The 121,896-nt window shown below is 35.7% G+C and overlaps 3 protein-coding genes across 3 annotated transcripts; 1 reads left to right on the top strand and 2 right to left on the bottom strand.

The window, feature by feature from the left end:
- Nucleotides 1-233: 233 nt before the first annotated feature.
- LOC149909259 (uncharacterized) lies at nt 234-30,969 on the bottom strand. Its single transcript, XM_090118720.1, has 7 exons — nt 30,440-30,969; nt 28,591-28,656; nt 23,813-25,410; nt 5,417-5,602; nt 4,421-4,688; nt 1,401-1,484; nt 234-1,079 (listed from the first exon to the last, which is right to left on the bottom strand). Exons 2-7 carry the CDS (start codon nt 28,628-28,630, stop codon nt 886-888), a joined length of 2,370 nt encoding a protein of 789 aa, XP_089974846.1. The 5' UTR covers nt 28,631-28,656; nt 30,440-30,969; the 3' UTR covers nt 234-885.
- A 9,441-nt stretch (nt 30,970-40,410) lies between these two features.
- On the bottom strand, nt 40,411-71,250 carry LOC149909257 (FMRFamide receptor-like). Its single transcript, XM_090117164.1, has 2 exons — nt 71,166-71,250; nt 40,411-41,885 (listed from the first exon to the last, which is right to left on the bottom strand). The coding sequence occupies exon 2, from the start codon at nt 41,812-41,814 to the stop codon at nt 40,567-40,569; it is 1,248 nt and encodes a 415-aa protein (XP_089973290.1). The 5' UTR covers nt 41,815-41,885; nt 71,166-71,250; the 3' UTR covers nt 40,411-40,566.
- Nucleotides 42,698-45,221, top strand: LOC149909258 (chymotrypsin-1-like). Its single transcript, XM_090120157.1, has 4 exons — nt 42,698-42,957; nt 43,883-44,057; nt 44,411-44,596; nt 44,880-45,221. The coding sequence occupies exons 1-4, from the start codon at nt 42,698-42,700 to the stop codon at nt 45,111-45,113; spliced, it is 855 nt and encodes a 284-aa protein (XP_089976283.1). The 3' UTR covers nt 45,114-45,221.
- Nucleotides 71,251-121,896: the final 50,646 nt, after the last annotated feature.

Genomic DNA, 121,896 nt, shown 5'->3' with positions numbered 1-121,896 from the left:
ATTTTATTTCAAACTGATAATCATATTTATGTCAATTTACAAGTACTTTATACGGAATGGAAATTTCTTAATACAAATATCAATGAATCGTCGTTTTTTTATTATTATTTGTCTACTCTGTATTATTTGTCTACACACTCGTTGGTTACATCGATTTTGATATAACTTTGTCATTTTCGATTACAATAAGTCTTAACATAAAATTTGGCGATTAAACCGCTATCTTCTTCTATCAATGAGCTATTTAAATTTTCATTTTATTATGTTTTATGACTACAATAATTACGTCGCAAATACACTATATAAATAAGTTCTGAGCACACAATTGAACTGAATTTAGAGAAGACAAATATATTTTCTGCAAGAAAACAAATGTTGCCTGACAATGATGACTTGATTGGTATTTTAAAAGATTTTTTATAAAAATTTTATTTCCAGTGTGGATATGTAAAATATATTTATATCTCTCTGTGCTCTCAGTGCGAGTTACAATTATGGACACACACTTAACCAGATGAATCGTACATTTTGTTAAAATCGGAACACGTGATAGACACACACATACACTACAAATTAAAGCAGTGTTAACACTGCACACACGTTACAATTCACTTTGCTACAATTGTGTGATTACTGTCACTTTATATGTGTGTGTTTGTGTCTGTCTCAATCTCCCCCTCCCTTCTGCTCGATATTTGCACTATATTTGTTTAAAATGTGCACATGTGTGTCTATCTTCGCCCCCATCTACATGCCTATCATACGTGTACGTATATGTGTGTGTATGTGTGCGGTCTATCTGCCAATACCACAGCGCACTATGTGTGTGTGTGTCTGTTTCCACCTATATCCCGTGGCACGCACGTGTACCCCAGCAGAGCGCGCTCAGAACAGCAGGTCGGTAGCGTGCGTGCGCGCCTCGCTCCAGGAGCGCGCGGTCTCGGCGGCGCAGGGCCGCACGTCGCCCGCCCCGCCCTCCCCGTCCCCGCCGCACCCCGCCTCGCCCTCCCCAACCCCATCCTCACACCCGACCGTGTGTATCTCCGTGCTAGCAGCGGACTCCGCTTCACTGTGGTCCTCTGGAAATGTATAGGATATAATATTATTATTCAGTTAGAATTATCGAATTAAACATATTATATAATATGTTAATACAGTGGAAATAATAAAATTAGGTAAATTAACATTAAACTACGTATTAGAAAAGATAAACTTAAAAAAATAACTGCAAGTTCACGCGTTTAAGCAATCACTATCTAAAATCTTAATAAGATTACATCACTTTATGTTTGGGTTTTATGTCCCCATTACATTCACATTATACACACTTGTTTTTTATACTTTTATACAAGTTTTAAGCACTTAATTTATGTATAATGTAGTAGATAGTGTATACAGACCGGAGTGCGGCGTGCGCGAGAGGCCGAGCTGGAAGTGGTCGGCGCGCGTCTTGCTCGGCGTGTAGCGCGCCAGCCCGCCGCACGCTGGACATACATACAGCATAATATTAACTTTACACTTTTATGTTATATGTGTCTAATTATAGTCACATACAACACTATTAGCATTACACTTCATATAATATGTCAATTGTATGTGTCCAAATATAGCCATAATAAACACTTTCATTACTTATAAAGATCTGTTTGGATGATAAAAAGCCAAAACATCCAAGAGATATGCCACTTTAGTTTTGAACAGACCATTTGTTTACACAATTTAGATGAAGATCTAAGATAGATAATATTTTAAGTGTTGGAAAGGGTATCCCACTATAATTTTTTCGTATTGTAATATGTTTTGCCCAGATTGGACTATAATAAAGTTTTTTTATTCTTTTAGCTAGAAAAGTGTTTTATTATTACTCTCTTATATTCTTCTCAAATCATTAATTGGAATCTTATAATCTACCTATACAACTAGCCTTCCAAAAACATGATTTCCAATAGCAAGACCTCCACACATTTCTCCACAAAAAGAGTTATTTCATAGCTCATATTAATACCAATTTTAGCAACAATCTACAAGGTATATCACACAATAGCATTAGAGATGTCAGATGACGCGCGAGCGACCAAGGCCCGGCTACACGATGAACAGTATCGGCTTATGTCGTCCAATTACCTATTATAATTAAATAATTAATCCTTACAAATATTGGCTGCGGTATTCGATCTATGGTGCAATTAAAGGGCGCTATACGAAGTATTAACAAAAGGGTTGGTTTTCCTGTTCATAATTTGTCAATGTTTATTATAATGTAGTAGATAGTGTATACAGACTATCTACTTTTTAACGATTAATATGATAACAAATTCTAGAAAAATGTGCCTGTATATAATGCAATAATTTAATTTGTACTTGATATAATTTCGAGTTTCCTTCTCAATTAAATATCCTCTGTCGGAGAATTTAAATAACTCTCCATAATTAATTATAATTAGGTAGATATGTGAAATAATATTAAATAATGACTCAGTGCGCACACCTTGCGCGGTCGATGGTAGTACCGAGACTATATCATCGAGCTACTGACTCAAGGAATATAAACCATAGCATGGCCCGTAAGCCCATGCATTTCATATCAATCCAATATCGACATTATGTTGTACATCATAGAGTACATTATTATAGGAAGGTATAGCCACATAACAACTACGATTTTTCAATCCCGAGATAAACAGTCTAATATCTACCCCTCGAATAGATTATTCAATTATTTATCTAACTCATAACGGCTCGCCTATTTTTCAATCGTGATTTATTTGATGAACAACTATCTGACCAAATATTTCCATATTGGCAGCTCTGCTCTCGGAGTGGCGAAACAAACATATTAAATTAGTCAGGTTAGAGCGGGATAGAGTCAACTCTTGCAATTTGTCAACAACCGTCATTATGACTCACGTCATTCGTTGCTCTTGTCTTCTATGATTGTTGATTGTTGTTTTGATTCGAGTAAAGAGTTTGGTTAAATTTGTGTTTCAATTTATATATTTTACGATGGAAACGACATACTTAAAGGCAGCGTTCGGCAAATTTTCAATGGCATGGTCATCAGTACTATCAAAAACATCAATTTCAATATGATTTTAATTCATAATAATTATATAGAAAGAGGTTTAATTGTTAATAATTCTACGCTCTATGTTATGACATACGAAAATATCCCAAATTTGACGCATCAGTTGTCAACTCAAACGCCTAACCGTCGAATAGCGCGCTATCTGGCCGTTGGAGCGGCAAATAGATTTATTCCTCAAATAACGTAGTTGGTTCGATAGATACGTCCTATTCGTCTGTTGAAAAATTGAATATTTTGTTAACTGAAGAATAAAGTCTATCTAGCTGTTTATCTGGGCATTGAAAAATCGGCCCTTATTCAAATAAATTAATCAATATTTGCATATAAGGAACTTATTTTACTTTCTTATATTTTCCTTCGGTACTTGTACATTTATGTTTAGTACATATTTTTTTACATTTATCTGTGCATTTTAAACTAAGATGTTGTTTTTATCCTCAGTATTGGTTGTTGAAACTTGAAACCAAAGAATGTTCAAAACGGGGATGTTTTTACACATAAATTAACTAAACGTGACTACCACAATGCTCTGCCTCGACTACCCACAATGTTTTTTCAAACAAAAAATTCTTATAACTGGCAACGATTAGAATGAAAGATACAGTATTAGCCTACAACATAATGAGATAGCTAGTATGGTTGCGGTGTGGTCTACAGGGTGCCCCACGCCATCTACACGTACGACATCGAGACATGAATGTATAGCAGGCTGTGGCGTGTATAACCGTGTGCTATATGAAGAACTCGTCGGGCGGCAGCGGGGGCGGCGCGGCCGGCCGCCGCAGCGAGCCCGCGCGCCGCACGCTCACCCCGCCCGCACCCCGCACACTGCCCGCTCCCACACCGCTCACACCCCGCACGACCCCGCTCACAGCCCGCACGCCCACCGCCACGCCGCTCGCACCCCGCACGCTGCCCGCGTCCCGCACGGATACGCGCGCACAAAACGCTACACATGTATTTGTTTATGTTTTTTTAACAACTTTCTTATATAGGATCAGCGTGTGACCAATAAAATCGCTTTTTTATGAGAAATAAAGTATTTTATTTAGACTCTGCTACTCTATTATAACCTGCAAACATTTTCCAAAAATCTCAAAATGACTAGTTATCTAGTCGGCCGCAGCAGAAATTCAATTACAAACATGATAATATTTTACTTCTTTTTTATATTTTGTTTCGGCCTATCAAAAATTATATTTGTAAACTGTGCATTTCAAACTACCTTCATCTATATCTGGAAATAATTTAATGAGAAATATGATCAAATAATCAACTAAACGGTATGACTTATTATTTATCAAAATAAGTCTTGTCTATTTTAAAAATACTCACCCAGATGCGTATTGGCTGCAAGCGTTGCTATGTGTTGACCGGGCGGCGCGGAGCCCGGCAAATCTGGGGCAGTTCCATTGAGGGCAGAACCGTTCAGGGCAGAGTCGTTACAAGCAGAGTTATTAGAGGCAGATCCGTTGAGCATAGAGCTGTTGAGGGCAAAGCCGTTGGGGGCAGCGTCCGGTCGGCTCGGGGACTCCTCGCACATAGACGTCTCTGAGGGATACTCGAACGTGCGCGTCAGCGAGTCGTCGAATTGCAGTTTTAACTGAAAACATAAGTTGAATACTTTTTAATTTAATAGAACAATATGGAAGGGTAGATGAGAAAGGTGTCTTTTCTAGATATCTTTTAAATGGAGAAAGAAACGAGTAAATTTTTTGCCCTTTTTTTTACTTTTACTATTTTTAGCAACTACCAATTATTATAATATGAAAAATAGATATGTGATCCTTTTACACGCTAATAATCCCTGATAAGTTATCTTAGTAGCATATTACAAAAATAGATCAAGTAGGTACATAATTAATTATGCCACTAATCAAACAGCTCATCAGTAATCCCGTAGCTGTAGGCTCGAATTCAATTAACATATAATAGACTGAGAATCGATATCACGTGTGTCACATCTCGTCTCCGAGTCCCGCTGTCGCGAGCTGCAGACGCGCCGGCTCCGGGCAACGAGCCACGTGGTGACACGCGATACCATTGTTTGAACTGTCACTAACGTATTACTAGACATTAAGCATACCATACCAATACCCAAGCCAGTCTGAATTCTGAACAGAGTAATTATTTACAGCGATTAGGTATAGTCTAAAAACAATCGTATCTGGTTTTTTATTTATTTATTTATACATTACTCTATCATAAACGGTAAAACAGGATTACGTATCTAAAAAAAAAATTTGAAAGTGTTAGCACCCTGGATACATGAACCCTGTGGAAATGTATGTATGTGTGTGTGTGTGTGTAACATACTATGTGTGAGTATACCTTGGCGGCGCGCTGCTTGTGCTGCGGCGTGCGCGCGAGCATGGAGGAGCGGCCGTTGATGAGCACGTTGTCGTTGACGAAGCGCACGCTGCACGGCGACGGCGGCCGGCCCTCGTCCTCGCCCTCCGACTCCGAGTCCGGCGCGAGCGCCTCGGGCCGGAGCACCACCACGCCCGGCTCGCCCGCCTAGAAACATAACAAACACCAATTAATACAGAATATAGTCAATTTTATGCTTTATATTCTATTGACTTTGGAGCTAAAGCAGTATCGATCAACGAGTAAAAGGTCATTTAAATCAATGATGATTATAGCCATTTTAGTACAGACCCAACAGCCTTTTTATAATGCCAATACTTAAAGTAGGTTTCACCTTTCAAATGTGTTTGGCAATATTTCTCTTCACCTAAGTATATGATAGTGTCACCTAAGAAGCTTAGAAGTAATAAAAAATAAATATATTTGAAAAATAGAAATAGGACCGCCTTACGAACATAAAACTTCAGTAACGTTGTAAATGTAATATCGAGAGAAATAACGCTAGTCGTAATCATTTTTCTTTAACTTTGGGAATCTCATTATTCGAAACTTTTCTATTCACATTACCAGCGATTAGTAGTTTTTTTTAACAAATCGTTAATTAGTAATTCTTGATAAATTCAGTTTCAATCAAGACCTAATTAGCAATTAGCAGGCGAATGGATTTGTGCGCACCTATAAAATGGAAATGAGCCGCAGTATTAGAAATACCTCGGCTCGTATGACCAAAGACGGCAGCCATCCTAACTGCTGCTAGGCGCGGTGCTGCCGCCGAAGGAATGGCATGCGAATAAAAGCAAAGTCCAAGTGGAACCGGTCGCGGAATCCAGTCCAGGGGACTGACATCTGATCCGTGCGTGCAATGACTTGTGACGCTAATGCGACATTGATTTACTGGCTAAAACATTAGTTCATGTATCCTCACTACACTTTGGATTTTAGATGAAATACAAGATTTAGGTAAATCTGCTATGTCTGCAAGGTGTTACGAGCAGTACAGTAAAAAACGCTAATCCTTATAGAAGTAGAATTAAGTGTAGTATTGGAATTCGTACGTATTTAATTGAATTTGGGATAAATTTTTTAAGAAACAATATCATGACCTACTTACATAATGACGAAGAACTGGAAGCGTTATTGACTTCCTACAAGAGGATTACTATTTTTATCAAGATAAAAGTAAGTAGTTGAAGATGAATTTACAAAGAACGAGGCTGCATAGATAACAATCAATTTGCACATAAAAAGCTAAGAATAAAAAAAATTCATATAGTTTAAAAACTAATGAAGATACAATAGCAACTGCTTAACAAAACGACGAATAGGGATAAATCAATAAAGTTTCAAAGAAAAGGTACAAAAGTCTAAACAAATCGATTGGCAGTGGAGCAGAACGGTTGGCTATAATCCGACACGCGCGCAACTCGCTGCGGCTCCGTGACGTTCCCACGAAAATACGCGCCGGTCGGAACTCGGAACAGATACTGAGCCCAATTCTAGTGACAACTTTGTAGCGAATTACCTCATTTTATATCACATACAAAAGTATACACAAGTTACTACATCAAAACATATTCACGTTTTCTAAGGAAATATTTCGAACCCCGAATGAAATCTCTTCGGGCTTGGGAAATGCGATTTACTACCCCACCTGGACCAATACATGTATCAAAACTGACAAAACTTAGTTCGATGCTTGAAAACGATTCAGGCATCACAAGCAGAAACGCTCGCACAAGCGCCCGTAATGATATGTATTCGCTTAGTTGGCGCCATTACTCATTGGCGGAGTTATTAGCCAGCAACTACACCATGAACAGATATCACGCGACAGTAACACGTGTACACGATCCAGCCGATCACAATCATTACCCGCTTGTTATTCAAACACACGCCTCCTGAATTGCTAATCTGCTGGCTTATTGATAGTTAATTAATGACCGCTAACTGGCGCACCGGTACGGGCGCATTACAATTACCTTTCATCTCGCACGCGTATCATTAGTGTTGTGCAACTTGATAACGTTTGCAAACTTCTGTCGTTAGCAGTTGGCGTCATGGGAACATACTTGTAACTATAGTTCTCTTGATAAGCTCTGTAAACTAACCACCATCTAGCCACTTTCTTGTAAAATAATAATGTGTTATGTCAATTTTTTACGATTATTTATCCAATTAGGACTATTAGGACCACTAATATAGGAATGTATGACGTCGAGTTGCGGAGAAATGCCCGTATATTATTATGGGAATATTATCAGGAACGTCACATATAAATCTAAACCATAATAAAAATGTAGCAGGTCGAATTCTGTACGCTGAAGATATCTGTAGGCAATAAAATACTATTGATTTATCTGTTGAACATTAAGTTTAGTACTTGGCAGTATATTATATTCAGTAGAACAGCTCAGTTAATATTTAGCGAGGATGTAATATTGCCTTTAATTCCTCCCGAGTCCCGACGTGCCTCGGCCCGGCTCCGCCAGATTACGTCTCATTCGACCGTCAATAAATTATTTGTAACCGTTCGGGTCTCGAATAACTCTGTCAATACGACTAATATTGAGCTCATTTTGAAATATTCGACCCTTATAAACACATTTCGAATGGTTGTTATGTTGGAATTTAGGATGTTTACGTATAGTATCGAAATCGATTAAGTTTTTCCTTCCTAGACGGATTTCACATAAAACAAATAATGACAAAATTGGGCTTCAAACGAAGGAATTCAATCGGGTGAACGGCAATAAACATTGTATTTACAATTTGACTGGAGGAAAACGACGATAGAACTTAGGATTGACACACACAGCGATCTAAAGCCGTCAATTCAGAAACAAATTGTTTCATCTGGAATATCATTGGTGATAAAAATTAAATTTTCATCTCGAAAAACGTCTCATAATGCACATATTTTATGAAGGTTCGCAAGAAAATGATGTTCTATCCTAAAACTTTCGCCTTGATAAGATAATCTCACTCGTATGTACAGGAAGCTTTACAACTTTACGTGACTTCTTCCAATAATCCGGGAGTTTATGACTCCAAGCGCACAAAGGAAAGGTATACAGTTATTATCATAAATTATCCATGTATTGTATGCTTTAGATCGACACAAGGCGAAGGTTGCACAAATGGGCCCGAATCCGGTTTTCATGCGACTCGTCCAGCTCTCACTCTCGATATATTTAATCATGCCAATAAAGATACAACTCACATCATATAATACTGAATTTAATCAAAACTTGACTTAGAAGTAGTAGATATTTGAAGTGAAAGAATACAGATGAATATATATATATATATAACTGGATCTCATAAAAGAATTCTTAGTATTTTGTGGACTATCGTGTTCGTAGCGAACGTCCCCGGGGAAATTTAACAGACGCTCTAACACACGACGCATTTAATCAGCGAAACGTCGCTGTGTCACACCGGACGCTCGACAGCATTTCTTTGTCTCGCATTCGGAACCCTTATTTAGTGACAAAGCATATTTTAACTCGGACCAAAATCCACCCAAGTGTCTCTATTGTTGAGGAAAATAAGCAAAACGTAATCGACGTTCAATATTTCAAGTAAGTAAGCAAAGTATCAGAGTAATATATTTGTTGAGATTTTGCCCTAGGAACGATGTTCGAGCAAACTTAAAAGGGGCAAATAAGCTTATAGCTCTCAAAAGCCGGAGCTAGTAAGCCGGTTAAATCGGATTTAACAAGATGGTCCATCAATACCCTCGCGATACTCGATAAACAAGATATATCGCACCTTGTTACACAAAACTGGTTCCCGATCACTTTCGGGTGAGTGCGTCACGACGCGGAAATGCCGCCGCCGCGACGAAATTCAGATCGGGTGAATTATTCAAATAAAGCTACGCCATTAAATTGACGGCAAATCGTTTCCTGATCTCAATAAAATAAAGAGCACCAATCGGGCGGAATTTGTCCGCGGTTTATTTCTTTGTCAATTTGTTTTTTATGAACGTGGCAGTATTTCTACAAGGCTAAACTATACGTCTGTCTTTCAGGATATTACGATCCAACTAGTAAATGGGTTTATTTCACAAAATACATATGAAAATAACAAAACTTACATAACCAAAACTTCAGAGAAAGTTCTAGTTCATTATACTATAGAATATGGTATTGATCCCTTTTTTGAGGTGATCATAAAAATCAAGTTCCTCTTACGGTAGTAATGAAACGAACAAAAGAGTGAAGTGTGATCTACGTCCGATCGATGTCCCTCTAACACTTTTTGCACCTTTGCACCTTTTAGAATCCATGACACATCGAGAGCTCCGATCATGGGGCATTAGTGATTCCGCCGACGAGAGCGAAATGTGTGTCGGACGGCGCGGCTCCATAATCTTGTAAACCCTTTATGGCTTCGCTTCTGCTTTATAATGACCCAATGATGTGGATAACAGTACTTACACGGAATTGTACTACAAATGAGCACGCACTGGAAATTATTACTCCAACTAGGTGAAGCCAGAAGAAAATAAATATGTATGCGAATGACTAGTGACTAGGCAAAAACTATAAATATGCCTCGTCTTACGAGTAAAGAACTTTTTTGTTCACAATAAACAAGTACATTACATTAATTCGTTTTTAATTTGCTAAATGTTTATTCTTGGGAATACTTTGTAGTAAACAAAAACAGATTTGCGCCTGTTTTTTTTAACAAGGTTGGTGGCGTGTTTCAGCAACCACAAAGGCTATCCTATAATTGGATTTTTTCCATCTGTATTTACAAATCGGTAAATAGAAATAATTGCTTTCCAGATAACTTCCTAAACACAGCAAATACTGAAAAGTCTAACGATTTTACATGAATGAAAAAAAATTCCGTTTGATCATTTTTCATCTATAAAAAATGAACAATATTTATGACAAAAAGGCGTTCGGAGAATGTTAAGTGCCCGCTATTTACACTAACGACTATTTAATTATGGCAATAACTATTCAATTAAGAGCTCTACGAGCAATTACATAAAATGCCACCGTTATAAGATGATTTGACATCCATTACGTATTATAGTAGCCCACAAATACGCGGTCATAATACTACATATATTATGGACTATAATATTATCCTTAAGTTTTAGAGAGGCAGGGTGATTAGCATGTAGGGCAGATAAACAGCGACGCAAATACACACAATTGTGTAGTATCGGAATGAGTAACATCCGGCCCGCGGCGCTGATTCGGCATCATTGCTACCGTTCGGACGCCGCTCTATTTAAACATATAACATGTTTATTTTAATGTAATACATTTTGTTGTTGTTTTCCTTCCAAGAATTTAAAATTGCCGTGGCGTAAAGAAAAACAAATATATTAGGACTAAAAGGCTTATAAGTAAATTTAATTTGGAACAAATAAATAAATCTTGCGTGCCTGATAATTGACAGATTGTCCTATACAAAGAGTACAAGAGATCCAATTGTTATATTGAGGCCTCTTGACAAAGGAGTACGAAGGCTCTGAGCAGAGAATACAAGAAATACTGAACATATTATGTATAGATAACATCACATATCAGTATAAATAACCCAATACACTGTTGCAAATCTTACATAAGAGATTGGAATGCATGGAAGCGAATAATGGAAAAATAAAATACAGGTTTATGAGATGCCGTCACAATGTATATCGTAAATAACATTTGACCTCACGCGTTCATTTATTCTTCGTAATATACATATCTCACAATTATATCGCAGTTAGTTAAAGATAATCTTGGAAATTATTTTATTTCACTGTTAAGTTTTTAGACGTATCTTTATCCAACTTTTTAGTGCCACTGGTAATTTTGATCCATGACAAAAACATCAATTCTTAATAATTTCTTAACTGAAAGACAACTATCGTAGCAATCATTCGCAATCATCATACAGTAGGGCATTTTCATCTTGATGTAAGTTTCTCTCCGGTTACCTATACCCTGCAAGGCTGCAAGTCATTAGGGCATCATAACACTTAGGTGCTAACTGCGATCAGCTCATCATGTTGTTTGCTCAGTGTCCCAGCAACATTACCCTCTTAACACTGATTGAAATCGCGTGTTACATTATGTTGTATCAAACACGGATTGAACGAGCTTAGATATTGTGTTGGAGAGATGGCAGGATAGGGCCTGGCACCACACCCACACGAGTGCACAACGATACAATCTATGTCAATATAATTGTTTAACAGTGATTCATTTGTAACCAGCTGGATTGATATGGGCATGATTTTATTCTTTTATGGAGAGGATTCTTACGGATGTTTGTCAGAAAACTATGAATACGGCTGTTTCGTGTTTGAGTGCTATCTTTTATACAGTATACGAGAACAATTTCAATGACTTCAAGTTTAAATATCTAATATCTAGGTATAATTATTAATAACTTACTTTAATTTTAGGCAATAATTTTTATTTTATTTTGCAAGTCTATTCTTTTTATGCACAATCATAATGATTGCACATTTTTGTTAGATTAAAAGACTGCATACAGTTTTAGTACACAGTCCTTTTTCTACGTTTATTCGAAATAAATAATTTCAGCAATTTCGCTCTCTATAACGGCTTGAAACCAATTAAAACATTCCATCCAGCATTCTTCGGAACCATGGCCTTAAAATAAATTGAAATTTTAACTAAAAAAGTAAAAACGTTTACTGAAATGGAATTTCGCGAGCATTTTACGACGGCGATTCGATGTGTATTTTTGAAAATAACATCACAGTTAGAAAGTTGTATGTGAAGCGGATATACTTTACTGTATATTCCCATAATATTTCTTCTTGTACTTTCTTAGTCACACTTTTCGTTTAAATTATAAACGTTTTGTGATGTTACAGATTTACAATTCATCATGTAACTATCCATTCATCCCCACCTTCATTACTAAATGAATTAATCCATATAAATTATATTTTACGTCCAATCCAAAACAATCAGGTGGCAGCCCTATCCGCTGACCGCTAACAGCGGGCGCATCACGTCCACGGTCCACATTATGACGGCAACGGCGCTGTATCGACAACCAGCGAACAAGCGACTATGTTTACACTCGACCACAGTTCAGTTATCTCGCGAGTTATCGCGCGCCAGGTCACTGGGTAAACTATCATTTAAATTCTAATGCATTACTATTTACTGCGATCGCACAGCCCTCGATTACTAAACGGATAGTTGGATTGTCGCTTGGTATACAAACATATTAAATAAATTTTATGAAAAAGCGTCAAATTTGTTTTAACCAGAGTAACAGACTCTCACAATGCAATAGTTGTGTCTGAATCCCATGCAAGAGGTGAACTTTAGTTATTATTTGTGAAAAATTTACTAATTCTATTGTGTCTGTGATAAAATAAAACGATAACGCGAAGTGCACGCAGAAGCCGGGGGCGCAGTTTGTAAAAATATAAAACGGAATATAACACCAAATTTTATAATATTTAATGATATTCATGAAATTATTGGTATTTATTATGTGGTGACACATATTATTAAGCGTAAATCGTTCAATAATCCGATAACTTGCTATCTTTCGATAAGATATCGCAATACACAAAATAAGCCACTTGTTTGGATCGTATCATATTTTCAGGAACGTTAGATGATATTACAATGGCTAACTTTGACTCATTAATTACATATTAGTTAGGGACATAAAAATAATATTACAAAGTCTAGCAGTTTTCATTAAAAATATTAGTTTTATCAAAATATACGATGCACGTTGCACCGTCACTGCACATATCGTCAACATCAACAACCAAAACGTTATCATACAGCGATAATAATATAACCGAGTTCGCACTAGGCTAGATTCATCATTATTATCAACTGCTACTATGTCACATAGTCTATGTATAAAGGCTGGATTGTGTTATAAGTTATAACATATGTGTAAAACATCAACTACGATTGAATTATGACCTAATATAAACTAGAAGCAATTAATAATATTAATTGAAAAAAACATTCTAAATATTGCATTGTATAGTAATTTTGTCAAATGCTACATTGAAATGTTAAAAAATACAAGTTTTAGATCACGAATACATAATATTGACAAAAAAGGTGGTGGTTACGTAAGCAATGTCGGCACGAGATGGCCGGTCAGTTATCTAACGATAATGCATGCACTTTACACGAACCTCGCATCTCGATAGGCGACGCCCACGCCGACTCGCATCTTAAATCGAAGTCGGCACACATTCGGAGAATCTAAATAGATGTTTAAGTTCCTTTTACTTTCGAACATCGTGAATGATTTAACATATAAATTGATTGTTCAGACAGAGTTGTTTGTCTATATTTTTTTTTTTACATCTAAGCAATATAAAAAACATAGTTGTGATATATCGTCCATCAGAATCGCAAATGTTAAATCGATCGGTTCTGTTGTGTTTTGACATCATTTGTTTTACCATCTCCTTGATGTCTTGAATTGGGAAGAAAAATTTAAATATGGCCACCAAAATAATCTTATATTAATTGCTCGCCTCGATCACAATTGTTACAATTTTTTATTCATTAGCTTCTCGGAATTTCATAACGTTTTGTAATATTTGATTTGATTTAATGAGACAAATTAATCAAGAATTCAAATTATATCTTGAAATACTCGTATATGAGAGTCAAACAACGTATTCCAAGTAATGATGAATAAAATACTCTTCTACGAATTACCGGGACATATGTTAAAAATAGCAAAACCTTCTGATGCTGCTGATGTTGAAAATAGTCAATTGAATAATGACATGCACACAGGCTCGCAAACTAAATTGCGTTGACCGTCCCTTTTCGTCGCCGACGCATTCCGCGCCTCTCGTCTGTTTGTTTGCTTCGTTACGCTGCATCCTTGTTTGTTACTCACACTGCATTCCATATATCTGCGATATGACTCGCAACACAATTATGTTATAACCGTTGTTTTATAACTGCACTTATTTTTACAAACATTGCGGCTGACAAGTATAATGGTGCAAATTCAAGATACTTTCCGAATACTGGCGTTAGAAAAATAAATGGGCAGGTTCATAAGATGCCTAAATAAAGCATTAAGAAGAGCTTCGATAAATTAATTATGTAGTTCGATGGTAAGCCATAAGTGTACACAACGGTGTGGATAAATATCGTATAGGATTTTGTCTTCTAATAGGATTGGAGGATAAAAACAAAACGTTAAGAATTTGGGTCACCCACAATACTTATGAAACGCGTTACATACAACTACATATTTATTTATTGTGAAATGAAAAGCTGCAGCACTTCTACGAGTGTGAACGTGAACATGATCCCCGCCCACGTTCAGACAAACAAGCGGTGTTATAATCTACCACTTATAGTTTTAATCCTCTTTACAATTATAAATTGTGGACTAACAGCAGACTAGGCAATAGATATACCTAGATCTCATTGATGGCACTGTATACATAACAGGCAACTGTGTATAGTGTAAAGCTTGTAAAACCTAGTTACAGTACACATTGAGCCGTCGAGGCGACAGCGAGTACAGCCCTCCAGGGGAATTAAACTTCGCTTTCATTGTACACACGACGTCCGTTGACTTTAAGTGTACAATATGCTATAGCTTTAGCTGCACTTTAATACAATAAAAATACGATGTTATATCGTAATTATGCATTAAGTCGATTCTAAGACCTCTTAGTCTTATTAAGTAATCATAATTTTATTCATGTTAAAAAATACATGAGTGTGAGTATGGTGTGAGTTTATGATATTTTAAAAGACAAGGTCACATACAGGTAAAATTTTATTAAACTATCAATATTTGAGAAAAGACTTGGATAAAATAAGAAATTCATCTGATAAATATTAATATTGAAAATCATATTATAAGCCAATATATGTGATATTTATTTAGCAGCCTTAATAGCAATATGGCAATATTCGTGGAGACCTTAAATATTATCTTATTATCCCAAAAATAGCGACAATTGTATCCAAGATTCAACTTTAACATTATAAAGGCATTTAATCATAATCTCCTCCCCCACACTTCACTATCCCAACAAATTGCAATATTAGCCTGAAACAAGCTCAAATGTATTACCTCCATATACATTGACGCCCACACTTCGCTCGTGTTCGCGGCCACATTAGCGAAGTCTCCACAAGGCACAAATAGCGATATTGTTCGTATCGGTTCGCAATCAGCAACCCGAAGCGAGCGAAGCCCTACGCGCGCTATTATTACGCGTTACGTCAGCGAATTTGTGCGGCCTGAGATTTGATACCTGACAACGCTTTTTAAGTAAATTGGAATTCAACACGCATCCTTTTCTCCACAGTCTGTGAACCGAATAATAAGGCCGTAGTTAAATAAATAAATAAATATTATAGGACATTATTACACAAATCGACCTAGTCCCACAGTAAGCTCAATTAAGTCTTGTGTTGTGGGTACTAGGCGACGATAAATATAATATTTAATAAATACATATATACTTAGATAATAACACCCAGACCCAAGAACAAATAATTGAGTTCATCACACAAATATTTGCCCTGACCGGGGATCGAACCCGGGACCGTCGGCTCAGGAGGCAGTTACTTTACCACTGCGCCAACCGCGTCGTCAACGTAGTTGATTCTGTTTTAATTTAAAATTATATCTAGGTAATAATGTAGTAAAAATAAATACAACATACGAAATTGTCCTGAAATATTTCAATGTCAACCTCGTTTAGAACCACGCTCCTTAAATGTTTGTGGCGGGAAGTTTTACTATTCGCCATTGAAAAAAAATACGGATTTTATTACTAAACGTTCCTTACGTTTCATAATATAAAATATATACGAAATGTCCCTTGCAAGGTTCTATTTAACCTTTCAGACCGAGTAAAGTACAAATGTGATTTTTTACGACGAGATTTAAAATGATTCAGCTCCAACACAACAAATAAAAACCTGCCTCATAAAAAGCAAAGAACACACATCAGCATAACTTTCATAATAATTAATAGGAACAAGAATTTATAATCTGTACAATAGGCAAAAAGTCTCATACAATTAGTGAGGAATGCAAATGAGCGAATGTAAACATAAAACAGATGAAGAGCAAAACCGGGCGTGGGACGCGTCAATCCCTCTTCGATCAATTACATAAAGCCGATAGTGATGTCTTATCTATATCGATTAATAGAAAGCACATTGAACTATGCAACTCTAGGGTTGAGCATTTATTATAGAAATACAATTTAGAGAATGCATCCAATAGGTTAGCGCGTTATAAAATTTTGTACAAGGAACACATAAGATACAAATGGACTTATTCTACTGATCATAAAATATAAACTCTTTAATTTCACTGTTGTACTAAAATCTCTATATAAATATCTCCGTAACTATGCATATTAGAAAAGACGTGTTTGCAAAAATGTGTAACTTACACATATTACATCAATATGTTTTAACTTTCTACTTAGATAAATATTTGCATTTTCACATTGTGCTAAATATCTGTCTCAAATACATATATAAAAAAACTTCTGCGAATATCCCAAATGAAACTCCCATATCAGACAGGATGCACTATAATGTGATGTGTATCATTAATTGCTTTTTTAAATTTTGATAGCATTGATGATATTATCAAATATTAGCATTCAACATTAACTTTGTGGTCGACATGCCATCGATTCTCTATCGATAGCCATAAAGTATCGACACGTGTCCCCGCACTAGGCATCACTCTCTCTGATGGTTTTTCGAACATTGTTCCCCGCGCAGTGGTTAGAAAGTGGCGGTGTCATCGTCACGAGTTCGACTTCCGCGCCCAGTGAATACGCAATTATCGCACAATGTTATCACTGTCGCTGCAATCAAATTATTACTGTGGGTGTTGAATGACGGTTGGGTTTTATGACTTCTACGGGTGTAGTATTTTACAGTAAATGTCGTACAATGTCAGGGAAATTGTGCGCTCGATAATGTATCAAAATCTTAATTATGTATGTCGAAAACTAAGCGGATAATCTAAAGCAATAGATGCAGTCAGATGTCTATGGACAGCTGCAGCGTCAAGGTCTGCAGCTAATCAACCAAGTTTATTTACCAAAACAACCAAGTTTATTTACCATTGTCACGGACCGAAAGGTCAGGATTATATAAAGGGTAACAAGTAAAGAACTATGTTAACATCAGCTTCAATTGGCCGAGCTTACAGTCAAAAACCTCACTTAGTAGCACAAGTTTATTAAAATCCTTTGTAAACATTAGAGCACTCCGGCGCACAATCACATCACGGCTCGATCGCTGAATTCTATCACATTTCGTCACTAATTGTCCGCATTTTCGTTGACCCAGTGGCGTGTGTCATTGTTACATTGTGACAGTGATCTCGCCGGCACGTTGGAACAATTACATATTATGCTGCTAATACGATAAACGTGTACGTTTGTGAGAATTTTTGATTTGTTTTAAATCCTTTCGCAACAGTCTCCTTGGGATAAAACGTATTCAATTTTTTTCTACAATTAAGTTTGATTTGGAATAACATGTCTACATTATTCAAGTCATCTTAATATGTGAAGGAATGCGACTCGTATTTTTATAGCCTACGTTTCCGTTAAAATTTAAAACAGCCATAAATCTAATATTGGACGCAGTATATTTCATTGCGATAATTCGCATTTTATCGCAAGAACCCAATGTTGGACACAATAGCCTCGACAAAGATACAAGGCTAGATAAATGTTAACAGTGTACGCGTGAAAGCAATAATTACGTTTATAAGATTACTTACTTTCGATGAAAAATTCTGTAAGTTTCATTTGAGCACTCGGTTATCAAATGTCTCAAGAATTAATTACATCACAGACAATTATGTACATATTTTTTTTCACGTCGAAAATAGAAGGCATCCCTCGTTCATGTTATCGTGTGGATAAATAGAATATCCAAGACAAAATATTCGCTCGCGTAATACACAAGAATCACATTAAACCTTTATCTGGAAAGGAACGGGTGTGTGTTTGTACACAACATACAGATAAGCTACGTACACGTGTTACTAATTAATACAACATCTCGACATACAAGCAGTACGATACATTTGATTTTTCCTCTTGAGTTTCTGGATACATCTGTTTACTCCACACATTCGTAGTTTATGTCCTGCTTTACATCTATACTCTTAAAACTGCCGCGTTAGAAGGCTCCAACATAATGCTTTCTAATCGTATTTTATCTAAAGCGGTAGTGGCAAATCGACAGTATTAAATGGTCCCACGGCTCAATCAGTCCGGTAACCTTCAGTGTTAATGATAATGTTCCTGAGGGGAAATCAGGTAGGTATAGATAATAGACTAATGCATGTAGCGTTAGGTTTTACAGATTATTTTATATTACAAAGTAGATCTTGTAGATCAGGTGAATTTTCAAATTGAAAAGGTCGAATTTCAAGCACAGCACAACCCTATACATCTAAATTCACGAAAACTACTAAAGAATCAGTTCAGTCCTCATCATTCTCATTACAATAGTAGTGGCAATGATAGCGAGTGACGCGAGATGGTACAGTTAGCGGCTAACGGGCGCGCTGACCCGTAGTTAGCGAACTAGCTCTAATTATCGCGAGCCACTGGCGCTCCGTGCATCCTTTGTGATCACGCATCTTTATTAGACCAATGCGTGTGCCGCACATTTGTTGGGAGATAAATAACGATGCTGATGACAGTTAACGCGAAAAAAGTAGTCCATGATCTTTTCGAAGACACTTCTAAATATTGAAATTCAAGAGATGTTACAGAGAGAAATCAATTCATCCTGAGATTTGTACTACAGAATTGTATGGCTTTAAAAATTCTAGTACCCTGCAGTTGGTTTGGTAATTGGTACGCCTACAATAGCTAGTATAAACACATTGACTACCTACTGCTAAAATCACAAAGATAAATATTCTTACGACATAGTGCAGGCGCAGAGCGTTGGTCACCTTTGAATGACTCTGGTAACATTTAGAGCCGAAGTGGTCAGGCGGCAGACCTAAACGCGAAACGTTTGAAAGGAGACTCCAATAATATCCGTGTTTTGTGACTCACTATCAACGCAAGCACTAAGTTGACTAAATGTTCAACCCATTGTTAACCATAGTTATCAATATTTTAAACAGTTTACTATTGAAAAGGTTTCGTTGAGTTTTAATGAATAAATTCAAAGAAAATTAATTACCTTTAGCTGTGTTTATTATTGGCAAACATAACTAATTTTCTACTATCTTTATATATAAAGAAATGTTCAATCAATTTGCTGGTAAGAACCAGAATCAAAATACAATTTCCATGTTACTTAGGACTATCAACTTAAAATTCATAGGAATACCTATAAATATATTATATCGAATACATGGGAACAAGAAAAGGTATTATATTACACAAGTTTAGAGTTTCCTTCAGGTACGGGGAATTTGGGATTTCAATTTTCGTAATAGCAATATTGTACAAAGATATCTTGTTACCCTGTGTCCAACTATCCTAATGTTTGGGGCAACGGAAAGATATAATACCTTGATCTATTATTTGAGTTATTCATGTTCACTGTTTATTTAAATAGGCACAATTGGCGATCTAATCACTATAAAGTGATTTCTTCAGGACAGCCTTAATAAAACATGAAAGAAGCGGTAAAATAACACGATGTAATTAATTGCATTAAACATAAATAAGAATAAATACGAGGCTATAGTTTTGTTTTAAATAACAAATCGATTCAAATACGTACAGATAAACGCTTTATCCATCCGTATTCCGTATTCGTATATATGAATTAAAACGAAAAGGTAACACGTACGTGACCTATCTGCCCCGCCTACCGTAAACCATTAAAATATTCTCATTGCTAAATAATTAAGTGGAAAAAAATCTTAAAATGAATTGTCTCACGCGAAAGTAGGAAGTCGTGCGTTGCCTTGAAACGACATTGCGCTATCGCCGCCTTATCAACGAGCTACCAGCGCGTACGGTTGGAGCGGCGAGCGCCCAATTACCTGCATTGCACTGGCCTATTTATTGACCACATCATTCAACTATTTTGTTCCGTACACATATTGATCTTAATGACGACTCAAGCGTATCATTGTTAACTCGAGGTCGTACTCATTCTTTGTATCCTAAGGAAAAAATGAAAAAATGCTCCTGTATACATGGATATGACATCCTGTATATCCCACAAAGCAGAATATTCAGCATCAAAACATCCTACATTGGCTCAAAAATATTTTGATAAATTACATATTAATGATCTCTTTTGTTGCATATCTCTTGTCCATACTATGGGATTATATTAAAAACGGTATGGTTGGTACAGTTTAGGCTGTTGCTGTAGTGTTGGGAAGCGACCGCAAAGCCGCTGTCACACTAATCACTCTGGACGTCAGTATACTGTTTCAATTACGCATTTCGGTTTTCCTGTAACGCCGAGCGCAAACAATTTTGCTGTAAATTTAATGATCTGTTATGGTCCTCCATCCAATTTTAATTCAATTATAATTTATGGAGCAAATAGGTACATCGTTACGTGTTTCATAATATACGGAAGATCTTTATTAATAAGTTTTTAATATTATATTTATAGTCTTATCATACTGGCCTTAACCAAGACCTTGCGCTAATCGGCTTCTGGGGACTACATATTCTTCTCTATCGTATCGATATAATTCATACCATATGTTTCTAACCTTAATTGAAAAATTCCAAGTTTTCTGATCGTAAGTACGTGTGTGAATAAAAAACATGTAAAACAAGTACTGATTCCTTTTAAAGAGAAGCATAATAAATACTATAATAATGTTATTATGTGGGGCATCAATTGGCGTGAGACGTGTAATCGAGGAGACAATGTTATGATAACTATTTAAATTGTATTCAAACACACGCTTCCCGATATGATAACAAACTACCGGTGGTCACTTGATCACTTTATAAATATGCGAAAAATTACTTTCATTGGTATGTCCAGATGTTATTTGATGCTTAACTGTGAACAAGTTACAATGGTATGTTTGATAGATTGAAGAACTCGTTATATCTTCTCATGTTTCAATCCCAAAGTGTCCAACTTTCACTATGATTACTAGAGGTCAAATATGTGTTTTTATCAAGAGTAGCTCTGACTCGCCGAACCTCTGGCAGCTGCTGCAATATTATGTTTTAGAAATTGTTTGATGTTTCAATATACATATATTTGCATTACATATCAGGGGAGATAAACACCATAAAATTTGATCACAAGTATTGGTACAGGTATTTCTTAACTTGAAAATAGTTCTAGTTAGCGATTTAGCAAATAAATATTTCCTGTTATCCTAAAGTAGATACATTTCCAAGAATATAAATTGAATTGTGAAAAGGTATCGAGTCGGGCACGCGAGTGAGCGGTAACTTTTCAGTTAGGGTCCAGTGAGCAGCGTACGGAGCAATAAGGAGATCAAAGGGCCCGTGGAGCAGCCCCGACTATCGCATCGCACTTAATTGCCAGACGAGAGGCTTTTGATTCCATGTTGACTTTTCTACCTATATCATTATTAACACTAACATTGTGATATCGAACTAATAACTGGATTTTGTACGTTCCGTTAAATAGGCGTGTTTTTTTTTTCTATTCTTGAATTCGTGAGTATATACAATTTAATGTTATTATAAATTTATGGAAATATTGTGTTATCTTCTGTACAACGAGAGAGCAAGAAAGCACACGTGATATACATCTACATTTCATTTGAATATTGTCTTTTAGCAAGAACTGGGTCCTGTCGCGACCTTAAACCAGAAACAAATTTTCAAAGCGTTTATCGACTCATTTAACAGTCAGTTTATCTCAAACACCGCAGTAAGCGCCGAGATGGCTGCTGACTGCTCAAAGTGGAACGAAATTGATAATTAGCAGGACCGAGCAGGTCTCGGTTCAACGAGCCAATAAATAATTTGTACTGAATTAGAAAGCTTTGACCGTCTCATCGGTTATTTATGCTAATAGTTTTGAGTCAATATTTAAATCGGATCAGGGCGGACGCTTCAACTTCGCTATCGGCTTTCATGTCGCCCTAAAAGCTGAGTAAATTTCGAATACACAATCTAATTTTTAAATCAACACGAAACAGCGAAAGGGTTTCTAATATCAAATCAAAACAGGCATGGGATAATTGAAACGTCAATGAAACTATCATAAAGCAGGTTCTTGGCGTCTACAAATAAACGAGTGTACTCGAACGATGATGATCATGAATGATTATCAACAATTGCGACACAAACATAAGAAAGGCTTTCGAAGACTGGTTACTAAAATGACGTTGACACCGTAAACGTGTGCTAGTTAAGATTCCGGGCGCTCTCGCGGGCCTCGCGGAAACCGAGAGTGGTCGCCGGTTACCGCACCGGCCACCACACGTGACACGGCGAAAGGTTTCACCGGCCCATCACTTTCACCGATTCACGGTATTTGTTAATCGGCCCTAACGTAGAAATCTGAATGCCAAGGTCCGTGAAAATGATGACGAGCAACGTATATGATGAACAATGAATAAATTATTGCGGATATGCACGCCGTGAATACTTTTACCGCCGTCAGCGGACGTCGTAATTTCGGTGAATTGAACCGACTACGTGTTGGGCATGTAATTAAACTTGAAATGTTGAGCCAACGGAAGTAGTTATTAGACACTTATAGTAACGATTTATCATAGATAGCCTTATGACATTTGGTTTCGTAATTCTGGTGACAAAACCAGTGTTATGTGGTAAATAAATGGAGTCAAGTATCTGTCCAACGTCAGTCTTAATCAAACCAGACAGTTTATTGTACGTGGAATGTTATCACGGTAACATTGAATTAGCAAAACATATACGACCTTGACTAAATGCATTTCCATCATACAAATAGATAAGTTTAGATAGCATGATAAAATTAATTGAATTGCAATATCTGATAGTTACTTGTGATATTAATCGATTGGTTACGATTGTGACTAGTGCTCTCGTATATGAAATGCTGTCACATTTCTTGCATGTGCAATTATGTTACGTAACATAACTAGTTATGTAATTGCATCAAAAATCTAATCCCTAAAATATATCGTTGTAAATCGCGATCGCATCGATAGTTTTGAACGGGACATTTTGCAGAGCGCCAATTTTTAGTTGATACGTGAAAATAAGGTCCCCCTAACTGTTGCTATTGTTGAAGGAAATAAAGAAGAATAAGAAGAGGGAATCTTACTTCTGACAGACGCTTTAGAATTATTTGTACTACTCTTGACATGTCTTTTTACGGAAACACTGTGCTTAAACGTTACTCTTGTTGTATCGTATAAGTCAAAGCGACTCACCTTAAACCTGTTGCGGCGGTTGGCCCGCAGCACGATGCCGTCGTTCTCGATGTAGTCGGGCACCTCCTTGCGGTTGGAGAAGTTGAACACGACGGACGTGGCGGCGGGCGCGGGCGGCCGCAGCTTGCGCACGCCCACAGCACCCACGGCACCAGCCACACTCGCACCCACTGACACTGCACTGCGCACTTCACCGTTCTCGCGCTTGTCACTCGCGCACTTGTCTCCCGCGCCGGTCCAGGCGCGCTCGATGCCGGCTGCCTTCAGGCTCTTCACTTTCGATTCAGCTTTTTCCACGTGCCCGTTGATGACGGGCTTCTTCGCTATCGGTTTGGGGCTTTCGACCCGCGGCTCCGGCTTTAGATCGATTTCTGGAGTGGGTTCGCGCGACGCACTCGATTGATCTCTCGACGTTTCTTCTTCTTCTGGCGGCGGTCTCGGTATAGGTTCGACGACGGCCGACGGGGGCGGTTCTTTTCTCTCCGGTCGCATCGTTATGGAAGTCTCCGTGACGTCAGGCGGCGGCGTTTCGAGCCGGGGCATCTCGTCAGTGACGTCCGGCGCCTGCTCCGGGGGCGGCGAGGAGCAGTCCAGCGAGGGCGACGGCATCGGTTTGATGACGCCCACGCGGCGCGGCGAGGCCGACACGCGCACGCGGTTCAGCAGGACCGGGTTAGTCGCGGCCAGCGGGGGAAGGTGAGATCCGCGTTTCGGCGCCTCGAAGGAGTAGCGCACGGTCGAGCCGGCGCGCGCTATGCCATCCAAGGCCGCTTTGGAGACCTGTTTGATTTCAGTCGACATCATCGCTCCTTCCGGCTCGTCGATGGCCGATATGTCCGCGGCGGCCGGACTGGGCGATCGACCGCGAGGTTCGGGCGTCGAGCTTCTCGGTAAAGCTTCCAGGCCTCGCAAGACTGCCGAAACGCGAGCCGCCGGGGCGGGGCGGCGCGGCGGGGCCGATTCAAACTTTCGTAACGTCGAGCGCACCACGTCCGGGGGCGGCCTCTCCGTGTCCCGCAGAAGGGGAGCGGGGCGGCGGGGCGGGCGGGCGGAGCGCGGCAGCGGGGGCGGCGGCGAGGGCGGCGGCGGGGGAGGTTGGGTCGGAGGAGGCCGGGTCGGAGACCGGTCCTGGCCCTGGGCGCGCGGCCGCGGTTGCGGCGGCGGCGGGACGGGCTCATCGCGCGCGTCCAACCTGCTCAGAGCGTCGACGGAGCGCGCGCGCTTGACGGAGTCGCGGCGCAGGGGCGCGCCGGCGGCGAGCGCGGCGTGCGGCGGCGCCGCGAGCGAGGCGGGGCGCGCGGGGCGCGAGTGCGGGCGCGGCGCGGGCGGAGGCCGCTCGTCCAGCAGGTGCTCGAGCGACGTGGCGCGGCGCAGCACGGACGGGCGGCGGCGCGGCGCCTCGCGCAGCGCCAGGCTGAGGTAGCGCGACTTGAGGCGCTTGACGATGCCGGGCCCGTAGCGCAGCTCCTCGTCGTCGTCGGCGGGCGGTGGCGGGGGTGGCGGCGGCGGCGCGGGCGGCGGGCCGGCGGGCCGCGACCGCGCCGCGCGCCGCTGCAGCAGCTCGCGCTTCCACTGCGGGAGGGGACCGTTCGACATGCCTGCGGGGAGCGACCGTGTTATTCCGTACTAGCTGTTTATCTACACTATGATAGTAATGATCCATGTCTTAGATATATGAGTGAGCTGTTGAATTTGACATTGTGCTTTATCGACCATAACATTTAAGATGTGCATGTTATTTTCACTAATCTAACAAATTACACCATGAACGTAATAACTAAATAAAAATAAACATAAACTGTCTACAAAATCATGTTACTTCCTTGAAAAAAGTAATATTAAACTTTCCTGATTTTTCAAATCCTAATCGTTAAATTTAGTTTAACTAGTTGGCATGACAGCAATTTATAAAAAGCTCAAAATATGAGAAAATTGAGAATGTAATACCAATTCAATTATTAATAGTATTTTAGTACTAAAACATTTTATAATTATCTAAATGGGACTAATTATAGAAATGAATTGAATGAATAAAAAAAATTAAATAAGATTTTCAAACAATTACCTAAGTGAATATATAATAAATAGAAAGCTATTTGTACAGTTGTAAGTTTAAGGAACAGTTGTTGGTTTTAGTTTTGGCAGCTAAGTGATAATATTGTAAATACCCTGTTAACATTTTCTAAAGTGCTGACAGAAATTGTAAACATTGTTATATCTAGCTATATTATATTGTTCTTTGAATTTAAGATGTTACATGAAACTTGAAACAATATATTTAATACACAAAAGAAAGATTTCCATGTTAACACATTTACAAATTAATTGCCTAAAACTGAGACCTGAAACACATCTGAATCTAAGTGAATAGAAGTTTAAAATTATTTGTGGCATACAAGTACAAGTTTCAAGTATGTACATAGTTTAAATGTATTGTGCTATCATAACTCAATTTTATCAAGGAATATAATGTTTGATCAATATTTAGGACGTCTATTCAAGATCCTTCTAGATGATTAGACTAAAACCTGAAGTACTACAACTGAATTTACGCATCCATTGAAAAGGACCAAAAGTATTTAATACAGCCACTTACCGAAGTTATACTTGCTCACAACAAAGATAAATCTGTATTAAATAAATACTTGAGTAACACTGTTTTTTTCAGTAATGACTATAACACAGTATTGTCTGTTGAGAGAATAACTTGATATATTTATTATAACCCATGATAATAGGACAATACACATATCACTATAGTGAAGCAAACACACGAGATGACACAATCAAAATTATAAATAAATGCTTCACAAGGGGCAAATAGAGGATAAATAACACATGTCATTACAGTACATTGTATTATTTTCATTATGCTTATCAATAACATATTTTTATAGGTTTGCGTAACAAATCCTTACAGATAATATGACTTCTGTATCCTATTTATTTGCATTTTCTATTCTCTTCAAAATATGTGCATGAGTATTCAAAAAACAGTGCTTGAATTCTGTTTAATTAATAGGCTCTAATCTAAATATGTTTAATTTTTAATTTAAGAGTGTGATGTGCTTTGTGGTCTTGTACAATGAACATATCATGGAATGTTTTCACCTCTGATTGCTTCCATGTTATTTTTTGTCATATGAATAGGATATACGGAAACAAAATTTTTATGGTATCAAAGGTTTAGTTCAGAACAGGGTACAAACCGTTGTCGTTAATGGAGAGAAATCTCGCGGTGCGCCGATTAACATAGGTGTTCCGCAGGGATCTATCTTAGGACCGTTTTTGTTCTTAGTGTATATTAATGACCTACCTTATTATTTGCAGGATATGTGTGAAATAGTACTGTTTGCAGATGACACCTCATTAATTTTTAATGTGGAGAGACATGACACAAATGTTGACGAAGTAAACTCTGCTCTTTTACGCATATCCAATTGGTTTAATACTAATAATTTACTATTAAATACAAAAAAAACAAATTGTGTAGAATTTATCCTCCCAAATGTAAAAAAGGTGAAAAGGAATATTATTTTAAACGGGGAGGTATTATACCCTGTGGAATCGACTGTTTTTCTTGGTTTGACATTAGATGAGAAGCTTCAATGGGGGGCCCATGTTACCACCACCGCTGCTAAGCTCAGCTCAGCTGCATATGCAGTTAGAAGAATAAGGCATCTCACCGATGAAGAAACGGCTAGATTGGTTTACTTTAGCTACTTTCATAGCATAATGTCCTATGGAATTCTGCTATGGGGCAGGGCTGCAGATATAGAAACTATATTTATATTACAGAAAAGAGCCATACGCTCTGTATATAATTTGCGTGCTCGAGACTCACTAAGAGATCTCTTTAAGAATACTGGTATCCTTACTGTACCGTCGCAGTATATATTTAATAATATTTTATATGTACATAATAACGCTTACTTACACACAAAAGTAGGAGATAGACATTGTTATGACACTAGAAACAGAAATAAAATTGAAATGCCATTATTCCGGCTAGCTAAAGTTAAAAATTCATTTATGGGCCAAGGTATACGCTTTTACAACAGAATTCCTCATAATATTAAAGAGTTAAGTAGTTCTAAATTTAAATCTTATATAAAAAATGTACTTGTCAAGAGAGCCTATTACAGTATTAAGGAATATATGGAGGATGAAAACCCATGGAGGGTTGTCGCGTAAAAACCACAGGACAGTTCTTTGGCATATTATGATAATATAATATTATGATATTATTACATATGTAATTTGTAAAATTGTAAATCTGACATGATTAAAAAGAGCAACTATGGAGTTTCTTGCCGATTCTTCTCCGTAGATACTGCTTTCCGAATCGGTGGTAAATGTTAAAATATGTACTTTATGACGTTTCAAAAGTGCTTCTAGAAGAAGTCTAATTGAATAAATGAATGTTTGAGTTTGAGTTTGAGTTTATCTTTGTTATATGAATAGGATAGAATATGTGCGAGTTATTAAATTGAAAAGGTTCTGTTGGAACCATAGACTATGTAGTATGTAGTGATTATGAAATAGATGGTGACAGTTTTATATTTAGAAATAGATAAAAAGATTAAGCAGAGTATCAAGAGCTTTATTGATATATTTGAGCGAGGGAAATTTATAGTTCCATTTCTTATCATTTGTTTAATCGAATTTCAAGCCAGATAACAAATATTTAAATTAAAAGGAAGATTATTGAAGATACAGTTATCAACAGAAATGTTAAGTCATATACTAACTAGAAAGCAATATAATTGGGAACTTACCAAAGTCCTGAGAGGACTCAAGGATGGTTTCCACCATCATCTTGAAGCGGCCGCGCCGATAAGCAACTGGTACAGCCACAAAACAAAAAAGTTAAGCATCAAGTACAACATAAGGCAAAACATAAATAATGAAGCATTTGTATGTTTCAAATTATAAAACTTATATTTAACCTATGTCTAACTTTTATTATTCACATTGTCACACTTAACATGTATGCGCATAAAATAAATGTCGAAATTACTTAAATACCGTCAAATGTGGCTACTTGACCTTTACTTGGCAACTTGACCACACCTTCCGTTTAACAACAAAATATCAAATTTTGTAGAATTGAAAGCAAATTGACCTAACGTATCGATGTTGGTAGGTTTTTAAAATATTAATTGGCAACATATTTTAATTTTAAAGCGGTAACGCTGTTGGTTCTCGCAATATAACGTATCGAAGTGTGACTGTGACTAAGGATCTTTTGCCGGTGTCAGTATTATTATGTTTGTAGAGCTTAAACTGCACATCTCAGGTGAGTACAGTTTTGATATGTTGTGTAATAAACCCTAGAGATTGATTTTACAGTGGGAACTACCCAATTTAAGGCTCATCTGTCGAAATATTTGCTTGGGCATTGATGCCTCAGGTTAGGTCAAGTTGCCATTGACCGCTGCGTGGCAACTTGACCGACGCCTAGGGTTGACACAAAAAATAACGTGACTGAATTTTTTCCTTTTTTTATCTGTTTCGAGTTTTGCATAGTAAAATCAATAAATTTGCTGCAAATTTCGGACAATCCAGATACTTATACTCTCTTTGATGACAACGATTTAGCATATTTCTAAAGAAAAATAAATGTTTCCTTACCTATTAATAAATACTTATAAGTATTAAGTAATATACATATACATATGTATTAAATTTAGTTTAATTAATAAATAGTTCATTAAAATTTGTGTCTTGTTTGTGACAACCCTATCCGACATGTAATGCTTTGTATGAAATCATTACAAATCCCGTGGCAACTTGACCAGGTAGCCAGAGCCTAACAGTTTATTGTAAAGCTTCGGGCTGCAATATTTAAAAAGTCGAAGAATTAAAAAGTAATAGCAACTTAGCCTAAAACAAGAATGTTAAGCATCTACCTATGAAAACTGATGTGCAAGGTCAAGATACCACATCAGTGTCAACTTGACCTGTATTACGTTTATTTGTAAATAATGTCAGATTCAATATATTTTAAAGAAATACCTAGTAAAAGTGAATGATGAAATCATTCATGACATGAACAAATCATAAAATGTTAATAAAAGTTTAATATAAATAAGTTAGCTAAGAAAAAGTAAAAAAATGTGGTCAAGTAGCCACATTTTACCGGTATGTAATATTTAATATGTGTGATTTGTGAGATAAGATATATTTATCAAGCTCAATAATGTGATAACTTTTTAAAACACAACAGCTAAGCAGTACACAAAAGTACTTTTATAGAACACACAAAGCCATTTACAAATTCTGTAATTAAAATCCAATCTACTTGCAAATTATTGATTTACACACACACAATGCTATCACCTACAAATTGAATTCAAAGGAAACTAGATTAATTTGTAGTAATGTTTAACGAGTGCTCTTAGCGACGTCGTTGACCCCGCGTCACAGCGCGCCTCACGTATAACTGTAATCTGTATTTATTAACTTCTTGCACTATCTCAAACAAATCACTGTTTTTAATCGATTCGTGATTGTGAGTGCTCGATTACAATAGCCACCATTGTCAACGCATTCCATTCTGCCATGCATGCTTACTACTTAGCTTTCGATATACTACTACTAGCTTTCGATATACTATATCCTTACCTCCTAAATATCCATCGACGTCCGTAAAAATCCGGTAAGTAAATATCGCCGATCACATACACTCACGACGACGCCATCGGCACTTTGATTGCGATGGAATTAAAATAAAACAAAAAGCAATGCACACAAGTATTCACTGCCGGTTTTCAGAAATCACCCTCGGCTCGCGTTTAGCTAGCGGTCGATCACTTGCACTGATTCAATCGTATCAAAATGTTTTAAGTTCTTTACAAAATAAGACACGTATATTTCATTACAAATCAACAAACAACTTCCTTCTATTGATAAATAATAAATATAGGAATTATTATACTGTTTTATATTTTTCAAATTAAAGAAACAAGCGACCACTACCTGACATTAACTTTATGACACTACTAGTTATTTATTTATTTTATTCTCTACTGTCTGTGGTCCGTGTGTAGTGTGGACTGTGGTGTGGATATGTGTATGTCACAATGTAATTTTGGTCCATAATCAATACACGTAAATTAGTTTTTATTAAAGTAGTTTTCTGATAGAATTGAATAATTTGCCTAAAGTCAGCAGCAGTCACTTAAATTATTATCCAAATAACAAATTTTCTATGAACAAATTGACAGCTGTTTGACATTGAGATCGTTGTGACATTTAAGTGTTGCCACTCCAGAGTCCAGAGTCGTGTAAACTGTGTGTAAACTGTTACTTCATCTTCATAGTCACGTGTTGTACTGTGGTTGTACTTCAATTTAATATTTTAAATTTTAATTACCACTTATTATCTCGATAATTAAAAAGATTCAGTTTGACAAATTTTTAGCTGAGAGTAGACATGCGCAAAACAGTACGTCAAATAGTAATGCAACATCACGCATCTCTTCCACGGAAGTGATATTACTCCGTAACATCACACATTACCCGATCGATTTTTAATGAAATGATGACATTAATAATATTATAATGTTTATATCTGAGGTTTATATTATATTAATGGTGATATGTGAAGTATTACAGATCATATTGAAAAATAGCAATAATAACTGCAATACTTATTAGTTATTACATATCGTAAAATTACAATTTAAGTAAATATTTAAAAAATGTAGTTGATTTTCCTTCATACTTGGCCACGTACTTTATGTTGTTTGTTAATAATTATAATGAACGCAAGCAAATGTAAAACAAAATAAAAAAAAGTGAGTGATGCGAGTGATGTTTGTAACTGATGCGTAATGCGTGATTTTGCATTACGTGTCAAAGTGATGTTACTTTTGTACTATTACACGCATTACCTACCCATGTCTAGCTGAGAGCCACAATTTGACAAATTTTTAGCTAAGAGGAAATGAATGAATGTATTTTTTTCCTACGTGCGTGGGAGGCTACAACCGCTCACCCTCCCAACAGAGCGCCAGCTGACGTTCACGAGACTTTATAATACTACTAACGACCCGCCCCGGCTTCGCACGGGTGAAATGCTGATACTAAATACACTACAGAAAAACTGTTAACGTTGTATACAGGATGTAATCGTTAAGTGTGCACAGGCGATTATTTCGTAACTGTTACAGATATCAAAAATCTTTAAACTGATATCGAAAGTAGATTACCTAATGAGTAAAATGACAATAATAACTTTTAAAAAATAAAACGGGAAATATAAAAAAAAGTTACATTAAACACTCCCATACATTAAATTTTCCATACATTTTGTGTTCAAAGCAAATGTGCGAAGCGACGTCCACGTTTTGGAATACCATTGTATTCCACATCGAGCTCTATTTACAGTTTCTAAATGAATTTTCATTAAAATTTGCGAAGTAATTTAAGCACAAATCCAAAATAAGAACCAAAATTTTTCATATTACCCCCTCCGCAGTGGAGGAACCACACAGTGGCAGGTGTAAACTTTTGCGGATCAGTGTGGGGGCTACAGTGTGGTTACTTCGTGACCAAATACAAATCATCTCTAAAATCTTATTAAAAATCATTCTAGTTCCCTCTAACCTACCGTGGTATATACAGAATAGAAAGAGCTACCTATCACATGACTTGCCTATTTGGTCGGTTTACTAACGGTTTTTATGCTGTCAAAAACACGGCACTTCAGTCCACTAACTTTTGAACATATGTTTTGTAGAAAAAATATGTACGCATGGTGTATGAGATTTTTAGCTATATTATTAGGAATATATGTAAGATTTCATAATTAAACTAAATTTCGTTTGAAAAATGTTTCATTTTTATAAAATAATCAAAATTAGTTGACATGACAGTCCTACATTTTTGACCATCAATTAAAGCTTATTTTTATAGCTCACTTCATACATGATGAATACTATATAGTCGGAAATTTAATGAGGTTTAATTATTTCTTAAGTTTTCTAGTACTTTTCATATAAAAAAATAGAGAAATCGCGATTAAAAAGCACAAGTGTGCTTCACCGGGATCTGTCTGTGGATGAACCACAGTGTGGCCCCACAGATGCGCCTATTCCACGATGGCCGCGCTAAACTGCGGAAGGGTTACATGTTTGAGATAGTCATATCTCATACTAAATGTATGGGAATGTTTGGTGTAAAATTTTTTCATATTTCCCGTTTTATTTAAAAAAAAATATTATCGTCATTTTACTCGTTAGGTAAAGGGCTTTCGATATCAGTTTAAAGTTTTTTGATATATATGCAATAGTTACGGAATATAGAAATTTTCCTTACGTATAGAATTTTCCCGTCTTATGGATTTTTCCTGACTTATAGAAATTTTTGCTGCAAAGAGAAATTTTCCTCATGTATAGAAATTTTCCTGTCTTATAGAAATTTTCCTCGCGTATATAATTTTTCCTGACTTATACAAATTTTCCTCACGTATAGAAATTTTCCCCACAAAGAGAAATTTTCCTGACGTATAGAAATTTTCCTCGCGTATATAATTTTTCCTGACTTATACAAATTTTCCTCACGTATAGAAATTTTCCCCACTAAGAGAAATTTGCCTGACGTATAGAAGTTTTCCTGACTTATACAAATTTTCCTTGTTTATAGAAATTTTCCTTTCATATGGAAATTTCCCAGCTTATAGAAATTTTCCCGACTTATGGATTTTTCCTGACAGAAATTTTTGCGGCAAGGAGAAATTTTCCTCACGTATAGAAATTTTCCTGGCTTATAGAATTTTTGCCAGCTTAAAGAAAATTTCCCGACGCATAGAAATTTTCCTGACGTATAGAAATTTTCCACGTATAGAAATTTTCGCGGCTTATAGAAATTTTCCCGACTTATGGATTTTTCCTGACAGAAATTTTTGTGGCAAGGAGAAATTTTCTTGTCTTATAGAAATTTTGCTAGCTTAAAGAAATTTGCCCGACGCATAGAAATTTTTCTGACGTATAGAAATTTTCCTGGATTATAGAAATTTTCCTTACGTATAGAATTTTCCCAACTTATGGATTTTTCCTGACTTATAGAAATTTTTGCGGCAAAGAGAAATTTTCCTCACGTATAGAAATTTTCCTCGAGTATATAATTTTTCCTGACTTATACAAATTTTCTTCACCTATAGAAATTTTCCCCAAAAAGAGAAATTTTCCTGACGTATAGAAATTTTCCTGTCGTATAGAAATTTTCCGGACTTATGGAAATTTACCTGTCTTAAATTTTCCTTTCCTATGGAAATTTACCTGGTGTATTGAAATTTTCCTGGCTTATAAACATTTTCCTGGCGTATACAAATTTTCCTTATCTATTTAAATTTTCCTGACGTATAGAAATTTTCCTGACTTATAGAAATTTTCCTGACGTATAGAAATTCCTGATGTATAGAAATTTTCCTTGTTTATAGAAATTTTACTTTCTAATGGAAATTTTCCAGCTTATAGAATTTTTCCCGACTTATGGAAATTTTCCTGACTTATAGAAATTTTTCCTGACTTATCGTATTTTTTCTGTCAATCGAAATTTCCCTAACTATTGTTAAAATCATATTTCTTATCTTACTAAAATTGGAAATTTTTACGACTGATTAAAGTAAACCACCCACCTATTCCCACCCACATCCCGTACGCTATGCTCTCTAACCACAGGCCGCGCGTGCGCAGATGGCTCAGTATCTGCATAGCTAGCGAACGTATAAACTCGCCTGGTCGTTGGGAGTTCATGAACTATATATTATCATCATCATCATTTTTATTGAAAACAATATTCATATATTTTTCTTTGCCCGCGGATTCCCCTGATGTTAAATTCGAATCATTTCACCGCTGTCAAAAGTTACCCATGGCCATGTCACATTAAAACGAATAAACACTTTCGCATTTATAATATCAGGTCAGGTCCGCCCCGGCTTCGCCCGTGGTTCATAATATTTACGTTTTCTCTACATAAGAACCATCCTCGTACTTCAAGGAATATAATAAAAAAAGAATTATCGAAATCGGTTCAGCCGTTCTCGAGTTATGCGCTTACCAACACATTTTGCGATTCATTTTTATATATAAGAAGACTAGCTTTTCGTATATTATGGAAAATTCACATGAATAAGATGTTTACCTGCGGTAGTTACTCACTCTCTGGCCTCCGTTAGACAGTTACAACCACAGAACATTAAAAGTTACAACTATTTAGGTGCCATAAAATCTTGCCGTTACGACGTGAAAGAAAGACAAATAAACAATCAAAGTGATATTAGGTATGACTGCGACTTCGTTAGCATGGACCATTGTGGCATGGACTTTTTACTGTTTTATTATTACGTAGATAAAAAGAATTGACTAGTATTGAAGATTTGGTTAAAAATTTGGGTCGAATATTTTCCATTCCGTTTACTTTCAAAAACTAACTTGCACATCACAGTTATGCGGTTAATAATAAATATTTAAATCAAATCACTGTTATGTTAAAAATATTATAATTAAATATGTATTACCTATTTGAAGATGACTTTCACGATCTTTACGGTGCGCGGTGTTTACGGTATACGGTATATAAGGGTATACCTATTTTGTTATTTGTACAAATGGATAGTAGTTTTAAAGTACCTATTTCGTGATAAAGTAAAATAATAAAATATGTATATGTAAAATTGTGTTTGGTAGATTTTTAATGAAAAATCACAGTTCACAAACCAAAGAGTTTGTTTGTTTCAACGCGCTAATCTCAGGAACTACGGGTCCGATTTGAAAAATTCTTTAGCTGTTAGATAGCCCATTTATCGTGGAAGGCTATAGGCTATATAACATCACGGTAAGACCAACAGGAGCAGCGCCACGTGGGTGAAACCGCGGGGCGGAGCTAGTTACAGATTAAGTAAAAATTGCTAAAGCATAGTTAAAGTTGCAACATATTGTTATAATAAAAATAGGTTTGTTCGGAAACCTCGGTGCATGAGTCGTGTGATTTTCCAAAATTGTAATAAGGTTTCCTATGGGTACAGTTTTTTTATGTCCGTATAAAAAGCGTATTTCCAAACTATACATAGCCAGAACGCAACCATAGGAAACTGCTCGTGTATACTTTGTAATGCTGTTTTTAAGTTTGTTATTACAATATATACACGAATTTTGCGTACTGATCGTGTATACTTTGTAAAGCGGATGCTTGCTTCTTCTTTCCAAACTATACACGATCAGTACGCAAAATATGTATAACTAAATATAGCTAACACCACTTACGCTTGAGCGAAATAATAAATATATAGGCAATCAAAGACTTGTACAGCTATATCTATCTACTTTTATTCTTCTTGATTGATTCAGTAAAATATGGAATAAAAATATTATTAGGTAAGCTTAGAAAAATAAATAGGTAACAGATATAAGGGTTACCTATGGGTTAGGTTAGGTTCGTGTTTTTTTTAACTACACAAAAATAGGAGCCCCGCGAAGCGGGGCTCCGTCGCCTCGCAACCGTCTTCTTCTGGACTTATTAGATTCTTACATTTTAGCACTATTGTCAATTGTAAGTCGTGCAGTATAGTCGGGAACGAAGACACAAGCATCCTCGATACAAAAAATATACGATCAGTACGCAACATTATATACACAATACACATGCATTTTAATAATAGATTTCAAAACAGCAATACAATAATATAAACGCGAGCAATGGAGAGACGCCGCGCTTACTCCGAAACATACACGATTAGTCCGCATGCGTACTGGCGCTGTATGTTTTGGAGCGCTATTCTTACTTACTTCACTACAAAGTATACGCGAGTATTTGCGTACTGCTGTTGTATAGATTGGAAGAACTTTGTAAAAAAGTTATTTCCAAACTATACGTGATTAGTTTCACACCGTTGCGTACTGGCCTTGTATAGTTTGGAAAGACGCGTATAAAAACAATATTATAATAATAATAGCCTGTAATAAAAATGATTGATAAAAGTTGCCTAACACGCCTCATTACCCACACTAACCAACATTATGTTCTATCTAACATGATTTCCTTAAATACGTTTTGTATTTATCTAATATTTTTAAAGACTACTTATTGAGTAAAAAGACACCATATTTCAGCAAGGTACAATGTATTTCATCGTAATTGCTATGATTTTTTATAAAGGCGATGGGAAATCCTGATTATTGATTAAATAGCTATAGTGTATATATTGACCTTATATTCGTGACTAATAATATTTTGAGTTGATTACAATACATTGCGTGCGATGTATTGCCTGCAATTTGTCCTCAGCCCACCCGTTTCCCTTTACTTTGTTCTTGTCATGTACACTGGAAGAATCTCGACAAATTGTCATTTATCATTTTTGTTTATTACTCCCACATTTTATGCTAGATTTTTTTAAAAGTATGATAATAACACAGTATATCGTAAATGCTGTGTATGCCGTAAATGCTGAAATTTTTCGCAAATTTCGACATTCACAAGGAAGGGTAGTTCCCGTGTACAGAGAGTCATGAAATTTGGTGCTATGTAACGTCTTATAACACGGTAAGTCTAGAGCTTGATAGTTTTTTATTATTGACTAAAACATGTTTAATACATTTTTAAACCACATGTTTATGAATAAAAAACACCATATTATAAATAATTTTATTAAAACCAGAAATTCATTATATTTTATCTTTTTAATGCATTAAAATTATGTATATTCTGTATATTTATTTATGACACGTCACGTGACATGTATAATCTCTCAATCCCAAAGTTTAGTTGTGTTCTATTGTCGCATTCTAGCTTGATTCTAGCATTCTCCGGTAACCTATTATATGAGCGTCATTCGATTCTATAAAAAAAAAACTTAATGAAATAAAAGTCAAAACATCGAACGGTATAATATACAATATTAAAAGCGAAATCATATCAAGTAAATGTGGAAAACGTTTTGCCTTTCGCGTGAAAATAAAAATAATCTTCACGTCAAGCAAAATTTATTCCGAAGCAGGCTCGAGCTGCGACTAACAGCCCGTAAATATCCATTTAGCAGCTTGCTACCAATGCTTTTTATTAAAACATTTATGGCTTTTGATTTGTTGTTTACTTACGGAGCATTTTACACCGAGTTCCCGTTAATATTATTCTAATTTGGATCGTTCGCAGAGTTTGTTAGGACGGTGTATTCATTACCGGCCCTGACCCTTGACCGGGACAGCGGGATTATATTTCGTCCTTTCTATGAACGCTTTTATATAAAATCCTCTATTAAATAAAGCGGATGATAATATTCAATTTGCAGAATAACTTTTATCTATTAACACTGTTGTACACCAATGATTTCGAAGTACCTGCTGTATACAGCCCCCCTAGTCAAGTGGCTTTCTGTTAGCGTAGCGTTCAATAGAATAGACTACGAATGTATGAGATTGACGTAACCTGTAGATACGTTTATCTACAGCCTACGTCAATCTCATACATTCGTAGTCCATTCTATTGAACGCTACGCTAACAGAAAGCCACTTGACTAGGGAGGCAGATTAGATGTAGGTCATACTTTGGTTGTATGACGTCGGGCATGAGGTATCCGGCGCCCGGAGGCCGGAGCGTCTGGAGACTGCTCCTCATTGTCCAATCCACCGCCGTTGGATGTGTCCCTAATCTCCGGTTATAGGTACTGACATTAAATAAATATTTAACTTTTATAACTAAACTAGCTTTCGGCCCGCGGCTTCGCCCGCGTTTTCGAAGTAAAGCCCGCATAGTTCCCGTTCCCGTGGGATTTCCGGGATAAAAAATATCCTATGTGTTAATCCAAGAAACCCTCTATATATGTGCTTAATTTCATCGTAATCGATTCAGTAGTATTTGTGTGAAAGAGTAACAAACATACACACCTACACATATACACATATACATCCATCTTATCAAATTTTCGTATTTATAATATGTATTAGTAGGATAGGATAGGATGATCAAGGTACTAGCTACCCTCCCCGGCTCTAGCAGGGTTCTCTCGAACTCAAAACACACTCAAACAACATTTATTTATTCAATTAGACTTCTTCTAGAAGCACTTTTGAATCGTCATTACATATTTTTAACATTTACCACCGATTCGCATAGCAGTATCTATGGCGAAGAACCGGCAAGACACTCCATAGTTGCTTTTTTAAATCATGTCAGACAAACAACATTTAGGGAAACTATATTTTATTCGTCGAGTTTTTAATTCTACCTTTCGGGGCGGAGACAAAACCAACGAATCAAAAACAATGAAAATTGGTCCAGCATATTAATATCTCGAGTTATAAGTGTTGTAACAAACCCGACTCTGTTTTATATATGTTTGAACTTTGAAGATAATAAGTATGATATAGATTATTATTAACCCATATGAGATCATCTTTCACGTGTAAGTATATAAGATTTTATTCGGCTATTGGAAGATAAAAATAATGATTATGTTAAATCCATGTTCACGTCCTTTGAATTGAACTCTTTGATGATATATTTATAAAAAAAAATGTAATCCATAGAGATATTAGGATCCACTATGTAAAGATTGTATCATATTGATACCGGATCAGCAATTTCAGAATTTCCATAAAAATCTTATACAAATAGGTTCGATGTAATAATATATATTCTACCCTTTATGTAGATTTACTTCAAGTTTGCTAGCGAACATTTTATAATTTATATCAATACTATAATATTATAAAGCTGAAGAGTTTTTTGTTTGTTTGAACCTATTAAAAATTCTTTCGGTGTTGGATAGCCCATTTATCAAGGAAGTCTAAAGGCTAAGGCTTCGAAGGATATATATTATCAAGGTAAGACCAACAGAAGCAGAGCCACGCGGGTGAAATCGCGGAGCACAGCTAGTATTACCTAAATATAGCAGATGTTATTTAAAGGGATGAAAGAAAAAACAGACATACATTAATAATTGTTTAATTGAGAACCATGTCGAACATGTAGTATGGATAAAATTTTGACGATTCAATAATAATTAATTACCGCTAAAGTATAATATACACTTCCCTTAAAGGGCGTCTAGGCTCTGTTGAAAAAGCACATTTAATTAAAATGAAAATATTTACAAAATTCCACGTTCTATACACACATATTTCGCACTGGAAAAAAGTTTACATTAACACATGTTCAAGTACAATTAGGAAATTAGATTATGCCTATAAAATGTTGTTGGAACAAAACGTTTGCACAGTGAACACGTCAAGAGGCCCTTACAGTTTTCACAAACAATATTGCTACTCGTTAATCATATGTTTCAATGGCAGTATCTATTTCGATAGCGCTTCATTTATTTTAGCATAATTTCTAAGCATAATTTAAACAAATTGCGTTACATAATTATATTGACGATGACATCAGATTTAATATATGGCGCAATGTGTTTTGTGAAAGGGCTTTTAGTGCCGAGATATTAAAAGTAAAGATCATAAACGTATCATTAAGTGTTATGATAAAAATACGTATATTTTGCTACGTAACACTAATATGTTCACAGATAATAAAAAATAGGAGGATGGAATAAAATTACAATATTTAGAGGTAACGTTATTTCATACATTCTACATGTCTTTCTTTAATTATGTTGAGCTCGAGTCGTACGTCACAAAAAGTTTGAGTTAACCTAGGTATTTAAAACTATTTACACAATATACACAGAACGCTAACTGCTACGCTAACTGCGCAGGAATCAGCTAAATCTACAATTACGAGTCGCGCCGTCAGAAGTGAAGGCGGGAGTTGCCGTTCCACCGCGTGGTCGTGGTGCCGTCGAGGGACGCGATGGACACATCCGTGGAGGGCGTGGTGGGGGCCGGGTAGTACACCGTGGGCGCGGGCGATGCAGCGCGCCGCGAGCGGTTGATGCGCGCCGACCTCAGGTCCGACCGTCGCAGCGTCCCGTTGCGCACCAGTCTGAGCGACACCCGCTCGCCGCACGACGCGAAAGAGTCGTCCCTCGTGTGCTCGGGCGAGTCCCGCCCGCGGCGCAATCGACCCGCACAGAACATTTTTAAAAATATCCTCTTGAACTTTTCTCCGAAAATTACGTATATCACGAAGTTGACACTACTGTTTATCGTGACTAACAGGTTGCTCGTCTTTACGAGAGGATCCAAGTGGTCGAACGCTTCACCGAGAAACACCTCGAAGGCGTTCGTGACTAGAGGCAACAGGTTGCACAGGAAGAAGACCAGCACGACCACGAGCAGCATAGTGGCCAGGCCGAGCTCGCGGCGCTGCACGCGGGACAAGCGCGCCCGCTCCGCCTGCGCCCGGTGCACTTGCAGCACGATGCACGCGTTTAGCGCGGCCAGCGCTGAGAACGGCACGATGTACATCACGACCAGGTACATCCAGTGTATGTAGACCGCGACGTAAGTGTCCGTTCGGAAGTCCATGTCCGCTTGCACGCAGTATATGACCTCGCCGAGTTCCGGGGCGCCTTCCGGCACTACCTCCGCTTCGAAAAATTTTGGGGCATTGTATATAAAAGCAAAAGTGGCAGTCCCCAATACGTACCACCTCGCCCTCGACGAAGTGCAAAGAGATTTCGCGCGAAAAGGATGGCACACCGCCACCCACCGCTCCACCGTGACTATCAGCGTGAGGTAGACCGACATCGTCTGCGCGACGTTCGCTATGGGGTACGCGTACGGCGTGATGTGGGGACACACGTGGTAGTAGTAGTAGCGCATCGCCCCCGTGTACGGGTATATCGCCGTGAGGCCGAACAGCAGGATGGACGTGAAGATGAGCACAGTGTCGCAGGCGGCGAGGCCGATGAGCAGGCAGTTGATGGAGGAGCGCATCTGCGGCCTGGAGAGCACGAGCACGGAGAGCGCGTTGCCCAGCAGTCCGCCAGCGCCGATGGCGTTGAGCAGCACGCCGTGGACGATGAACCGGAAGAGCTTGTCGGCGTCCGACACCTCCAGGTCCGTGTAGCACTCGAGCGGCGCTGTCCCGTTCATGTCGCCAGCGCACCGCGTCGCCGTGTTGCATCCTAGCGCTCCACCACGCACGCTCCCACCGCCTGGCCCATCTGTAACAAATTCAACATTTGGGTTTTAAAATATATTACTATTTAAATATTTACTCTATACGCATAACTATTTTGTATTCATTAAAGTTTATATTATTATAGCAGTAAACGAAGATAAAAAACATTATTCATCATTGGTCTGACCTTCAATCCTAAATGCGTATGTAGAAAAGTTACAAATTACTTATATCAATTTTTCAAGTACATAATGGAGTGTAGATGTGAAAATCATTTGTAGTCAATCATAAACAAAATTGTTTTGTAAATATCTTATCTTCTATAATATAAAAATGAATCGCAAAATGTGTTGGTAAGCGCATAACTCGAGAACGGCTGAACCGATTTCGATAATTCTTTTTTTATTATATTCCTTGAAGTACGAGGATGGTTCTTATGTAGAGAAAACATAAATATGTACCACGGGCGAAGCCGGGGCGGACCGCTAGTAGTATATAGATATAATTTTATAAACAAAACTTATAAAGCCTATTAAGATGCAACATGGATACAACGTGGATAAAACATTGTTGGAATTGGTTGGAACACGGAAGTCGGAATATATATTATTAATATTCTGTGAGATTTGTCTACTATCGAATTTGACAAAGTAATGTCATATGCAAATATGGCTTTAGCGTTTTAGCGGATATAGGCAGAATTGTATGAAATGAGGAAAATCTCCTAAATCCCACATGTATTACACAAAATTGTGTCGAGTGCTGTGGCTGGTTTTATATGTGATATGTTTTTGTGAGGCGACAGCGAAAAAACATTTGAACAAAACTAGAACGCGCCATGCTTTTTTCCGAAGCATGGGTGCCGCGACGGGCGTGGGGTCACGCCGGGTGTTCGGCGGCAGCTCCGCGGAGCTGTCCGAGTTCCCGGTGATCTGTGCGCTGCTGGACCGCTACTGGTCACCGCGCTGCTCCGCCTCAGTGCTGAACCATCATTGGGTGCTGACGGCGGCGCACTGCGTGACGCGGAAGCTTGCTTACGTCAAATATAACACCAGGAGACCAACGTCACCAGAGGGAGACGTTACACCAATCCACTATCTTTATCGACATCCAAAGTATATTTCATCTACTACTATCGCTTTTCCTTTGGTTATACACACGATGACTATAATTAGTTATTTAGGAAATTCGATATATATTGGCAGAATTATAATTAGAACAAAGAATCATGAAAAATAGAGCCTATTTTCTTGACTCTACATTTTCATTTTCCAGGTTTTTCATCCAATCTTGATTTCACTGCAGTATAGTATGTAGTTTTGTATATTTTTTATTCTCTACTACATATTATCAAGAGGTTAGAGGTATAATATCCAAAGTATCTGGCGATTCTCAGGCTATTAATCAGAAGCTCGTTCTTTTGCTAGATCCTAAGGATTAAGCGATAACACAAAAACGGACTCAGCTCGCGGCTCCAATTACTGCGCTATATTTTGTGTGGATAGTAATATAAATCTGTCTTTATCTTACCAGGACAAGTACATGGACAAGACATGCGTTTAAACATGTCTCTTTTTCCATATTGTTTTTCTATTAAGAAAATTCTGCAAAAGTTCGTTCAAATAAACTTTATTTTTCATTCTCTTACTACGTTTAGAGTATTCCAAATAACTTAACGTCAGTTAAATTAAAAATAATGTATGAAAATGTATGTCGAAAAATGCCAAATAAGCTGTGTATCAGCAGACCTTGAAACCAACCCTTAATGTCGTCATAATATTCTAAATGACGAACAATGAAATGAAACTGGCTTTATTATATATTATGAAAAAGAATATTAGTCTGTATTAATGTAATGAAGCTATTAGATATTTCGCCATACCTCTGTGTATGCTATAATCTGATCAGCACCAATAGGAATTTGATTTAAAGTATTAATTAAAAAGTTGGCAAAAAAGGGAAAATTACGTAAATTACTTTTCAGACAAAAGAATATGTATTTGTCATCATCTATTTATAAACCGCTCATATTCCCGGCAGATTCGAGGTGATCCAGGCCGACGAAGGGAACGGCCCGGACGTGACCCACCTGCACCACGACGTGGGGCTCGTACGGACGCGCACCAAGATGCGGCTTGCCTCCGCGCCCCCCCACGACGTGATCACCAATTTGCGTCGCTACAGCTCGGAAGAATTGTGGAATAAGGACATTAAAGTACGCTGGTTAAGTTTGTAGTCAGGCCGAAAAGAGATCCTGACTGATATTTCATACGAAAAAAAAAAATATCCCGCCCAATTGATAACCTCCTCCTTTTTTGAAGTCGGTAAATAAAAGACATGAAATACTGTATGTAGAACAATATTTCAAGAACTTTCATGCTATACCCGAGTGGATAAGCATGAATTTATCATGTTTCACCTCTAAATTATATCCTCTGATATCTTCTCTTTTATATATATATCATAAACGAAGGAATGATTCGAATAATCAGATTATTCAACATAACAAGGAAACTGTACATAATTTGTATCCTATGCTTTCTGAGCTTTGCTTTGTTTTTAATTCAGGTGTTAGGCTTCGGCCGTACGGAGCGGTCGATTCTGGGCGAGGAGCTGTTCTCGGTGCAGCTGCGGCTGGTGGGGTGCGAACGGGAGGGCTGGTACCACTGCGTGTGCGGCGTGGCGCAAGGGCGGGACCCCCGCGGCGTCTGCTCCGGGGACTCCGGCGGACCCGTGCTGTTTGAGGGCGTACAGGTACTCGCTGGTGTTTGTGGTCAAACTAGCAGCGAAACGTGGTCAGTTTAATGTTAAAATACAATTAAGATTCATTTGTATTCATCGTTTTCGCAAGATGTGCAATTATTTTTGTACATTTACTTCCGTCCTTCAATTTATGTTTATTTTACAGAATAATTAAAGATTCCAGAATTAAATTATGTATTTTGGTTCATTGTACGTTAAATTTTAATCTCCATCCTTCACGATTCATCTTTTTTGTTTAAAGCTGCATATTTAAGTAATAAAGTAATACGATCAGGTGGGTGTGACGTCCATGGGACCGACGGAGTGCTCGCTTGCCGGTGCACTGCCGCCGGGCGCGACCAGCGTGTTCACCACACTGCACCAGTACGCGGACCTGGTCAACGCGACCATCTCGGACGCGGAGGAGGCGCTCAGGATGAGGATCATATCGGGAACGCAGGGGATACGAGGGGAACTAGTGGTGGTACTTGGTTGTTTAGCCTTGTGTGCTGTGATACCGAGCTATTAAAATTTTATAAAGATTTTTTGGGTTTTTACACGCTTTATATTAGCTTCACCTGTATGTTTGTATCCGACTTCTTTGGGCGCGATTTTGACCCACTTTAAACAGCCAGATTTCGTTCAAACTTTGTAAGATTTATTGAGGACCGATGACAATACACTAATTTGATAAAATAAATAATAGTTAAAAAAAAAAACACGCTTTTTTTTGAAACTATTATTATTTATTTGTAGCTGTACAGTAGCGGACTATAGATATAATTAAGTCGTTAATCGTTTGAGATATAAATAATTTGGAAAATCCAAAAGTGCACGCCTCATAATTTTTTTTTAATAAATATTTATTAATTATTATTTTTGTTTATTTAATAACAATTAAACCACATCGAATCAGACCCTGAAAAATGAAAGGGTTCTATTCCTGAGCATACTCAAGCGTAAGAGAAAAAAAAAGACTCGATTAGTAAAGTATTTCGGTCGCTATCGTGTTAACAAGAAAAAGGATCCGCACATACAGACACACGGACGTCCAAGACATAACTTTTTTTAACTAGTTTAAATAATAAAAATGACATCAAAAATATCATGAACGTTAAAAATAGTGTTTTTTCTTAATATGTGTGTGTATGTATTATCTTACAAGTGCAATGTATGATACATAAAGACATTTTAAGTTTGAAAAATCAGATGTTTTGTGCGAAGTGACAGTAGTACCCACCTCAACGCTTCGCTTATGAGGCGTGCAATAAGAAATAAATAATTTGGAAAATCCAAAAGTGCACGCCTCATAATTTTTTTTTAATAAATATTTATTAATTATTATTTTTGTTTATTTAATAACAATTAAACCACATCGAATCAGACCCTGAAAAATGAAAGGGTTCTATTCCTGAGCATACTCAAGCGTAAGAGAAAAAAAAAGACTCGATTAGTAAAGTATTTCGGTCGCTATCGTGTTAACAAGAAAAAGGATCCGCACATACAGACACACGGACGTCCAAGACATAACTTTTTTTAACTAGTTTAAATAATAAAAATGACATCAAAAATATCATGAACGTTAAAAATAGTGTTTTTTCTTAATATGTGTGTGTATGTATTATCTTACAAGTGCAATGTATGATACATAAAGACATTTTAAGTTTGAAAAATCAGATGTTTTGTGCGAAGTGACAGTAGTACCCACCTCAACGCTTCGCTTATGAGGCGTGCAATAAGAAATAAATAATTTGGAAAATCCAAAAGTGCACGCCTCATAATTTTTTTTTAATAAATATTTATTAATTATTATTTTTGTTTATTTAATAACAATTAAACCACATCGAATCAGACCCTGAAAAATGAAAGGGTTCTATTCCTGAGCATACTCAAGCGTAAGAGAAAAAAAAAGACTCGATTAGTAAAGTATTTCGGTCGCTATCGTGTTAACAAGAAAAAGGATCCGCACATACAGACACACGGACGTCCAAGACAGAACTTTTTTAAACTGTTTTTTAACTAGTTTAAATAACAAAAATGACATCAAAAATATCATGAACGTTAAAAATAGTGTTTTTTCTTAATATGTGTGTGTATGTATTATCTTACAAGTGCAATGTATGATACATAAAGACATTTTAAGTTTGAAAAATCAGATGTTTTGCGCGAAGTGACAGTAGTACCCACCTCAACGCTTCGCTTATGAGGCGTGCAAAAGAATCGACAGTTTTACATTAATTTATTCGGCACGGTTCCTTTGACTCCTTACTAAGACTAACATAATTTTATGTTTATCTTTTTTGCTAAAGATTTTGATAACATAGCTGTAATAAACTTGTACTTGTGATTGTTTCAAGGAATGTTAAACTTTATCTTGGACAGCACTTTCTATGAGGAAGAAACAAATTTGACAACAAAATAATGGATCCATAAAAGCTTGAGATTGGGTTTGATTCAGTATGGTAAAGCCAGATTGACAAAAATTAAATTAATTTCCAACACCTACAAAAAAAAATAAAGTAAACAATATGAAAAACAATGCATTTTATTCATTTTTTAAAGATCATGTTTTATAGAAACATTGACTGCACGTTTCCACACTCTACACATAATTTGTACCATTCCAAATATTATAACGTAGACGCCCCGAACATCGGATATTTGAAAAGTCCTCATAATAAATAAACAATAGCGCAATCATCAAACAAATCGCTTTAGCGCCGTTCCTTTTTGTAAAATGTAGTGACCACAGATAATCGTTAGAAATAAAAACCCTTCTTTAATCGTAACTCGTATTTAATTACTTTCAGCGACGAACTCGCTTTTATTCCGACCGCAGAAACCCGCGCTTTCGTTTATTTACACCGCTTTCAGCGCTGCAGCGATTGTGAGAAACTCTGGCTCGTTTGTTGCTTGTGATTACACATTTAACAGCTAACACATTAGTGTTAACTGTTAAACACTCTTGAATACATTGCCGGAACGCAAAACTGTTATTAAGTTTTAATCAAACAGATTTAACTACAATCTCAGATGCACGTGTTCAAAGTTTTTAACCTTACCTACACTATATTTTTTATCTATGTATAATATGTAGAGACCTTGGTAGAGACGTGTACAAGACTTAAATTAATAAGTATAATATAGACATTAATTATTATTATAAAGTAAATTGTATAAATTGAACTATGAAAACATTCTGTTATAATATACTAATGTTAATTTATGCGGTTTAATTTATCGATTATCGATTGACTCAAAAAAAAACTTTGTTCTTAATTTGCAACGAACAAGTTCAGAAATATATTAAGTCAAAAACTGTCTTCGAGTTCTATAAATATGTCCAGTAATTATGGAGTGGAGATAACCCAGCGACTTTATTTATGTTCGTACTTGGCCCATTACAGGAGGCCCTTCGCGTCCCTAATCACGGCACCCGAAGTCGCCTGCTATCTCGCCCGTTGAGTTTCTTTGTCCGCTATTTATTTACAAAAGAATGTGACTCGATAGCCTCTCCGCTTGTTCTTCAGATTTACATTAAATCCGAGCATTTTGTAAAGTGTGTCGCAATGAAACATTTTTTGGCAGGAGGCATTTCACTGTAGTCTCAGTTACAACAATAGAATGTTTCGTAATATAACTTTAGGGTGTGTAAATATCTGCCCAGTATTCAGATATCAAACACGTGTCAGGAAACTTAGGAAGTTTGAATTTATTACTCACATCCGATTACCTAACTGTGTCCAACAGGGGTTGTCATGTAGTGGTCATTAGTCCGCATTTATATTTGAAGTTGTAACTTTGTAAGTGGCTATTGAAGCGGAACGAAACTGAAATTTAAACGTTCTAGCTAAATTCCTAGTTTATTGTTTTATGCTACAATCGTGAAGGTTTATGTTATTCTTTTATTGTACTTTTGTAGGATCAATGAGATTATTCTCCATTGCCAAGTTTACCTGAAATACCTACTAGATATAATAGACAAATCCATCAACACTAGCTTGATTTACAATAATCAGCTATACCTGTGTGTCCACTGACCGCTATAATCGACCTTGTCATGACAGTAGTATGACTGATATTCAATGTACGTCGATGGCATTGAGATATACATAATATGGAGACGACACCGCCTACATCACTTAAGTTCCGCTCACCATAAGCCATATGGCTTAACTGCGCGCTCATTTTTTATTTGTTTTAAAGTGAAATGCATCAAATATGCCTTCGTGTGTGTTACGATATTGCACAAATAATACGGAAAAGTGACTAACATAACTTTTCATCGGTAAGTACCTAACTAGATAATAATTTTTAAAATTTAGTTAGAGCAAAAAAATCAAAAATGGCGCACAGATTGTGTTCGTGGTGCCTCCTCCATACGTAGTAATATTATCTCAATGGTCGATGGTAATTATTGTTCCAGCTTGCCTTGCCTGTACCAGATATAATTGAGGTTTGAGAGCCGCTTATATTAAACAACTATCGATTGACAGATCAATTGTCTTGAAGATGACTTAATCTTACATCGATGGAAGGTCCGTTAGAAATCGATCCATCACTCTCTATTATAGTTTAGAATTAAGTTTGTACAAAGTTTAAGTTTGTCCCGATTTCGACCAAACTCTCCTGTAACTGTACTCGATGGTACCCTAAACTACGGAGCAGCTAATATTTTTTCTCTAAACCAAAAATTAAATAATATTGTTTGAAGTAGGAACAATATTTGAAGAGAATTTCCAACTGTTAAAAGTAAATACAATTCTTGCATGTCTGTTCAGTTTAAAATATCTATTTTCAACTTACGCTCGGACAGAATCTCAAGAAAGTTGCTGTTAAATAAAACTTGGAGCTAAGTTCTTGTTGCACCGGAACTGAGAAGATAGAATAAGTTCAGGTGCTGAATAACGTGAATATTTGAAGAATTTGAATCAAAGTTTATAGCCAGAGAAAAATTTATTACGAGATTTGCGGCGCTCGTAACTTTAAACTCGCTAAATGTTGCACCCTTAGATAATGGATTGGTCTCCGCGAGACCAATCCTTAATCTAAGGTTACACCACTTGCTCCGCTTCAGCACAGCTCCTGCCCCCGATAACACTTTTCTTAATTAAATCTATATTTTAGATGGATATTGTCAAGAACAGTTTTGTTTTAAGATTCCCTTGCTACAGTTTTTGCAAAATTTTGAGAGAGCGATTGTTTTCAAGCTTTCAAGGTAGATGAAATATTTTACGGATCTGGCTATAATTTTTGAATAATGTAATGAAAATCAAAGGCGTAAAACATTAGTGTATCCCGGTGAGTTAATTGTGTTAGTACATTATGAGAATAAAATTTGATCCTTTTAGCTTTTAGGTTACGCTTCGCTCACTTCATCCCTCGTCAGCGATTGAATTTCGCTTATTAATTAATATTAAGTAAATATAACTGCCACTTTATATCATACGTGAGTATAACACTCATCTTTCGTATCGTCTTAATTTAACGTGTAAGTAATTATATTCGGTGAAATAAATTAGGGTTTGACATATTTCTTGGAAACATTCGGGAATATAATGGCACATTATATTAACATCTGCCTCAAAGTTCCCACTATTACAAAAAAATAATAATGAAATACGCAACATTTTTTTTACTGCTGCAAATTCCTCACTATTATTAGTTTACAGCAAGGTAATATTCAAGATACAAAGCTTCAGCCGCGCATCTGTCAGCGAATCTCGAAGTATATTTATAACATAAAAGTCGTAATTGAAATCGTAAAGTGTAATTGCGCGAAGTGAGATATATTTATGTGTTTATGTTGTGAAAGTTCTTGGCTCGCGTGTGTACTGAGATATGGAATGAGATAATACGTGTATTGTTATTTGTGCATATTGTCAAAACAATGAGTAATAAAGTTGAATTTAAGAATGATTCATGACTATTTGTAAAGAATGATGCAAAAAACGCTGTTGATTCTACCAGGACACGATAATTTTCCTGAAAATCATAGTGAAGAATTTTACCTAGAGTAGAATGTGTATTTAGTGTTATACCTACCTAAAGAATTTATAAAAAAATATATTTTTTATAGGCACAAATTATAACTTATACGTACTATTATTAGTCGTAGCTAGCTCATCAGTTATTTCGCCCAGCTACTCAAAACTTTGACCCAAATTACCAATAACCGTCATGATCCATAAAGCTAATAAATCATACTTCGTACGCTCCATTGCTTTCATACTGACCATCATTCGCACTTACGTTATTTCAAAACATCATCTGGATTGTAGACTACTGGAATTAGTTAGTTTCAGCAAATATATAAATGCTTTTAATAAATCAATGTCAAACAATTTTAATTATTTGACGAACATTTTAATTTCTATATTTAATGCTGCTTAATTTGTGGTAGTTTTAAAGCTTACATGACATACCTTGTAGTTATTATAACAGGGTCTATGATTTACTGTGATACTTGATTAAAATAGAGTCAGTTATGCTTAATCAATGCTTATGATTCACAGAATTTATTCTATCCTCGATAAAGTCATTAAATGCATGTACATAATTCAAAGTGTATTAAAGAAGCATTAGAATAGTTCTAATAAAGTGCCAATAAAATCATCTCTGTAATAACCTCTATAAATTAACTAGAAAAGGAAAATAGAGAACTAGCGACCCATTTGGGTTCTGCTCACGTATGCGATCTCTCCCACAGGAACTATATTTTTCTGGCTTGGAAAGGTTTTTATGCTATTTCAGGAGTTAGAGCAAGGTTAGAACCTAACACCTTGTTAGTGAGATATACCTTGTGTAGAGTCAAATTTTTTAATTAATTACTAATATAAATAAATTAATTACATATTATTTTTTTGTGAATAATAAGCAATATATTTTCTCAATTTTCCAATAAAAATGATATGAGTACGTACATTTATGTATGATTTATGTTATTTTATTGGCGAAATATTCGAGACTATATCTAAAATTTAGAACACATTTGTCAATTACATATCCATACTTAATATTATAAATGCGAAAGTAACTCTGTCTGTCTGTCTGTTACTCAATCACGCCTAGAAACTACTGAACCAATTTTCATGAAAATTTGGTATGGAGATATTTACCCGAGAAAGGACATAGGCTACTTTTTATCCCGGTAAAATGACGCAATCCCGGAAATCCCTCGGGAACGGGAACTATGCGGGTTTTTCTTTGACTGCGCGGGCGAAGCCGCGGGCGGTAACCTAGTTTACCATATAACGTCTTATGTTTATTACGTCGAGAATTATGTGTAAGTAATAAAAATAAGGGACATGATCAAAATTAAAGAATGTAATATCATGAAAGCCAATATAAAAATAATATTATCAAAGGTTCGCCATAACATCGTAACCCTCTTCAAGAAGTCCAACGAGGTCCTCAAGTATACGCTTATAATACATTTTGCATTAGCTGCTGGCTGTAGTAAAATGACGAATTCAAATAAGAGCTGTAAGTGTCTGTAAAAATTATATTTTAAAGACTTATAAGTATTGTGAGTTGCAGAGAAGAAAATAATCAAATAAACTTCACAATATATTCATATTACTTCGTATAACATAATTACATCCGAATGGAATGAAAAATGAAAGGTGTCGTTTTAATTACAAACGTAATGTGCAAAAAATATAAACTTGTGTTTAAAAAGCTTTCATATTTTTATTGTGAGTTCTTCTTTTCAGGTAATTTAGTCTCTCTGTAGAGCTATTTTGTTCGTATACATGTTATTGTATATAGAATATAGTATAGTATGTCTTCTAATAGACAATTATAACAAAATGTGTGTCTTTTGCATAATATAAAACATCCATACTTCCATACTATAATATTATAAATGCGAAAGTAACTCTGTCTGTCTGTCTGTTACTCAATCACGCCTAAACTACTGAACCAATTTTCATGAAATTTGGTATGGAGATATTTTGATACCCAAGAAAGGACATAGGCTACTTTTTATTCCGGGAAAATGACGCAATCCCGGAAATCCTACGGGAACGGGAACTATACGGGTTTTTCCTTGACTGCGCGGGCGAAGCCGCGGGCGGAAACCTAGTCAAATATATATGGCAAAATAGAAGAGGCTCTGTAGCTTCAATATTAACGAGATCATATCAAATCATCTGTTAACAAAGACGTGATGGGAACGTGTATCTAAACTGAAGAAATCAATAAGCATGCTTAGAATAGTTTTGTGGTGTTGAGCCAGCCATGGAGCTGTGACGTCACGCTCATAAGTGCTTCATCATGGTACCGTTTTGCAGAGCGACCGCAGGCTGCCGGCCCGCACCGGCCACTTGCAATAATTGCCTCCCACCTCCATCTAGTCATTTAACTGCAATCTACCTGGATCTAGGCTATAATAATTGTTATGTTATCTACTGCAACTATTAAACAAAGCTATTTTCATTCCATACAAAGTCTTGTGAACTGAAAAAAATATTTCAGAAAAATAACAAGATGATCTTTTATGATACCGGAAGGCAAATTCTTCGTATATAGCGACATAAAATGTTTCTCGTCGCTAACTTGTGGGTGTATTGTTGTTGTACTTTTGTTTTCAAACGAAATAAAGGATTTGCTGAAAATGAGAATTCCTTCTCTTCGATACGATGAGTATTTACCTAAGTTTACAGTATTCTGTAGTCTTCCGTAAGAAAGGCACAAAAGTCCGTACAAAGAATACTGTAGAAATTGTAAGACCATTGCTGTTGAAGCATGCTAAGCTCGCTTTTACCTTATATTCAAATCTTTTCAAAATTAATGAAATTGCAGTTTCAGCATAAAAATATTTATTTACTAAAATTAAATGCATCTTAAGTTTTGTATATTATTTTATTTGTTTCTATCTTTTTATAAGGTATGCATTTAAAGAAAATGTTCGTATGCAGCAAAAATATGAACATTTTTCAGGCTTATTTTCAGGAATATAAACAATACATACAAAACAATTAAAAAAGCCATGTAGTTGTTACCAGTATTAAAATGTCAAGTTTATCTTATTTCAAAGGTTATTTCCACAGCGACTTCAATAAAAGCACTCGGAACAGACGGATATAGTTTCAAAGTGTTTATTTCACAGTAATCTGTAAAAAGATCCATACTATCTGTATTCTGTAGATGATCCCATAAAGCGATAGAGTTTGATTTCAATAAAACATGTGATTGCGTTGCGCCATGTTGCGCGCTCCGGGAAATTATGCAATTCTCTTATTATTTTGAAGTTCCTCAATCCATAATTAATTATGTTTTCAATGAATCTGATCGCATTAGCTATGATTAGATACACGTGTATTTTAAGGGCCATGTGTTTTCCCCTCGTTGATGTGTTGATTGATGATTTATGTTTAATTTTTTTGTTCAAGTCACGGTTCGGATTTGGTTCGGAATGAAATACATAGTAATATTTTTGTTCAGGATACAGTCTACATCAAATATTATGTAGAGATTTTGAATCATCAAATATTATGTAGAGAATTTCGCGTAACCGTATACATATATTTTATGTCAGCGGTAAGCAAATGTACGTAACGCAATTGACAAAATATGACTTTTTGTTCATGTTTTATTCTGTTTGCCATTTTACGTATCGGAATGTAATCTTAAAAGCCACGTGTTATTGGAACACGTAGTAAATATAAAACTGGTCTGAGAGAATGGTTATATTTATAAAAATATAGATAAATATATTTCAAGCTTGTGTATTCAAGTAATGTTGAAACTAAAATGATAAATTTATGATTTGATATAAAGTATCTAACTATTATTTCATAAATCAAATGGAATCGATGTGTTTACATAATTATATTGATCAAAGCGTAGTTTTATAAAATAGAGCATTATTAAAATTTGAAGAGCGGTATGTTTAAAAGATATGAATACTTCATCGAATTTATATTTTGTAATAAAATGTTCATGATCTGTTTTAATGAACGGCATTAAAATCCTTATTTGTTTCAAATTAAACTTCCTACTAAGCTAAGCGTTAAATAAAAAACAGAGCGCTATTCCACAGCCACAACGTAATTCGTTCATTAATCGTTTCAATCGGGAATCGTTTCCGAACTGTTAGTTCTTAAATCAAAGAAATCGATCAATTATTTTGTGAGTCTCGGCGTTCGAGAGTAATGGGATAATTTAGAACATAAAGGGAGGCACTTTATCTGAAACTAAACCTCCACCGGAGCCTTCACTACGTGCTAGTTGATGGGCTCTGTCGATTGTGCTGACAGCTCTCCGCCCAACGTGTGGGCACGTAGGATGGCAGTAGGCCGACTAGTCAACATGGAAAAAAGGATTTTTCTTTTATTGATGCGATTATGCGTAAGAATGAGTTATGGATATTTGATATACGATAAAATGTGCCTACGTAAAAAACATTGTAATGTTTACATGTTTCAAAGTAAATAATAGTTGGATTACTCACCTTATCACTTTACTTATTATTACTTTGGTTTACCACTTTTATTTGCATTCCCATTTTCGTTGTTCTATTTTAATAGCCAAAAAACTGTTTAAAATTCTTTCATTTACACTATTGCACGCCTCATAAGCGAAGCGTTGAGGTGGGTACTACTGTCACTTCGCGCAAAACATCTGATTTTTCAAACTTAAAATGTCTTTATATATCATACATTGCACTTGTAAGATAATACATACACACACATATTAAGAAAAAACACTATATTTAACGTTCATGATATTTTTGATGTCATTTTTGTTATTTAAACTAGTTAAAAAACAGTTTAAAAAAGTTCTGTCTTGGACGTCCGTGTGTCTGTATGTGCGGATCCTTTTTCTTGTTAACACGATAGCGACCGAAATACTTTACTAATCGAGTCTTTTTTAGGGTTCCGTAGCCAAAATGGCAAAAACGGAACCCTTATAGTTTCGTCATGTCCGTCTGTCCGTCTGTCCGTCTGTCCGTCTGTCACAGCCGATTTACTCGGAAACTATAAGTACTACAGTGATGAAATTTGATGGGAATATGTGTTGTATGAACCGCTACAAAAATATGACACTAAATAGTAAAAAAAAGAATTGGGGGTGGGGCCCCCCATACATGTAACTGAGGGATGAAATTTTTTTTTTCGATGTACATACCCGTGTGGGGTATCAATGGAAAGGTCTTTTAAAATGATATAAAGTTTTCTAAAAAACATTTTTCTTAAAGTGAACGGTTTTTGAGATATCAGCTCTCAAAGTCGTAAAAAGTATGTCCCCCCCCCTCTATTTTTATAACTACGGGGTATAAAATTCTAAAAAAAATAGAGGTGATGCATGCTAATTAACTCTTTCAACGATTTTTGGTTTGATCAAAGTATCTCTTATAGTTTTTGAGATAGGTTGATTTAACTGTAATTTATTATATTTGCTGCTACGGAACCCTTTGTGCGCGAGCCCGACTCGCACTTGGCCGGTTTTTTTTCTCTTACGCTTGAGTATGCTCAGGAATAGAACCCTTTCATTTTTCAGGGTCTGATTCGATGTGGTTTAATTGTTATTAAATAAACAAAAATAATAATTAATAAATATTTATTAAAAAAAAATTATGAGGCGTGCACTTTTGGATTTTCCAAATTATTTTATAAACTACATCGAATGGTTGACTATTACTTATTAGACGGATAGTAGGATTGGATCTTATCACGGTGTCATAAATCCTTGTTGCTTTATCCTTTTGTATTAAACTATATATGGGCTGATGGGCAGCAAATCGCACTAATGCCTTTGTCTAGGCCAGTTACCATTAGCAGGCGCGCAAGGCGTGGATTTTGCGGAAATGGACGCCGACCGCTGAATAATGATGTCCGTTCTTATTTTACATAAAGTTCCATAAATATTTAACTTCATATTAAGTACTAAATTCATGCAATTGTATGATTCATGTTTTTCAATAAAAGTTTGAGAGTTCTATAAAATGAATTCTTGTTTAACGAAAACATCAAAAGATAATAAAGCATATGTAAAAAATAAATCAATTTTTAAATAAACAAATCTGATAGGATAGCCGGCTATACATACCTACACCGGAGCTCTCGTATCTTTTGATCTACACAATATTTGACTCACGGTTATTAAGGTCAATATTAAAAAGCAAAATGGCACAAATATCTTTATATTTTTATGAAAAATAATATCATTACGTGAGCTCCTGCGATGTCTCTGTTTACTTCATCTAGCGATAATTTCGACTTATGAAGGTATATAGTGAATAATTTATATATTTCCAAATAAATTTGCCTGATATTCCATATGGTTCACATTTTCAAAGCTCTCTGTTCATATTCATTAACATAAACACCTCCCAAAAGGACCAATTATACAATTTGACCATTCAGAAATGCTTGTGAAAGCCTGAATAAATAAATAACCGAGATTTGAGTTAAATAGAATTATTCATACTATTTTCGTGAACATAATGATAATCCTTAATACTACACTATACTTATATCACACCTCAACACAAGATCCATTGCTAACTAGAAGCGCTTTATAGTTTAGATTTGGAAAGGTGTATATCGTTGGCTTGTGTTAACAATATAGTTTAGAGCAAAATATGATGAGTGGAGCAGCAAGCAGCCAGTGGGCTGGACAGCACGCCGCATTACCGATAACAACATATGTATCGCTCGTGCGCACATTTACCACCTAATTTTCTAGGGCTGCCACCACCATAATCATAATTAACATTTGTAAGTTTATTGTGTATTGTCATGACCTGCTCCACATATTGTGAAACCTGCATCCCTGCAGAGGAATTAAAGATCGGTTGTTAATAATAGTTGTGATCCACAAAGAACGGAAACATTATTTTTACTTTATCTTAAATATATGTATATTCGTAGAAATTTAGTTTAAATAAGGTTAATAACAGATTTCAATTCCAATAAAAATTTGGTAGTGTTCGTTATTCTCATAACTTCGATAGCATCAACCCTAACAGGCAGCCACACAGTGAGCCAATATCGGCGTCCGGTCGAGCGAGACATGACGCCTTTGTGCGAAATTACGCCATTGCCGAAACTTCGCTGTAGCAGCCCTGCGCCCTGTGGCGACTCACCACTATATTGTTGACTGGATAATCATTCTCAGAGGGTTCACTTCGGCTTCAATTTCCCGAACTTTTAATTAGCTTTTACTGGTTACAAGTCACTGTTTTGTCACCAAGTTTTGTAGGAAATGCTGTTTTATAATAGCGGGAAATTTCATGGTTTAAATCTGCATTTATTGTAAATAGCAATTGATAAACTAATTAATATAATTTATATATTTAATAGTTAATTATAAGAACAGTAACATACGGACGTCTCAATGTGCGCATGTCGAATTTGTTTTTAAACGGCAAAGTAACAGTCCACTTAATAAGATCCACTTTGATTAAATTTATCGTTTAATAAGCACTAAGGTTCGACGAGTAAATGCAGCGGGCTATAAAACCCATTATCTTAAGTGAAGTCCCATGTCCCCGAAGTAGTTATGGGGCAGATGCATGCCACATTTGTTGCACTTATACAATATTTTTATTATCTTAGTGTATATTAAAACTAGTGCGGAGTACGGAACGGATAAAATCTAATCTGTATCCTCTCATAAACAGCGGCTGTCCATTGTCGCGGCGCCTGAAAGCTTTGCCCTGTCGTCCGAGCGAGAACATGCTCAATTATTATTGTAGTTTTATACGGAAAGGGCTATACTTCTACTGACCTAAGAGCTAAAAACATAGACGGCTAAAGAAAGCAAAAATACTGAATTCTCTTCTAGGAAAAATATGTGTAATAATAAGTCGGTATATAAATGAGAATATATTAGTCCCCGTTCCATAAAATCGAATCGCAATTTGTAATCGTCTTGAATTATCCAGTTAAAAATTGTACTCAATAAATTAACAATATGGTCATTTATCTCACTCTTTTATGAAAGAAAAGCAAGTAAGACGTGAGTAGGTACGGGTGTACTTAAAGAGACGCAGCAAATAGGTCACTTAGCGGAATACGGAGAATGAATAGCTCATTTTTAGCATTCATGCGATGAAAGAAAGCACTATGTTTGAGAGATTTTTAAACAAGAAATTATTCAAATATTTTGGGTGGTTTTGAATAAAGAGATTTGATTTTACTATTTTATATGTTCGGGGTTAATTCACGTTCTTCACGGCTTATCACTTCACTTTGAAAAGCAAAGCAGAAAACAGTGCACTGTTTTGTTGATATTTGTTTGAGAGGAAAACTACAGTAAATAATTAGAATCCGAGGTTTAAGTGCAATCAGTCTGGAAGTGACATGTTGGAGATGATACGTCTATTGCCTGCGGGACGGGTTGCATGTGTGTCACATAATTCTCTCTTAATATGTCATGACTCATGAAATGCAAATTCTGTGAAATTATGTAATAATAGTAATTATCGTGATATATTCAGATATGTTCGCATCCAAGAAGTGCAAGGTCTAAGTTAATTTACTAAGCAATTTACGCTACGTCAGAGGGCATGTCTACGTCGTAGCTCGTAGCCCGCTACGGCGTAGCGCTGTGACTGCATTTACATGTTAACTATCTCTACGTTAAATTTAAACCTCTTCTATACTGAAATATGAAATGCTTTCAGGTTGTACTCAATTTCTACCTTTACACACCTGTCACTTTGTTCACGGACAACGAGCCAACGAAACTCACTGACTTATACTTTTAAGAAGATATTAGATAATAATATAAACTTCTACATAGCATTGCATTTGAAAGCGAGTCAAGTTAAATCTCTCAAAGTTGAGACAAATCTGTTACTTGTTTCGTTTTTACTCGATAAATTTTCAGACTAGGTACTCTACATGAAAAAATCATAACGATTGTTTTCAACATTAATTGCCTGGTCATTTATTAAATCGTATCTTCATGTGTACCGTATTAGGTGCCTCATCAAATTTTATTTTATTTCTATATTTAATTAAAAGAAGTAAGTTAAAACATCAAATTTTATGTTCAAATACAATCGTCTAAATAAATACGACTAACACGGGTAGAGTTGTAATATATCGCAGTAAAGATCTAAAAGTGTCAGTTTGGCAAAAGCTGTGCATCTTTAAACAAAGAATAACATATAAGTCTCAATATTGCACACTCGAAACTTTTATTTTAATACGTCTAGACCGTCGACACGCGTCAAGTTTGTGCGACATAATATCGTCACCAATAACCGCGATCGCTCAGCACCATCGCCAAATTATACAAGTTCATCCAAACTTCACTTTATACTTGCTTCAACTGCATTCGAACTCAAACTATTTATAACTCAAGTATGACAACTATTTGTATAAAGTGGCTTCTACAATATGGCCGCGATTTATTAAATAAAGTTATTTTATGTCCATTCAGCAGCGAGGTGCATTTTTATTGAATGCTCACTTACTAATGGAGCGTGGAAACGTGGTTTTCATTATTTAATTTCTGAGCATTTTATTAATGAGAAAATATGTAGAAAATTGCAACATTGAGTTCACCACAACCTCGGTTTAATGGTTGAGTTTATTAAAAAAAAAAGAATAAAATACAATATAGGATCTAAGAATAAACTCGTTAAATACCTATATTATATAGACTATTTTGATTCCTCAATAAAATGAAATTATCCGAAATTCACAGACTTTCATAAAAACGTTTATTATAATAATATGTTAATTGAAAATAAATTTATTAGCTTACTTTATTAGGTACTTCAGTAAAGAATATTTATTTTATATTATATATTGAAGACATTGTTACCGTATAATGACTTCAGATAATAATACATTTTAATATCAGTCTTAATTAAATTGAGTTCATTCTAAAAATAGATTCTTTAGAACTCTTGGATGAAAATACTTATACCAATGAAAGTAACTTAAAACATTTTCTTCGTTGAATGCTTGGCTTGTGTGAATACTCAACTTGTAAAGTAGTTTACGTAAGAGAGAAATAAAATTGTCTTTGTTACACATACACATTTACATTTATATGGGGGGTATTTTTATCAGGAGCTCATCAAAACGAATGTTGTAAGATGCGTTTGAACATAAATATTGTACCCAGTGATGGTCTTTCCTAATTTACAACCCGCCTCGGGGATATTGTATCTCGTTAGAGGCCCCCAATTTTATTAGTATACGATTCCATACTATTTCCCTCCGAAAAATAAATATAAACGAATAACAGTGTAATTTCGACTTTCATATGATATGTCAAGTCTTATTTAGATACGTTATAATTAACTAGTAGTATTTAAAAAAAGTTGAAAGTACAGCACAAACGTTATACCTATTTGTTATCTGGATGGATACCTAATTTTATTATTAAAAACGGATATTCATTGGTGACGTCACATCCGAGATGAAGCTCAGGCGAAATATTTTTTCTCAAATTTCCTTCAGTTCCATTAGTATCTCGGACACTGGACATATCCCATTAATCAATCAATAAGGAAACCATCATTAACGCTTACTGGAAGTGAGCTGACTTAGTTTTCAATGTAATAACCCACAGGCTTCCCTTTTTCTGCGTGTCATCGTGACAAGAAGGATGTTTTTATTCAAATTACACTCTACTTACACTTTTTTTATTCAGTACGAATGAAATACTTATACTGAGACTCATGTCATACAGAATGAGCCATTTATAAATTATTAAAATAACGATGATAGAGCATACAATCAATATTAATGAATGTATTAAAGCGTCAATATGGTTTAAATTTTAGCTACATTATAAACCTTTTCCCTAAATTTGTGTTCTAGATAACTATTCTTTATTGAAATCTTGGACACAAAGGGAGTAGAGATGTAGTGCAGTAAAAAGTGTGGAAATGTGATCTGAGATTTGGGGCGAGTACAATAAAACCTCCACTCGACGCTGTTACGTTTTTGCGTCGTCGCCACAAAGCCTACAAAGGACTGGCCACAACAAACATTACATTAATGATATAAAACATTTCATAAGTTTATTATATTTTAGATTCTAAAACATAATAGACCGGGAGATATTAACAGAAGAATAGAAACATTACAAAGTACGAAGTTTAAAAATTAATAACAAGAAAAAAAAAATAAGTAAAGTAAAACAAAATAATAATAAAACCATCAAAATATGTGAGGTTGCGTGCGCCAAAAACGATGCCACTCAGGATACCTGAGGCATAACGCCTCAGCACTGATTTTCAGTGACACCCTTCCGACATCCAGATTGTCAGCCGCTTGCACGATAAATAGAATTAAAAATAATATATTAAATATAATTTGTGGATACATGATACGGATAAATAAATAAGTTCACCATAACTTACATAAAATACGCTTATATTATTATAGATAACCTACATGAAAAAGCTTTAAATAAAACATAACAAGTTAAATGAAATAAATAAAATAAATAAATATTTCAGGACATTTTCACACACATAATATTAGGTACCTATACTATTAGCACAGACTATTTAGTTAATAGTATTAAGTTCGTTACAGACGCACCGAAAATTGTTGGACTTGCTGCTGTAAAGCAAATCGCCTAAATTTTAAGCCTCGAAAAGCTGTCGTATGATGCTTGGGTACCGATAATCTGATTGACGTGTTTCTAGTTTTATAAGATGAATCTGAGTCACCTAACCAGGAAAGTTTATCGTATAAATAGATAGGAACATATATGGTTTGAACGCTGGTACCGGCGGCTTAGTCGCGTGGGCGTTAGTCGAACTCGTCGGAAAATAGCGAAAGACAAACGATTTGTAACAGTATGGCACTTATTTTTCCTGTAAGTTTGATATTCAACGAATATAAATACAAAATTTCAAAGACCTAGGTGTTGGAAATCTTCACTTATATAAATTAATAATAAATTAATTTTTCAAGTATGACAGCACTTTTTCCCCCTACTAGAAGTATGGCAAATATAATAATGGTCACATTTTATCAAATACTCTCCAAAAATCCAAATGCAATAGTGGTACAAAAAGTTTGGCGAAATAAAAATTTTTTGCAGATTTTCGGCGGTATGGCGACCATTTGGAATCGTCCGAAAAGTATGGATGGCGATTTTCGTAAATGGCTGCACGACGATGGCTACCTGTGCAAAAGTTAGCCTGGTACAAATGGTTGAATAATTGTTTTATTTAAATCAACACATTCGCGTCGGTATGGCGGGCTGTAAGTCACACCGGAAAAGTATGGCATGACACTTTCGCCTACTTCTTTTTTATGGGCTATCGGTAAATTCTAAAATTTTTGTGTTACAAATCGTTTGACTTTCGCTATTTTTCCGACGAGTTCGACTAACGCCCACGCGACTAAGCCGCCGGTACCAGCGTTCACATCATCATTTTTCTTTTTGTCATTGCGCACTAAGACCCCTGTAGAACCGCCATCCTGTTACAAATGACTCGTTTTGTGTCAATATCTCCCGGTCTATAAGTAAGTAGTTTGTTGCTTCAAATTTATCGAATGCCTACGCCACGATTTTATTTATATTATTTCTCTTGTCATTTGTGTTATTTTAAAGGGATTCATTTATTTATTATGATAACAATATAATTATGACAACCATTCATTATGTTTGCGTACGCAAGCCTTTATGGGGGTTTAGCCGTGCTCTGCTTGTAAGTCTTAGCTAGAGTTCATTAATTGGCAGACTTATCTAAATATTTGGAGCCCGTAATCCAACAAACTCCGTATTTACGACGAGAGTGCGTCTTAAGAAGTAATTTCAGCCGCGATGTGCTCTAATGGTTAAGTTTTACTCAAAAGGTCTTTATGAGATGCTCAGTGGAATAGACATTGGTTTATTTGCAGGTTGCGGTTAAATGGGCGAGATTGATAGAGCGCTTGGTACGGTGCCAACTTCACTTAGAACGGTTTGGCGCCGGCTCGCAGTCCACGGTGATGCCACTTGCCAGAAAAACTAAATAAATGTCCTCATTTCTAAGGATTTATTATTTTCATTCAATACTTTTGCGAGTGAAGCGGTCCGATCATCAAAGTGTATAGTTATAGTCTAATTATTGATCCATTAAATATTTCAATTTTGACGAATTATGTACTACTAGCTGTCCGCCCCGGCTTCGCCCGTGGTACATATTTACGTTTTCTCTACATAAGAACCATCCTCGTACTTCAAGGAATATAATAGAAAAGAATTATCGAAATCGGTTCAGCCGTTCACACGTGATGCCGTGACAACGCGAAACGGGTGCAGACTGCAGACCCGCCGCCTTTTTATAGCTCCCGCCGCGAAGCGCGTCGAACGCGGCAACTGATACACAAAAATAATCCTTATGGCATGATTCTGTATTCACGCGCGATGACTTATAGCGTATTTCATGTATAACTTTGGTGTTTCTACACCGATTTACATGATTCTTTTACTATAACCTGCCCAGGAGTATGAAGAATAATTGTGCCAAATTTGGTTAAAATCCGTCGTGTAGTTTTTGTTTCTATAACGAATATACAGACAGACAGACAGACAGACAGACAGACAGACAAAAATTTTACTTATTGCATTTTTGGCATCAGTAGCGAGCCCTTATCACCCCTTCATAGTTTTTTTTTAAATATATTTCATGTACAGAATTGGCCTCTCTACAGATTTATTATAAGTATAGATTAACAAAATTACTCATGTAATGAAACTGCTGTTCTTGCTTAATACTTAGAGAAATCTATACAGAGTAATAACAACATATAATATTGTCAACAATTGTACAATCTGTAAATATTGTATTTCCCAGCGGAGGGTATTAGTTGAGAGGTCAAGTGAGGGTAGTATTAACCTTGTATGTGGCTGTATGTGGTGGACCCCTGGCTGAGTCCCCAGTCCGATGTAATGCGGTGGGAATATTTACGAATCTCACTCTAAATGGTTATCTTAACCTTTACATGCTATGGCTATGGATGATAAAATTCTTACCTGTTTATCGTGGTTTTATATTGATGTGTTATTTAGTCATCGTTTATCATGTTTTATGTATGATAATTAGTAAGGGTAGCAAACACTGACTTTACCAAATGTAGACTTGTATATTTTACAGCTTATTATTGTTATTAATTGTAAAATTATCGGCCTTACCTGTGACGTAACTGCGGTCGTTTGTAAGCTGACGACGCCGTTTGTGAACGGCGATATTATGCAAATTACCTTGCTTTTGCCATCATCAAATACATAAAAAAATCGTGAAGGTGATATTAGCGAACTAGATTTATGCATGTAAGTTGAAAGAGCAACGAAACCAAGAAAATAATATGCCGTAAATATATGTAATAGTACTTATGTATTTTTATTATATCTGCACAAAATAGTGCAATATTTGCTAGCAGAATATATTTATAGCGAAATTACACCCCGTAAAGTATCGTACAATATACGTCTAAGTGTAATGTTGATATATGGTGTGATGTAAATTATAAACGAGGCGTGTAAACTGCCGGTTCCTAAATAGCGGTTTGGGCGATCGCGTTACGGCGCTTCATTATGAGCCGCGGCTTGAGTTACGCGCCTAACATACACTGCTAACGTGCAGGCTGCTTACACACTAGCGGCTCAACCGCTTGACATCAAAATGTATAATTAATTAATAGACACTTGTCTACATACAAAATTCGCATCGTAAATTGGTAGTGAAATATTAATCACCATACAAAATTATTGTGTATTTATATGCTCCTTATTCTTGCTATAATAGCGGATTTTTTTTAATTAATTACCAAAGAAAAAATGCCATATGCCAAAAATGTGTATCGCATTTAATGTGCACAAAGCTATTTTTATTTTTCAAGAGGATGAATAGGTATGCGATAACGTTCACGAAACGCATATGACATCGGTTCTGCGATCTAATACAGCAATTTAAAGTCAACTATCATATAACCGCAATAAACATGTTGAAGACGCAAAAATATGTGTCTTGCAGCATTTTATGCGAGGTACCTAAAATGTAGTTTCATAAAAATATTTAGTTCGTATCTACATAGTACATTGTATGAGAAAGATATCTATCTTATTAAGTATACAGGGTGTAATCGTTAAGTGTGCACAAGCGATTATTCCGTAACTATTGCACATATCAAAAAACTTTAAACTCATATTGAAAGCCGTTTACCTAATGAGTAAAAATAAAAATAATAACTTTTAAAAAATAAAACGGGAAATATCCAAAAAAGTTACATTAAACACTCCCATACATAGAAGAAAGAGAAAAGAAAGAAAGAGTCTTTCTTCCCATAAGAAAAGTATATCTATTTGAAGTCGGAACATAATTATATTTTATAATTTTAATAATATCTTGTATCATCAATATCTGATCACAAATTCCGTCTATTGTTGACACTGGGCCGCTGCGCCGCTCGTCGCCAGCCCGCCTTACCACACACTCAACATTATTTACTAAGCCTCCCAATTTATTTGCGAACCTACGATATAATTAAATTTTGTCTTTTATTTCGTTCCGAGGCTTACCGCTAAATGTTTTTCGGAAATAAGAGAATACAAGTTATCATTAAAATTGTATAATAAACCCGGAGGTTTCTGGAGCGGAACGAAGAGGTCGGCAATGTGTTACATGATTTTATTATTTGTTTTTTAAACAAAGAATGCGCTCAAAGCGGAATATTACCGCCATTCAATTATTGAAGCGAAATCTTCTTTGAGCTCATTATTTAATTCTTGGAAACAGAAAATGTCGACTGCTTATCAAAGAATGGGTATTGCGAATAAAATATATTAAGATCTTAATTTGAAACAAATACGTAAAGAATTTAACGTGGAAAAGGAAACCTTCCTTATCTTGATGAAAGAGAAACTAAAGAAAGTTAATAAAAAGCTCTGCCGATGGATAGAAGATAGCTGGATTCATCTTTCTCCGACCGATCAGTGAAGTAAAAGTGAAATGCAGCTGTTATATGTATATCTCATATGATCGGAAGTTTATTATTTATTAGCATAAACAAATTAATGGATAAAAGAATAAAACAAGTTGGTACAAAGCATACAGTTCATTGAAACAATTACCCAAACGGTGAAGTTATAAGTAGTAAGTAGCTAGCGAGTGACCCGGGATTATCCCCGGTAGAGCACACTCATTTAATGTTGGTTAAAGGCCAATTTTCTTGTTCCGATTGTCGTTACCGACATTTATTGAATTTTAACGATAAAAATAGGAGTTTTGATAAATAGTGTACTAAGTATAAATGTTTTTGTTTTTTTTTGTGTGGTGTTTGTTGATGTAAAGCAGTGGCTTATTCTTGTGAGCAACCGATTGTCATACAAGGTGAGAATGGTGAGATTGAATGTATTGTTGAAATATTAAATGAAGAGATAATTTTTATAATTAGAAATATAAGTGTGGCAAATGAATAGTTAGAAGTGAGAAGTGACAAGACTATTTTCATTTGAATTTAATTGAATTATCTTGTTTGCTTTAATTTACACGACAAAACAATATACACTACGATAGATACGTTATCGTATCGGTTTCGCTTCTCGATCCGAAAGCGGAAAGTCGTAAAGGGTTACAAATGGGCTTCCTTCAGCAGATGCCCTCACACGAAGCGAGCTCAATCCGCGAATTAATGGATTGGACACTAAACAAATAGCCATTATCCTCGTGTTTTGGTCAATTTAATGCATTCCGATCCTCCCATTAAAATATCCTAAAATATAGGAGATTAGTAGTAATTGCTGATGGTCAATTAATTATGGATGCGAAATACAAGCATTAGCCGGAAATCCGTTATTTGATATGATCTGCACGAGCATATTGGAACTAGCTGACTGTAAAGTGTAAAATGCTTATTCATTAAATTAAAATTTCTATTTGGTAATAGATTTTAGTAATCAAACATAATAAGAGATCTCAACGACGTAATATTTTATAACATGATAGTGTTAATTAGAAAAGTTGTTCAAATTAAATTATCTTAACGGGAATCTATCCTTTTCAATATCAGATGGAAAAACTATGATTCAATAAAGGCAATTAACTTTTAACACAAGTTTCTCGCTTTAGTTTCTGAGAATGTTCCTCTTTCCCGACGCGGTTCAATTGTTGCGGTACATGCTACTTTATCTAGTTTATTTAATGTTGACGATGAAACTGTATTATTTTATACAAGCTGTCCCGGCAAACGTTTTGGGGGGGGGGGGGATAAAAATAGATTTTGTTAGATTCTCAGACCTACTCGATATGCACACAAAATTTCATGAGAATCAGTCAAGCCGTTTTGAGATCTTTAACTTCAAACACCGCGACACGAGAATTTTATACAAATGGAGATTTTTTACTTGATGTGGCCCGTGGGTGGAGATATAGTTTTAAATAGAATGTATTATGTTGAGAGCGGTATAGTTGAATGTAAAAGATCTGACTGAACGACTGGAACGTAAAATACTACTGTATTTCAAAGGGTAAAAAAGAGACGTGACTTTATTGAAATAATAAAAATTTTGTTAAATTTTATTAGAAAGTAAGATATTTTAAATTGATGCATAGATCTACAATTTACATCAATAAAACCAACGAAGGAACTTAAATATATCCGTCTGTTATCTAATGCTTGAAAATATAGGAGTCAAGTTAAAACTATTGCATCGTCTACAGATTATCTAATCTAAGAAAGAAATATTTTACAATTTATCTGAATGCATTGCATAACACAAGGCAGGTTAATTTTAATCTGCGAGTTGAAGAGATGTTAAGCCCAGGAGATTCCTCGGAGACGTGAAATGCATTTAAACAGCTTTCTAAAGTTACTTTATTTTTCTCCGCGACTATTCCGAGGGTAGAAATACTGTATTTTCTGTATAATTTCTGCGAACTCTCCACAACAGTAAATAGAATGCGTTTAAATGCAGACTTTCTTAGAATGTCTTCGGAATCCATTAATTAAATAAATTACATAGAAAAGCTTTATTACTCTTACCAGTTATCATTTTTGTCATCGATAAAAGCAGAAAAGCATTTTAGTATTCAGGAACCAAATGTAGAGAAGGTAGTCCACTTTCTATGTAAAAAGCTTTGCTAATAAAAATACAAATATCCATCATTACACCTACATTTTGTTAAAACCTACAGACAGAACGCGTATATGGAACACGATGGCGACACACAGTTTGGTTGAGTGCCAGGACTTGATAGTCACTATTGTACGGAAGATACAAGTTTTATCCCTGTTTAGCCTGCTTCCCCATTTATGTATAGCAAGTTCATATATTTTACGTTAGATGTAACAACTAGTTCAATTCGTGTTGAGTTCATTGCTATGGATTGCAGATAACCGGCCGACCGGGTGAGTCGGCCAGACTAATAGCACCTTTCAGACTGGAGCTAATTGTGATCTCCTTTATGAGCTGCTCTTAACGTCGTTCCGCAGTTGATTGCGTTAACTCGTATGAGTTCGCGCCATTCCGAACAGCTATTTAATAAAGTCTGTTATATTACAGCACTTGAAACGATAAATGTAGCGAATTGGTTTTATTATTAAAGTTAAACTTTGGTTATTAACGAAGTGATAAGCGAGTTTTTAGTGCCGTCGTGGATTGTTGGTGAAAAGGGCTGTCTGATGAACATTATAATTTTCTTATATTTGTGGGGTTTCTGCTTATAAAGTAGTGTTATTATTTGTACAATAGCTGTTGAGTATGCACATTTTTGATTCACTTTTATATCAGCCGCAAACTATTTCAATTTATTGAATTGTATGCAGTAGCTCTTAATTTGCATACATAATTTATGACATATTTACAAAAATGCGATTGTAAAAGAGAAGATATAGTAAGTTAAATATTACTGAAGGATACTCCATATCCACAAACGGTTTTATTTGAAAAGGGCGGGCCCTTAGTCGTGCTACAAAGCGGGAAATTAATCGATTGACTTAAGAAACAATAAAAGAAATAACTCGTATTAAATATCTACTAACAGTTTCCCGGGAATTAGCCTGCGACAATTTGCTCTTATTACGAACGTCGTAATCCAAATAATAGAAGAGCCTTTATGTTGAAGTTTGCAAGTTACATTTTATATATTATTCTGTTTCAATAACTTTTGTTATAAATGTCTTTTGCTAAGTTTGTGCTTACATACACACATTCGTACCTATCTAAAAATCCGTAGGATTTCTCAAATAGATTAAAGATTTGTCACCCTCGGAAAAATATCGTGAGTTCGACGCAATATATTATGTACATGTATGTTTACTGTGTTGGCTCACGGCTGACTACGCGATACTCGTAACACAATCCACATCCACCTACAATGTTGCCAAACTTCTCTAGACGCGTTCATCCAAATCTTATTATGAATACGTAATAAATGGGATGGAATATAGATAATTGAATTTAATATAATTGAATAAATGGATTGAGATGCTATTCATAATAATCTTTAACCCAATAACAACTGAACAGACCAGAGGCCAGAAAAAAGAAAAAGAAACATTTTCCATCTATCTTATACAAATATTATGTGACGAGAAAAATTTCATGAAAATATCTATTACTAGGTTTTAGATCTCGGCTTCATTTTATCGCACAGTTACCATTCGACGTTCCCTCTTTCAAGTTTCGTGACAAAAAATAACCTATTTCCTTCTCCAAATATAATCTATCTCTGAACGAAAATAAATCACATTCGATTCAGTCGCTTTTATGAGAAATCTAAGGAAAGCTCTGCTTTGTAGACGTAAGAATATTATATCGATTTTAAAAAGCCTAAGATTAGAAACAAATTAAAATACATTTAACATAACTTTAAAACTTAAACCATAAAATAAGCACTTCTTTAGTAAATGTAACACTTTTATAACAAAGTTGTGGTTTCAAAACATAATATCTAATGTAGATAAATAATGATGTGTGTTCGAGCGGCTAGCTGTACCCACGTACCGCAAGCAGCATCAGTTTGAGAGGATTTATACCCTCCTGATAACGGGGGATATAATGCAACATAATATTTTATTACAACGTTATGTCGAAATTAATGGGATCGGATTTGAGGAAGCTTTTACATTTGATATGTAGCGTGTTTCATTATGTAAACAAGCAATATTCCCTGTTGTCATCTCATCATATGCCACTGTGAAACCATAATACGTTTGTATTTGGTCTGTATTACTCTCTCTATATGTTGTGTATTAACGCTTATAATTGCGTAAACGCTTCGTCTGCATGTGTTACAAGTATTGTTTTAAACTGAAGAAACTTAGAGGGTACATATATTACAAACCTTAGCAAATTTGTAACCCTTATATAAGTAATAATGTTTATGTGTATTTTGTAATGTTCTAATAGTTTGGGCTTTCGTTACAAGGTCTCGTGATCTTAACTTTAAGGTGCAGAAGTTTCTTAGCTCTAAATAAACTTTAAATAAATTGTGACATGGGAAAGAGTAATTTCTTCTTTTGACAGTTTAACAATAATAGTTGTCTTTTAATAAGAACAAAATCCAGTCAGCAGCTGCTACCTACTACAGTCGACAAATTACGAAGAGCTATAAAAAGGTTTTCTGTAATTTCCGATGTGACAAAATTATTTTTTTACTTACTATTGTTTGATTTTTTGCGTCCACTTTCAGTTTAATTTCTCATCAATTGTTTGACTGTGAGTGCTGATTGGCTTGGAGACAGTGCCTGTAAGAAAAAAAAAGCATTTCAAAATTGGTACAATAAAATTAAACTTTTGTCAATGTGTTCTTAATTCTTTTAATAAAGATTTATTAAATCGCAAAATTAGCTTCGTTCAGAAATATTTTGTTCTCGACTAGAAAAATTCTAAAACTTTTTCTTTTCATTTAACACGTAAATAATACTGTGAAATAGAAAAATAATTAATTCCGTTATACAATTTATCAATTAAGGCATATTGAGGAACATTGAAAAATCTCAACTTTGTTAACTATTAGTTGTAATTGACTTTGAAGTGAAGTCGCTGACGAAGTTGGGACGGGCCGTAACTAAGGACAAACTTCAGACTTGTGCTCATTAATATTCCTATCACAAAAGGGTTAGCCATTGCCGTCGTAATTATAGCCACTTCGCAAATCTCAGCACAATTTGAAATGATTTTGTTAATTTCATGTAACTTATGCTATCAGTTGAGAAATACACTATTAATTATCATTTTAATTTTAGCCAACTATGGCGTAAATATTTGGCTCTATCTCTTTAATTTATTATGAAATTGTGATTATATCGACATCATCAAAGTTTCTAATTTATGTCTGTAGAGTATCGATACACATTTATACATAAGTGCACATAATACTTTAACAATCGCATTGACACAATTCCTCTCGAAACGACGATCGGAGCACAATGCAGGGAGCGGGCTGACCGCGACGCGAAGGTCGGTGTCACGAGTAATTAGTGTCCAGCGTCTCTGCCAACTGTGCACGCGTGCATCTGCTAAATATACGCGGCTATTTCTGCCCGCGATAGGGCGGGCACACATCCGCGACTGGCGGGCTCTGGTAGACGATGTGGCGATCCCTGATTACTAGCTAATACGTAGGAGAATGCGATAGAGTAAGGGTCCGCGCAACCACAATATTAAACTATTATCTCTAAGCATAATTTTAGGGAAATAAAGATCTTGAGTGAAAATTCGTAGCACAATCATTCAAATTAAAAAAAACGTTTGTATATATATGCAGTAAAACAGCTTTTAATGCACAAGAAAAGAGCACAAGAAAATATTTCCCCGCACGTTCGATTTCTACTGGGACTCATTGCTGCAACAGTTGAAATATGCTCTACTGTATCTAAAAGACCACGACCGACGATACGATGCATTTGTTACATTAATATGAATTTTCCGTATACTCCAACAGATATTTGACAGGGTATTGAAAAGCGATCGCTTCGATTCAAACGAATGCGCGCAGAATGCGACACGATAGTGTTATTTCATGTGTCGCTACTCGCTTCGCCTTTGCATGTTGATGTATGCGATTATTTAAACGCAACTGTTGCGAATGGAAAGTTGCAATTCAACAGCAAATTGAATGTCGGCACTTATTCGATAAAGCTTTTGCGCCACAATTGAGTTATAGTATGGATATTAATAAAATAGATATTAGAAAAATGTATTATGGAGTTTGTTAATCCAAGTGAATATTCGCCTTTTGACACTGAGAGAGATATTATCCTGATTGACGGGACTACAACGGGCGGCTCATTTACGACTATTCAGACGTATCTTGGATTTGCCATTGACAGTGAGTCGATCCGTTTTCACGGAATAATTGCCACTTATGCGCTTGAGCGACGGGTAAAGGCGACGAGCACGCGGCTGCTTCTCATTTTATTCAATGAGAGTATGTGTTCCTGTTGCTATGCTTCATTTTACCACTCCCATGGCGACAGTATTTTAAATTAGAGATAAACTACAATGCCAGGAAAAAGGATTCCACTTAAAACACAACTCAAATACAATTCTTCGAATCTTTAAATATTTTCTATTATTATCTTTCGTATATACTTAAAAGTTTCTATTTATAATACTTACCCGTGATTGATTAATTGATTTTAGAACAAGTATTGTCACCAATACAAGAACGATGTTGAAAGAATACAAATAGTGTTTATAAAACGTGAACTCATTTTCTACAAAAAAGGCATATCCATCAATTTCCCTGAAACTTAACAATTTTTAAATTCATTGAACATCCGCAGCGCAATATGAGTACTAAAGTGTTGAAGCGATATTCCCGCACGCTCGTCGAGTCCAATTTCTCTAAATATTTTTTAATACTTATTCCTACTGCACAAAAATATATGGCCTTTAAAGGTAGGATTTACTTAGCTTATTAGATAAACCGCAGGTGTGAGGAGCGAGGGCGGAAAAGTAATAGAAATGAAAACTTGGTCTGGCGAGATTAGCTCCCCCAATTACCTCGAGGGGCGACCGCTCCGTAGCTATTGATTGAGCTGACACGTTTATTTAAATTAAATCCTTTGGACCGGGGACTGAGCTGAGGGTAATCAACAATGGAAAACTACAAGCAATTTTATCATTCATTAAATACCATTCATTTGAATAAAAACAATCTGGAACATTTTTGTATTTAATTAATTAGCATGAAATTCGGACAGTTTTACAACGAAACAAGTACATATAATATAGTGGTCAAAAATGTTGTGATTTACAGTTTCTTTTGTTTTTTTCATTTAACGCATGGCTAATAAAAAAAGTTCAAAGTCTGCCACAAGTTTTCTAAATGTCGCATTTCAAAATTTTATGAATAAATCGGCCTGTAATCGCGCTCTATGAAAAGTTTTTATTTCTAACTACAGTTTAATGGACCGTAAAACACATGTTGAGTCTAAGGCTGTTGAAATAAGTTTTTTGAGTGAATAAATGGCAGAGAGCGAGGGTCCAGCCGGGAGGTTCCTACTACAAGTTGCATTGAGTACCGGTCACTCTGCTACGATTCGTTATGGCCCACATCTGCTTTCCAACTCAACTTGCATAAACACATTTAACTCAATACGAACTGTGGCTGGCTTGGTTTTTAACTTGTTGGTTAAGGTTATTTCATACAATAATTAGAGATACTTAATTATTTAGCACATCGTAAGTATTTAAATCCTTTGTTTGTAGCATCTGTATAAAAAGTGACAGTTTTTTTATCAATTTTCTTGAGTAGTCTCTACCTCCTAATCTCGCTAATTAAAAATCAAGCAATTTATTAACATTAAACCCATTTCCTATTTCGTGTCACAACGACCACAGAAAAATGAGGCTTATCAATTCGTTGTTTATTTAGATCGCCTTACTTCGTTTGCTTTAATACTTTATTAATTATCCTCTGGCATTTATCTCAGACAAGTAAACACTATCTGTAAATTAACTTCAGTAGGCAATCTCTTACTAAAATAAAACAACAACATTTCAACTCAAATGAAAACCCTTCAAATTACCCGAATGTTAAGATTGAAGATAAAACAAATAATAGCTCCGCTAGGAAAGATATCGGATAATTCAAAGTAAATTAACATAAATGGAGCTGATTCAATTCGCTCCGTCAACACAAAACAATAACCTAAACAACGACCTCATTTATTTATGAATTTTTATTTATTTATAGTCTTGTCTTGGGAAGATAAATATTTTAAGGCAATTAGAAACGAGCGACTTGACAACGTTTATGAATTATGATGCAGTTAGTTTCAATTATTCTAAAGTATAACATGTTACTAATTAGATTATGAAAATATCTGAATTGTATTGAATGATAATAAGCTCATACATGCATTTTTAATATATAAAAATAATAAAGTCGCTTTATAAATCGGTGGTTTGCTCAAAGTAACTCGCTCGGTTCTTATAAAATGGTAATTTTCAAATAGATATTGCATTCATAAAGTCTGCGCAAAACTGCAAAATATAAACATTAACGCCAGACCAAAAACAATTTCGGAATTTTAAGATAAGATTTTGGAAGAAAATTATGAGATTGAAATCACGGTATATGCGGGATCTAAAGTGCTGATTTGTGAAGTTATTAGCGGATCCCGTAAAGAGGGAGCAGTAAGGAGTCGTCTGTATGCAGAGTGCCAAGCATGAATATTTATCGAGCGCCCACAGTCGCTCGATCCGTCCCTCCGTCCGCGACATGCGACGCGACTTTTAATCGTGCGTGTGTGTCCGGATGACTTTGTTGTATGGAAATAATGCCAACAATTGGTATACATCGGTAGATGATTCAAGTTATGTTGGGTTATGGGTACATACGACATTTAAAAACCATACTTTGTAAATATATAATGTACAGCATCGTTGTACAGGATGGTCTTTTGTCATGTATGAAATTTTATGAAATACAATATCTTTTAATTTCATGACACGATAATAAATAGGACTATCATATTGTATATAATAGAATAGGTAAATATCCTTGTTCTCAAATGTCCCAATCGTATTTTATAAACAGCACTTGCATTTAAATAAAATGGTGCAATTGTTCTTACTTACAAGGCACTTGATCTAAATGCTTCTACAATTAGGAGCAAGGAAATTAGATACAATTAGACTTCGGGAGCTTGCATCCGATTCGAGTCAGAATTCAGATTAAGGATGCTCACATTCATTGCCACCGTTCCACGTTCAAGTTAATATATTGGGAGATATAAAGCAACTAAATTGATGGGGATTCGAACAATAAATTGTCGAAAATCATATTAAATTCGAAACTTATACAATGTTATGAATGATGCGCATTTCTTTCAATAAAGATGAGTTACGATTACCTTCCGCCCGATTGACTCTCTGTAGAACTGTGGAATACTTTTTTGCTTGACCAGATTTTTTCTTTGTGTTCCCTTTGGAGGTACATCGCGATGACTGTGGCGAGATAAATCCTTGGCCAGGATCTCTTTATTTGCACCACAAACAGTCAACGTTTGAACGGATAAGGTGGCGGGTTTTTCTATAGGAGATGGTCATATAAATCATAAAGAGAAATTCAACCGCAAAGAGGCAAAGATAGAAAATTTTCAGACATTAAAAAATTAGTTTATATTCAAATAAGTCTATATATTATAGCAAGAGTGTATATATTATGTATAGAGAGTAATAGAGAGGCTAATAAGTATCAAATGGTTATATCGTTTCATCAATTTTTGCGATCAAAACTAGGTTAAATGAATTATTGTGATTACATTGTAGCAGGCACGTGTAGTGATATTGTATTGGAGATTTATGATTTTTCTGAGACAGCTGAGGTCGTAAATGTAGTTACGAGATTAAAATTGTTAGAGGAAAGTTTTAGTGGAAAAACTTGCAGATATTGGCTGTCGAGTGAGGCGCGTATCGAGCTCTTTGTTACACTTGATTTGTTATTCGTTTCGTTCAAACTTTCAGCGAAAGAAACGGAAATTTGGTTGGAAATACAGATTAGCCTTTGTATTGTACGCGAATGGAAGGATAAGTTAAATAATAGCTTTATAGAGAATCAATTTATTCCTTTTAACATTATTTTTCCTTTGATTTGACAAGGTTAATAACATGTATTTAGGTTGAAGTTAATATTTAAACAAATACATTGTATATCATTGCGTATAATATATGTACTCTACATTTGAATAATATTTTCTGTCTCTAGTATAATAAGTCTTAACGTTAAGTTCTCAATGTGATTTATTGCTTTTAAACGCGTAAGCGAGCTCGACTCTAGATATTTTTTTTTACCCGACTCTCCAATAATAATACAGGTTTTCAGGGTTTATGTGAAGTATAAAAATTGAAAACAGATGAATTGAATGATTTTGTTTGACTTGTTGTAGAAATTAAGCAATATTAAATTGTTGACATGCCTTTTGTTATTGAATATTGGGCTTGTTAATATTTAACTTGTCGGGTCTCGAGATATTAAAACTTTGTCATGAGGCTAAATAGATTAAGGAAAGTTATCTTAATCTTATCCAACATTAAACTCATAGAGCGTTAACAATCGTCGTTATTTTATTGAGTTACATAATAATTTAGTTATGGGCTATAATATTTTACGACAGTGACGTCACGTGGACATTGCATTATGATATTTGGGCCATTAAGGGCTCACATTAGGCTTAATGAAGGGCTCACATAAACACATTTTGATGCGACACACATAACAGCGAGTTTATTGCGCTTGCACTTGTAATATGTGCGATTTATTGGCTCTACATTTTTACCCTCGTCATATATAAATGTTATCGTCATATATGGGTATATAATAATTGGTGGTCTTAGGGAAGATATAATATTAAATAAAATATTTGGATTTGTAAAAAATGATATCAGAGTTATTTAGGTTTTAAATAAAGTTCCGATATCTCTACGTATAAATATTTCAGAAAGCTGTTCACTATTTTCATGAGGTTTTCATTCCATTGTCTCCGGGCTATAAATATAAAAACCACATCAATCGCATTATTCATTTCTATACAGAACATTAAACGAATTTATTAAATATCATAGCAGCAAAAACACTCATAACGTATTGTAAAACACGGATTTTCACTAAAAGTGTAATTCACATTCGACCGAGAGCTCAAAGTGTGAAATAAAAAGCGCAGTACAATCGTCCAGTGAACAGCGAACACCTGGCGCGACAATTTTTTAAATAATCCATTTTTTAGCACTTGTGTGTCGACGACATTCAGACACATTCAGAGCTCGATAAATTGTTCAAATCTAGCAATTGTCGACGCTCCACTGTTGCGTATGATAGTTAGCTGAATTTTTGTGAACTACATATATTTTTGGATGCACGAGTGTTATGTACAGACTGCTAGTTCTATGATAGTGGAAAGCTTTTATATTATGATTTATTGATTTATATCTTTATTGTTCCAAAACATATTAATTGGACGTTCGAATATAAAGTGACCCATTTATTCTTCACCTTAACCTAGGGTAAGTATGTAAGATTGAAGTCATAAAAATTAATCAATTCAAAGCAGTTTTATCATTGAGGTTTATCATAAAGTTATCTTAATAGATATAGACGTCAGCAATAACAATTTATCGAGCACTTTGGGTGCGCAATAAATGCAATTTACATCTGTTTCACTGATCTATTTTCTACGCGAGCATGTATCCGCGTTTTATGTTCCTCGACTTTTTTATACGGAGATTGAACGCAAACACGCAAATAATTTTTGGATAATATCATGTAACAATTTATATATCAGTATAATAATACAGAATTAGCGAGTGCATCAGAACGTAGCAGAGATGCAGGCGATCGTGTGCCAAGTCGGCACTGGGCAGTCGCAGCTCACATCGGATATAATATTATACATTACGTGTCATAATAACAATATGAAGTAATTAATGGACTAAGTCTATATTTATTCGCCAACATCGCGATCTAATTGATTGTCTGATGCGGAGTTTATTCGACTCGGATGACAAGGCTTTTCATTGCCGTTGTGTACTTAAATGGAATGGATTTATTTTCTACTCGGGGGACGTTTGTTATTTCGTCTTTGTTCGTTATTTATTTGCATTGTAATTCTTGTAAAGTTACCTATAACCGTAGAAGTTAAGTTGTTATTCTATTATGTAAGACATGGGCTTGAACAAACCAGATTTTTATTACCAGATTAAAGCTTCTCAAAGCTGGGGGCGGTTCTGAAAATATCAAGTATCTACTACCCTTTAATTGAATTTGAGACTTGCTATAGTAGTTCATAATATTAGCTCCATATAACTTCATTTAGAGAAAATATTATAGAATCTATTTATCTTATCATTTTTCATTTTTCATCTATCATATATATATAAAGCTACACTACCACTCACTGACTCACTGACATCGCTTTTCTCGGAAACTATGCGGAAAGTGGGGGGGATAACGACGTGATCGTGTAGAGGTGCGCCGAGCGACCAGAGGAAAAATATAGCGATCTCGATCACCTTCGAATACCGAGTGGACCCCTGGTGGTGCGCAGAAACGGTGACACCTGGAGGGGGGGTGTCGGACCAAAAAATGCTCGGAACTGGTGGCGATTACCAGGGGTGGTGGAAAAATGGCGATTATCGCGAAAACAAGATGGCCGCCGTACTTTGCCAAAATCGCCGTTTATGAATCCTTACGTCTCAAATTTGGCACACGTGCTCTGTTCGAGCCGGCGAATCGATCGGTGCCCCGTTCGAGTGGCTCCGGGCCCCCGTTTCCAACTTTCATACATTAGAAAATCCAACGGCCCGCGGAAACGGTGCGAGATGGGTGGGGGGTCCCGGAACTAAAAATGATCACCACCTTGGGACGCTACCAGGGAGCCATAGTGGGTCGCTCGATTTTGGAATTTTTCCATTTTTGGCGCAAACATAAAAACGTAAATTTAGACGAGGTGGCGCAACGCGGAAATACACTCACACCATGTTTGTACTCGCCCAGCTCCCAGGATATCCAGAAAAATACGAAATCTTAAACTTTCCCTCATCTCTCGAAGACGGTCAACGGCCCGCGCAAACGGTAGCAGCTACATCTGGGGTGCTCAAACTAAACTTGTAGTAGACCTCGAGCAATTACCACAGATAGTGAAAAAAATTCAAAATGGCGGAAAAAATGGCCGCCGCCATACAAATGCTAAAACGGCCATCGCTGGTCTGATCGCGCTGAAACTTGGCACAGGGGCTTTAATCGAGCCTCACATTACGTTGACATACTCATCATTGAGTTTCCATCGCTGGTTTCCGAGTTTCATACAACGCGAAATTCGACGGCTCTCCGAAACGGCGCGAGATAGGTGGGGGGTGTAGAACTAAAAAATGATCAAGAAGATGGGGTGCTACCAGGGCAATGGAGAAATTTCAATTTTGACGCAATTTTTTTTTCAAAAATGGCCGATTTTTTGAGGCAAGATGGTGGCGCCGGTTACTTTACGATCGGTCTGAAAATTGACTTTTGTGCTCTTATCGGCCATATTTACAAAACTGCATACTCAGAATCTCTCTCCGACCCCTGGTTTCCATTTTCCATACATCACGAAATTCAACGGCTCTCTGAACCGGTGACACTTAGGTCGGGGTCGCCGAAGTAAAAAATGCTTCAAAACCTGGTCCGCTTCCAGGCACATAAAAATTTTTGGTAAAAAGCGAATTTTTTTTTTTCGAAAATTTTGTATGGAAATTTCCATAGTAGGAAGGGTAATTGAATAGCAACGGCAAAAGACGGCGCCGCGGGCTGCTTGCTGCCCGCGCACCGCGCAACCTCGAAGGTCGACAGCCTCCCGGAGTAGAAAATATTTATTAACTTTTGAACTACCGCACGAGCCAAGCGAGCGAAGCGAGCGAATCACGGCAGCGGCTGGCGTAAATATTCAAATAGGTAGCGAGGAGCGAAGCGACGAGCGAGTTAGGTTAACTTTTGAACTACCGCACTAGCCAAGCGAGCGAAGCGAGCAAGTCACGTCAGCGGCCGGCGTAAATACTCAAAGAAGTAGCGAGGAGCGAAGCGACGAGCGAGTTAGGTTAACTTTTGAACTACTGCACTAGCCAAGCGAGCGAAGCGAGCAAGTCACGTCAGCGGCCTGCGTAAATATTTAAAGAAATAGCGAGGAGCGAAGCGACGAGCGAGTTAGGTTACTTTTGAACTACCGTACTGGCCAAGCGAGCGAAGCGAGCAAGTCACGTCAGCGGCCGGCGTAAATATTCAAAGAAGTAGCGAGGAGCGAAGCGACGAGCCAGTTAGGTTAACTTTTGAACTACCGCACTAGCCAAGCGAGCGAAGCGAGCAAGTCACGTCAGCGGCCGGCGTAAATATTCAAATAGGTAGCGAGGAGCGAAGCGACGAGCGTGTTAAGTAAACTCTTTAACAGTTTATTATGAAAAGTCACTGCCCACTATCGATTAGACACCTCAAAATGATGAAATTCGGGGATCACGTTTCAAGAATTTAACCAATATTTGAATAAGTAATTTATAAACAGTTTTGACTGACTGTAGTGTCGCTGTTAGCATATGTAACAAATGGACAGGGAATTCAAATGCATTTTCAAATGACTGAAGATTTCTGCCCTGGGATAAGCCGCGAGCTGCTTGCAGCTCGCGCACCACGCACCCTCGAAGGTAGACAGCCCCCCGGAATAGATAATATTTGAATGGGAAATTTATAAGCACTTCCGATTGACTGTGGAATCGCTGTTAGCAGATATTAACAAATTGACGGGGATTTTTTATGCATTTTCAACTGACTGAAGATTTCTGCCCTGGGATGCTTCGCGGGCTGCTTGCAGCCCGCGCACCACGCACCCTCGAAGGTGGGCAGCCTCCCGAAGTGGAAAATACTTGAATGGAGAATTTATAAACATTACCGACTGACTGTAGAATCGCTGTTAGCAGATGTAACAAATGGACAGGAAATTCGAATGCATTTTCAATTGACTGCCCTATTGCTTCATCCCAGAGGCAAAAGAGGCTCGCGGGCTGCTTGCAGCCCGCGCACCACGCACCCTCGAAGGTCGACAGCATTGCAAAATAGAAAATTTATGAATTGGGAATTTATAAGCACTTCCGATTGACTGTGGAATCGCAGTTAGCAGAAAATTATAAATGGACTTGGAATTCTAACACATTTTCTAATGACTGCCCTATTGCTTCAACCCAGGGGCAAAAGGGGCTCGCGGGCTGCTTGCAGCCCGCGCACAACGCACCAGCTAGTTTAATCTATATACATACATGCGTACAGGATTTTACGAGGGTAATTACCGACATTTTTATAATTACGATACAGAATATAAAGAAGGTAATAAATCAAAATATGTCTCGCATGTTGTCACAGTAAAATGTTTAGGGAACCTTTGATGTTAAAGAGGATAGTTAGGAAGATAAAAATTGGTATAATTAGTTACGTCCGTTGTTATATTTATATATTTAAGTCTTCAAAATTATTACTTACTACGTACAACGTTAAGCGAGCAAAAATGTTTATAATTTATATTATTATTTCTCTGTAAGTGATTCAAATGTAATCTTTTTGAGAAATAAATGTCTTAAACCGTAAAATTTGTTCCAGAAATACAGCACAAGCTTAATCACAACTTTTAATGACAGGTGCAAGGTTAGCATACAAAGGAGTATTCTCTTACAGCCAGTGTTGGTATTATTAAATTAAAGACTAACGTTTTTACATCATACTCTACTTCACAGGAGCTTTTAGGGTGTATCTAATTCTTCTTGTCTCTTCTATCTGCTTTTAAACGTGAGATTTGAGATATTTTTTAATACACATATTTCCCAACATCTTCAAAACACACATACCAGGTAACAGTCATGTTTATTTCAAAACAAACACTTCAATGTTTATTTATACGCACAGATATTGCACATTCACAGTGATGGATGGATCCCACGAATGACGCTTGGGAGTGACGTATCCGAAAATGGGTCTTATTGCAAACAAAAAACACAACAAAGAGGTCAAAATTTCCCTGGCTGGGAGGGCTTTCTATTCTTACTTAGCTAATGAGTACAACGAATAATAAGATGGGACATCACTGAAATTAGTTCTCTCTTGTTCACCAGGAAATTTTAGGTTTTTATGTCCAGTGAAATTATGCTTGGATTCGGGACAATGAATCGGAGGATTCTACAGTTATCAGATTAATGCATAATATCTCTACTCTACTAAAACCAGCAAAAGTAAGGGTGAGGAAATATATTGTTATATGCAAGTATTCAGTTTCCATTTTAATACGTTAACGATTTATTATTAAACCCTCGTGCAAAGCAAGAATATAGATCTTAGTCAACTATTAAACAGTTTACATATTAAGAAGTTCCCGAGATAATCAGCATAATTCGCTCGAAGGTAGCGATGAATGAAACAATGGAGATAAGAGCGTCGCGGAGTTACGGGCGCGGGCCACGTACACAGAGAGACAATTTATTAAATCGACTCGTTTCAAGCACGATAAGGAAGGATTTTGAAACTTTTTGAATCAATTTTATTAACTTCCTTCTGTTTTATTGTTTTGTATACTGTGTTTCCGATAGATAATCTAGATTTATAAGGTTTATGGAGTTATTTGTCTTGTCGCAATTTGGATTTTTATCTGACTTTTCTATCGTGTGATATTCAGATCTACATACTTAATTTGGGTCAAATCTAAAGAGCAATCGAGCGTTTCTAAAAACCTACACATACAGATTTTCACATTAAATGTAACCAAAAGATTTTCTACGAAGGTTCTCTGAATATTGAAGATATACTCGCAAGATAAGTCGCTTAACCGAAGGTCAGCTTGTAAAATTAGGGCTATAAAGTAGCTCAGGTAGTGTGGAGCGGGTTGAGAGGCACAACGAAGCTCTTAAATAAGACGGCATTACGGCGATGTGGCCGCAGGGAGCCGTTCCTGGGGTGTGTAGAGCAACTGTACGACCCTATCTGTCTACATTGCTTTGTAAGGGATTCTAATGCCTTGTCAATAGCGTGTGGTGGGTTAAATGGGCAAATATTTAAGCTTTTTAAAAAATAATATAAGTACTTGGAATATGTATGTAAGATGAGCGAGTTAAAGAGACATTTGATATTGTTTGTAGAGTCTAAATTTCGCATTTAATTTTGTTCTATGCTCATAGAGGCATTTGGCGTGAAATAATTATGAATTTATTATTGTTAAAGTCTTGATAATACATTGTTTGACGTAGTATTTCAAAAGAACTAAAGACGAATGTTTATTGACGCGTCTACGTGCTCATAACATTATATTATAGTAACTTTGGAACATGAAAGAGATATACTCGTACAGTACGCACCTACAATGTAAATGTTTTCTAGTAAATTTATTTCAAATGTTATACAATGTTTGAATAATAAATAACCAAGAAATCCAATGATGGTACCTTTTTTTATTAGCTAGGTTCGATAGCAAATTCAAATAAACCGTATGAAGGTAAGATGGCCTGGTAAAACGAGCGGGTTTCAAATTTAGGGTCAGTTTTATCCTTTCTGTGCGGTCGGATGATGTTCCTTTATGGTCTCGCAGCTAAATAACTTATGAATAAGAACAGCTTTGACACGCATGCAATAGACAACTAATTGTACACTATAAAAGCTTTATTAAGGCAATTTTTATATAAAATGCGCTGCCCTTCGTTTTAATATATTTCATACTTAACTTTTTTTTTAATCTTATACAAAAGTTCTCTTATACATATTCGTACTTGAACAAGATTGCGAAAAATATACAGTACTAGCTTTCCGTTGCGGCTTCGCCCGCGTTTTCAAAGAAAAACCCGTTCCCGTAGGATTTCCGGGATAAAACATATCCATGCAAATTGGTTCAGTAGTTAAGGCGTGATTGAGTAACAGACAGACAGACAGATAGACAGAGTTACTTTCGCATTTATAATATTAGAATGGATATATAAATGGCTGTTATTTTAAGTGTCATGGTTTCTATCTTGTGTATAAAATCATAAAATGTCCACAATAATATGTAATAACTTCCGTGTACGCATGATAAGTGTTGCAATTTCTCTCATTGTAAAGCTTCCTTTTAAACAAATAGTATAAGCTGTACTCGAGACAAATAGCCTCAATTCTGACTCTTGTAATATTTCCTGTTTCTACACAGAAAGAATTCCTTAGAGTAATTTTGTTCCACAGTTAATTTCATCTGAGGACAGTTCGGGAGGAGCACGAGGTGGAGGGCGCGGGGGGGGGGGGGGGCGGGGGAGGCGCGCTGATGACATTTGCAAGTCCTTTGTCCGTGACGTCAGCAAGCAAACCGGGGTGTCGTCCGTTAAGTGATTTAGCTCACCTAGAATTAGTGCCCCGACTCTGGCTAATTCACTTTATTAATTAGTGGTCAAGTCATGCTCAGATTCCATTATGCCGGGCGCGTTGTTACCACGAGTGAAAGATACTCCGCTCACGGCTCACCAATTCATTGGAAGCGCAAAAGTTTTTAGTAAATAATCACAACTTGGTTGGAACTTGACGTGGAAGCAAAATAAGCAATATAAAAGAATAAATAACTTTCCTAAGTTGGTTCCTAAACGTAGTTTTTTTGACTTTTATGAGTATTTATGGAAAATACTAAACAATCTATCAGTTATCTTACTCAAACCTAAAGGATAAAATAGAGGTTAGTGACTATTTCAAACTGGAAAACTTTCCACGAAAATTTAATCTCTGTTCATGAATGAAACCTTTAGAATCTTTGTAGAGACCGTTGAAGCTATTGTTATAAGCGTGTATTTGGAATACGCATAGATATTTGTGGCTATATATCAAGCGAAGGAATCGCTAACAAGCAATACAATTTATTCTATCACAAAAGTTTGTCGACACGAGCGCTTCCCGCCTTGCTCGTGGTGAGCACGAGATCGATTGCCTGTCTCGCGTCATCGACTAAAACAGCTACAAAGTACATAATAGTACAGACCAAATTAAACAGCTTTATATCTCATTCACTCAGAGGTAAAAATTATTAATTCAACTTCATAATTCGGGACGGCGCTTTATTTAAATTTAATATCGAAAATGTTAATGAATTGCCACCAATGAATGAAGGATGTTATATGGCTGAATGAAACGAGTTTAAAATGTATTTATAATCACTCCGATTCGGCGAATGTCTTGTTAAACATTAGCTTCAATAAACGTCTAATTATTTTGTATTTCTAAAGCTAACAAAAATGTTTTTATAAAATCTCAGGATAAACAGACTGCGGTTTTATCCACTTGTTATTCTGAATATTATTCTCAACTAATTCCATTAAAAACAATACTTGAAATGCATAAATAAAAAGCCAAAATCTACCGAGTATGTGAGAATTTTATATTTTAGTTTGATGAAAAATGATCTAGGATTAGTGTGGTCGCCGCTCGCCGCTCGCCGTTCGCCGCTCGCCGGTCGGGACTCCTGTATTCGACGGATATTAATCGTTTTGTGCGTCACTCCATCTACAACTGTTAATTTACTTAGTCCTGCTGCTAAGAAATTAAATAATTTGTTAGGGAAAGTAATTAGATTTGTTTCTCCGCAGCACTAAATAACAAGTGGCGCATTTCATTTTTATTTATTTCTGATGTTTGTAAGGAAATAAAACCAAACCAAACCATTTATAATAAGAGAATTTCATTGTTTGTCAGTGTGCCTAGCATGAACGCATTCACTCGACAGTGAACCGTTGGGACGAAAATAGACAGTTGAATTGTCAAGCAATTGTAGCATTGAGCCACATCGAGCGGCGTGAATGAAGGCTGAGCCGTGTCGTCTCCAATATTTCGTCGCTCTATAGTTTTAAAATTAAGACTATTATTAATTTTTAATGTATATTTTTATTGTTAAGTTTTATCGTTTACAGTTGTAGGTTACCGATCTGCTCTGTGTTCCTTGTCCATGCTATAGCTTTTATGTATCGGTAATAAATAAGAGAAAAGCTTCCATTTTCCAGTATTATTTTATGAATAGTTAATACTGTAAACGGAATAATAATCTAAATTATACATGAGCGTGCCCAAGGTAAGATATTCTATTTACATTATTACATATATTCAATCTACATATGCTCATTCGAGCGCAGTTGGTGAAAATTAATGAGATTTACCTAGAACTAAATACTAAGCACATCGTCCTTCAGGTGACTATGAAGCTGATTAATTATGAAATGGATTTGTGACGTCACCAGCCAGCACAAAGCCTAGCGCTCAACACCACTATATCGCGCTCGCCACAAAATTGCGCTCACATTTAATAACTAATGAAGTGTGTGTGGATCATTATAACGTTCGGTATTGAGATTTACCGAAGTTAATCAAACTGTTTTCGACGTTATTGTTATGCTGGCACTAAGGAGAAAAAGTGCTCCGGGATGAAAATAGCCTTGTTTTAATTTAAGTCATGAAAAATAATGTACGTATGCCAAAATTCAACGAAATCCATTAAGAAACAAAAAAGAAAACTCTTAGGAACTGTTGGGTTTAAGTACAATATTTAAACATAATATAATATGCATGTTCTTTACATTTATGGAGAAAAACAAGCGTAGAGCGGATTTCGCTTAATCAAAAACTCAGGAACAAGTAAAACTGTTCAACTTTATGGCAAGTAAAAACATTAAACTTGAAAGAGATCAATTTTATATTATTACTAGCGGTCCGCCCCGGCTTCGCCCGTGGTACATGTTTACGTTTTATCTACATAAGAACCATTCTCGTACTTCCAGGAATATAATAAAAAAAGAATTATCGAAATCGGTTCAGCCGTTCTCGAGTTATGCGCTTACCAACACATTTTGCGATTCATTTTTATATATAAGACTAGCGGTCCGCCCCGGCTTCGCCCGTGGTACATGTTTACGTTTTATCTACATAAGAACCATTCTCGTACTTCCAGGAATATAATAAAAAAAGAATTATCGAAATCGGTTCAGCCGTTCTCGAGTTATGCGCTTACCAACACATTTTGCGATTCATTTTTATATATAAGACTAGCGGTCCGCCCCGGCTTCGCCCGTGGTACATGTTTACGTTTTCTCTACATAAGAACCATCCTCGTACTTCAAGGAATATAATAAAAAAAGAATTATCGAAATCGGTTCAGCCGTTCTCGAGTTATGCGCTTACCAACACATTTTGCGATTCATTTTTATATATAAGATTTTTAACACCTTGTGTGTGAACCGTAAGGCTTGATTGTAACGTAACTTGATTTGTCTCGAAGTATACGCAACTTTACACATAAGCTTAAGAAAAATATCATACGTGATTGATGATGAATAAAGTTATCAAATGTGATTAACGTACGTTGTAAATATTTTTTATAAATGAAAGTTATCGTCTTACAAGCGTCGATAAATAAGCATTATAATATCAGCATTAAATTATAATCCACCGGGGACGTAATCGACTACACCGTCCGCACCGCAACTTGAGACAATGTTTTAGCAAATTGACCTTTGTAATTGGGTCTCCCACCTTCCAAATCAGTCTTGATTAATTGAATTCGGTAAAAATTACAAGACAAGATTAAATCGTATCATATTATAAATTCTATACTTATTTACCAAACAAAGAATTGTTAGGAGAGAAATGAATAGACGCTGTAAAAATAACAAAGGCTTTTCGTATTTTTCAAATACCTCGCGCTCCAGAAAACTCATAGTAATGAAATATCAAGTTATTGTGTTACTTGAAACCTGCTGAATAGGACAGGTGATGTATTCAATGTGTTTTGTTGGTTTTACGTCACGCAATGGTGAGGGAGTAGGAAAAATACCTGAAAATCGTGATCAACCGTGTCTTACTTGCATGCGTGATTTTTAATCGGTGTGCTATGAAATTCTAAAATAATATTTTCTATTCTTAAAGGGATAACAGAGCTGAGGTTTGATGCTGGTTAAATTTCACAATACGCTGGCGCTAATACTTACTACATAATATAATTACACTTTAAATATAAATTGATGGTAACAACGGTAGCATATTCTATACTCGTATTGCGATATTGTATTACGATGTAACAGATATTATGTATCATATTGTTATTTAATTGCAAGAATGCTCGCCCAACTTTTCCTCCAATCCCGTATCAATAATATATTTGTACAAAGCTCTCATTCGGAACACAACGTTTGTTTGACGGAAATGCGAAACTTAATATAGATCATTCATTTTTAATGAGCTACATTTTTGTTTTATTCCTTATCGTACTGAATAAATGAAAGAAAGAGTAAAGTAAGGAATAATATATAAACAAAACAATAAAAACAAGGGACAGCTTTATAGCTATGTTTTATACCCGTTGCAGCCCCACATCACTACTACAAACACAAGTGAAGAATATCTTCTCTTCTAAATATCTAAACACACACATATGCATTACAACATATTACACACATATTTTTATGCCAAAAAATATTTAGTGTACAATTGTATGCATACGATGATACACGCCAATAGTTAAGTAGCATTCTACATACATAATATACTAGCGGTCCGCCCCGGCTTCGCCCATGGTACATGTTTACGTTTTCTCTACATAAGAACCATCCTCGTACTTCAAGTAATATAATAAAAAAAGAATTATCGAAATCGGTTCAGCCGTTCTCGAGTTATGCACTTACCAACACATTTTGCGATTCATTTTTATATATAAGATTTTTAACACCTTGTGTGTGAACCGTAAGGCTTGATTGTAACGTAACTTGATTTGTCTCGAAGTATACGCAACTTTACACATAAGCTTAAGAAAAATATCATACGTGATTGATGATGAATAAAGTTATCAAATGTGATTAACGTACGTTGTAAATATTTTTTATAAATGAAAGTTATCGTCTTACAAGCGTCGATAAATAAGCATTATAATATCAGCATTAAATTATAATCCACCGGGGACGTAATCGACTACACCGTCCGCACCGCAACTTGAGACAATGTTTTAGCAAATTGACCTTTGTAATTGGGTCTCCCGCCTTCCAAATCAGTCTTGATTAATTGAATTCGGTAAAAATTACAAGACAAGATTTAATCGTATCAAATTATAAATTCTATTCTTATTTACCAAACAAAGAATTGTTAGGAGAGAAATGAATAGACGCTGTAAAAATAACAAAGGCTTTTCGTATTTTTCAAATACCTCGCGCTCCAGAAAACTCATAGTCATAGTAATGAAATATCAAGTTATTGTGTTACTTGAAACCTGCTGAATAGGACAGGTGATGTATTCAATGTTTAAATGTGTTTTGTTGGTTTTACGTCACGCAATGGTGAAGGAGTAGGAAAAATACCTGAAAATCGTGACCAACCGTGTCTTACTTGCATGCGTGATTTTTAATCGGTGTGCTATGAAATTCTAAAATAATATTTTCTATTCTTAAAGGGATAACAGAGCTGAGGTTTGATGCTGGTTAAATTTCACAATACGCTGGCGCTAATACTTACTACATAATATAATTACACTTTAAATATAAATTGATGGTAACAACGGTAGCATATTCTATACTCGTATTGCGATATTGTATTACGATGTAACAGATATTATGTATCATATTGTTATTTAATTGCAAGAATGCTCGCCCAACTTTTCCTCCAATCCCGTATCAATAATATATTTGTACAAAGCTCTCATTCGGAACACAACGTTTGTTTGACGGAAATGCGAAACTTAATATAGATCATTCATTTTTAATGAGCTACATTTTTGTTTTATTCCTTATCGTACTGAATAAATGAAAGAAAGAGTAAAGTAAGGAATAATATATAAACAAAACAATAAAAACAAGGGACAGCTTTATAGCTATGTTTTATACCCGTTGCAGCCCCACATCACTACTACAAACACAAGTGAAGAATATCTTCTCTTCTAAATATCTAAACACACACATATGCATTACAACATATTACACACATATTTTTATGCCAAAAAATATTTAGTGTACAATTGTATGCATACGATGATACACGCCAATAGTTAAGTAGCATTCTACATACATAATATACTAGCGGTCCGCCCCGGCTTCGCCCATGGTACATGTTTACGTTTTCTCTACATAAGAACCATCCTCGTACTTCAAGTAATATAATAAAAAAAGAATTATCGAAATCGGTTCAGCCGTTCTCGAGTTATGCGCTTACCAACACATTTTGCGATTCATTTTTATATATAAGAGAAGAAGATTATGAATATATGAGAGCGGCTATATACATCATTATAGACTTCAGCAATGGACCTACAAAACATATGCAAAGAAGCACGGGTACTTTGCAGGCTCTTGTGAATGTATACAAATTGTACCATTCGTGAGATTTTGGACAAAATGTAGCTCGGAATAGTCGTATACGTGACCCCTTAAGGTGACACACCATTTGCTAGTTTTATTGCGTAATACATAAATCTGCGGTGCAATTCCGTAACATTTATTTATTTTTACGAACCACTAAAGTGAGGTACTTAATCTGAAATAAGCTGTTTATTTCTGCAGTAGCGAGCGCGCTAAACTTGCGCGGCATCTCTATGTAAAGTAGCCTATAATTACCTCTTCAAAATAAAATACTAATACAAATGAATAAAAAAGATATTATAGAGGAATACAATATCCAAACACAAAATGATAGGAAAGTGTCAACTGATAAAACAAATCGCTATCATTTACTAAATAATTAATCCTTTTCATTTAGTTTCAGATGCTGTTCGTAAATAATTATTATGTTCAATATCTGCGCGAGCTCCAGAGCGACTGCGGCGGGACTGTAACCTGTCTAACACTATGTACAAACTGTATTTATGAGATGCTTGGCGCTTGCAACAGACAATACAATATTATTCAATGAGAACGCATAAATAACAACCACATTCAATTAGTATAATATTTCTCCTATTTGCTATTAATAGCTTATAATTTGGATAATCTGGTATTATAAGCCGTTTCTGCGTAAATTTTATTATGTATTCAGATCCGATCAGACAGTTTTTCGTGAATTGTAACAAAAACCCATTCACATATCCATCTTCGATCACAATCTTTGTCGTTTATAAAAGCAATAGGATTGTGTATGATTACAGTATATTCGTTGGTATATTTATTTCGTGTTTGTCGGTGACCCCAGCTAAATGTTTAATTCTAAATGCCTAGCTAAATAATACAATGAATAATAATTCGAGTGTTAAATTTGTAATAGTACATTTCCATTTTATTATCTTTGGAGCAGTAAGATTACGTCTACATCTTATATGCCTTAATTTAGCATTATAGTTTCAAGGAATCAAGGAAAAAGTTCTTTAGTTTATTCTTCCAACAACGTTCTTCTGTCTTTCAGTTATATTGTGAGAGAAGGAAGTTATAATATTGTAAAAGAAGCAGAAGATAACTTGTAAAACAATAAAAATTATAAGAAGGCAAATACTACAATCAAAATAAGAAAATCTACTCACAACCCAACGTCTTAGATATTGTATGAATATCAATGTTAATATTGTATACGTATTTCTTTTACACAAAAAAGGAGCAGCGGGTTCGCGTCATCACTCTTGTTGGACTGAAGTTATTTTTTACACGTAAACAATTTCGGATCCGAGGAAATTGGGGAAGGCCATCGTTATATTTTAAGCCAAATATAAAAATGAAACATTTTCTGCTTGTTAAATTTTACAGAAATATCCAATTAAAACGGCTAAAATAATTAATAAAATACGAATTTTTTAGGAAAATATTGAATAATCGCGTTTTTAACGTTTTTAATCAATTAATTTCTAATCATTATTTATAATATTTATATATTCTTTCTCTTATCTGTATTTATTTTATTATATATTATATATTATTTTCTTTATTGTTGTAAATTATGTATTATTTATATTCCTACTTTCTTAGTATTACTATATTATTATTATATATATTGCTTTGGTATGCACCACCTACTTGTATTCTTTCTTTGTTACCGTTTTCCTTGGTTGGGTTACCTGGAAGAGATGGCTCTGTAGCCATAAGGTCGCCTATTGTGCAATTTGATGTATATTTTACTTAATGTTATTTCATTATTTTGGTGTGTACAATAAAGCTTTCATTCATTCATTCATTCATTCATAATTAAAGTATTCCATCAAGACTTTACTTCAATATTTTTTATACGATAAAAATAAACCGAAAAAACTTCGGGATTATCTAAAACTGTTCTTTAGCGCTCTAGAGTGTAAACCTTTGTCATTGAAACGTTTTGATTCCGAGACCTCTGTAATGCAAATATGAATATTCATAGCTCCGAAACTGTTTTACATAAACCGACAGTGTTCGATGATCCTGTATAATAATAGAAAGGGTTAAAGTAAACGTGGGCTGAAGTGGAACAAATAGCTCTGCTTGTGACACTAACACCACATTTGGCGCGCTGCAATTTATCTGTGGTAAATTTTTATACCCGAAATGCTAAAAAACGTTTTTTGCGTTCTGTATGTGTAGAATGATTGAAAAGTCAGTCTGCCCGTAAACACGCTCGCTGTAAATGGTTCGAAATATTGAAGTAAATAAAATATTTATTTAATTACAACGTAGTTAAAAAATAACACCAATATCATTAATGTAGGTTTATTATGATTTCTGTTTCTTTATTTTACAACTCAGTTATATGTTATTCAAATTAAAAAGTGAACTTGTAACATAAATTATTAATTATTTACACCAAGTGAGTTAGTTTCATTACCGGGGTTTATGTGAGCGCCCGGCTCTGCGCGGGTTGCCTCATTTTCATTTGCGCTAAAAATTATTATAAAGAATTATTCATTGTTTAATTAAAATACATGGTTTGAAATGTTAATAGATTTCTGTAGTGTCTGTATACATCGCATAAATGTTTAAATTTGAATTGTTACAAGTTTAAATTAAATGAAGTTCAAGGTGGGTATGCGGCTAGCTTTCCGCTCGTGGCTTCACTTAGTTTCGATGGATTTTTAAGTCACATATTAAAAAGTAAACAAGTAAGTAAGTATATTAGTATTTTTTGCATTTTTTCAAGTTTTAATTCTGTCCTTTCAGGTGTCCTTTCTTTATCGAAATCGGTTCAGTTCTAAAGTTTAATTGTTTCGAGTTTTAAAGTTTAATTGAAATTTAATTCTTATCGCATCTGAAGCTAAAGCACTCAAAGCATAATTAATTATGGAGCAAATCCTCGCATCCTTTGATTCTAATTAAGTTTTAAAAACTCGGAACAGCTGCGAGTTGCGAGTTGCGACTCAATTACCTCTAATTCGCTTAACTGCTTGTGTTTTAAATCCACAAGATTAAAAATAAATTTCAATCTCAGAAGATTCCAATAAAAAAACCCTCGAAGTTATGTTTCTTTGACACATTTTTCACTTTAAGTAAAAATTGATTCAACAAGAATTTAACGTTCTTTTTCATCTGCCTTTAATTCTTTTAAAATAGAATATATAGACTCGTTCCTCGATGTGTAAACCTTTAGTATAAATTAGTGAACCGTTTGTAACCCCCGAGGTTATCCCATATCAGTCAGATATCAGCAATAATGTGCCACTTGCGAGAAGTGCCGCTATTTTTAACTCGTATCATTGTCAGATTTATGGCGCGCGATCGGGACCGGGGCCGGGGCGGATCCGCTACGACAATATTATATTTCAGTCGTTTGATCGCGAAACAGAACGGTAAAATATATCTCGTATTTTGTCAAGTAAATCGTGTTTCAGTTTCTGCCGTTTGCTCTTTGTGAATGGTGGCGCTCTTTATTTATGATGTTTGCGAAAACACTTGGAATTTATTTTATAAAGCCTGTGTTATATCAATTTATTTTGTCTCTAGAATGATTTTCGAATATTGTCATCTGATATGCAATGGCTAGCTATCAGCCAAAACTTAAAACGTCAATTGTAAAATCAGTTTGAATAGAAAGAAAACATACCTACGCTAGAATTAAGTATCTGAAAGCTTCTGGGAATAACACGTTTGAAAACTTTTGATATTTAAAACACGAGACAAAGAAAGCGCCACCATCAGTATCAGGTGGGCAACAGCGCGCTCAACCTTATTTTTTAATGAGAAATGATAAAAAATGTACTTCGTACTGTGTATCTGCGTTATTTATTGAAATGCAGTACAAATGCTCTGTGTTGTCAGCACGGTACCACAGAGTGGCATATTACAAGCCTCCCCGGCGCCCTCCCCGCAACATCACGGCTACGATATTAGTTTGCGAAGCCTATGATTGAGCTGTGAGCTCTATAGCTACGGTTGCTTCGACAATTATCTGGAGCCACATTATTGCCGGAGGCTTATTGCTTCTCTCGCTTCTGGTTGCATTCGCTAAATAAACTCGTGCATGTAAAGAAAATGATGCTACAGTGGCTTGATGTATCGGTGTTCGAGTGTCCATGTTAGATTTACATCCATATTATAAAACCAGGCTGGTAATATAAATTCCTCATGATTTTCATACATTTAATCTTTATGAAAGTATCGAACAAAATATAAAACTATACAAACGGGGAAACGAGTGGCCGCTAGTTGTGCTCGATAGATTGTTACCGTCCGTGTAAATAGTAACATAATATCATATTTCTGTTATAAAACATGAAGTAATATTTTGCTTAAAATACAATGCGTACCATACGTTAAATTTATTCGATAAAATTTACATATCCTATTTAAAGTCCATCAAGAGAAAATATTATTTCAGACTTTATTAAAAGGTAATATTCATACAAATTGACTCGTAAGTTTTAAGCGTGAAATATACGAGTAAATCTTATACATAATTTATGACATTAACATACGAGCGATAAATATCAAGTGCAATAAATGAGCCGAGCATGCGAGGGCAGGCCTCCCTCCCGCGGCTGCGACTCGGAGCCCGGAGGACGTGTGAGGGAACATTACTCTTTATTGACTATAAAGTATTCGTAGACCGGCACTTAGGGCGGCTACACACGAATCCAACGCAATGCTACGGACCTAGGATTAAAAGATGCAAATTTTCCGACGTATATTGCGTCTTCTATATAATGTATTTATAATTTTGAAATATTTCTGGCTTCTAAAAAGTAAAAGAAATAACAAATGTTATTTTCTGGAATCAATTAATAAAATTTTTTAAAGAGAGGTAAAGTTTTATTAATTGCCTGTAGTACGTAGAGTCTTCATATAGATTACAGGATTTCATCTCATTAAATGTTTCTAAGAATCACTCCAACGGTTTCTGCAAATTTGAGAGTGTTGTGCTCTTTTTAGCAAATACATATTAAAATAGTAGACAGTTCAGATTTGAAAGATTATTTTTCTAGAGATTTTATAAGTTGTATATAGTCAGCCTGAAGGACACTTATCCAACCTTTTGCAAGTGAAATCGTGTGATCTCTAGAGGATTGAGGGAAAATGATTTCGCATGTATTTCACTGAACGGTTTTTGACAATAAGGGGTAAGTGGATAACTTGTAATCTTTAAATGTAGGTACAATAAAAGGAAGGACATCGATGTGAGCATTTTCAATGGATTACTGAGTAGACGTTTTCGGGACAAAGATCAGGAATGCTGTAAGACTGGCCCTTATAGTTCATTGAATTAATGCCATTTAGGGCATTTGTAATTAGGAGCAATTAAACTTTTAAATAGATGCATGTGATCAAGAAATATTAGATAGAATGGTGCTTAAACTATGGAGGACTACATACGTCTATAATTTTTAGAATCTTCACTCTTAACAACGCGAAAGGTTGCTTGCGATATCAAAAAAGTTTCCAACGCATCGCACGTCACATTTCATATCAAACCCTTATCATACGGAGACAAATATTTGTGACGCGTCACACGCAGGGCTTACTCGAGCTCGGTCGGCGTCAGCTTCTGTCTCATTATATTAGCCTTTCATTGGATTTTATAACAATAAGTGAATTACTCTTATTGATTTATTTGTAGTAGTTGACTGTGTATAAAACAAGCTGTAGATAAAAAGTATGCTTCACATTTTTTAAGTGGACGTATTTTTCTCAGGTATGTTTGAAAGATATGTCGCAGTTACAAATTATTTCTAGTCGTCAATTCACGAGTGCTGTAGCAATGCAACTCTGCTTATAATTTTTAACAGACATTAAGCCCACATTAAAAGCGGTCGCGAGTGTCAGCGGTGTCAGAGAGCGGCGGCCGACACTAACTCGCAACTTTGCGCAACTCGATTTTGTTCCCCGGGATTAAAAGTTGGAGTCAGAATAATCTCTGAGGATTAGCCCGCGATGCTCGGGGCCCCCGGGCCGGCGCGCTAACTCGGATTTATTGTGTAAAATTAATAGGCATTTATTGGGTTACTCGATTTATTTGCGACTTAGTTAACGCGAATGTGAAACTTTGGAACCGCAAGCAATATAATTGGTAAATAAATTCATTTATTCCAATTTGCTTTGTAAATTTGTGTCGGAGAATCAACGTCTTCTAACCAATTTGTTATTAATGAGCAAATATAAATATTTAACAATTAGGTTCTACGATAGTTGTATGCTTTGAAAGCTCTGGCATTTAAGATTTTCTAAAAAGATAAAATTAAAAGGCATTTTTAAAACGCTACCAACCTCGATGTTAACTGCATAATATTATATGAATAAAGCTCTCATTTATATAATACTTAGCTGTAGTTGTATACGTAGTATATTATTATTAGTCTGTGGCTGTAGTATGAGAAAGTTAAAATATATAATGTAAAAATAAAATCGCATTTATTACCATGGTATGGATGTCAATTGTAATATCGGCTAAAGCGCTATCTATGAGTCCCACAAAACGTGCATTAATACAACTGACTATATTCAAAAAACAATTTATACAGAAATGCAATAAATTAAGTTCAGTGCCCTGTGTTGTAATCTGCTTATTTGAAAGTAGATGTTCTATTTTAAAATAATGATTTTAGCGAGAAATCCGAAGGAGATATCGCATTTAATTCTGTTATAAATAGAATCTTCTGTTATAATTTATATTGAAGCAAATATATTCAGTAAATCAGTTTACTGCGATTGTTATTAGCCGATGCTCCACGCTAAGGAGATTTAATTTATGTTCTCCTCAAATTGCTACAACAAATAAATATATCAAAATAGAAGATGATTATTGATAAAGTTTTGATGCGAATATTGCACGCCTCATAAGCGAAGCGTTGAGGTGGGTACTACTGTCACTTCGCGAAAACATCTGATTTTTCAAACTTAAAATGTCTTTATGTATCATACATTGCAATTGTAAGATAATACATACACACACATATTAAGAAAAAACACTATTTTTAACGTTCATGATATTTTTGATGTCATTTTTGTTATTTAAACTAGTTAAAAAACAGTTTAAAAAAGTTCTGTCTTGGACGTCCGTGTGTCTGTATGTGCGGATCCTTTTTCTTGTTAACACGATAGCGACCGAAATACTTTACTAATCGAGTCTTTTTTTTTCTCTTACGCTTGAGTATGCTCAGGAATAGAACCCTTTCATTTTTCTGGGTCTGATTCGATGTGGTTTAATTGTTATTAAATAAACAAAAATAATAATTAATAAATATTTATTAAAAAAAAATTATGAGGCGTGCACTTTTGGATTTTCCAAATTATTTTATACTAGATTTCCGCCCGCGGCTTCGCACGCGTTTTCAAAGGAAAACCTGCATAGTTCCCGTTCCCGTGGGATTTCCGGGATAAAAACTATCCTATGTGTTAATCCAAGTTACCCTCTATATGTGTGCTAAATTTCATTGTAATCGGTTCAGTAGTTTTTACGTGAAAGAGTAACAAACATCCATACATCCATACATCCATACATCCATACATCCATACATCCTTACAAACTTTCGCCTTTATAATATTTATTAGATATTAGATTATGGATGCACTCATTTTGTAGTACTTTTGTATTCAATAATGGACACCAGCAACTATGATCATGACACACCCACACGTGTGATCCAGGCCACCATGTGCGGATGCTAAGTTGGTTTTTCATTCATCAGTCTGTAGAGGAAACCTTTAAAACCACCCACCTTAGAAACAAGGGTAATAGTCATAATCAAATGTTTTTATTGTAGGTAATGTTATGGCCGATATTTCTAGATGGATAGTAATTTAGTAACCAATTGAAAGTACTTATTTTCGGTGCCGATACGACGCTATCCGTCGCAATCATCGCCAAGTGAATTGGAGCAATTTATTTAACAGCGGTCATTTGCAAAGTAGGAGAGTCGTATTGAATCACAATTGTGCGAGCACATTGCGGTTCACGAGCGTGTGGGGCGCCAAGCAGGCCCGTGTGGGGTGACGTTTGGGGCGCGAAGAGGGGCGCCGCGCGTAGGGCGAGCGGTGTGGGCCCGCGCCGCGCTCGGCGTGCGCTAATGCGGCCGATTGTTCCTTTTTATATGTAAATTTGTTCGCGAGTGAAGCCTATCGATGAGTATATAGCGAGCAAATACAATGGGCTCGTTCGCCGTGCTTAAAATGTTAAGTAAAGTAAAATGACGATGAAATAGAAAGAGATTTATACATTCCGTCAAATTCCAACACTTTTATCAAAAAATAATACTTAAGCATAAAATATTATCATCCTTTAATAAAATTGACTTTAAAGTATAAGATTGTAAAATAGAATTAAATATAAAACTGTAATCCTACTTACAGGTTAAAAATGAAGCTCGCGAGTTTTCCGAGATGAATTATTATTTCAATTGCTTGAATAAGTTAAGTACCTAAGCATCACTGAGATACCATTACTTAACTAATTAGAGCAAAGCTCAAAGTGACGATCTTCAAATTAAATGCAGCACTGTATAATGCATGCACTGTATAATGTATAATGCATCTTTTTGGTTTAAATACAATACTGAATACAAACTATATTTATCTAAAAAAAATAATTTCATATTACTTATTTCAGTTAATATAATACATACTAAATAAATAAATCACAAATTTCTGCCGTATCTCGATATACTAATAATTTTATTTGTCAATAAACAAAAGTAGTAAAATGATTGCTGTCGCGGCAAACTCGCGCCTTGCTGCGGGTGAGTGCGGAATCGGAATCGAATGCGTCAAAGAGCAATCGTCTCACGCACATTCAGTGTTCATTGATAATCGTGTAAACGAATACAATATATCTACTACATAGGAAAATTAGAAAAAATTAAAGTTAAACAAATGCTTTCCTGCTCTATGTATTTTTATATAGTACGTTATTTAATAATGAAGAGTTTCAATATCGCATAAACTGTTTAAATACCGTATACGTGTCGTTCACAGTGACGTAATTTTATACCAAAATGTAATATTAACACAATACACTACAGCAAGGAGCGAAGCTTTGAGCACACTTAAATCCCTTCAAAGGAAAATATCACAGCGACACTTCATAAGTTTAGCCCGCGCCGTACAATATTTGCGTGTTTATTATAACAGCAAAAGAGCAACGAAGCGTTCGCAAAATGGAATTTTGTTCACAAACCCGAGCGGCGACGTGGATCCCAAACAAATACCTATCAATAAACTTATATTAATTCCCCTCACTTTAACTAAAATGGAATTTCTCGAGCTGAAAGGATTGGAAGTATTCCCAACTCAAGCGATCAACCTTTTATGAACGCGATTACAGAATTGCCTCGCTGGGGAAACTTTATCTTCTGTATTCGCTTATACTCACCAGGTCTACTACTTGATGAGAAAAATAAAAATAAAACAAGCTATGAAATTCTGTTAGATGAGAAAATTTTAAACTCATTTACTGAAAAAGCTAACTGATCGACCGTTTTTCACATTCAATATTTCCTGTATATTTTTCGAGTAATTTTTCAGATCTGTGATGCGATAATTTGATTTTGTGTTTTCGGCACGGGTAAAATTTACCTGCTTTAATGTTTGGTTCAGCGCTCGTCACTCGAGCTTTATAAAAATTACATAATTAATATTTAGAACAGGGAAATTATATTACTTGTTTATTATGCGTCTTCATGTAGGTACCTACTTTTATTTTCTTTTTAACTGTATCATAATTACCAGTTCTTACAAGGCTAGTGAGCCTTGAGAGTGGAGTAGTAGGGAGTGCCCTATAGACGGATTTATAAGCATGCTATAAGTCCCTTAATCCCAACCCAAGCGCGGTTCGTGCCGCAGCATGCAGCTACTAACATTACAGACATGAGATGTTGTGTTACGTGTTGACGCCGGAGCCTGGAGCGGAAGCGGACAATCAGGCGCGACTATCTCGGCTCGGGATGTGTCGAGATGCTGTCAATCATTGCCGCCATCAAATCTAGAGGATATTGCAAGTGCAGCTCCTACTTTTGATATTGCTACATCGGTAATGGTATGTAACGAGGTGACGTACCTATAAATAAGACGCTTGCGGCTCCCTCGCCTTCGCTATAATAGGTAATAATTTGTGTGCTTATTGAACATTGAATAATATACTGATGTGTTGATTTCGGTGGTATCGTTTGTTGTCTTTGAAAGTTTCCTTTAGCGCATTACCACAGGTAGAGTAAGTAGGTAAGCATTATGCATAACGCTACTAATTGTCTGTTTGGTATAATTTGTTTATAATATTATATTATACTCACATTGATTTCTTGCATTAATTTGAGGTTAAAGTGAATATTTCGCTTCCATAAGTATGAATGTCGTTATTATGAACTTTTATTAAAATTTGCCACTTTTGTCCGAAAGTCATTAAATACAGTACACCTGTTTACAGTTCCGTTGGTTTTAATCTTTCCCTTTGTGTACGAAATGTTTTTTCATATTACTCTGGATGCGATCATCGAGAGAAAAAAGCGAAAACAAAATATAGTTAAGGGTTAATTACGAAATGTTTCAGATGGTTGGCGTCAAACGATTACGGATATGAAATGAAAACAAATTAATTTGGTCGCGATGGGCATTGGGCACACCCGCTGCGGCGGTCACTCTATTCAGGCTTTCGTTTAACTATGTAGGTAGGTATAACATATCTATTCGGTTATCTGTTACAAAAAATTATATGTGATCCTCCTAGATTATAATATTATAATTTATTGTTAACACCATTGAAAACAAAATTACTTAAATAATCAGAATAGAAAATCTACCTATTATAAAAAAAAGTTGTGTGGTTTTATGAAACCACGGTAAAAGTGAAACTGTTCGAACGGTTCCGAACACTGCTTTGTGTAGCGCATGTCGCGTGACGGTCGGCTGCCGAGTAGGTATACCTACTCGGCAGCCGCGATACACGCGACATGCGCTACACAGACCAAAAAGTTTGAGACGATGTAATAAAAGTTTCACTTTAAAAACACTTTGGCCACTTTCAATTGCCTCTACTTTGAATGTTATTAAATACATTGTCACGGATCATTAAATAAAAACAGAATATAGATTATGGACCATTATGCAATGTCCTTAACGTATAATCTCGTTTGAAGCTCATAGCCACGGCTTGTTATATTTCACAATAAAAAAGAAACTTCCGGGAGCTGCGACAACGCCATATTGTTTTCATAAAAACTTTAATATAAAAATATTCCATAATACTTGCGGTCGCATCGACCAGATTTTATAATGTTGGCCCAAGCGGTTTGACTTTCTTCAGAAGGTGAGATACTCGTTATTTTATTATTTTTATAAATTTTGATAATCCATCTCAAAAGCAGCCCTTTAATAAATTATATTTCAATCCGACCCAGATTATTTTTTGGTTTGACGTCTTATTTCAAAGGCAACCTAGCTTTTAATTAAAATTAAAAAATAAAGTCGATTTACTTTTTACGTTTCGTAGTTTGGAAGAGCTTTATATTATACAGTCATTTATTAATTCGGACACGATTCGAAGTGTGACACGACATAGAACATATTATAACAAAAATCAATGTCAATGTCCGCCATTACAGCACTGAGTGCTATCTCCTGTGGCTATCTCCAATAGAAAATTGAACCCCAAAAGCGACCTTGGCCTCTATTTAAGCGACCCTTTGGATAGGCAGACTTTCATCCGTATCCAACGAACCTTAACTGATTTTATTGAAAATTTGTTCAGAATGCAAATATCTCTTTTCCTTAAAGTGGTGAAATTGCTAACGGGAATGTGATTGGACCTTGAGTGTTTAAATAATAGACAATGCGATTCAGTGCCCTTTGCCTGAGGGCGAAAGAATAAAGGTCAAATCGTTTGAAGACAAGGCAATGTACCTAATACCAAGGTATACCCGGTTGAGAGAGTTTATTACAAAAATTGTAGAACGATTTATTTCCTCTGTTTTTAATCCTGCATTTGCATAAATGTGGTATCTTACATTTTTAATTCTCATTATTATATAATTTAACGTTTTGACCATAACAGTGTAAGGACAATTTAGTAAATAAATAACAATAAAATATTTCTGTATAAACTTAATTGTTGTATGTAGTCCTACATAGTAGAAAACTGTGAGAAAACTAACTACACATTCAGATATTTACAATAATGATGCGTCATGCTATTAACTATTTATTCTAATAATAATTGATGATGTAGGTATTCACCATTGAAACATTCGTTTTGAATAACTCAAAAACTATTCCACGAACACCGAAATAGCTTTGAATACGAAATAATTTATTTGTTAATATTACGTATACTTAACCACTGTATAGATTTAAAGCCGCCCCATTATCAACTTACCTGTAAAAAGTGGGTATTTAAATATTAAGTAAGTAACAGAATCATGTCGAACACATCGCACGTCGTCACCTCAGACCAATAAACTTTTTATTGGTCTTGAGAATTGAGATCGGCACGTAACAATCTGCACGAGGATAATATTATTTATGTACTTAGGTATGTCATATAAAAATGTTCTTAAATATTTTATTATGAGCTATTTCTTATAATTTAATAATAGCATAAGTTTAATAATCATAGACATACATACACAACACATTTTGTTAAGATTTTGTTGCAAATGCCATGAAACATTTTACAAGAATCTTGAAAGAAAAGCAAATTAAACCAAACCTATAGAATTATAATGTAGAATGTTCGGTAAGAATCCGGTACGGGATAAACTCATGAGTTGCAAGTCATGAGTTTCAATCTTATTCATAATTCCATATATTTATTCATTCATACACGTTTAATTTAAAATCGGAATATAATAAATACTACGTAAGTGATCTTAGATCTATATTCAATACTTAATTCTAGATATTACTATACATGGACTTTCATGCTACACTTTTTAATATCTGAGATCGTTTCAATGTTGAATGTTGTAAAATAAAAAAGCTATCAAAATGAAAGTTCCCTTTGACTATTGACGTCTGTAAAACCCTTCCATTTGTACGTTAAACGTTTGAAACGTTATACACGTAGCGGAATGAGGAATCCACGGCAGTGTTGGAATAACGCGGAATAACAACTTCCTTTGTATTGTCGACTGCCGACTGACTGCTGCGGGCTGCCTCATGCCTGCCGACGTCACGCCGCACGTCTTACGTTTACTGCTTCAAAATATTACCAAGTAAACATCATATTACCATACCATTTGTTAGACTGTCTCAATTCTTGAGGTAATATTATAAATAATATATAAATCATTAATATTTTGACCCAGTAATAAATTCGATTTAATTTTACGTTTAGCGAGGTGAAATAAGTAATTTACTTTTCGGTGAGTACTGAGTGAGTATCCATTAAAATAAGTAAATAACGAAGAATATTCTGGTTATTTTGATTGAATTTCCTAATGAATTATAACAAAAATAATACCTACTTACATGATGTTCTAATAGAATATACTTAAATTAGATGAACATAGCCATAATCTACGAAATAATTAAATTTAAGACACAAGCAAATTACCTAGGTACTTTCGGAACGAGTCATTAAAACATAAATAAAAATCACAATTAAAACTTCTTCACAATTATTTGTTAGATAAAATGTATTTTTATAGTTTACAAAACTCAAAAGTTGCTCTTGCATCTTATCATTACGGAAAAGTTAGGTTACCCATTATAGAACCTGACATACGAGGACCCTCATTAAAACTTGAAGAACGAAATGTTATTTTATTTAAATTCATAAGTATTTTAGAAGATGGTATTTACAAAACCTGTGCCGATGTACAAAATATGCGATAGACTTAACATGTGCTTATGGCTCTCAAGTCTTGCTTGTAAAAATGATTGATTATCCTGTTAAGTATGTACTTTGATACGGGTGGTTTTCATTTAATCATTACGTTCAAATTTCAATTCAATTTGACTGGGTACCAATTATTAATAGTATTGAGTACATCTCTACATATAAATCACCAAAAATACCAACTTTATTACGAACAAATTTCTGTCGTTTCCAATTCTAAGGTTATGAATAAAATTTCTTACACATGCAGATAGTTACACCGATATATTTACATGTAGGATTCTTTTATCTCATTTGGATCCAATTAAATTGCGTAACTTGTAGTAGACACCGATATATTTACATGTAGGATTCTTTTATCTCATTTGGATCCAATTAAATTGCGTAACTTGTATATAAGGTGCATGATACATGTACTTGTATTTAATGTTAAAATAGAGAAACCGCCTCCACGTTGGGTAACATACAGACATTTAAAGGATATAGATATCGTTGAATTTAATAAACATCTAGATTTGATACCATGGGAAGAAATATTAGACCTAAACGACATAAACATTATGGTTTCTACCTTTAATCAATATATAATCGATCTTTTTGACCATCATGCACCATATAAAACCTCGCGCATAAAAAATTTAATTACACCATGGCTAACGGACAATGTTAAGCTTATGATGCAGCTTAGAGATCAAGCATTTTATAAGTATAAAATAAGTAAATCGGATATTGATAAGTCCCACTACAAAGATATGAAACATTTGGTAAATTCTGCACTGTTTTACGAAAAAAGGGCATACTTTGATAACAACATTAATAAGAATATTAAGGATCCAAAAAAAATGTGGAAGAATTTAAAAATGTCAATAATGCCTAATAATTTACCTGAGCTAGATCTTCCCGACTGTTTGTTTGACCCTGAAATTATAAACGACCATTTCCTGAAACTGCCTAGTTCTAATTTTGATAATTCAAATGAAAAAATATTTTTCGAAAATAACCTCTATGGGCCAGCAAAGTTTGAGCTTAGAACTGTGAATGAAACAGTTGTCTCTAAATATCTGCTCCAGATTAAAACGAAGGCTAGAGGCTGTGATGATATATCCATAGATATGCTGTTGCTTACTTTGCCTAGAACTCTTTCTGTAATAACATCTTTAACTAACATAATACTTACCAGTAGTACATTTCCAACCTGCTGGAAAACCTCTCTCATTCAGCCAGTACCCAAAAATAATAATCCCACGGTATTAAAGGACTTGCGTCCTATTAGCATATTGCCATGTCTGTCTAAGGTGGTTGAACGCGTAGTATGTGAGCAGCTTACTCGATATCTCGAAACAAACAATATTCTTCCATCCTATCAGTCGGGCTTTCGAAAGAAGAAAAGTACCACAACAGCGCTTTTAGATGTTGTTGATAATATTCTCACAGGACGTGATGAAGGCATGGGAACAATATTAACACTCCTTGATTTTTCGAGAGCCTTTGACTGCATCGATATTTCGCTTCTTCTCTCCAAGCTCCATTTCTACGGGTTTCAAAATAATTCAATAAATTTTTTTAGAAGTTACCTAATGGATAGATTTCAAATGGTTCGTATAAATGCTTTGCTTCTTCTTGCTTCTCCTTTTTTCCAACGAACATCTAGGCGCACGGCAGGATACCATCCCTACTTAGTGGAAATGCCGACTGCTCGCACAGCACGCTTTGCGTCTTCTTTTCTAGTGCGAACTGCAAAGGAGTGGAATTCCCTGCCGGCATTTGTCTTTCCGGAAAATTACAACTTGGGTTCCTTCAAGAGACGAGTTAATAGGCACCTTCTAGGTAGACGTGACTTACCATCTTAGACTGCGTTACCGCTTTCCATCAGGCGGGACTGCGGTCAAACGTCCGCCTATCACAAATAAAAAAAAAAAAAAAAAAAAAAATACTGCTCACGGTAATCTTTACTCTTCATTAAAACCTGTGGAAAGGGGTGTGCCACAGGGCTCAATATTGGGACCGATCTTGTTCATCATTTATTGTACTGACATTACCACCGTTATTAAGTATTGTTCGTATCACATATACGCAGATGATTTACAATTGTATGTAAGTTTTCCACCATCTTCCTCTTTATCAGCTGTAGACAAACTAAATAACGATCTCGTTAATATAAGCGATTGGTCAAAGAGAAATAAGCTTGTCCTCAATCCATCTAAATCTAAATTCTTGGTTCTTGGTTCTCAAAAGCAGGTGGGTAAGATAAATGAAATATGTCCTAAGGTAGAAGTTAATGGTGAACAATTGGAGCAAGTACAGGTAGCAAGAAACCTCGGCTTACTAATGGACTCATCACTAAACTTTGAAGACCACATAGCTGAAGTAGCACGTAACTGCTTCTACCGCCTAAAAATTCTCTATAAGATTAGAAATTATATAAATGAGCCGCTGCGTATCCAGCTTTGTAACTCACTCGTGCTTTCTTAACTTAATTACTGCGATGTTGTTTATGATGGCTGTTGTTTGGCAAGAAGTAAGAGTCTCATTCAAAGGATCCAGAATGCTTGTGCGCGCTACTGTTTCCAGATCCAGCCTCGCACGCATGTTACGCCTTTCTTAAATAAAGCAGGAATACTTAAAATGTCAGCATGTAGACAGCTCCATCTTTATATTCTCCTGCATGGTGTAATAAATCACCGTACACCGCCTTACCTCCATCAAAAATTAACTTGGTCACAAAGTCAAAAACTCAACAAATCAAGGTCTTTCTCTTCTGTGTTTCAAATCCCCAAGTATAAAACAGCTGCATTTAGAGGTAGTTTTAAATATCGGGCTAGTAAGTGCTGGAACGAACTCCCTCCTCCTGTCCGCGACTCGAGATGTCTTGGCACTTTTAGGGCAAGGCTAAAAAACTATTTACTTAAAAAACAAAAGGAACTGTGTCCAGCGGATTAGATGATATTTTAATTTTTATTGTGTTGTATTTATTTAACTATTTTAAAAAGATTTCTTTCGCCCGATGTACGAATTGATTGGCTTTAGGTATATTTGTGAGGCTGAATAACGAGGTATCGCTGTATCATGGATGTATCTCACCAGTAGGGACGTAATAATTAATCCTGCATTCCTTTAGTTTTAGATTCATTTTTCTGATCTTTTATTTTGTATTCGAAAGTTTTATTGTTTTACCTGTGTTCCTGAAAATATAATATGTTTGTTTAAGGGGAACCACTATGTTTGTTATGGTACTGAGTATTTTTTTTTATTATAATTACATGTTTTTTTTGTCGTATGACATTTGTGGCCACAACAGGTTATGGCTGAAAAACAGCGGTGAAAGCAGTGGCCTTTTGGTCATTGTTTTCTCCATATGCTGAATCCATACCCTTTTCGTGGTGATTTTTCATTTTTTTATCTGTATTATTTTTTTTTGTTTTGTATGTATTTCTTGTTTTACCACGAATAAATGAATTCTATTCTATTCTATTCTATTCTATGAACTATGGACAGAGAACTGGAGTCGTGTTAGTTGTGACCTGTGTTTTTTACCATCATCAGATAGAGTATGTCGTGAGTACATCTCTAAGAAGCGGAAATATACCCGCAGCTTCACGTAATCTGCGACACTTCACCAATTTACTGAATCCGAGCTAAAACAATGGCATAAATAAACACAAGAACCACATTTACCAAATAACCAAATATGTATAACTATTCGGCTGATATGTTAGTGGGAATAGTAATAACACTGAGGGCTGTTAATTTGATAATTTTCAACATCGTTTGATATGAAACGTGGATTTAATTAATTGAACAAACGAGGCAGCAGCTAATCGCCATGTTTCAACGCGTTTGCCTATCACGCGCTGGTTATTCACTGGAAAAATGATAGAGCGGAGTTTTATAGATTCATTAGAGTTGATAAATATCTATATTATAGACACCATAATATACATAAATATGATTAAACTGTAAATAATACGCATATTATCAATATATTGTAATTTCATACTACATAATATTATAATGTTCTATTTTCTGTTGTACTGGGTTTGGGTAGATGATACTATGAACTTCCGTGGCTTACGTGAAAGTTCAATCAAATCGTTATCTTGATTATAAGCGCTGTAAGCTTTGTAAATGCTAATTTTGTTGTTCAATATCAAGTGGCAACTTTTACGGGAACAGAAATATTAATCCAAGTTTTTCCATGATCCTCAAGTCGCCTGACGGAAAAATTAATTGTAAACACTTTGAGTATTTGTCGAGACTCGGGCGACAACACTGATGTAATTTTTTTTATTATTATGCGGGAACATAATTGCCCGTTCATAAATAACGTAGCTTCAAGTGTTCTTGCTTTTTTGGCTACAAAACATAATTTTTATTCTTATTCTTCTTTAATTTTATTTATGTCTATCATTATTTACAAAAACAATCTAAGGCCCGATTCAGTGCGACGCGGACCGTCCGCACGCGGACTAGGTTTTGCGTCCGTCGCGGATGATTTTGTCGTTCAGTGCGATGCGGATCGGGATCGACTGTAACCCTCTCGGTTTGCACATTTGACGCAGCCGCCATGACAACGACAATACTTTACATCCGCTCCGCGTGACTGTTGTCCGCCGAGCACTGAACAAATACATTAGAACCAGGCACCGTCCGCCTGCGGACATCCGCGGCGCGGAGCGATTTCGACCGCGCGCGGATAGCTCTCCGCGACGCGGACAGCTCCGCGTCGCTCTGAACGCGCTGTAAGGTTTCATACATTTTACCGTCCGTCGCGGACGTCCGCGTAGGTCATCCGCGTCGCACTGAACAGGCCCTAAGTAGGTATGCATATTTTTTATCTTTGAAGAATATCCTTTGTTTTTTTTTTTATTTCTTGTAATTCCTTGAATCCATGGATCAATGTATTGGTTATTATATACCATCATAGAATAAACGCGGTTGGTAACCAAGATTTTTTCATATTTATATTCAAAGAAAATGTACGTTATTTCGTGTCCCGAATCCTGATCTCTTTGGAAGATCAAAGAATCCTGTAAGCATGTACTTTGTCTATTTTTCAAGTACACAGTAGTAAGTGGAATATATTATGTTCGGCTCCGATAATGGAAAATGTCTCGATCTGATGTGACGAGCTCTCGAGCGGTGTCACTCAACTTTTAAGTCCACCGTATTTCAAAGAACTTAAATTCTATGCAAATAAATAGTTTAAGTATCTGTTATGTTAAAAAGCTTTATATTTAACCAGTTAACGCCTTCGCGCCTTACGGTCCACACGTCGCGTACAGTCTTTTTTTTCACGTAACTTACTTTTTACTCGCAAGTTTATAATTATCCCACATAGTCTCAGTTATCACTCATCACAACCGTGAAAGTGCTACAACAATCCTCAAAATCAGTGCAGTATAACTAAAGTAATATCAGATAAGTGCAATTAAACGTTATTATTTAAACGCGTTGCTAAGCCGATCACTCGCTGAGTCGCTCCGCCTATGACTCACCGCTCCGCTTGTGCGCATGACCTCACCGCGTGACTGTGCTTACACACTGTGCGGCATACTGACTGTACTATACGTGCAAAACAAATTAATAAGTGATTTTTATAAAATAACTAGACTATATAATAACCGATTAATATATTAACCATCCATTTATACGTGATCAAATAGTGTATAATTAATAAAACTGAATAATGTCTTCTCAAAAAAACTGCTCAGCCTGCCTCCTCGCAATCAGAGATAAAAACTATTTAACCTGCGCCTCAGAGAATTGTGATAAATTATTTCATCTCCTCTGCGTCAGCCCAACGGCTTTGACAACAGAACAAAAGACGCGATTTATATGTCCTAATTGTCAAGCTACATTTAAAAAAGGCGGGGATAACTCAACAACTCCGGTGCGCACTTCTGCAGTGGAGGACAATATAACCAAACGTAAGAAAATCAGCAAATTTAGTAGCCCGCAGTCTGGTTCTATGGCTGCCGTTCAACCAGCTGGGTCTCATGACATGCAAACTCTTGCCGAAGAAATGAGACTGCTCCGTCAATCCATGTCTAGTTTTAAAGTTGACTTGGAAAGGGTTGTTACAACACTGAACAATTACCAGGCCCAACTAGAAGGAATTTCTGCAAAAATTGAGAGCCAAGACGTGAAAATTAAACTTATTGAAGAAAAGTATCGTGAAAACGAAGATCTCCAAATAACTATATCCCAACTAAAACAACAACTCGATAATAAATCACAATCCATGCTTACAAAATCTATAGAAGTGATTGGAATTGAAGAAATGCCTAACGAAAATCCCGTGCATATTGCTCTTACCTTAGCTAATAAAATTGGTCTAAACATGTCAGAGGCGGACCTTGACAATGTTTCTAGATCCGGAACACGCAGACGGCTAGAGAAGACCGATAGTAATATCCAGGATCTTACTGCTCCTCGACCGCTTACGATCCACTTTACAAGAAAATTAAAGCGTGACGAGTTTTTAAAATCCGGTAAATCAAGGAGAAATCTCGTGAGCAAGGATATAATTGGTCAAGGCCAAGAAAGAAGGGTATACATTAACGAAAGGCTCACAAGGGATAGAAGACTGTTGTTTCGTGAAGCGCGTAAATCAGCCATTACCCACTCATTCAAATATTGCTGGATCAAAAACGGAACTATTTATTTTCGAAAATATACTGGGAGCCCTGCAATTCCAATTCAATCCTATGATGACCTCCATCGTATCTGCCCTCCCAAGTCAGACTAAAAATATAAATTTGAATAATAAGATAATTAAAAGTAAAAATTTATTATTTACAGTTTTACTAGATCTAAATTTCTATTGTTTTTTATTGTATAGATACTTTTGTCTCAATTTTTATAATGCCGATGAAGATATAAATCGGAGCTTGTTTACTGTACTAATCTTTTGTTGGTTGATTATTGAATCTGTTCTAAGCTTAAAATTTTACACTTTATTTACACTTCCTTGGTTATGTGAATATGCTATATTTGTTGTTGTTATTTGTACACTGTTGCTTGTCAAGCCCTGTATTAGTTTTAATTGTTTCGTGGTGTTTATGGGTTTTAAATGGTTAGTGGTCTTGAATCTGTCTCTGTTTGCATCACACTTTGGAACTATCTCATTCTTAGTTATTTATTGTCTCTCTATGGTTTGATAGATAGATAGATAGATAAAACGTTTATTCATAGAACACAATCACACTTACAAATAAAACACAAAAGATAAAAAACAGTAAACAATACAGAAAACACTCATACACACAGAAATATTAAAAGTATAACAATTAAACCGTTAATGTGCACTGCGTTCTACGAACAGGCCTTGGCTCAGCATAAATGTCTGAGTTTTTTAAAGAAACCCGGACGCTGATATTCTGCCAATGCCTCTTGAGGGCAGAAAATTAAAATAAACTTAAATAAATGGATAGCAAGGGAGATAAAGGTTAAATATTTATAAAATTATAGTATACAATATCAATAAACATATAGGTACACAAATGAAAGGGAAATACACAATATAAGAAATAATAATAAACTTCAGGAACCAACAAGCATTCCACAGAAGGTGTAGATAACTCTGTGGGCGTGCGCCTCACGGCGGAAAGACTGTGCAAATGAACAAAAATAAACTAAGAAAAAATAAATAAATATATCAAAATTATGGAACTGATTTTTGTATTCCTAGAAGGTAGTCTCGATAGACAGTTTTGAATCTTGATTTACAACAAATGTTGCGTATGGGCGGAGGAATGTCGTTCCAACATTTTGTTGCACAGTACTTGAAACTGCCGCGGAAAGCCATTGTTCTATGTTTTGGAATAGATAAAGTATTGGTACCGAATCTAATTGGGTTACAACCACGATCCTTTCGCCACGTTAGCTTGTCAAACAAGTAAGCAGGGCGTTTGGTCTTCAAAAGGTCAAATAGGAAGCAAGCCAGATATAATTTTTGTCTACCTTTCATATTCAGAATATTTGATGAATTCAGAAACGGAGTGATGTGAGATCTAGGTGGAACATTGAAACAATATCTAATGCAAGCATTCTGTATTCTTTGAATCAAATGTTGTGATCGCTGAAGAAGGCATGGCCCATAGGTGTTTATACAATAATTGAGTTTAGAAAGAACAATTGATTCGCACAAAAGTAGACGAAGATCAGTGGTTATGAAAGGACGAAGTTTGTAAATCACTTTCAAACGATAAAAGCAGTTACGAACAGTGTCCAGCACATGACTTTCGAAATTAAGATTGTTGTCAAAAAGTAGCCCTAAGTTTTTAGCCTCATCTACTTCAACGATTGGAATGTTGTCTATACATAAGGATAAACACAAATCTTTTCTGCTGGAACTTTATTCTCTTTTCAAATTCATCTAACTATAAAAAACATAATAATGATTGACTTACGAGTTATACAGGACATAGATAGTTCCAATAATAAAATATGTCAAATTAAAGACTCACCAGAATTCTGCACAGATATTCTTTCTCATTCTGACCTCAATGTTATTGCAACCAACATAAGAAGTCTTAATAAGAATTTTGACAGCTTTTTAATAACTATGGCTCGTACCAAAATTGAATTTGACGTTATAATTCTAACCGAGTGCTGGCTGACTCCTCATTCTATCATCAACCAAATGTATAACTACAACTCGTTCCACACGTCAAAGCATAGTAATAGAGCTAGTGGAATAGTGATCTACGTAAAAAATAATTTAACAGCAATAGCAAAGGAACTCGAAATTACCGATTGTGTAAACCTATACATTGAAATAGCTGATTTCTTTTCAATCCTTGCGGTTTACAGATCACCCTCTTTAAATCCAAACCTTTTCCTTCAATCTTTATCTCAAACCTTACGTTATCAAAAAAACTTTCCTTGTCACATCTTCACCGGAGACATAAATATAGATATACTCCCCACATCACAAACACAAGATACTTCTTCCGAATATCTTTGTATCATGGCTGAACTAGGTTATGAAAGTGATATCAACGTCCCTACTCACAATAAAACATGTCTCGACCATATATTCACTAAAACTCAACTCGATAAAATTCCAATAGTTTGTAAATCAGATGTTACCGACCACGATCTTGTTATGCTGGGGATTAGTAACAGTAAACATAAAATCTCGAACTCGAAACGCATTCATAAAAAAATAAATATAGACGCCGTGAAGCAGGATCTTCTTCTGGTAGATTGGAGTCAGGTCCTTAATTGCAATTCAGCATCAGTTGCAGCCGAAACTTTCATGACGAATATTACCGACATCATAGGAAAACACTCTAGTATGAACATAATCAGCCGTTCTAAAAACACTCTAAAGCCTTGGATGACTCCAGGTTTAATCCGATGTGGTAGGCACAAAGACAAATTACATTCCGAATTGCGAAAGGACCCTGAAAACCCGATAAAAAAGCGAATTTTCTCACGCTACAGAAACTTTTACATCTCTCTCTTGCGACGTCTCAAAGATGAATTCGACAGCAAAACACTTTCTGAAAATAAAAATAACCCCCGACCTTACTGGGAAGCCATAAAACGCATAGCACATTTAAATAGCTCAAAAACTTGTTCCTCTGGCCTTTTAAATATCAAGACCGATCCTCTTGAATCGGTAAACATTTGCAACAATTATTTCTCAAATATCGGTCAAAATCTTGCTACGTCAAAGTTAAATCAATTGAATACCACAGAGGAATCTCTTGCTTCAAACTTCATTCCATCGAATTCTCCGGTTGACTCGTTCTTTTTGAATCCTACGGACGAAAAAGAAGTCCTGGACATCATTAATGGTCTTTGTAGAAATAGCGCACCAGGATACGACAATATAAATAATGATTTTATACAAAAGATAGCGAGCTGCATATTGTTACCCTTGACATCAATCATTAATCTCAGCATGTCATCAGGTGTCTTCCCGGAGGTATGGAAATCTTCAATTATTACCCCGATACATAAATCTGGTCCCGCTTCTGAACCCAGTAATTTTAGACCAATCTCTCTACTTCCCAGTTTTTCCAAAATTTTGGAAAGATGCGTAAACAAAAGATTGGTCTCTTTTCTGGAATCACATAACCTCCTAGCTGGGCATCAGTATGGCTTCCGGAAAGGAAAGTCTACTGAAAATGCCGTCTCTGAGTTAGTGAACACAATAAGCTCTTCCCTAGACAGCGGGCAGGTATGTGTCGGAGTATTTCTTGATCTGAGTAAGGCCTTCGACACCGTCTCAGTTCCAATCTTGATTAGGAAATTAGAAGGTGTCGGTATAAGAGGATGTGCACTAGATTGGTTCAGAAGCTACCTTCAGGGAAGAACGCAGCGTGTGAGAATTAACTCGTACGTTAGTTCGCCAGATCGCGTCACGTTTGGTGTTCCCCAAGGAAGCATTCTCGGACCGATCCTCTTTCTAATATATTTAAACGATCTCATTTCTCTCCCTCCTACCGATGCAAATATTATATGTTATGCAGATGATACTGCGATTTTATTTCATGGCCCGAGCTGGGCTGAAGTTTTTCATAAAAGCCAAAAAGGTATGTCCCAAATTATGTTGTGGCTTAATAATAATCTCCTCTCCCTCAATGCTACCAAGACGAAATTTCTATGCTTTCATAAAACCAGGGCAACAGCTCCTAAATCTCTCCCAAAGTTTTTCATTCACATGTGCGGTAAATCTACTCACCACGATAGCATTGGCAGCAGCTGTAATTGTGATCAAATTACCAGGTCAGAATCTATAAAATACCTTGGTGTTATACTGGACGAAAAACTCACCTTTAATGAGCATATTAACGCTATGTCAACTCGAACAAGACGCCTGATATATGTAATGAAAACTCTCAGAACCAAAGTTGATAAGCACCAACTTATGACCATATATAAGGTATTATGCCAATCATTAATAACCTACTGCATTTCTGTATGGGGAGCCGCCTCAGCCTCGGTTATTATCAAACTAGAGAGAGCTCACCGTTCCATTTTAAAAGTGATGCTGCGAAAGCCCCCATTCTATCCTACAGTGTCTCTCTACAGGGATGCTAATGTTTTAATTGTTAGAGGACTTTATATTTTACATGCAATCATCTCAATGCACAAAAAACTCTTAAAATCTAATTTTTACACAAATAACTCGAAACGGCTATTAAGAGCTCCAACCCCATTGACCAAATGTTTCTTTTCCAAACGTTTTCAAAATTTTATGTTCCCTTTCTTGTATAACAAATTCAGTAAACTTGTTAACTTCCGGCAATACACATTACTCAATATTAAATCTAAATTGATAAGCATTCTAGTGTCCAAAGACTATAAGCAGACAGAACAGATCCTAAGAATACTTTAACTGTACAATTGTATAAATAAGCATATAACTTTTATTTTTATTACTATATATTACTTTAAGTGCCCATACCGTACTGATGTTCAAAGTTGCATTGTACTATACGTGTTGGGCCCTATGTGAACCTCCATTTTTATTGTATAACCGTTTTATGGCCCCGCGAGACAGGCTTTGCCTAGTGCGGGGTCCGCTGTCATAATCTGTATATACTTTAATAACCTTCTTTTGGCAAATAAATATATTTTATTTTTTTTTTTATTTTTTTTTATTATTGAAGGATATAATATATGTAATATGTATATCATAAAGTATCCGCAAGTGTTTATGTTCTTTATTTGAGGGAAAATATTAGGTAAATATTATTATGTATCTGACTGTAATATAATTTAACGAAATGCATAAGTCAGAACATTTTATATTCAAATAAATTAATTATTTCAGCTCAACTCAGTACTTGTTATAATTTATCTTATTGTAAAAATGTTATATTCTCGAGAAAGTAACATTGACTAAGAGAAACATTACTTTCTCTGGCGATTCGCGACGTTGGCGCGAGACACTATTCTTAAATTGCTTGCAATGCATACAATATTTTCATACATAAGCGGTTTTAAACTTGTATGTTAAATAATTCTAAAACGTAGCTTCGTGCCCGTCTTCGTCACCTCGGTCGACATTGACGGGTCGCCAAGTCACCGATTTACTTCAAATTGAAACACGTTAGTCCGATCGCACCAAGGACACTCCAATAACCATTTGCGGCACTTTGCGACGCCATGTTGCGAGTTGCGACGTCGATTTCATCTTTACGACTAAAGACGAACGAATGATTGATAGCCCAGATATGTTAATGTACTCAATGAGGAACTCGCGTTAACATTCATTGCTATACATATGTATACATATGTATATATACCTACCGATAGCTGTACAATACTGTCTTCATACGGTAGCAGTATCCGATTGAAAATGTCTATCATTATGAGCTTTACTTTAGCTCTTTTTTATTCCTGCGGGTATGCAGATATTCCTATGGTACCATTTTTTGTATGTATGCATGTTGTATGATGGGTTAGTCCGAGCAGTCTCGGGCGGGCGAGCGGGTCAGATAGCTCATAATTTTTTCGCACATTTATTATTAAAGATAGCGCAGGCGAGTGAGTTATGTGTCAAGTTTAAATACAGTTGTTGATAACGACTTCGGCTTATACCTAATCTGCAGCCTGCTATCAGTTACTATATTTATTACTAGGCACGGGAACATAAGTTAATTCAGTTAAAATGTACTTATATCGAAATTCTGAATACCCTAATTCACTTGAGCAAATCGATATGATTATTTATTATTTAGGGGTCGAATAATTGTTAGGTTATCTCAATGTAGCCATTTATATAGGTAATTATTAACTTACTAGCTTTCCGCCCGCGGCTTCGCCCGCATTTTCAAAGATAAAGCCGCATAGTTCCCGTTCCCGTGGGATTTCCGGGATAAAACCTATCATATGTGTTAATCCAAGTTACTCTCTATATGTGTGCTAAATTTCATTGTAATCGGTTCAGTAGTTTTTACGTGAAAGAGTAACAAACATCCATACATCCATACATTCATACAAACTTTCACATTTATAATATTAATAGGATTTAAAACAATATTGTAATACATTACCTACTTTCAAAGATAAATATCTATAAATATACACAAAATTTTATGGAGATAAACCCCACAGATAAATAATATTGTCTGCGAGGTACATTGCGTACCATGACAGGCGAGTTATAGCTGATCTTTTGTGATACATATATAATTAAATTTATCTTCTGAAGTCTTAAATATCATTTAATATAGGTACACAAATAAACTTCGGGTTTCTTTTACTGAAATAGACTGTATCAACCTTCTTATTTCCGTTTACTATAGACGAACTGTCCGGAGTACATCCAGATCAGATGCTGTGCATTACTTTACTCTATGACCAGATCCGAGTGTTCAAATGAATCTGCTAATATCCTCTGCGGTTGCACAAATACTGAATACTGATAATTTCACGTACATGTATTGCTAGCGCCAGTTTTATCTCGAGCGTTTGCTTTCGAGTTTCGACTCTATTGCGGTTATAATAAACCTTTTGTATTGTGTTTCATCGATTTGATACTTATTTTATGATTGTAGCTATGTTTAAAATGTATGCAAAAGTCTGTGAAAGATTGTGTGGAATTAGTCTTTTTGTTATCCATACTTAATATTATAAATGCGAAAGTAACTCTGTCTGTCTGTCTGTTACTCAATCACGCCTGAACTACTGAACCAATTTGCATGAAATTTGGTATAGATGTATTTTGATACCCGAGAAAGGACATAGGATAGGTTTTATCCCGGTAATCCTACGGGAACGGGTTTTTCTCTGAAACCGCGGGCGAAGCCGCGGGCGGAAAGCTAGTAATAAATAAATATATTCTTTTGTTATAATTGATCAGTCTACACTAGATACCTAATATGTACACAATTAGGCATACTTATTTAATTGAAGTACACTTATTTATATTCTACAATATTGTTTATAGCTATTCAAATAAACAACGGTCTGATTTAAAATAAGAAGAAAGAGAATACCTATAAGAAATAATACTTTATCGAATAACTTATATAATATTCCAATTTTCTTAACTTTCTAAGAACAAGACAATAAACATGAGAAAATAGCAATGCCAAATCCGTGAAGATCGATAGAGGTGTTGTGTGAAATACAACGGTAATTACCATAATAATGGCATTAAATTCAAATGTTCCAGCAATTCACTGCGATTATAACCTTGCCGGCTCGCACGCCCACGACGAGCGAAGCAATTCAATATAAGGTTTCAGTTTGAATGAATACGTTTTGGCAGCCGCAGAACTGGGACATTTTAGTGCCCCGTCACTCCGGCCCACGCCCCCGCGCCCCGTGCCGCTGGCCCCGCTCGTGTTTGTTATATTTCACGAGCAAGTGACGTATTTGTTAACTTCCTTGAACAATTTATTTTCCAGAGGTCCGATCAGTCCTCAGTCCTCAGATCAGAGGATAACGCGTCAAAAAGTTTCTTATAGGTAATATAATGTAGGTGCGTAGTTTAAAATATTATGCTCTTTGTGTTCTGCTAAAAATATATCGACATACAAACTTTCATTTCATTGTCATTACTCATTGTGATTGTGTGTGAAGATAGACAAAAGAAATTTTCCTGAAATATTTATTTATTTACTCGATTTTTATTGAGCCTTTAAATTTCTATATTGTTGTTTAAATTTTATAATGTCGATAATAGACCCCTTATAACAAACTACCTTTAATGTTATCCATAGCACAAGTCATAAACAAAAATAGTGAACGTGTTAACATTCCATTTATTGAACATACCTACACATTTTAATATGTATTCATTATAAAACACATTTGTATTAAAATATTTTAGCAACGTAATTAACCTATTAAGCAATATGCATATAATTTGACGTTTGTCGTTTTCTGCTCTCCGTCATACGCGACGTAAAGCGTCAACCGGTTTCATTAATCTGGTTTAATCTGACGAAAATTACAATTATAAGGACTTCCTACTGATTCCTTCCGATATCGTTAAAAAATTCCACATAATTGAATACAAATGTTGCTAATTCATTTAAGAGTAGGTAAGCCTCTTGTCAGTGAATCAATCGACACCAAAGCCTCGAACTAATCTGGATTTAATTATTTATATGAAAAACGATAATATCCGCGTCGCGAGGATTAGAGGGTTCACAGTTGATTATTTAATTACATCTCGTTGGATTGTTCCGGGTCGCGTCAACAAATTGGATTTCTGCCGAGCTGATATTTTAATAGGATTGTGAATGGAAACAAATAGCAGGATCCGGCGTATATCAGCCGCTTTGTTTGCGAAACGCGCGAGCGGGCGGCGGGCGGAGCGAGCGGGCGGAGCGGCGGCGGGACAATGCACTGCGGATGGTATCGATACCATGAATGGGATACATTTGACGTGCAATATTTTATTTTTGTTCAGAAACAATTGATAGTCCAAATGCTCCTTTGCTCAGAAACATTTTTAATTTTTTCCGTCCATACCTAAATGGTAAATGCTATTTATTTCCTATTCAGAAACCTTATGTAATAAATCAAAACTTTTTTGAATATTATATGAATTCATACTTACCTAAAGTGGTCTGTATTTTCCAAAGTAAAAATATGAAAAATATTCAATAATTATTTATTACAATAAAAAAAGCTTAACCTGCTCATGTCCAAACGTTTTGTAAGCATGACAAAATTCCAAGTCAGATAAATAGTATGCCATAAATTAGTTGGCTCTACATTATAAGAACTATGTTTTCCTGTGATCTGATTTAACAAAAACTAAGACCAACACACTAGTAGTTAAACAGGGAAAAGGAAGAAAATTGTAATTTTAGCTTTTACGCTTTTTTTTGTGAAAATTTTTCATCGTTTTTCTCGTTGGTTAACTATTCCAGGCGGGTGTGTGATTTAAGCTATTTTTATAAACTCAATAAAAAGTTGTGGAATCATGTTTGCTTACCTATAGTCCTTTTCACCTATGATGATTCCTGTGACACTTCATCGTGTTCCGAATTACGTATTTTATGTTTAAAACGCCAAAATAATTTTAGTGCATAATATTTTTATTTTATGGCGGCATTATCACCAAAAATATAAAAATGAAACATCTTAAGCTTATAAATCAAAAACAGTATTGTTTAGTTTAATATAATGAAAAATAAAATAAAATAACACAAAAATATAATACCTACGCAATTCGTGTACATGAAATGGATCGTTGAAAAATCATAGAGTTGGAAAATCATATAATCGGCGCCCATCTTGTGATCGTTTGTCAATCGAGTCAATCGTCTGTATGAGTGCGTCAGCCTTGTATACAAGTTGCATTTTTATATTGATACATTACGTGGTATTCTGTTATTGTTACTAATTGTTATTGTTGACTTTTTGTTGCTGTTGTTTGCTAAGTTTCCTTAGTTAATTGTTGGCGAAATGCCGAAAAAACTAATTTTGGTACTTTATTCAAATCGATTTCATTTCCATATAAAATATTATCGATTATCGGAAACAATTGATATGATTTCAGTATAGACATCTCTACACGTGTCAAAAATCGATGTGTCACAGGAATCATCTTAGGTGGAAAGGACTATAGTTACCTTCAAAAATAGAGTCTACTCTTATTAAGGCCGGCAACACACTCGCGATGCCCCTGGCACTGCAGGTGCGTATGGGCGACGCTGATCACTTTCCCTCAGGTGACGCGTCTGTTCAATTGCCTCCTTTACAATTAATAAATTAGGATCAATAGGTATATTGTTAGTTTCTAATTTATCTTTGTAAATGATGTCTAATATTAACAGATAGGCTATAATAAAACCACTTTATAGCAGACGGAACAGCTTCCCTTAATAATGGGGCCGAAATTTACGAGCACAAACTCGCGAAAATAATCGCTTAAATACATGTTTTTATTGCTTTTATTGAGGATAAAGTTCAGCCAATTGTCCATGAAATCGACTAAATTTCGCCAGAAAGTTAATTCGTTCATAATAAACGTATTTATCTGCAGCCACTCAAAGCAGACTTGAAATTTTCGAAGTATATTGTTAGTTTCTAATTTATCTTTGTAAATGATGTCTAATATTAACAGATAGGCTATAATAAAACCACTTTATAGCAGACGGAACAGCTTCCCTTAATAATGGGGCCGAAATTTACGAGCACAAACTCGCAAAAATAATCGCTTAAATACATGTTTTTATTGCTTTTATTGAGGATAAAGTTCAGCCAATTGTCCATGAAATCG

Source organism: Colias eurytheme, chromosome 3, assembly GCF_061535395.1.
Source record: "Colias eurytheme isolate Ceu_HAF_F1 chromosome 3, ilColEury1 Martin Lab GWU primary, whole genome shotgun sequence".
NCBI lineage: Eukaryota > Metazoa > Arthropoda > Insecta > Lepidoptera > Pieridae > Colias > Colias eurytheme.
This window is presented reverse-complemented; position numbering and strand designations above follow the sequence as displayed.

What these genes read in the sequence shown, in the direction of transcription:
- LOC149909259 (XM_090118720.1), bottom strand. Translation starts at nt 28,630, where the DNA reads ATGATGGTGGAAACCATCCTTGAGTCCTCTCAGGACTTTG. An exon ending in TGAGTCCTCTCAGGACTTTG is followed by an intron (nt 25,411 to 28,590) that starts GTAAGTTCCCAA and finishes CGCTCCCCGCAG; the next exon opens with GCATGTCGAACGGTCCCCTC. An exon ending in CTCGCGCACGCCGCACTCCG is followed by an intron (nt 1,080 to 1,400) that starts GTCTGTATACAC and finishes ATACATTTCCAG; the next exon opens with AGGACCACAGTGAAGCGGAG.
- LOC149909258 (XM_090120157.1), top strand. Translation starts at nt 42,698, where the DNA reads ATGGGTGCCGCGACGGGCGTGGGGTCACGCCGGGTGTTCGGCGGCAGC. An exon ending in TGTGGAATAAGGACATTAAA is followed by an intron (nt 44,058 to 44,410) that starts GTACGCTGGTTA and finishes TTTTTAATTCAG; the next exon opens with GTGTTAGGCTTCGGCCGTAC. An exon ending in TGCTGTTTGAGGGCGTACAG is followed by an intron (nt 44,597 to 44,879) that starts GTACTCGCTGGT and finishes TAATACGATCAG; the next exon opens with GTGGGTGTGACGTCCATGGG.
- LOC149909257 (XM_090117164.1), bottom strand. Translation starts at nt 41,814, where the DNA reads ATGAACGGGACAGCGCCGCTCGAGTGCTACACGGACCTGGAGGTGTCG.